At 36.9% G+C, this 144,179-nt stretch overlaps 1 protein-coding gene across 2 annotated transcripts; it reads left to right on the forward strand.

The window, feature by feature from the left end:
* Nucleotides 1–3,259: 3,259 nt before the first annotated feature.
* Nucleotides 3,260–91,532, forward strand: LOC149795138 (G protein-coupled receptor 83-like). Of its 2 annotated transcripts, none has more exons than XM_089964848.1 (2): nucleotides 3,260–3,640; nucleotides 83,744–91,532. In XM_089964848.1, exon 2 carries the CDS (start codon nucleotides 84,367–84,369, stop codon nucleotides 85,798–85,800), a length of 1,434 nt encoding a protein of 477 aa, XP_089820974.1. In that variant the 5' UTR covers nucleotides 3,260–3,640; nucleotides 83,744–84,366; the 3' UTR covers nucleotides 85,801–91,532. The 2 variants fall into 2 exon arrangements, with proteins under 2 accessions (XP_089820974.1, XP_089820975.1); XM_089964849.1 differs by lacking the exon at nucleotides 3,260–3,640 and adding an exon at nucleotides 57,174–57,360.
* Nucleotides 91,533–144,179: the final 52,647 nt, after the last annotated feature.

Consider the following 144,179-nt stretch of genomic DNA (forward strand, 5'->3'; position numbering starts at 1 on the left):
CATACATACATACATACATACATACATACATACATACATAGGTACATAGATAGATAGATCGGTAGATAGATAGATAGGTACACAGATGTCAATGTGTGTAGGGTGTGTGCGAGAGTCTGGAATTGCATAGATTGTTTCATTTATTATTTTTGTGCCATCATCTTATCGTACAATACACAAGTCTCGTCATTCACACACATTGTGATTTGTGTTATTCATTTAGTCCAAAGCCCACTCAGTTTCAATTCTGTGACAGCGGGTTCGAACCCCGGCAGTCATACCAAAGACGTATAGAAATGGTACTAGCAGCTGCCTTGCTTGGCGCTCGCCATTAAGAGGTTAGTGTTAGGACTGGTCAGCCTGGTGTCGGGATAATGATTGGGTTGGACACGATACATACCTGAGGAATGAACTGCCACAGTGCAGGCATCGTATTGATATGACTGAAAAATTGTTAAAATCTACGTTAAAAATCCAAATCACTCTTTTTCTCTCACGTCCAACTCCCCCCTCCCCCATTGTCTACGTATACTCATTTTTCTTCAAATAAGTTTGAATAAAGTAGATTTACTCTTGATCCAATCATCTAAACAAGTAAATTCGTCCACATGCTTTAAAAATTAAAGTACTGAATCGTGTCTTACATCTGGAGTATGTAACAGTATTGATTAGTTCGGATGTTTCCAGTTTGATTTCCTGTTAAATAAATTTTTAAGTTGTGCTAGAGGCACAAGACGTGAATAATCTGTGGAATCGAGCCACTGCAGTTCAAACTGATTTCGGCATATAATTTGTGCCAGGTTCAAAACCAATTGCGATCATAACAAACTTTAGTGGTAGCTCCTTGTTGCCGATGTTTGCTTGTTTAGTCATTTATCTGTTTTTCATTTTCGTTTTTTTTTTATTTTCAACTACCATTTTAAGAAATAATGATCGTATTACGATCAGTATTGTTTAAATAAAATGAAAGGTTTCAAAGTCTTTACATTTGGTCAAACACTGTTACGTGGTTGTATCACATTCATTCTTACACACAAGTTCCAATGGTTTCATTAATTGAATACACGTTGGAAGTTCGTAAGAAAACAAAAATATTATGAAACAATTTTGTTACCAATCTCGCTGATTAAAACTCCTACTGACTGACAGGCGCTTTACCGACCAAAAGATGGTCTCAGGGCTGGCTTGGACAAAAATTGTTCGATGTCCATATTGTTGATTATTAGATTGAATTAATATTGAATTAATACCATTATAATCCGCAAGCGGTACATATTTGATTGGAAATGGATTGAATGAGTGCTCATACACAAGTACAATTACAGAAATAAAAGTGTGCCTTTACTATAAAACCTGATGCATATAACCAAATATATTCATGAATTAAGTTTGTAAGAGTTAGTTAAATACTAATATTCTTATAAATCGTAAGTTTGCAACTTAAAGATGAATCAGTGTTGTATCAAATGCGTAGATTCATTTGTAAAGTTTCAAAGCTGATTTGCGCTCTAATTCACATAAACATGTGATGAGAATGGATGTCATAGTTTTTTGTGTGAAAGATAATTGCATGTTTTCTGATTAGTTAGTGTAAACTTCGTCGCCTTGTTTATTATTTCAATTCATTCTGGAATGAATATGTATCTGTATTATGACTTAGTAATCTCAATAAGAGAATTATTTGTGGAATACGGCATTCCTAGAATAATTATCAGTCTTGGAAGTTATTTATTTATATTGAGGGGAATCATTGATTTTAATTATCATTAGTTCGAAATACAGTGCTGTAACATTTAAAGATATTCGGATATTTTACAGAATTACGGTGAATTCATTTAAAAACATTTTTGGATTATATCAATGTGATTTTTCTGTACTGTTGATACACCAGGACACTGCAGTACATTACCACAGGAACTCATCCGGATTACTCGCTTCTTTTTGGAATTGATACACCGCTTATGCCTGTTACGATCTCAGTTGCGGTAATGTAAGTAATTGTTACTTGCTCACTTTGTATTTTGGGGACAAAAATTATTTTTTCAATTTTACAAAACGTTTAGAGTTTTACTTTGTTACTTATTTAAGACCACTGAAACTGTTCCTTAAGTTTATTAGATCCAATTCTGTATGTTCTATTTATTCCACACCAACGTTCTTTTTTCGAAAACAGGACATATGAATGATAGGTGGAATTAGTCACATAATAGATATTCATCTCCATGAATGTTTTTTTTTTCATCTTCTGTTTAATATAGCTTTAATACGTGGAGCGAAATTCAGTTGTTCTAAATGTAATGAGATGTACATTATTCAATTGAGTGTATGAAGTATGAACGAAATCCTCCTTTAATCGCTTTGAAGCTAACTTAAATATAATTGATTATACGTGAATTTCGGTTTGTTCCTTCAACTTATAAACAAGAACTGTCTTCTTAAAGTACACATTTGGTGATAAATGTAAACATCGGCCAAGGTGCAGAATTAAGGTTAGTAATGATATATTTCAAATGGCGTTTCTCACTTTCACAAATGTGAAATCTGTGAAATAATTGGTGAGTCACAAGGTTAATAGAACATGATTTGTTATTGGTGACCAATAGAACATGATTGGTTACCGGTGACCATATGATTGTGGGGATTTGATTTTAAACAGATTGAAAGTGTTGCTGAACAAAGTTTTAATCTACGCTTTTGCCTATATTCTTGCATAGTCTGTCTTGTATCATAAAACAACCTACTATTATCCTTTAATAACCGACATCATGCTAAATAACCCTTACGCATTAATAACTGATAGAGTGCTTTAAGAAAACCTCATTAACCTTTAATAACCGACATCATGTTAAAGGAAATGTAAGTACAAGGGATATTAGATCTTTCAGACTTGCAGAGATTGAAACCTTGTGTTTAATCGACAAAATTGCTGACTAAACAATGTCAATAATTCAAATTTAAGTAATTTTTCAGGTATATGTAATGTGCAGCCCACATTATCTGCGTCTTTTTAAGATTGTTTACAGACGGTATATAAATTTGCTCTCAATCCTCTTTCTGATAGTACCGATGTATTAAGGATAATGTTTACTACTAATTATCACTGATCGAGGCAATACTGTAAGAAATGTGTATATCCTCTGATAAAACACTTAGCACCAATGTGCCCATCTGACACAGCGGTATCGTCTTCTGATAGTGGCGCTATGCTAGCTTGCATTTTCATCCCACATTCCAGGGAGCAGGCCTCTTGGCTTATCAAACCTTTTGCTTCGCTGATCTTGTTTATACCGCCAGATACCGTATGGATTTACGCATCGCGAGAACGGAAATTAAACTCGTGCGCTTTTTATTCTAGCGTAGATCTAATGTTCTGAGTAGAGCTTCTTTAGTAAGTGGATTCTGACTTGACTTAACTTTTACGACACAATTCACTTGGACATCTCGATATCAAAAAGAGGTTGGATCTAGACTGGAACTTTGTTTTGTGACATCATAATTTGTCACTCAAATCACAGCAGACTGTGTCTGCGTCTGGCAGAGGTATCGGTGTAAAACCAAAGACCATATACAAGCTTTGTTGTGTGCAGTTTCGAGTTGACGGGGTGTTTACAATCCATTTTCTAAATCAAAGATACACAAGGTAAGAATTGTTTGCATCTTTCTAATGACAATACTTAACTGATTAAATCTATCCATGAACACTAGCAAATGAAAAGCTGCGCACAATTACTAAATACTAATAAATTTATTAATACAAAATCTCGTAACTGTATAAACCAACTTAATTCCAATTTACCGAATATATGTAGGCGATATGATCCAATTTCTTAGAGATCCTGAATCATTTTTTGCTACGGTTATATTTTCGAGTAATCAGTCTTCTTTGAAAATAAAATTATTTCAACTCAGAGAATTTTAGAGGGATGGCAGCACCAAATTATGACATCGTATAAGCAAAAGCGCGATTTGACAGAAGATTCAAAATAATAGACAATACTTACTGTAAACACATTTGCTACAAACGTAAGATGATATATATATATATATATATATATATATATATATATATATATATATATATATATATATATATATATATATATATATTCGAAAAGTTATTTAGAAACGTTTTGATATAAGCAAAGTGATAAATGCTATTTCTTAACCAGTTTTAATTAGGCGATACATTTGTTTATCAGCCAGTGTTCCATCAACATGTTTGCATATATATATATATATATATATATATATATATATATATATATATATATATATATATATATATATATATATATAATTTTAATGTAAGAAATGTTTGCAATATACCATTTTTTTAAAACTTATTTGGGATGCACGTACAATATGCTAGAATATTATCGTTTATCCCCGAGAAAATAAGTCTTTTGACTATGAGAATTTTGACCTGTGGAATTTTAAAATACAAAAGCTCTATTGAAAATAACCTTAGAGGAAACTAAAGTATTCTTATGTTTGTGTTTGCTCAATGAAGATTGGTTAGCTGCTATTATATAAGGAAAGATTTGACCCTACCTTTGCCTTGATAAAATCATTCACTGATCATGACAGATTCAATAAATTCTTTGCAAACAGAGAAACAAGAAAATACATCGTAGATTAATAAATGCGATGAAAATAATTTACATTGAAACACCTGAAGAACTAATATTTATTTTGTTTCAAAATCGTGAACAATTTAAGATCATGTTGTTTCTATTTTTGTATTAACTTTTTGCCTTCTTGATTCTGAGAAGCGTGTTTCCTGCTTAATATTTGTCTTAAAATTCATCAACTCCAGTTCCCAGTGAGAAATCCATCAACAAGAAAAAAAGCAGAAATGTTTCTACCAATAACATTTTGTTGAACAACGCCATAAACAGGCTCTAATATTTAGAAAAAATTAAAAATACCTTCAAAAAGAACCTCATTTATCATATACAATGAAACCTGTCATTGGAGGCTTCCATGTAAGGGACACCTTTAGAAATTGTCAATAAAAAACAAACTTGTACCCTTCTATTTAATGAAAAGTGTACCCCTATAACATTTAGAGCGAACGTGTTTTGTTTCACTGTCGGCATATTGAGAAATATGGGTAATCGTTTTATACGATAGAGAACATTCTTTTCTTTCAGTGACACGTATTTTGGGACTTTCTGAGATGAATTTATTGAAGATATTTTTGTAAAGTAGATCTCGATTTAATTAATGGCCAGTACCTTGTTCTGATGAGGAAGCAAAAGACACAAACCCGTGCATAGAAAGGTCTTCTAAAAGACTTCTTTATCAAAAAGACAATAATGTTTTTGTACCTTGTCTGTTCTTGATAGAACGTCTTCAGTCTCTTGAAAACGGAGAATGCGTCGTGCGTCAAAGTCCTACCCATGTTCAGAACTTTGCCCTTAGACATTTGCATAACGTGTAGAACAGATTCAGATAAAACTCGGGATTTTACGATTTCCAGACAAACAGTAATGACAGGTGGTACCCCTCAATTAAATCGTGACAAAATCCGCTAATACTGTATTTGAAACATATATCTATAATTAGGGGTGGTAGTCAACATATCATGGTAGGGACACACTCATAATCGGTGCCTTCTTTAACACCTTAAGTTATATTGGCCCGGAATGCAACCTTTAAGAGTGAACCGACTGTGTTACTTCCCATCCAGGTATCTCTTATCATGCGTCTGTAATCAACCCAATGTAATAAATAGCAACTGTGGCGTTGATAACATTATAGCCAATGATTCTCCATTTGGTTGTTAGGTTGGAGATGGTGCGTACATACTGACTGCATATATATATATATATATATATATATATATATATATATATATATATATATATATATATATATATATATATATATATATATTTTTTTTTTTTTTCTTACACTATTTGCTTAAATCAACTTTTGTTATGTTTAGCATTATCGATTACTTTAATCTTTGTCTTATGTTTTTCAATATAATTCTCTTGATGATTCCTTAATCACCACGGAAGACTATAGTTTAGAGATATAAAAAAACAAAACAGAGCACACACTGTATGGGCGGTGGGATAGTTTTTATATATAGTCACTTAACGATACACAAAAATTAGACCTTAAAAGTGATACCGCTCTCTAATCAAAATATTTTCTTCTTGTTCACATGGATTGACATTTTGCAATACTGAAATTCTGAAATTAAACGTGACACTTTCTGTACTCCTAATATGCAACGTATCACAATGTACGATCATTTGGATTATAAGGTAAATACTGAATGGACATGATTTATCTCATATCCTTAACCAAATTACGAATAAACCAACAAAGGTAAATGAGTCGACATCTGCTTTGATAGATCACTACCCAATCAGTCCACATCGGAAATCATCATACCATGCTTTGCTCCAACTAACCATTATCCGATCTGCATATTGCAAAATCAAACCATACAAAAATACTCATTGGAATGGTATATGTAGTTCTTTCAATCATTTTTTTTCCTTCATGAACAAATCATCGGTATTAGAGAACGCATCATTTTATGACTCGATCTATATGCCGTGTGAGAAGTTGGGTCTGACTGGTTTTTATGCATACTTAATAACTATGCTCAACTAAAATCCAAAGATTTTAAGCGACACAGACAATCGGAATAGTGCACCGTTGATATAAAAAAAGTTCATAAATAGTGTGACTTCTATCACCAAAACAAAGATTAGCACAACTATAAAACTTGGCGAAAACAGCACGTCTCTTATCTAGGAACGTAAGAAAAAAACATTAGTCATGTTAATTTCTCGTACAAAGGACACGAATACATTTTGAATCGAATAGTTTCTCAAGCCCCTTATGAAATTCCTGTAAATAATTTAAAAAAAACTGTACATAATAAATATGAAATTGCACACATGATGAATGAATCTTTCGTATCTATCAGCAATTACCTGAATGAATTAGTTATTTCGACCTCTCATGGCTTTTCCTCATCGGTGGATTTTGTAGCAGAACGAGTGTTTCTGATATTGAAGTTAGTAAACCAAGATTCTCTGTTTATGAAGTCAGTAAACCATGATTCTCTGTTTATGAAGTTAGTAAACCATGATTCTCTGTTCATGAAGTCAGTAAACCATGATTCTCTGTTCATGAAGTTAGTAAACCATGATTCTCTGTTCATGAAGTTAGTAAACCAAGATTCTCTGTTCATGAAGTCAGTAAACCAAGATTCTCTGTTAATGAAGTTAGTAACCTTCTCTTCAGTTTTGACACAATAAAAAGCTATGGACTAGTGCCAGAACTGTAACGCTTTCTGGAGATAATATAAAATATCTCATTCTCTTACTGATCTCTCCTATATGATTTTGTTTTACAAAGTGGTGTGTGCTCTAATGCCATTGAAGCAGGTCAACGTTTTTCATGTTGATAATGGAGGACCTAAGACTGGTAAACTAGACAAATTCCCCTCTGACCCAACATTTATAAAGTAATTGGGAAACACTTTTCTACTCACCAATTTTGAGGTCTCCATAAATATAATATTCTACATAAATCTCAATTGGGATACAGAACATATTTTGGGTTGTAGATTGGGGGTGAAACTTATTCTTCAAGAGATACTTCCGTATCTCATTTGACTTGACGCCAAAATTGACGCTGACCTACATCTTTTCTTTTCTATGATTGTAGGATAGAAAAGTATAAAGCCCCCACCACCGATAAAAAAAACATTTGGCAGGTAAGATGGGAGATGAGCAGACGAGAAAAAATCTCGAGTAAAGTATTCAAATTACTGGTGAAGCCAGACTTAATATTTTAAAATGTATATGATAAGATCAAGATATCATGGAAAGCATGAGCCACATCGTTAATGAAAGAGAGAAAGGAAGAACAGGAGAGACACTTTAATATACTCATTTTACCTGTTTGTGTGTGTGTGTGTGTGTGTGTGCGCGCGCGCGCGCCTTGACGCACGCGCATACATTCACACAGGGACCACATTCCCGCTTATGCAGTTTCACTTCAGATCCATTTATATTGCACGCCTGTTGGAATTGACAAGTTGCAGATACACGGGCATCGGTTTACGAGTACCTGTTTTGGGGTCTTTAAGATTATAGGTACGAGGAAAATGTCTGATTTATTGCTGTCAGTTTCAACAGATAGCTGCAATTTGGTGGCTGAGATAGCAACTGGGGCGCCTGGCTTAGTTGTTCTTTCTGGCGTTTTTTTTGGCGATGATTTGGTCTTTTGTGTTTTTTTTTGTTGCTGTTTTTTTTCCACAGATTAAAAACCTTATCTGTGGTAAGTTCCACAAAATAGACAATGTTAATGATAATTTTAACCACCACCTACAGTACCACTACCACCACCAGTAACAACAACAAAACAGGACAACCACGACAAAATAATAATAATAATAATAATAATAATAATAATAATAACAATAATTATAAATATAAATAATAATATTAATAATATTAATCATCATCATCATACCTAATAAAACTTATAGCTAATCATCATTGTCATCATCATCAACAGAAATATCAACAGCATCAACAACACTAACAACAAACCTAATTGGTGATTAAGAGGCAGGTCTAAAGAATGTATGACTAATTGGTAATCATTATGCTCCTTTTCATGAAATGAGGCTAGATGTCGAGTGTATTTTTGAATAATATTTTTATACTTATATTTCACTTTCCATCGATACGTTTATCATCAATTGTTATAGTGTTTATGACACTGTAGATCATCCTTTATCTGAAATCAGATAAGTTATTACCGACGTCTCCGCGTAGAAGGGTATACTTGTAGGCACATTGAGATACGTTTTAGGACAAATTTCCACGATTTGAAACCCTAGAGGACAAGTTAAGATACTTATCAGGAAGAAGGGTTGTAAAGATAGTGTAATTACATTCATACAAGTGCGTTTTATTTCAGTCATTATCAAAGCGATTAATGGATACAGTAAAACATTTACACCAATTAGTAGTAATCATTAAGGCATTCCTGGACCATGCACATTTTAGATTCCCAAGTGGCCGAGTGGTCTAAAGCGCTAGTATTTACTTATAACTGCCATCTAACCTCTGTCCGCTTGGGTTTGAGTCTCGGGTTCGACCAGGGTGTGTATATGAGTAGCTACCCGTTGTGGATCTGTTGTTTTTTTTTTCCCCGGGTTCTTCCTCCACCAGCTTTAGTTGTCGCCATGTATAATCTAACGTGCGCTTAAAACTGGCGTTAAAACCAATACATTAACAATCTTTCACACATTTTTCTTTAGGCATATATATATTATTACAATCCCAGCTATGTTTGTATTTAAGTTCGGAGTTTAGCGGAACATCAGCACAATCCTGTCTATATAAGATTATATGTGTCAGAAAGGTCTTCGAAAATGAAGATACACGCAGAAAAAGCAAAATCTTTATATTACAAAGTTAATATAAAATAAAGTATACTTTAAAAAGTAACATGGCTTTTAAAGTATTGGTATAAGCAACTTGATATACCAGTACTGTTGTTATATCAAATTGTGATCCGCCCAAAACGCATATATAAATATTGTTTCAACATTAAGTTATATTTCAACAGCAGCCTATCATTTTTATATTCTCTAAATCTGATGAATTTCCTTTAATAAAATAACGATAATCCGAGTCTTCTAAATTAATTAAAAATTGTGACGAATCTCATCGAACACCCACTGTTGCAGATTTATCTTGCTTACTGTTGCAACTCATTTAGAACTCGGTAAATGTAGCGTTTGCTTTCAATATTGTCTGTGTAGAGCGAAAACATAGCTTATCTCAGTTACAAATTGAAGACCTAGCCAAAGCCAACTGTACGGAGCAAAAACATCGCCTATGTCATTTAACAATTGAAGACATAGCCAAAACCAACTGTACGGAGCAAAAACATCGTCTGTGTCATTTGCAAATTGAAGACATAGCCAAAACCAACTGTACGGAGCAGAAACATCGTCTATGTCATTTGCAAATTGAAGACATAGCCAAAACCAACTGTACGGAGCAAAAACATCGTCTATGTCATTTGCAAATTGAAGACATAGCCAAAACCAACTGTACGGAGCAAAAACATCGTCTGTGTCATTTGCAAATTGAAGACATAGCCAAAACCAACTGTACGGAGCAAAAACATCGTCTATGTCATTTGCAAATTGAAGACATAGCCAAAACCAACTGTACGGAGCAAAAACATCGTCTATGTCATTTGCAAATTGAAGACATAGCCAAAACCAACTTACAGAGCAGTATAATATCGCGTATCTCATACACATTTTGAAGACATAATCAAAGCCATCTGTACGGAGCAAAAACGTTGCCTATGTCATTTACAAACTGAAGACACGGCCAAATCCATATCTTCAGAGCTAAAATAGAAAGAAGTAAATGTCAGAGTGTTCATCATGCATACAAATCAAATCAAGTGTAAATAAAAAATACAAACAACTTTTATATGCCGATATGCATTTTATTGTTTAACTGCTCCGAGAGTTAAAACTTAACAATCGCACTGCACTAATAATCAAGAACGTATTTTTATTTAATATCCTTCTCGAAAAAATAATTCGGGATAAATACAACAGCCTCTCGGGATAACTGTTTAGCAATATTTTTTAGTGACCCTGTAACCGAATCTTCGAAGCATCTACAGTGTAAAAACGTGTTTCTTCTTTTAACTCTTCAGTCTTACTGCAAGTTCGTGTACTAATTGCACCATGTATAGTTGCGTATTATTTCTGTTGTTCCTCAACCTGATCCTTGTAATCGGGATTTGTTACATCTCTAATCAGTTCGAAACGTTCGCATTTGCTGCATATGTTACCGTTATATTATGTTCCATATCCGTTAACTTTAAAGAAAGATAACTCTCGCCAACGGAAGTCGTAGATCTTTAATTAGAACTCATTTTTAACAATTTAACATGCACGCACGCGTGTATATATATATATATATATATATATATATATATATATATATATATATATATATACACGCGTGCGTATATATACACACACACAGAGGTAGAAATAGAAAGTGGGAGAGAGCGGGAGGGAGAGAAAGAGGGAGGGAGGGAGAGGGAGGGAGAGGGAGCGAGAGATAAAGAGAGAGGGAGAGAGACAGAAAGGGAGAGGGGAGAGGGAGACAGGGAGAAAGAGATGGAGAGGGAGATGAGAGAGGTAGAGGAGAAAGAGAATTTGTACTTCCTTTTAAAATATCTTCAATTTCGTTTAAATTTTCGAAGAATTTAACTAAAGTTATTTTCAGTGGCTGTAATAGCATATTCCCAATTACACTGTCGATAAGCTACACAACTTTCTGTAGACACGCTTTAGTATATTTACTCTGCTTTGAATCATTCCATATCGCATATTTCATATTTCTAAGTGCATTGCTCCAGCAGCCGATTTAAAACTCTGAAAATAGTCATCTGACTCAACTTCATTCAGTTTTCATTATACAGAAAAACAGAATAAATACATTGAAAGTTAATTCAATTCTATTTGATGATGAACATGAAGTATGTTAGTTACCACCAAAAGGCAACATGCAAATGATGCTTATATTGTCATTATAGCTCGCATTGCTCCCATGTGTTCTGTGTCAGATATGTATATTATCATTTTAGTAACCCATTGCTTGCACGTGGTTGTTGGTAGATATGTATAGGGTCATTATAGTAGTTATAGCTTGAATCTGTTCTGTGTCAGGTGTTTATTTTGTCATCACAGTACTTAATGTTTGCACGTAGTTTGTGTCAGGTGCTTATGTTGCCATCACAGAACTTATTGTTTGCGCGTGGATCGTGTCACGTGTTTATATTGTCATCATTATGTTCACAGCTAGCATGTGTTCTGTGTCAGATGTTTCTATTGTCATTATAGTGCCAATTGTTTGAACGTGTCATTCAAGAGCTCATTACACGTATGTAGTCTGAGCCAGATGTTTATATTGTCATTATAGTACCCATTACTTGCATGTGTTCTGTGTCAGATGTTTATATTGTTATTATAGTACCCATTACTTGCACGTGTTCTGTGTCAGATGTTTATATTGTCATTATAGTACCCATTACTTGCATGTGTTCTGTGTCAGATGTTTATATTGTCATTATAGTACCCATTACTTGCACGTGTTCTGTGTCAGATGTTTATATTGTCAATAAAGAAGCTTGCGTGTGTTCAGTGTCAGATTTGTAATTGGTCATTGTAACATTCATAGCTTGTGATTGTCATTATATGACTCATCTGTGCTTGTGTCTTGTATCAAATGTTTAGATTATCAATATAGTACTCATTTGTGCGTGTGCTCTGTCAGATGTTTATATTGTCACTATAGTACTCATTTGTGCTTGTGTCCTGTGTCAGCATTTTATATTGTTAACATGTACTTATTTGTGCACGTGTCCTGTGTCAGATGCTTCAATTATCATTAAATTATTCGTTGCTTGCGTGTGTTTTGTGTTAGACACTTTGGGGATTACACTCATAGGCCTGGCATGATACAATATCCTGACTGTCAAAATATTTTAATCAAGGTAAGTAAAATATATATTTCCGCGATGCAGGGCATCCCGTACGATACAAATGTGTACCGTGAAAGGTTGGTGCAAAGACTGGATTGTTTTGAGGTATTTTGTTGTTGTTTTGGACGAGACAAAGACAAAGCTAAAACTATATAATAAACCCGATATATTTGCCAGAGTTGTAGGTATATGTTTCATATTTTTCAAATTTGAACTGCATAGGAAAAAGAGAAATTATTTAACTATAAGAAAACAGTTGTGTCGTAAGTATTTATACAAAAATCATTTTCAGTTTGTGCAACTATTGTACATGCAACCGCAGCAAGTTTCCACAATAAACTGCAGGAACTCTTAATGCAAAGGGAAAACAATAATTTTAAGCTATGTTGGAAGCATAATGTCATGCATGTCTTTGGAACACCTCTATCTTAACTATTGTCACCAATTATGATTTTATAGTTTCATTAAGTCAACGTTCTGCTATATTTAAGTGTATTTCCACTTACTCTGATTCCGTAAAAACTAAACAGATCTGGTTAGGTCAGATTTTTTATGTTCCCTGCTGTATTATCGTCCTTTAGTTCAAATTCTGAATATTATTTTTTCCTTTCCTCTCTTTAACCTCCTTGTTATTCATGCAATGTTTTAAGACCGATTAGCTAATTGCGTTAACTGTTACTAGAGCCGAAGTTAATCTCTGCGCAATTGAGAAAATTCTTTACACATTTTCAGAGACAATATCGAATTTCTGTCCCAAAAGAAAGACAGTACTGCGCAAGTGCTCACACACAGTTTAACTTATGCATAAACGTATCTGGTCAACTATGCCTGATTTTTAATAGCAAATAAAGAAACAAAGTTTAAATAATGTCTTTGTTGTTAATCACTCTGAATTCCAAGCAAATGTAAATGGAACCCAATGTATAGGGAGGGGTTGAAAACAAAACGACGAGATAGCGACATTTCATATTTAGTCGCTTCTCGTTGCACCCTTAACGTGCTTTCACATATAATTGTCTTTATAAAATTCTGATAAATGAATTTTTTTCTTCTAAACAATCGAATGCCGTTGCTTCATATATATTATGCTATTTCATTACGTGGCCTTTTTTGTCGGTCTCAAAAGAGCACAACTTCAGACCTAAGGAAAACGGTGTCTTCCGTAAATTTTCATTGCCATGATCCGTAAAGATTCATTGCCATGTCCCGTTAATATTCATAGCCATGTTCTGTAAATGTTCATTGCCATGTTACGGAAATGTTCGTTGCCATATTCCATCAATCTTTATTGCCATATTCCGTAAATGTTCACTGCAGTTTTCCGTAAATATTCATTGCCACGTTCCGTAAATGTTCACTGCCGTAGTTTTAAAAGAATGTGCATGGCGAAACAATTTCTATCAAAACAGGACAAATTCAGCAACTCAATGAGCGTAGTCAACGCAACTCGAATAGTTCGCTCGGTCCCCGCCTAATACATCTTTTATATCGACGACGTCGGTGGACTCGAAATAAAATTTGAGATATCAGGGTCCTCACATTCCCAAGCTCGGCTGTATTCTGCACGGATGACATTCGTCTCGGGATACCCCACACAGCCTATTGGATTTCACAGTAATATTCATTGTCGTTCCTGCATCCTCTGTGAATTAAATCTCAAGGAATTTATACCGGAATTTACATGAATGCTTATTTGAAATGAAATTTATGGAAGGAGTAGAATAATTTCTACCAGTTGTGAACCTTGTTTTATTTGAGATCAGTACTATTGTAATATTATAGTTATCACATCACAACATATTGATTTTAATCGATTAAGCAGCAAAATAACGTAGTGAAATAACTTTCAAAAACACATTTGGATACCTCGGTCATTAAACCTTGACTTTATGTGACGTCATTTGTGACAACATGTGGTGTCACAATGTTTATCCAATGTAAACAAAAATTATTATTTGTTTATAATTCCAATTTTTATAAATTGACTGCGTTTTCTGCTCTTTGACTGGATGTAAACAGTCACGTCATATTGATCTGGATCTTTTTTTTTACACATCGATAAATTCTGCAGACTACTTTTGGTTCCCTGTTACACGATCATTTGAGGTGAAGTTTTATTTATATCAACGCCTTGCACCCTAACAATAATAACAACAAGCTCCCACCCACCCACTCCTGTGATTTCTGATAAAAAATGACAAGCCACAGCTTAAAATCTACCACTAGAAGTTAAAACAATGTAATTGCACAGACCTTCCTGCATTCCAACACTCGCCCCTTTTGCCGAAGAAGGCATATATCAGGTTTTAGAAGCTAATCTTCGGAAATTATTGCATTTCACCGCGACAACATGTTACAGCAGCGGTTATTAAAGGTCAGGGTCATATGTCAACCAAGGAGTGTCACTAAAAATGGACACGATTTTGCTCTTGAAAGTTCGAAATGCGTAGAAAGTAACAACGACGTTGCTATAGCAACACGTGCCACCCGCAAGAGTAATTTTCAAAAAAAGAAAAGAAGGAATATTCCTAGTTTAACCGCAACAACCAATTTTATGTATTACAATAATGATCAAAACAGTATATCAATGGCATGACCCACTATAACATTCTACCCCGTATCACTGTATAAAGAATCAATCAATGAATCCTGGCTAGCGAGATAGGGCTATGTATTCTCTCGCAGTTAAGAGGCTAATGAAAGAAAACTTCGAGGTACATAAAGGTGAATGTTTCATTGGTTACATCCGCTGATCTAATGTTAGAAAGGAAGTAAATTGGAATTATAAGGATTAAATGATCATGGTTGGGTATTTATCGATGTGTACTTTGTGAGTGATTAGGTAAACTTTACACTTCGATAAATACCCAACCATGATCATTTAATCCTATAATATAATTACACATCTTTACCAAGCCTTTGTTACTAGCATTTTGACTGGATAAATCATATCATATAATGCACAAAACTGAAGCTTATTAGTTCATTACACCAGAAAGGAACTACTTACGTGTTCATTCGACGTTCTTATATACTTTGTCAAAATTTGTAAAGTGTGGTTAAAATATGATAATGTTATTGTATTCCTTTACATTTGTTATTAATTGTAAAAATATTAAAAAGCATAAGAGTTGAATATTATATTTTACCACATGCTTGAAGTCACAAAGCTTGAAAATCGATTTTTATACGATACGTGAACAAATTCCAATTTGCTACGGCTGTTCATGCAGTTTGTAATCAATTTTCAAGCTTCATGACTTCAGAATTATGTAAAATATGAAATTCAATTCCTAAATTGAGCTAAAGAAACACATTAATCATGAGATAATTTTAATGATTGAAGCTCTGATGCAAATTGAACGTAATTGACTTAGAGATTACGATAATTCAAGATTTTTCGATATTTATTACACAATTTATCTTTGAACCTGCGACATTTTAAAGTCACTAACTTGTTTAAAAGTCGTTCCATATTTGTTTTTGGAGGTGGGTGAAGAATCGGTGAAAACTAGCGGCACCTTTGGAAATTTCCATTACTTAAAACTTCTCTCTCTTTACCTATCAGCTAATTTCTCAACATTAATTAAATATTTAATATTTTCCTCAAACTACAAAGTCATCGAGTAATGTAATCTGTCCCTCTTCTTCTCCTCCACTTTCCTATTTACATCATAAATGTACAACGTATTTGATTCAAAAACTTTAAACACTAGTAATTACTCCGAAGTCAACGATGTCCAACCAAAATAAAACCCGTGAAATGATTCAATCGTTATCCTATATCTGTTTATTGGAGACTTAAATACAGTCCTGCAATATCAGTGCTTCAAGCTTAATGAGGGTCATAAAAGACATAAAAATCAGAAAATCCACAATATGTAATTATTTTAATACATTAATTGGAAGAGCTTCACCATCAGTGTCCGATTGTGTTGAATAATTTTTATATTTTCCCTCTTCGGGTAGTAGAGATATTGTTATCATACAACTCCGCGTCGATCGCACGCTTGTTTCGAAACAGTTTGTGGGATTTACAAGTCTTTCCTTCCTTCTACTGTAGCGCTTAATCTAATGCAACTGCACTCCGCTGTAGGAATTATACCGTGACGGTTTTCTTTTACATATTGAATTCAATATGAAGCGTTCTAGTTCTACACACTGACTGGCAGACTCCTTGCACAACGTTCGATCTTGAATAATAATCGCGTGCGCCCAGTTGGCCATGAGCAACTAGTTCAAGATATAAGTATGGCGTACTACTTATGGAGGCAACGCACCCATCTGACGCTTTATACACAGAATATTAATTAATTACTGCTGTACGGAGGACTAAAAGGAGGGAAAGGCATAACCGGAGACGCGAAGCGGCAGCGGAAATGTTTTTGGAACGATATAGATGTACGATTGACCCAGTTTTAGCTAAATCCCACATAAATGGTCCTATCGTAGTGCTATTCGAACCTTTGGGGGTGGGGGGCGGTAGGTTGGTCATCTTGTTTAAGATACTGCCACGTATGCGTAGCTATACCCCTGATTTCCTTGTATCACGTAGTAGGCTGGTCTTCACAAATCCATATTTCTATATTAGTACTTGAATATGTATCATGTATGCATGTTTACATCAGAAGCTTCCGTTTGAAATGCCAATAATTCGATAGTGTTAGAGATCCCTGAACACCAGTCAGCTTAGAAATTATAAATCAATGAATGAAATGACTTAGTTTTGTGCATTTTTAAAAATATTTGTCATGCTTTTCATTTTCACACTTGTTTGTGGTTGGGTTTAAAAAAAAAAAAAAAAAAAACCGAGAGAATGCTAATTCTATCAATTTGTCCATCAGTCATAGGTTCAGAAACATCGTCGTATGACACGTTAGACACAGGCGAAAATACGCCACACTCGTTGGTATCTTTATACGAAGAGAGAGAGAGAGAGAGAGAGAGAGAGAGAGAGAGATGTGATATTGGGGGAGACTTATATTAAGGGAATTTATCCATTATCCTTCCCTACGTTTCTTTATTGGTTGATTAGTCTACTGTTTACCAACTCCCACAGTATAAGAGAAAGGTTAATGGAGGGTAAAGCGGCCTTCGGAAATTTTAATGTTAAATAATATGCTTTTAGACCCATACTAATAGGTATTATAAAAGAAGAAGAAGGAAATATAGGTACACGATGCATTAAATAGAGTTCAGTATGTGTATTCCTCCTTACAAATGAATTTACCGTACAAATCTTGACAGGCTATTGCAACTTTGTATCGATGGTTTTGTGGACACTGTTTTAAATCACATCGAGAGAGAGAGAGAGAGAGAGAGAGAGAGAGAGAGAGAGAGAGAATCCTGGCTATATAGTATGATAAAAGCCAGATAGACAGTGTGGTAAAGAAAAGGAACCTTCCCAAAATCCACAGGAAGACAAGAAGGCCCTTCAACCGAAATTATATACACCATCGGACAGCGATAATAAGCAAACCGGACCCTTGGAGAATCTTTCCTAATAGGCATACAAAGCAAAGCAAAGATTAAAGAAAAATAAATGTCATAATCTTCTAAATAAAGATAAGCATTTTTATATCTAAACCGCACTCTCTATTTTTTTTTAAATCTTCTCCTAGGGAGCATGATCGCAGAGTGCAAAACATTACAATCAGGTTGTCTTTATTAGTCACGTCTTAAAAAATTCAAGAGAGCGCATATTACTTGGCCGTCAATAACTAATATTTGAATTTTTTCCAACCAAGCATGACCATTTTAATTCCAAAGCAAATGTTAATAATAATAATTTAAATTTTATTACATTTTGCATTCATCGTCCAATTTTCCCTTGCATTTGCTCTGGTAATTTCAATGCTGATTGGCAATTTCGATATTAACCACTATTCCATTACTTGTGTAAAATTCGAGGTAAAGTAATAAACAAAGAGGTCTCTTTTGCGAGCGAATTCTGCTAGAAGTCACTTGTTTTCATCTTACTTTCAAGGACGTCTTTACGACAACCGTGGTCTACTGGGAGTTCTAATAGCGCGCCAGGACTATAAATAATTTTCCTCTAATAAATGAATGACCACAAATATCACAACTTCACAATGGCATAGCTTCTCTTTGTTAGAATTGCGTACAATAACGTCAGTACTTAAATACCATAAAATACAAATCACAATTCAAACACCAAAACAAAAAAGAAAGAAGAAAAAAAGAAAAAAAAAACGGGAACTACTTTTATATCCTATTCCTTGGTTAGTGGAACCACGATTTTGAACCTCATTTCACATGTGACTTTACACCATATTTACCATCATGCCAGCAATAAAAGATGACTCCAGATAATGGAAGAATCCCTTCTCAATTATACCATTGTACAAAATAACAGTCCCTATCACAAATAGTCCGCATCGAATTCCGCTACCAATCAGCACCATTAGATTTTAATATGAACTATTTGGCTTCATGTCCACTTTCGGCTCTGACCTGAACTCAAAACTAAACCATGCCTTCATCAAATCTCATCAATACTACACTCTGTGACGTTTGTCCCTACAAATTGTCTAATGTCTGACGAATATTTCCCCAACACCAACTTCCCATAATCAATCAACTAATGACTAAAACCTAATAAAACTATAAAATGGAACGTAAATACAAATGGCGCTTACACTAGATTTATTACAGTAGTAAGCCCATGCTTTTGGGTATTACACACGTGTGATAACGTATCATAACGTCGCAAATCACGTTATAAGGAAAATATATCATAGGTATCTGACTTTTGTAAAATTCATTTCCGGACACCATCTTGCGGATTTGTTGAATATAATCAGCATTTGAGGGAGGGGTTGTTCCTTTCTTTATTCTGAAAGAAATAAAATCCTATATTTGAACTTATTTTGGACTAAAGCTTGAATTCGTAACTCATTTATTGATGACGTCAGTGGACTTTGGGATTTCCAGACTGGTGATATATTTATTGACATTAGCAAAACGTTTGAAATAAGAAACCAAAAGGTATGTTGTACATATGCTTCATCTTGAGGATAACGTCTGTGTCAGTTTCAATGCTCACACCTATTTCAGAAGTATTGCTTTATACTGACTGCATTAGTCGGTAACAACTTTTGGGTTAAAACAGTGTTGCAATCCCAGTTTCGCATGGAAAAGTGCATTCAATTCTAACTGCTGATGAAGTAAATGCTACTGTCGGATAAAATTTTCGGAAGAAAAAATTAGTAGAAAAGTTAGTAAACATAAGAACAGCCAAGGGACATTCATTTTAACTTCTTTATTTGCAGATCAATGCCAGAATATGACAATTATCGCCATCGTAATACTCTTTTCTATTAAATACTTAAGTGTGAACTAAGGAACATTGCTGGCGAAATATGTTTCGTATTTTTTCATTACTATATTTTCACAGGTGAAAAATACAACCATTCCCATCATGTCATATGATGCACTTTTGTGTGTATCTTCAGAAGTTATACTCACAACAGGGCAAATGAGCACTTTGTGACCTAGAACACAATAGTAGGAACATTTCAAACATTGAAATTTATTTTGGTTAAGAAATTTGATTGCACCGTTCGCATCTCTATGAAATTTCCGCTTGCTATTTTGATAACATCGATAAACACGCTGAGATACAACGCTGAATTGGATTTGCTTTGTGGTAAGATAGGGTCAAACAGTCTACAAAATGTCAGGAATGTTACCGCATCATATTAGGTCATCAAAATCCTGGAGTTATATGACCATTCTTTGAATGTGAGGAAAAGGAGAGGGGGAATTCAGGAGAGTGAGTTAAATTCTTTAATCTCCGATTCTAGAGCAAGTTTAGAAAAAGAACATTTTGTTTCCCTGTGTAAATACTGAATATATTTCTTGTACCACATATATCACATTGTTTCTGCATCAAACTATGAAATAAAGCCGGTATTAACGTAAGAAAGAAAATATCTATGTAATTTCGCCTCGGCATAACCAATCATAATTGGGCAAAAGTTTTAAAGTATTTAATTTTATTTCCACGACTGAATGATGCCATTTGAACCGATTATTATCCAGAAGTTAAATAACGCAATAAAGTTTGGGTAGTTAAGCCATAAAGCATGATCTCACATCATAAACTCTTTCCTGTGTATGATTACATTTATAAGGGCATATCATTTGCAAGCTATCCTAACTCCTGCTTTAGAAAAAAAGCAATACCTATTTGCGGATTTCGATAGATTGGCATTATTATTTTTAGTTCATGTCGAGATCAAAAGGGTTACATGACCTGTAGATGTTTCTCGTTTTATTCTCTTTGAGATACCTCGCGCGTCCGGCTTTGTTAACCATAGAGTATCGAAAGAAGGTGGAAAGATAAAATACTTTGAAGAAAATGCCCGAAAAGTGCGGTTTCCAAAACACTTGTGATAAAGTAAGCTTGCTTGGATTGTTTTATGGTTGTTGTAGTTCGGACTGCAAGGCAAATATCGGTCACTGACAAGAGTAAGTAAAAAATTCACCGAACTCCTGCGATTTAGATCTGACTAAATGATACTGGAAAGGCTTTCTCAAAGACTGAGTCAAACACCTCAAGGAATGCACATGCGCTTTGTAATCGTAGATTCAGACTTCAATTCGCATGGGGGAAAGCTTCACTGAGTAAGCATTTATTAGAGACGTTTGTGGCAATGGTATTCCGTATATAGTATTTGTTAAAACATAGGTTTTTTAAATTTTAATATATATATATATATATATATATATATATATATATATATATATATATATTTATATATATTTAGGGTCGAGGAATTACGAGATATCGTCTGCAATCGCAAGCTTGCTAAGTATCATAATGTGGCACAGAAAAAAATGTTCTTTTTCAGAAAATAAATGCTTTCTGACTGAACATGATGTTCCATCGCAAATTTGTAAAAGGAAACCATATCTTTATAAATCAAAAAGATACAATGAGGTATTAAACGTGAAGTTTCATGTTTCTCCTTTTCTCCAACAGAGTACTCTTAAACCTAATTGCATCCGTAATAGTGCATTCATGAGCAGGCTGGTTTTTTAAGGTGTCCTGCCACTGCATGTCCTTTTTTAACTGATTTAGCTTCATTGCCTCTTCTGATATTCTTTTATATTTGGTCTCATGGGTGTCATTCTAGGTACTAAAGCAATAACTGCCATAAGAGCCGAATTTAACCATACGGGCCTAATTCATGTCAGGAACATGAAGGCTTAATTGGTAATAATGATGTTTATCTCAAATTAATTTGTCGTCAAGATTAGATTGTGTTGTCATCTCTCGGCGCTAGCGTGGGCAATCCAATAATTAAATCATCCTCGTGAGCCGAAAGCAGATGACATTTTTAACCCCTAACGTGTCAGATTGTGTTTCTACGAACAGGGTCACTGGATGCGACGTCATTTTATATCAGGTATATAGAAAATATTCCGAATAGGGAGGTTTAAATTGCTGTTAGTACTCAGAGTTTGGAAGATAAAGAAAACTTTGAATATAGTTCATGTTCAGTGTTTGACACATTGACCAAATATCAGACTGACCTATATAAATGACCAAGTTGCTTCTGTCTTGATTTTCCTATTTTTGGGGTGTGGTGAGGTGGGGTGGGGTGGGGGCGTATAAATATAAAATATGAACAGTATTATTTCATCATGTTTCGTGCCTTAGAGAGATCCACTGGCCAGAAAAGCCAAAGGCCATCAACAAGAATATATAGTATACATTTAAGTTAAGCCTGCTGACACAATCGATGGTGGCATGTTTGACGCGAAAACATCACATCTATCACATGTACATGCTATACAGGAAGTAGATGGTAGGAGGCTCGGAGCACTTTAAAATATGGGCCCTAAAATTAAAATGCAATAAAATCACAACGAACAGGGCAAAACTAGTTGACAGGTTTTTCACCTTTTAATCACCATAGGAACCAAATTTGCTTGGGTGGTCTTGTTTTGTGATTGGCATTAGCTTCGCTCTGACTAGAGTGTCTTTAATATTTTTTGGTTGCGGTGGGCTAGTTTGGGGTAGTCTGGATGGTAAGTAAAGATTAAAGGTGTCCGATCAACTTTTTCCTGCTCTCTATATTTTAGTAGTTCATTGCGGCTTATTTGTTTAACCCTCTGTGTTGCCTCGCTATCGGGTCTTCGTTCATCGTATGTTCAGATAATTCTTCAGATCTTTCTTGTATTCGTTATCTAGTTGTAACTATAGATACATCTGACGTATATGTTTGTATTCTAAATATAAGTCCATGTGACGTTTGCATCATCATCATGGATGTTCTTCAGGTAGATACATTACACTTTTAAAGTCAATATATATTGATATAATGCCAAAAGCATCCGATTTAATTTTTCATTAATTTCAAATAATTAGAACTATGAAGATCTGATTGTAGAATGCATATGAAATCAAGTTTTTTTTTCGTCTCTTAAATATTCATAATCAGTATAAAAAGTGAAGAACTTTGATGTTTCCATCTGAACAGTTACATAGACTTTTTATAACTTGTAATAATCTGAGATCTTCGGTTTTTCTTTACTGTCCATACTATGAGTCTTATTTTTGTCTGACCTATGTAAATGGCATCTCATCTATGTATACATGACACGTTTTAAAAATTAGAATCGATTTTCTGTTTAACTTTAAATACCTTACAATGTTTAAATTTAAACGAGGTTCGTTGTAAAGCATACTTTTATATCTATTCGTACCACATTGGTTAATATACCATCTGTTTCAATGAAGTCAAGTTTAGACATGGTAAGACTTTTTTTTCAAATTGTTGTTGTCTCTTTCTATTAATGCTTTTCATTCTTTCCTAAAAAGTTCTCATGTTATCACTACGTCTACGTAATTGTTCACATGCTCGTACCGTCGGGCAGATATTAGTATTCCGTGAGTTATAAGCTGATTGCTATATTTTCATAATCAATTGCTACGCACAAAGATTATACCGCTCTAGTGGCCTATTGGTTAGAGCATCCTCCTCAGATGCGAGAGATCGCGGGTTCGAATCCCGGCCGACTCATACCAAAGACTTAGACTTCTAAAAATGGTACAAGCAGCTACCTCGCTAGGCGCTCAGCATTAAGAGGTTAGTGTTAAGACTGGTCGGCATGGTGTCAGGATAATGTGACTGGGTGGGAGATGATGCTACATGTCTGCGGCATGATTCCCCAATGCTAGATGTCACTACACTGCAGACATCGTAGCGATATGACAGAAAATTGTTTAAGCCACGTTAAACATCCAAATCACACACACACACACACACACACACACATTATATACAAGCACCAAAGTCTTATAAAGTGGGGTTGTTAAATGCTGGAAATTAAAGGAAATCAACAAACAAACAAGCGAAATGTACTCATATTACACGTGCAATTCCCATGTTTGAGCACGTATCTCATCAATAAAATTTCTGGCATTTTATCATTTAAGGTACTGACAGGATTATAATGCGGTCTAACAGAATAGTGCATCAGGGTCATTCCAAATTCCTAAGAAATAAATATTCGTTCAATGCAAATAGACCCTGAATTCTGCTCAAGAGCAAACAATGCATACTGAAGGTGATATCATTACAAGCGTCGGAATGTACGATCGAATAGCATTATTGCCTATAAGCGTAGTGGAGTTTTCATTTCCGGAATAAAATTGGTTCAGATATTTTCAGTATAGTAATTCGTTCTACATCAACGGATTCCTTCTATTTCTATGAATTTTACATCAGTTATAATCGTCATTCTAGACCGCCTCAACCCAACTACTTCTGTCATAATAGATCTATTTATCATCTTTGATTTTGAGAATTGTCATGCCGTAAATATAATGCTACCATTCAGACAGATACCAGAACTAAGAGCAATGCAACGTTATTTGATCATCCAATTCCGTTATCAATTGCCAAATTCGCAAGTTCCGACAACAACAAAACAGGTAAATTTGGCGAATATTTTCCGCACCCCTTCTTCCAAAGAGACCAACAACAACAGTATTAAAAATGGCAAGTCTGCCTTTTAACGTAACTTTCCGCCCCTACCATATCGCAGTTGGGTCTAACGCGTGCTGAGCTGATGTCTGGTGCGTACAAGGGTTTTTGGAAAAAATTTTTTTTAATCATTTGACCATTCACCAGGAATTTGTATAAATCTACACCTTAATTAAGATAATGTCTACACGTAACAGTCGACTGTTAAGGGACACACTTTCATCTCAAAGAGAAATAAAGATTAAGTTATTTTGTCTTCAATTAACATAAAGCGGTAAGAAGCTACCTTAATATAAAGCGATATGAAGGTACCTTAAAAAATGGCTTCAAACGCACTTCAGAGAGAAATATGTTCAAGTTATTCATATAGATGAATATCGGTAATAACTTTTGTACCTGGTGAGATTTCGGGCATGCACACTTGAAATATTGTTTTATCAGACAATAACCAAGAAAATAGTGATAAACTTCATTTTCCTTGCATCCAGTCAGTCTCGGTGAAAAGGAGGTAGGTAAGGTTATGTTTCAATGTCTACTTTGAATATCTTGAATATCATTTAAACCTTTCTTCATTTTCTTTCAAATATTAAATGAAAATATGTGCATTGACAGCACTTCAAGAAATTAGATTTTTTAACATTGATGCATGCAGTTTCATAAGAAATTGTGTGCATATATAAACCGAATAATTGATATGTACAAAAATGTGATTAATATTACTGCCATAAAACAAGACGAGCTCTATATTTTGTTGAATAACTGTTCGAAATACATTGTTACAGTTACTGATGCTGGACTGGCTCTCCATTTTTGTCTTCTTACCTGATATGACGGAGAATCTCTCTGAAGAAAAGAATGACTTATTTTCTGCAACTTTACCTATATTAATTATGTCTTCAACTGACTGGAAGATTGTTGATTAAATCGCACCAATTTATTGGCTATTTTACCTTTTCTGTAACTTTGTGTCTATTTTCTAAACGCACATGATATATTTACATATTTACTTGCAACATTGGAAAAGAAGGAGGATAAAAGTCTGATCAGAATGGCTGTTGAAAAAATTCATTATGGCGAAGCATTGGAAAACACATTCTACATGTGAGCGGAAACACTGTGGATGTTGTTAAAGTATGGATAGATAAAATAATAAGGAAATGTTGTATAGTACAAGTAAATTTTGCACGTGGTCTTGTTCAAACAAAGAGAGATCAGTTTCCAAACCAAAGACGACGACTGAAGAAAAAAACCCTACCAAAACAACTACCCAAACAAACCCATAAAGCAACAGAAATTATCATACATAGATAAGAAGAATCTGGATGTTGTTCACTTGTCATGGTTACAACCAATATAGTTCTTTGAATAAATTTGCATTAGTTATAGTTTTTCAGCAGAAGGATAAATAAAATAAGCATAGTTTATAGACATTTACCCAAGCTGTATACTATACAGATATGTTACATAAAGATAAAAACTGTACACTTTGTGTTTGTAAAACGCACTTCAAAATAGTGTCGTGCTCGGTGAAGATACGATTTCGAAAAACATCTGTATGTTTTATAAAATTACCATATAAGTTAAATCTAATTTCAGGTTTTATTTGAGTTAGAAGACGTTGACATCTCAGAACACGAATCTCATTTATACTCGCTATAACAGTGACCTAACAAATCCATTAGTGACCATGATGTATTAAGGGCAATAAGAAAGCAGCAATGCTTGTGGTGGGAAAACAAACAATAATTTTGTTTCAATTAGCCTTGTTACATTTATTTTCAAAAATAGTGTTTGATTGACAGTTGTCTAATTCCATAGTGTTGGACACAGGGATACAATACTCCAATTAATTTAAAAATATGTTAATTCTGGAGATCGAAATAACTAAAGATGTATTCAGAAACACTGGATCTTTGGAACAATATGATTTACTTGGTGAAGACGAAACAAGGTTACCAAAAATATATTACAAATAGCCATTTTTAAAGAAACTCGAATAACTGCTATAAATTAAATGCAACTGTGCCTTATTGATTTCAACAGATAGGAAATCACTGTAGCACACATTACTGAGGACTCGTTTGACGAAAAATTAGTTATTTTATCTGAAATAAGTATAACTAAGATATATCGTGTGTAAGAACAAAAGGTAAGACCTCTGCCTTTATTTTAAAAGTAATACTGGGGTAATTTAGAGGGCACTTTTTTCACTTTCTTTCCCGTGCAACCTGAAAGCTTTTATTCATAAAACATACCATTTAGTGAACAAATTGCCAAGTAGTATTCATGATGCATTGGACCCTCTTGATTCTGGCTGCTTTGTCAAGTTATATTTGCTTTTGCATGCAGATGATACCGCTCTTTGCATTGAAGCAACCGAACAATTGCAGCTAACTTTGAATGTCATATTTTGTACTGTACGAGTTCAAATTTAATTGGTAATTCAACCAAAAACAAGATACATAATTTAGAAAACACTAAAATTACCAACAATATAGATCATACGATAAACCTAAAATTACCAACAAGTTTATTTATGAAACCCAAAGTTATCAACAAGATAGTTTATTTATTCATCCTAAAATTACCAAGAAGATAGTTTATTTATTAAGCCCAATATTATCAACAAGATAGTTTATTTAGTAAACCCAAAATTACCACCAAGATAGTTTATTTATTGAACCTAAAATTATTAACAAGATACTGTATTTAATTAATCTGCAATTAGATTATTTAGTAAATCTAAATTACCAACATACAAGTTTTTATATACCGTCATCGACAGTTAAAAGCGCAGTTTAGTTGTCTCATGGTCACTTTCAATCGTTGAGGTTGATTTTTAAGCTAGGTACATAAACTTGTCAAATAGGCATTGTAGGCAACATTGTTAGCATTCTTGTACATTTGTTAGTAATCCTGTACATTTGTTAGCAACCTTGTAAATTTGTTAGCATTGTTATACATTTTTTACCAGTCTTATCCAATTGTTTGCAATATTCAACATGAGGCTTGCCAGAAGAAATCGATTTAAAACAATTTTATTATTTGATTGTGCCAATTTTATAATACGCCTCAGAGGTCAGGCGGTTATGAACAACACAGGATTGACACTAAATTCTGTAAATATCATAAGCCGTAAACCCTCTACCATAGATGTAATAGCTGATAGCGAATCAGAGAGATTTTTAATTAGATCTTTTATTATGCAACCAGAGGCCCCAGGTGGCCGAGTAACCGAAGTCACTTGCTTTTAATGATCATCCACATCTCACCCCTTTCCGCGTGGGTTTGAGTCTCGGTTCGGCTAATGCGGGTATGTGAGTAAACTTGTTTGCCAGTAGCTTCCCGTGGGTCGGTGGCTCTTCCCGGATTCTTTCTGTTTTTGTTTTTATCTAACAGCAATACTGTCCTCGTTGTATATAACCAATCATGTGCAGAAAATTTGCGTTAAACCTGCAAAACACAAATGACATTGAAAAATTGTGAATTTTGGAGTAAAAATGTGTGATAAACAGAATAAGAATTGACTCACGTTGTATTAAGTATTGTGATATCCGTGGACTTCTTGGATTTTCACAAGGTTAGGTTAACGAATATAAGCATTCTGACTCGAGGCCTGACAGCCTAAAAGGTAAAATAAACACGAAAGGACCTAATTTATGAAAACCAGTCCCTTTATCCACAGGCAATTGTAATTATCACATACTTAATCAAAAGCCATTGAACTCATCAAGAAAGCAAAGCAAACATGAAGTTCACTGTGATTCTCCTTGAAGAAAAAAAATGATTTCCTTCAGCAGAAATGATGTCATCATACAACATTAACTTTTCTGGAACTCTCCTTTTAAGCAGCTAAATTTTAATACAGTAGACAACAGCGTGATGACTATTTTGATCATATTTGTTTATGTTTCCATCCTCGTGTCAGGTTTAAGTGAGCCTGTTTTTCAAACCAAATGGAGCAAACTGTGACTTGTATATAGCTCAAGAAAATTTAGCTATGTGCCGTAACAAGAACTTGACCCAACATTTAACTGATCGTTTGGGGTTCCGTCTATACTACTTGCTTTAACCGTTGAAATGAGTCCACTCGTATTTAATTAATGATATAACAGCACTTGCATTTAATAGCTGAAATGAGTCCACTCGTATTTAATTAATGATGAGACAACACTTGCATTTCAAAGCTGAAATGAGTCAACTCGTATTTATTAATGATGTGACAACACTTGCATTTCAAAGCTGAAATGAGTCCACTTGTATTTATTAATGATGTAACAATACTTGCATTTAATAGCTGAAATGAGTCCACTCGTATTTAATTACTGAACACTTGCATTTAATCGCTGAAATGGCCCCTTGTCTATTTCAGCTGAGATAAGATCGACAAAGACTGATTTAGGTACACATTCTCTCGATTTGAAGTTTTGTTCGTTTGTTTTTTTTTGTATATAAAAAATCTTGCCAATACTGTCCGACACGTGTGATGCATACAAGCTCTAGAGGTAGAATTAATTATTAATTCATTTTATCTTCTTAAGAATTTTCCTGTTCGTTCTCTATGATAATTTCTATAATTTTCATTAATGGATGTATAATTACGATATTAAACCTGGGATCTTCTCAGACAAGCCATTTATTTCCAAGTTTTACCTCTGTCAGTGGATGCTTGAACACATTATCTGACCATAATCCAAGAGTAGCGTGTTTGACACCAGCCCTAGTCGACTGCTTCCTTGTCACCTTGAAAAAGGGACTTAGGTTCCATTTCGTTGGTATTATATAACATCTCTATATTAAAAGTGCCGTTGAATTACCCAGTCAATAAACAAACCATGGTCTTGTTACAAGAGTGCTCAGTATAAGGCTCTTTTTATAACGCACCCAGTAATAGGGTTATAAAAGGAGAGTACTGTCAAAAGGTACTAGTTTTCCAAAGCAGATAACTGTATCTTAGTATAAACTATTTTTTGATGCGCATTCACACACGGGCCGGCATAATTACTTTATCGCTGAAATATACATGAGATGGGGGGGGGGAGATTTATCTACTACTGATGTGTATTTACGGCTTTGGTGCTGTTCAATGAATCTTGAAAATTATCAAAATTTAAAAGTTTATGGTCATAATGATTATAGAAAAAGAGAAAGGACAATGAACTCACTTTACCTAACGAACACCCACTTTGCCAATATGAGAGAACGTCCTTGACCTAGTACTGGAATATATATGGACCACCACCAACCGAAAGAGGATAAAGCACGTAGTCAACACCTGTTGAAGTGTATCATATTTCAAATAACCTCTTCTACCACTAAAATTTTCGATCTGAAATAGTCAGGAGTAGTGTTGAAGTAAGAAGGTAATGGTAAGAGAGAGAGAGAGAGAGAGAGAGAGAGTCTCTCAGTTATTTTAAGAGAATCGTCATCGTGAAGGAACAAAAAGTACTTAAGAGACGAACCTAAACTAGGCTTCAACACAGTTCACTGCGCTGGTTGATATATTTAACTTGATAGAAGCCCTAACAATGGTTGAAATTAAATTTTGTTTGAAGTCTGCTAATATATATATATGATTTTCTTTAGGCCGAAGTAATAACATTCTAATACTACGTCAGCCACCTTTTTTTAACAATTCAGCATAATATATTATACTGTTTATTTTTTCTCTCTGTATTTGCATTATACTTTTTCACTTTTGTTAATTTGATTATATTCTCCCTGATAACTGACTAAATGCAATGAAAATAGTAATCACTAACACGAGAATATTCAATCATAACTAGGAAAATATTGTACAAGAACCTAAGCATTTTACTCTTCGCTTTCCTTTCTCTTTTTTATTAGTCATGTTATTATTTTTATATCTTATTTTGTTTTCTTAACAAAGGTAAACAAACATTTTATTTATGCTTCCAAAGTTTTCCCCCCATCGTTTTATTGCTCCAAGTTTTTCTTATAATGTTTAGGTAATTTCTTTATCCTGGCGTTTGCTTACGGTTTAATTGAAAAGAGTCCATACATAATTCAAATGCTACATGGTAATGAGATGTTTGAAATATATTTGTTTCATGTTTAAAAGAGTTGAAAGCATTTTGTCTAGATATTCCTTTGCGCTTGGACAACACAACTGGTAAAACAAATACATCGTATCAAGCTATTATGGTAGTGCGTATAGTCGGAATACTTCTTCAACTATAAACCTGAGGTACCGGTTTTCTGTTTTCAGTTTCCTAGGATAAACTTGTTATGATTAATTCATCGAAGAATGTAGAATTCAGAACCGTTAAAGAGGAGAATGCAAACGAACATAAAGTGTCTTTATATAAATTGAAAAGTTAATAAAATATTTTTTATTCATTGAACTAATAGTAGATTTTGTATACACCCCCAATCAAACAAACAACATTTCCTTTGCAATAGTATAAAAAGCGGATACGTCATCCTATGCAGATTCATTTCTATGCTATCACTTAATGTTGTGTTTGTTTTCCTGGTGTATTTGGAAGCATTCCGTCAGTGAACGCAATCTGAAAGTCGGTCAGTTCTCCTACGCTTTATCTTTCCTTATTATGACTGTTTATGATGACGTGCCAAAATGCAAATTCGCACATTGCTTTTTATATGATGGCATGCCAGAATGCATACACACGCAATGCTTGTTAAATTAATGGACTTGGGTGATTTTTAAAAGAAAAATATCGAATTACAGGAGAAATAAAAACATCAAAGACTCAAGATGCACGTTTTTATTTAAATCAAGAGCCTTGTTTTGAAAGCAAATTTAAAAAAACACAATAGGCGCCAATTAAATTACCAATTTTATTTTCTCAGGTATCGTTATGCAAGAGAAAACATCAGTACAGGCAAAATAACTTATTTTTATGGCGAAAGTTAAGTGAGTGTTAAAACTAATTTGTTGCAAAACAGACACCAACAACAAAATCTTCCATCCATCCTGTCGCCTGTAGAGACCGATCAATTAATCTTAAGAGCAGGGTAGGGGGCCTGGAATTTATTTCCCAGTGAGAATATTTTCCTTTTGTTAATCGTAAGATAATTTTATTGAAACTAATACAAGGGATATAATTAGTTCTTTATTTGCAAATCAGAACTAGAGTATATTTTCTATTTATCTCTGAGCTAGCGAGTTTTTTCTTCAACATAACAGCATCCCACCCATTCTCAAAAAAATCAAATGGTCGGTGACTTAGTATTTTTGCTCCATTGATTCGTGACATTATTAACGATGAGAAAAAGACAGTTAATAATTGCATTGAAGCCTTGCTGCCCTTGCGGAATTCGGACGGAAATTTTTACGTCCAGGGTATCTTTCTATATTACTTCCGGTTAATAAATCAGGTTATGATATCTCTGCTCATAATACTACGTTATATTCAGATTTCGTACACAAACTTTACGTAGTTTTCCTCTTAACATTTTGTGTGGTTTTGGGATATTGGTAATTCACAGGCAATGAAGACCCGTACTAAGTTGGTAGACTTAAGTACAAGGAAAGATGGCATGATGTCTTTTGACATTGCATTAAGCAGCTTATGTCATGGTGCTGCCTGTAAGTTATTTATAACCAGAAAACACGCATGGTTGGATACTTTTATGATCGTCTTGTACAAATTATCGACTGAAGTGTGTCTGAGTACCCAAATATCTTTCTTCAGCCTCCCTGCCGGTAGCAAAGATGATATGCATTATATTAATCACATGATCTCTATCAGTGTTGGATATTCAAATCGTTGGAAAAGATTATTCTCTGGATAGGAATATTACAAACAAATTCTACTGTAAAGACAGCATGCACAAAGGAAATTTTTGTTTACAAAAATGCCGTCTTGATAGAATCATCCCGCACATGGTCCGTTAGGAAAGTCTTTCTTCTTCTCCTCCCCATTTTCATACTATTCATGCTTTTAGTTTGACTATACAATGCTAAGAAGAGACAATAGAACAATTTAAACATGCAGAGCAGATCTCACCGGAATCAAAGTTCGCTGGAAAAGCGACTGATCTAAGTTTGCAGTCTGTGATGTTTTCACCGGTGTTCAGAGTTTTGGAGATTTTCCAAACTTCCAGGTTTACTTTCTCATCGGAGATCAGAAGGCCACATGACAGGGCCGGTAGGGGTCAAGTGTTTGGGGAGTGGGGTTTCCAATATGTGGAAAAAGGCCCTGACCTTCCTCGAAAATGCACCTATGCAAAAGTCTATTTGTTGATTTATTCAAAGTGTGCATACTCAATAAAATTGCGCGATAATAAAATGATCGTAAAAGTTCAAGAGACTGTACATGAACTGTACATTTGGGTTGTATGTTTACGGTTTTTCTACTTTTCTTTTTTTTTCTTTTTTTTTTATAGCCGATCCAGCTCTGTATAATCCAAGATAATCACAAACAAATAGACTGGTGTTTATTCCGTCTGATTTCGTCCCTTTCAGAAATATTCTGATAAAATCCGCAGCCACCAATATTTCTGCAACGACTTTTTCAACGCACAAACCTGGTTTGCTAATAAAATGTATTTATATGGTGATCTGGTCTATTAGGTATAATCTGCTACATTACGTTTTGTTGCACATAAATTAGGGATAATTCATTTACATATTTGAAGGTGATCTTGGTACCAATGCTCAGGATACTAGAAACAAAAATCTGTCGCGTGCTTTGAGTTTCAAGAATATTCCAAATTGGCCATCAAGAGCTTCTATCAACCCGTTAAAGTGCTATTCATATGTTTTGACCAGTTCCTACTGCCACTTGATCAGCATGATGGATCTCAGGGAGCGCTACTGGAATTGTTCCAACTGACTGATATGCCTTCGGTAAACAGTCCAAGTTTCACAGACTTACAAGAGAGACGTGAGGACAACTGCATTGTACACCTTCATCTTCGTTGACAAGCGTATGTTCTTGGGCTGCAATACCTTGGTTCGGAGTCGTCCGAGTACTTGACTGGCTTTTTAATCCTCGCAGTGATCTCTTTGTCCATGGAGTCATCACCAGATCCTGTGCTACCTCGGTATTTAAAACTGTCCAGTCTTTAGCTGCGTGTCGCCAATGGTGATGCAGGGTTGTGAAAGGACAGTGTTAGGGACGGGCTGGACGAGGACTTCTGTCGTTCCTAGGCTAATTGTGAGTCTAAATAGATTGGATGCTTCAGACAACCTGTCCACGATTGCCTGTAGGTGGTTCTCTTCATGGGCCATTAGGGCACAGTCACATGCAAAGAGTGCTTCAGTGATGAGTCTTTTTAGCATCTTGGTGTTTTCAGCTAGGTGACGCAGATCAAACAGTGATCTATCAAGGCGATATCTAATGTAGATACCGAGGTCAAGGTCACGGATGGCATGGAGCAGTACCTGTGTGAAGAAGAGGCTGAAGAGTGCCGGAGCGAGTACACAGCTCTATTTGATACCGCTAGATATGGGGAATTTCTCAGAGGGTTCACTGTCTGAGAGAATATCTCCAGCCATGTCATCGAGAAAGAGTCGGATGAGGTTGGTAAACTTTTGAGGACAACCAAGATTCTTGAATACTACTCATATTGCGTTTCTGTTGACTATATCGAAAGCCTTTGTAAGGTCCACGAAGACGGCATACAGATTCATGTTCTGCTCAAGGCACTTCTCTTGGACTTACCTCACTGTGAAGATCATGTCAAGGATGCCACGGTCTGGGCGAAAACCACACTGAGATTCGATGAGGTCATCTTCTGACACTGCCTCAATAAGCCTGTTAAGAATGATGCAAGTATTTCGCCAGTTATGGAGACCAAGGAGATGCCTATGTAGTTAATGAGTCCGCACGTGTGCCTTCATTCTTTTAGAGGGTCACAATTGATGCGTCGCGAAGGTCGTCTGGCATCTCCTCTTCCGTCCAGTTGCTGATTAGCACATCGTGTAATGCCTCCAGAGTCTGTTCACTTAGAGCCTTGTACACCTTCGCTGAGATACCATCCTTTCCAGGTGCTCTGCCACAGTTCATTTGTTAAATGGCCGTCCTCAACTCCTCTATCGTTGACGGAACATCGAGTTGATCGTGCGTTGGCTGTTGTGGTATTTGTTCAAGAACAAATTGGCTGACCGATGGGGGCAGGTTTATGAGCTGACTAAAATATTCTTACCATCTCTCCTTAATGCCAGCCTTGTCCTTCATTAGTGTACTGCCATCTGCAGCAAGCAAAAGGGCAGATCCAGACTTTGAAGGGTCGAATAATGACTTGATTTAGAACTCTTTAGAGTTGTTAGTGTCGGTAAAACGTTGCACTTCATCAGCTTTCCTTTCCCACCACTGGTCACGCATCTTGCGGATTTCTCTCTCAGCCTCAGCATGATCGGATCTGAAGCGGTCTTTTTGTGGGGATGGAGTTTGGGTAATTCTTCCCGTCCATGAATGCTTTGTTCTTTCTGGCAAGCAGATCTTAAATTAGACCGTTATTCTCGTCGAGCCTGTCTTCATGGGTTCGCTTCTTGGGACCCAGAGTCGCTATAGCTGTTTCATTTATCTTGTCCCTGAGCTTGTTCAATTTCTCGGAGGCATTTCCTCGTATAGTTCCGTTGGTGGACAGCGTGTCATCTAAGCGCTTCTGGAAATTGAAATGGGTGGAAGGCTGCTGAAGTTTGACATTGTTGACATTGTTGAACGTTGTGCGCACAAGCTTAGGAAGCCCCGGGTGATGTGGGGCAATACGCAGCTTTAGGGTAGCTCGGACAAGCCTGTGATCTGTCCAGCATTCCTCTCCTCGCATGGCCTTGGTGATGAGGACTTGCTGGCGGACTATTACAATGTCGATTAAGTGCCATTGACGAGATCCGGGGTGCATCCAGGTGTTCTTGTGTTTGTTCGCCATTCTGAACGATGCGTTTGTGATTAGGAGGTCAAATTCTGCGCATTTACTGAGTACAAGCAGGTCGGTGTTGTTCATCTGGCGACACCGTGCTTGCCAAGCACGCCTTTCCATCGACCATAATTGCAGCCAACATGGTCGTTGAATTCCCCCAGTAGTATGATCTTGTCGTCAGCTGAAACTGAGCACATTATAGAGCTGAGGTCCGCATAGAACTGCTGGATGATTTCCGTTGCGCTCGAGAGGGTAATGGCGTAGGCGCTGATGATTGTTGAGTGGCGTTTGTACTGAATCTGGTGAATGTTGTGCAGATGTGAAAATAACGCCTTTACTTCATACAATTATTCGAACAGCAGGGAGGGCGGACAAACCACACTTTTGGATCTAGGAGCCACCTCTAGGCGTGCAGTGTAGTTTATTTATTACGAGCGACTAGTTGGACTGAAATATGGGGTGGCAACTCTTTCTTCTAAACTAAATGGTTCATGCAAGACAGCATTTTCGCTAAATCAATTTTCTCCCTTCCAAACTGTATTAAACTAGAAGAATGGTGAAGTTTGTGTTAAACTTCAGTATTTGGGCTTTAAAACCAATCCATAACTGTAACACATTTGTTTGTCCAGCTTTTCAAGGGCATCTGCTGAACTCAGGCTGTCAAGCATTTCTTTCTGGCGCACCACTCATGCTCATCTTTCACCATTTGAGCAAAACAGATCAACTTTTGCCCATTTTGAAGACAGCACCAAAGCAGAAGCACCTGGTTGTCAGTCCTTGCGAGCGATATCATATCCGTTTGTTTTCCAATGCGCATTGCAGCTCCAATAGCGTGCAGTCTACCTCAGAGCTTTTCGACCAGATCTATTGACGTTCAAAGCTTTTGTAGGTGGCTATCCCACTCGTGGCAAGCCCGCCTACAATAAAGATTGTTTCCACATGCCATCTGGCCTGAAGCTCGAATATAAAAGTGTTTACTTACACCAGACACCCCCGCCCCCTTCTCCACAGTTATGCCACACAATCTACTATAGTGATACTAATTATACAATACCCGGGTGTTATTTATAAAGCAGTCAATCTGCCACATTATTGGTCAGTAAAGGTTAACCTGTTTGCCATAAATAGCCACTCGCCTAAGTTTGTGTATAAGGTTTAAACATTACACAATTCAGACTGTCTGTCAAAAGTAATAAAACAAAAGTAAATGTATGACTTCCGTATGCTACATTTTAAATCACCACACATATTTAAACTGGTCAGCACCCGTACGAACGATCACACCGACATATAGGTTTTGTTCGAATTAATAGATCTTTTTGTATAGGTAAATGCTGGGGCCAGTAGGGACATGTTTTGTTACAAAAATAAAACACGTAAGCTGTAAATGAGTTGTTAGCTGTAATGGTATTTGGGTTGGAAACTGGATCTGGGCATACAGCCTATTGTGTGGTGGAACACCGCGCGCGAAAAAGTAATTTTTTTTCTTTATTTGGCGACAACTGTTAGCCCTAATAAATTATTTTCTTAGTATGAAGGCCAATTGGATGTCGATCTTCATTCAAACCTGGTTGCATAAATACATGCACACAAGCGTTTACCCGCACCTCATCCTCTGGAAGCAACTGCTCTCTAGTAAGAATTATTTCCCGAATTCCTTGCATTTTCGTTTTGCCCCATGAACTTCCGGGGGGTGGGGTTTAAATTCCAATACATGATGAATTACTCCTGAATTTCAAGGTTCGTTTCGCGACATAAACTCCATAAGGGTTGAAATAATGAAGTAAAAATTTATGGGGCGGACGCTGTAGCCAGATAAATGTCCCTCGTAGCAATCTTTCGCGTCTCCACGAAGTACAAGGTCGCCTTCTCCATCCCGGGGTAGTGACAAACCCACTCCGTTTTTTCTACCCCTGTGTGTCTAACCAGGCTGAATGTGTACATTATAGCCCACTCATTAACGTCCCGGCATTAGGATATATACTTAACGAGAATAAGCTATGTTTTATCCTCGGAGAACGCTGCGAGGCCGACGCCCGCGCTTGAACCGCTGATCTGGTTGTCCAGAATCAGACCCAGCAACGCACCATAAAATATTCTGACACGTTGATATCCCCGAGATCGATTGGGTCGACATCCTCATCGCAAATCTTACGTCGGCCTCAATTTCATATTTCTCCCTGGTCTAGGTTTTCTAGGAATATGCACGGGATGGGGAGATCAAATGGGACTCAGTGGTACTGAGGTCGACAAACACTTGCGTCATTTGCTCTGATGCCCGCTCTGTCTCATGAGCAACTTCCAGGCTATCATTATGGATTTGAAACTGTCGTCAATATGTTTCTGTTGCAGTGCTTTGCGATTCCTGTGGCAACTGGACCTCATAATCGTATTGCGCTCAGTGCTCCTATTGTAAGTGTGACATCTTAAGTTCATTATACGATATGATTTATGCACGTTTCACGAATAGGATTGAATATATATCGTAAACAGCACATTTCCCCTGCAAATATTAAATATTTATATCGCCCCAGGATATATTATTTATATCGCCCTAGCAAATATTATTTATATCGCCCTAGTATAATCGCACTTTGGTGAGCAGCTCAGCCCGCGCCAACTTTAACTGCGCTATAACCTTTATTAAACTGCACCGCAGCTTGTCATGTGCTTTGTAGTTACCACATTCCCGATACAGCTGCATCTCTGTATGTGTCCCCTGTCCACGTGAACGACACAATAGCAATATATAATGACACATGATTATGTGCAGCTTAATGTATGTCTATAAAATAAATTATCCCGCTGGGGTTTGAACCCACTCTTGGGTTTCTCCCGAATGTCGAGGATATTTATATGTCGAGTACTGTATTTAAAAGTGATGTGATAAATGTATGTAAGACACTACTCTGAGTGTGACGATTCTTACACTTTATCATTCTAAATCAGTTCTATTTTAAAGTTTATGATATGACTAACCAAAACATTTGCTGTGTTGCTTTCATTCCCCATTTTTTAAATCTATAATATGACACGGGCGTCGACATTAATCTCATTGTGCGGTAAAGAGGGGTGTTATTTAAGCTGGGCCACGAGTTAAAATATATCGTTTGGGGTACCACAGTATGAAACATATCCTGTATTTGTGCAGATGGGAAGAAAATGTACTCTTTATTTCATACCAGACTTGCTCCAGGATGGAATTTTTCGAGATTTAACACCCTTTTCTGCGCTTCAACCCATCGTCTCTCCCTTTTTGTAAGTTCATCCTACTTTCGTATGCTGATTATATAATTAGAAGTAACTTAAGAGACTGGCAGTATTGTAATGACCTAATCTCTCACAGTAAATTACATGTTTGACATTTTTAAAACTATTTCACCATATCTAACCTCAAAGCATATAGAATTCATCAGCGCTTTAAAGCAGATTTATTTTTGTTGTCAAGGCAGTAAGGGAAATAACTTGACATAAATGCGAACTGCTTTGAGATTTCTCCGGCAAACATTAATTGACACGTTTGTTCACTTAAAATTTAGCATTAAAATTGGCAGAAATCAGGTACACCAACGGATTTCCAAGTGTAAAACCAATGTCATGAACTCAAGTCCAAGTAAACTTGTTGTTTACGAATGGTGATTTATATTAAAGTATAATCTACGTTCATGGACAAAAGTTAGACACATTTTTTTGCTTAAAATAATAAAATTACCCCCTCCTAGACGCTCATGAACAGAAAATAAATTGATGATGGGACGAGGACGGTTGTTGTTTTGGGTCTTCTTCTATTTCTTCATCTTCTCATTCTTCTTCTTCTTCTTCTTCTTCTTCTTCTTATTATTATTATTATTATTATTATTAAACTACCGTTGTTATTATTATGTAGCAATGGTTATTATCATCGTCATCATCTTTGACTATTACAGTTGATACCAAACATAGTAATAGCATCAGTGGCTGTCCATTGAAGCTTGCGTTCGAGTACAGTTACTGTGTTGATTTTTGCTTCGCGGATTATTTCGAATTCGACATGACTTCGATATAGCTCTTGGCCACACTAGCGTTTAATTTAAGTAAAAGATATTGCCGATGGTATGAGCTTTCTTATTCGTTTTTATTTTGTGTGCAAATGACTCATCTCTGCCTTATTCATCCTCATATTGTGCTGAAATAGAGTTTGTCATGAATAATGATCTAATAAAACTGCACAACTGGTCCAAGCAATGGCTCTTAAAATTTAACCCAGAAGAAAAACAGTGGTTATATTTTTCATGAACAGAAATTTAACAAATAATCATGCACTTCTTTTTGATAATATCGAACTTGAATATGTAGATTCTCATCGTTATCTAAGATTATTACTTTCATAAAATATCACATAGACTTGTCACTTTGATAGCATTGTAAGAACATGATCCTCTCGAATTGCCAATCTTCGAAAACTAAAATAAAAACTTAGCAGCAAAATGTTTTTTTCTTTCTTAAACTGTATATAACTTATATCAGTCCTATCTTGGAATATGTCAGTGTAGTCTGGGACGGATGCTCGTTGATCGTTTCAGAAAAATTGGAACAACTACATCTTGAACCGGCAAGAATAGGTACAGTACTTTCAAAATACACTATAGGCGATCTCTCTGTTTTGAAACAGTGTGGGACAGTCTGCGGTCTAGAATAAAAAGACAACAATTATTAATACTCTACAACATTAAGACAAGCTTAACTCCAGACTCTCTCATTGCTTTACTCGCTCCCTCTGTGTCCGAGCAAACAAATTATAACCTTCGACGTTCAAATAATATGGTAATTTGCAATTTCAGATTAAATTCTACCAAATCATCTTTGAAACCCTCAACAGCATCGTCATGCAACGATTTCGATTAGGATACTCATGGTAGCATGGTGTACAGTGCTTATGTCTAAATATCACATCCAGCAAAATGCCAAATTGTATTAATCGAACCCTGGGTATTATCCATACTGGATTACAACAAAATGTAAGTTCATTAAAAGCTGATCTTTACCGAGTTCAACCCTTTTTATTCCTGCGGTGGGATCCACACCACCATGCATTTCTTCTTATTCTGTTCCAAGTAAAGTTGACCACGAACTGAATTGATAAGAAAATTACTTTCAGTGTCATGTGCAACTATTAGCCATGATTTCCTGATTTGGGGAAAGGGCGATTCAAATGAAAAATATAGAATTTTACATTATGTATGCAAACATATGACTGCTACAAGACGATTTCAGTATTTCAGTAGCTTACTCGAACAGCGATTACTGTCATTATGTCTCTCTCTCTCTCTCTCTCTCTCTCTCTCTCTCTCTCTCATTATTCAGTAGTATTATGTTGTCATGTTAAAAATGTTGCAATACTTGCATCATGTAGGGAGAGGGCTAATTTTAAGACAATCCAAAGTGGTGATTCTAAGGGTAACCAAAAGAGAAACAAAATAAAAATTGGGGGAGGGAGGGGTAAAAACATTTGTTGCTTTCACTTTTAAGGACTTAATTTATATTCCATGACGCTTAATAAGGGCAGCTATTTAAAGTAAACAAAGTAACAGGAATAGAGAAATAAAAACCAAGACGTCTTTTTACGGAATGAAAATGCGCTTGTATTGAATTTATTATTACAGCATTTTAAGATTTACTACTACTATTGTTACTGTTGCTACTGCTAATGTTACTATTGCTACTGCTATTGTTACTATTGCTACCACTATTGGCAATATTGTTACTATTGGTACTACTAGTGTTATTATTGTTACTACTATACTTACTATTGCTACTACTATTTGCCGCCTATTGCTACTAGTATTATCATTATTGCTACTACTGTTGTTACTATTGTTATTACTAGTGTCACTGTTGCTATTACTGCTATCACTATTGCTACTACTATTGTCACTATTGCTACTACTTTTGTTACTACTATTATAGTTATTGGTACAGTGACAATTCACTTATTCATGAAAGTACCAAAGACAAGAAAAGCAAAACATTTCGATTTTTTTGTCTCAGTAACGATTGTGAACAAAAGAACACAAAATATAAAGGTATCTATATACAAATAAAGTAAAGTTAACTAAGACTGCAAGTAGCATGTTGGTTCCACCTCAAGCATAACCCATACGCCTAGCTAAAATGAAATCATTTGAATGCCTCCTGGTATATTAGGAGGTAAATCTTTCAAAATCTCCATGTAGATGAACTATACTGCATGTATCGAAGTTTACTATTTCTAGCTGATTTCTATCTCATATAGTTATTTGCAATTAATAATAAATACGTGTTGTTATTAAAATCGTCAAGAAAAATTAACTAATTAAGTCTATACTTCACTAATGATTTATAGGGGAAAAGAAAATTTACCAAAACATTTGGAGCAGGACGTTTTCAGATGCTGTTTAAAAGCATAATGATACTTACGGATAAACATGTATAATAAACACTTATTTGACAAGGGGGTTGTTGTTTCAAATTCACTCATAATCAAAGAACAAGAATCAACTCTGTGGTTCCCTAGATTCGTCCTATCACCAGAACAGAGGTAACCATGCTCTCCCTATAGCATAACACTTCATATAAAATCTAACCACGTCTTCTCTATAGCATAACACATCATATAAAATCAGAATATGCTACGTTGATATTTATCCCATATAAAGTATTGTCAAAGTTTTAGTGTACACTCGAAATTTCATGACGAATGACTAATCCTTTGAAAAATAATGTCACATTCTATTCTCTTTTAATCATCCATTAAATTTAATTACTTTTACTCTTTTATATGACTTGGTTTCTCCAATCATCGTAGTTTGTTGTTTCTTTATTATTATTATTATTATTATTATTATTATTATTATTATTATTATTATTATTATTTATAGTAGTAGTAGTAGCAGTAGTAGTAGTAGTTGTAGTAGTTATTCTTTGCTGTCCTTGACTCTTATTCCGATTTTGCTATCTTGTCATTTGCAGACTTATTATGAAATTATTATTGTTTTAATAGGAATGCGTGATGTAAAATGAATATTTATGTCAGAATGCTGTGCCCATTATGTCACAGTGTGAATTGACTTGGAAAATAAATAATCTGTTGCATTGTGTTCGGTTATATTACGCTGCTGAATGGCCTGGCTGGGGGTCTTAGGAAGGTTTATGTAACAAGAAACAGTCTGTACCCATAGTAACCGTTTCTAACTATTGCCAACAAACTACGCTTGATTGCATTCAGCAATAACACCGTTTCTTAAGATTTTCCCTAATTATAAATAAATACACAGTCCGCTCAAGACCTCTTGCATGATGACACGAAAGACATTCCACCTGGTACGATTTCGATCAAAAACGAACAAAATTTATTAAGAAAACACGGTAATCATCGTTTTTCTTCATGCAGTAATTATGTTTTGTTGAACACAAAACCCTCATATTTTAACGATTCAATAATTTCAAAGTACGGGGTAATCACATTCAAAATTTGTCAGATGTTTCTTGAATGTAGATTATCAAAACAACTGTAAACTCTGTTTTGTTATTAGCAAGGGCATTTCACAGAAACGGACTGATAAATATATAACTAATTATCTGCCCATACATGCTGGAATTGCCCATATGCTCTTCACAGCTAATCGAATGCCCAAATACTACTATACTATTCTAACCAAAAAGAGTGAGTTAAGCAGAGTCGCCTGTTTTCAATCATTATATACATAAGCCAATGAAAAAGTGCACTTGCCATTATCTGATGGACGTTAATTTAATAATTACGGAAATGTAACATAATTTTGGTAAAAATCATGCTTATGAAAATATTGTCCGAACTTTCGAAATGTAACCTGGCTACCTTGTATTCGGCACCGTCCTATTGCAGAGGTAAATATGCCAATGATATGAAAGCATCAGAAGATCTTCGAATGGTTCATTGAATCACGAGGTCGGTTTTTGTTTACCACAGCACAGTACACACTACGTTGTTCGACTAAAATACTGTCATAAAATCAAACGTTTAACGAAATCAATATTGAGTTAAGTTTGCTTTTGATTCGACTGTGCCTTTTCTGCCAACAAGGGCTTATGTTTGAGATGATTTCCAAATAGAGTGAAAGTTGTTGTTGTTGTTGTTGTTGTAGGGTTTAACGTCATTTTTCAGCACATGATAGGCTATATATGACGGCCAGTATAAATGGTGGAGGAATAACCCTGGAAAACCCCGGGAAGAACCACCGACCTACGAGAAGCTACTGGCAGGCTTTCTCAAGTACCAACGTTATTCGAGCCTGAGACTCGAACTCACGCAGACAGAGGTGAGATGGCAGTGATCCGTAACGGTGCGCGCTTTAGATCACTCGGCCACTCGGGGCCCCCTAGAGTGAAAGTACAATGACGATATATGTGACGCTGAAGCCATCACTTAAAAAAAGATAAATCATGCTTTGTCTGGGACATAAATTAAAAGCAATTATTCCTATTACAGATTTAGCATCGAAAATCTCAGACTTCTCAGTAGACAGTTGTAATGATGGTCATGGATGTGCTTTAATTACGAGTTCTTTACGTAGTACATCAAGCTACGTGTGACAAATCATCCTCGTGACGTGACGAACAGTTATTGTGTCTGACATTAATAAAACGATACATTTGAAGCGATTTAGTTCGTAGAAATGAATGAAAAAATGAGATGATCATATGAAAAATATTTTAAAACTGTATGTAATAAACCCAACCCAACACGGACATTTACTTTACTGATTTTGTTTCGTGCATATTAAGGCTCACAACTTCGCATGTATTTAACAGGCCAACCACATTAAATAGTCTGTCTCGTCTTCGTCTCTTCACCAATGACCAACGGCCGAGCCACAAGCTGTATCCAGGCCTGAGACTGATTGCATGGTATCACATAACATGGCAAAATCTAATGGATTCCAAAACGTCGTGTTATGGTATGTTTTACCTTTGATAATAAAAAAAACCCCACTGAATGTATCGCAGATTGGAGTTTAGCATCTTCGTATTTAAATCAAGCACTTTATAATGTGTGCGCACATATTAAGGACCGTTCTATCTGAATGAGTTTGCAATGCTATGGGCATATAGTGGAATTATTCATTGAAAGTTGCGTGATAAGGATGTCGAAAATAGGAGCTGCTGAATGTGACTGTGTCAATGACATATTACTTAGATACTAGGACTTAGAAAGTAATATGTTCAGCAATTAAAAAAAAATGAAATTTTCACCCAGATATGTAGGTCACGGCATCAATTTTGCAAGTATGGAAAACATATTTTCTCAGAATTCATTACGCTCTCCATTTATCTGTTTAGAGAATGGTTTTACTTTTGAATTCATTGCAGAATAATTCGACCTAAATATGAGCTTTAATATCTCCTAACGGAATATTTAGTCAGAAACATGGTTGAACTGTTTAAAATAATGCCAAAAGGAATGGGAAGGATGAAATAAATTAGAATGAACGGTAGCATGATGCAAATCATTTAGGCTGCATTTTGCTAGATAATCGTGCAACAACGAGATGTTGACAAAGGGACAACGGAACTTAGTACAATGAAAAGTCGGCCCGAGTACTGTGCTTAAGGACGTACGGCAACTGTCTTTGGCTTATTAAATGTTTTGTGTCCAAGTGCAAAATGGACAAAACATGTGATAAGATTCCTTTATAACACTGTTGGAGCACTCTGCAGGACAATTCTGTACCTAATCTCTCTATTTAAAAAAATGTACATGGAGAGGTAAACTAATTTAATAACGACGCTCTTGGATGAAAACTGGTCTTTTGCATTTTGTTGAAATCCAATCACTATCAGTTCATTAGGATAAAGGGATGATAAAAAAGACATTGAAATATTCCACATTAAATATTGTTTTCTCTCTATCACAACTTGTGCCAATTTAAATCGATCGTCTAAAATAAGCACGGATGCATCGCTTTCGTGTAATAAAAAGAAGCGTCCATTAAATTGCAACAAGATTAAGATTTGCTGCATTGCCAGCTCCTCAAAAGAAATTTAATCATTGTATAATGTCCAGTCAAATCTTCGCGATTTGCATTAGACACATTTTAGCCAAGAAACTAATAATGAAAATAACTATTTAAAATTCATGTCAGGCTGGAGGCAACATAATGCAACAATGGAAACATTGATCTGGTTGAACCTTGGTGAAAAGTGAATAAAATCAATGACTATATCGGGATCATTTGTAGTTGAAGGAAAGGTAACCACAAGAACGTGTTCCGACTGCCTGGCTGTATGTAGCAGAAGGAGAGTTAACCACAAGAACGTTGTCCGATTCACTGGCTGTATGTAGTTGCAGGATAGTTAACCACAAGAACGTGTTCCGATTCCCTGGCTGTATGTAGTAGAAGGAAAGTTAACCACAAGAACGTGTTCCGATTGCCTGGCTGTATGTAGCTGAAGGAGAGTTAACCATAAGAACGTGTTCCGATTCCCTGGCTGTATGTAGTTGCAGGAGAGTTAAACACAAGAACGTGTTCCGATTGCCTGGCTGTATGTAGTAGAAGGAAAGTTAACCACAAGAACGTGTTCCGATTGCCTGGATGTATGTAGTTGAAGTAACGTTAACCACAAGAACGTGTTCCGATTCCCTGGCTGTATGTAGTTGCAGGAGAGTTAACCACAATAAGTGTTCCGATTCCCTGGCTGTATGTAGTTGCAGGAGAGTTAACCACAAGAACGTGTTCCGATTCCCTGGCTGTATGTAGTTGCAGGAGAGTTAACCACAAGAACGTGTTCCGATTCCCTGGCTGTATGTAGTTGCAGGAGAGTTAACCACAAGAACGTGTTCCGATTGCCTGGCTGTATGTAGTAGAAGGAAAGTTAACCACAAGAACGTGTTCCGATTGCCTGGCTGTATGTAGTTGTAGGAGATTTAACCACAAGAACGTGTTCCGATTCACTGGCTGTATGTAGTTGCAGGAAAGTTAACCAAAAGAACGTGTTCCTATTGCCTGGCTGTATGTAGTAGAAGGAAAGTTAACCAAAAGAACGTGTTCCGATTCTCTGTCTGTATGTAGTTGCAGGATAGTTAACCACAAGAACGTGTTCCGATTCCCTGGCTGTATGTAGTTGCAGGAGATTTAACCACAAGAACGTGTTCTGATTGCCTGGCTGTATCTAGTAGAAGGAACGTTAACCACAAGAACGTGTTCCGATTGCCTGGCTGTATGTAGATAAAGGAGAGTTAACCACAAGAACGTGTTCGATTGCCTGGCTGTATGTAGATGAAGGAAAGTTAACCACAAGAACGTGTTCCGATTGCATGGCTGTATGTAGTTATTGGGCGCATTTATCTGCACTCGTTTTTCTAAAACCCATCACATCTTTGGTATCGGGTTATCAACTGCACACAGGCATCCGACCGTTGCAACCTTATCCAGTCTTTTTATCTTTATAGGAATATGAGACTCACATTAAATTAAATTGAAATCAGCGAGATATCGATTCAGTTTCAGTTCACGCATATATGTGTTTAGTATGTTTCATCTGCATTGATATACAACTCAAATACTTCCCTGATTTCAGACTTGTAACGTATTTTTAAAGTATTAAATGATTCAGTAATTGATGTATTTGTAATAAAAATTATACCATATTTAATGTATCTTACATTTATGCTAACCAATACATTTTCTCTTTCGTACAGTTATCTATGTTATGCATATGTATATATTTTCGATTTATTACGATAAATTGTTCAAACACACACACACACACACACACACACACACACACACACACACATTAATAAACGAAGTGACCGAAAGCAAGGTGTTTCTGTACGTAAAAGAAAACATTTTTTTTTGGCGTGTAAATGACAGTAAAGTCATTCTGCCTCTATGACTGCCAAGATTATCTCTACTATTTAAACAAGCTTGTTTGCAAATGGCTGACTAGTGAAGGTGTTTTCCGCAAATGGCTGACAAGTAAAGGTGTTTTCCGCATACCAAAATTATAATGCCTCAGAGAGAGAAATTTATAGGGTGCAACTTGCCTCACAACTAACCTTCCCTAATACCAAACCGCTATCGGAATAAAATAAATAATTCTTTGATTTCTAAATTAAACTGTCAACAGTGAACTAATATCAACACATAATACCATGATACAGTACTGAAAATTTGTACATGTGGAATGGAAATTTAACGGCATATCTAAATTTCAAAAGCCATTCTATAATCATTTCTCAATCCGAATTGGTAACATGCAAGATGATGCTTATCATTTTGGGATCAAATTATAATTAATTACAATTCGATCCCAAAATGATAAGCATCATCTTGCATGTTACTGATTTGGATAGAGAAATTAATTATTAATTAATTGGTTAATTAATTAATCAATTAACTAATCAATTAACTAATCAATTAATTATTAATTAAATAAATCAATTAACTAATCAGTTAATTAATCAATCAACTAATCAATGAATCAATTAATGAATGAATGAATGAATGAATTAATTATTAATCAATTAATAAATAAATAAATAAATAAATAAATAGATTAATTAATTAATTAATTAATTAATTAATTAAATTAAATTAATTGATCAAGTAATTAATTAATTAATTAGTTAATTAATTAAATTAAATTAATTAACTTAATTAATCAATCAAATAATCAATTAATTAATTAATTAATTAATTAATAAATTAATTAATTAATTAATTATTAATAAATAAATAAATAGATTAATTAATTAGTTAATTAGTTAATTAATTAATCAATCACTCAATTATCTAATTAATTAATTTAATTAAATTAATTAACTTACTTAATTAATCAATTAATTAAATAATTGATTAATTAATTAATTGATTGATTAATTAGTTAATTAATTAATTAATTAATCAATTAATTAATCAATTAATTAATCAATTACTTAGTTACTTACTTACTTAATTACTTAATTAATTACTTACTTAATTAATTATTTACTTGCTTACTTAATTACTTAATTAATTACTGACTTACTTAATTACTTATTTACTTAATAACTTACTTAGTTAATTAATTAATTGATTGATTAATAAATAATTGCTTAATTAATAATTGATTAATTTATTAATTACGTCATGCTGGTTTACCTAAATGATACGAGATTGTAGAAGGTGTTGTTATTTTAATTGCAAAGCCATGACCCAGAGAGTGTTGATAACAGGTACATTGGGCATAATTATTCAATCATTCAATCTATGTATAGTCAGCTTCCGATCTGACTCATACCCAACCTTCTTTCTCCAAAAGTTAGTTATCCAGTGACGTAGCTATGATACTAGGGCCCCTATCCAGATGTTACCGATAGACCCCTGCCTAATCTATAGTGTCAAACAATAATTTGTGGAGTCCTATGCTTTGCATACTCTTGCTATATGGTAGGTATCTATCAGATTTACAGTCTAGCTGGTAAGTAGCAGATTCCTTCATACGTTATACATTTCAAATCATTCTTTGTTTCGTACAGTGAAACTTTTATAATTTGGGAAATCACAGACGTCAACTGCGAGTGTAATGTTAAATCCGTGCTATGTTTATGAGAAGGTGCAGCCAAGTACATGTTAAGGTGCAGGAGTGGTGCCGATCATCGCGTGGGTAAAAGAAAAAGTAAATGTACATATGTACTGTATACACCATGCAAAATGCCTATCTGTGTAGAGGCTACAATTCCAGTAAAGGGAGATGAAATCACAGTGACTGAAATACAGTGACTGAAATCTCTGAATCATAAAATGGCATGTAAGCTGAGCATATGCTGTTATTTTTATAAAAAAATCCTTTTGTATTATATGCCAAACACTTCTACAATAATGCAGTCTTAACAAAGAGGTCTTTGAAGATTCATATTTAAGCAGTAATCAGCATTTCAAATGTCAGTGCCATGACTATATTAAAAAATAATGTAAATATTATTATTATTATTATTATTATTATTATTATTATTATTATTATTATTATTATTATTATTTTATTATTGACGACAGAAATAACTATTGACATATGCATATAGAATCAAAGCAATAATTTAACTATTCAGATGACTAAAACCACTTATAAAACGACAAATACAATGAAAAATTGAAATATTTAAATATGATTTGTTGATTTTTTAAAATATAATTGTAAAGTTAGGAAATTTAATCATATTTGAACTTAACAAATAATAAACTACACCATATTGCTCACATAATTAATACCATCCGAAATTAAGCACGTTTTCAGGGTAAGGGCGCTTCTGTTCTGACTACATCACTGTTTTTTTCTTTATTTTTTTTCTTTTTCATATAAAATATAAAAGAATTGCGAAAGAACTAACTATACAAAACTTACAAGACATTTATATGATTCAGAGAATTTGTCACATTGGTCCATTTAATTTATTTGTAGCCGTTATAGTGGTAGGTAGATTGCAAGATACATACAGTGCATACGAACTTACAGTTTTTAAATCTGTGGGTAGGAGCACATAACAACCTTGCAGCTGGGTCCCAGGGTGGCCGAGTGTTATCAAGCGCTCGCCTTTACCAATCACTGCCATCTCACCTCTATCCACGTAGGTTCGAGTCTCTGGCTCGTCCAATGTGTGTATGTAAGAAAACTTGTCAGTACGTTTGTATGGGTCCGTTCCCACCGGCGTTTTCCCGGGTTTTTCTTCAAACAGTTATACAGGCTGCCATATACAGCCTATCACGCACTGAAAAAGGGCGTTAAATCCAAACCAACAACAACAATAATAACAACACCCAATGTAACTTAACATTTATTTAGGCTTCTCCGTCCCCAAAAAATGTCATGGATTTTAGTACTGCACACACTGTTGACAACTTTATTTTTCCAAATTAATAAAGTTTGCCAGGACAGAGCAAGGTAAAGCTGTAACGTTTTGAAGGTATTTAATCATTCTCATGTAGACTGCAGTCGTGCTACTTAAATAATCTTTTTAGACTGAAGGTCGGGTAGGAATCTGAAAGTGACTATTCCTAAATTTTCATAACCTATATTGGTAGTGGTCTAGAATCCTCTCTGGCACGTGAAATGTTGCCAAATAAATGTCTGGCTCAATTTGATTCTTTGTAGTTGTCAAGGAAACGTGTGTGTCCTCGGGAGAGAGAGAGAGAAAGAGAGAGAGAGAGAGAGAATGTATCAAGGTCAAATCATGTCACTTTCTTAATGCCTTCCATATTGATTGCTTCAGCTTCCATGGTATGTGTACTTTGTCTGGTGCTAGACATTAAATACAAGTTTAATTGATGGTCTAGGGAGGCTGAAAGATTTATGATGATATTTGCATACATATATCGCCTGTAGTGTATTGTCTTCTCAACACTAAAAACAGAATCAAGAAAGATCTTTCTCTGGTAATGAAATTTAATGCGAGGCTAACCATGAAGTTCTAAATTTTATGTTTAATTCCCTATCCGTCTCCGATTGTGATTAAGTTGAGGATTTTATTTGCTGGTGTATTAACTTATTTTTGTAAAAATATATATGTAAAACGTTTAAAAATGAAAGTGGTCCTCATCTCTCAAATTTTAAATGTCTTTCATTGCTTTACAGTACTGAAGAATTAAAACAATACATTAACTGATTACTTGAAATAAAAAATTGTAAGTATCATCAATTCCTGTTCAAATGTAATAGTTAATTGTGATTGATTAAAAATTCTGAAAAAGTAATGCCAAGTTATAATTACTTTTAAATTACAATTACTATTTCTCCTATTTACAATAAGCAGCTTACATCATAAAGCACGATTAGAATAACGGAGGTTATAAAACGAGGATAAAATAACTGTTTACAAATTTTGTGAAATTAGTTCTACAATATTGTATTCAACGTGTTACGTTGAACTCTTAGTGCGAAGAAAATTGTTCTGTGCAGAACGTGAATTAAACAATAAGAAATTTGAGTTGTGACAGATTGAACAGAAGTAATGTGACTGTACTGTAATTACCACGATAAAAAAGTAATTGTAATTGGAATTAATTACTTAGTGTGTCAAAGTAGTTTTAATTGAATCAATTGCTAACATTTGTTTTATCAATTGTAATATTAATTCGTGACCTGTACAACAGTAATCTAGTCAACACTGCTGTCTATTGTCTCTGTTAAATCACCTCTCCATTCATCCTTCCGGTTTCTCTCTCCCTCAACCCCCCCACCCCTTTATATATAATGGATGAAGGAGAAAAACGCCATGTTTGATTTACCTACATATTTACATTTCTCTTCTGCCGATATCTGAGTCTACGGTTTATGAATTCCAGGAAGGAAATTTTATACTCACATACGTTAAGATATCTTTCGGCGCATTTGATATAAAATTCAGATTTCAGATCTCCGAAAGCGAACGCTGAATTCGTTAGTAATACATATATTTATCTGTAAACGTGCTTTGACACACGTTGGTATGTTATCGTGAGATAAAATTTGAGTTAAATAATTGCTTCATAATATCATGATATTTAATAGATTAAATTAAATAATTACACCATACTGTTTGCCACCCTCCCCTCATTATCAACATAGCAGCAGCAGTAGAAACGCTACTACTACTACCTTTACTGCTTTTATTCCACAAGTGAAGTGGAAACATCATATTGTCATTATTTTTTCATTCTGTGTCATCGTGTTTAACAGCTGCATTACTTCAGTGATAAAAAAGTTCCTAAATTTTAAAATAATTAGGAAAGGGGACGTTTTATAAAATTAGCTTGTACATATCAGGCATAACCTCTGTAAACAACATATTTTAGTGACTGCGAGTTCACTTATAAGAACTTTTAAAATCTTTATTTTGTTTATTTCTATATTCTAACGTGAATATTTGTGATGACTTAACAAGCTTTCAGTCGAGTGGTCACTTCTTTACGGTTTGCAATCAACACAAATCAACGCCCAACTTATCCATCAAATGCGATTGTGATGCGAGTCAAAATTGCTACTTTAAAATGTTTATGAGTAAATTCAATCAATAGTTTACTTTTTCTTTTCTTCTTCTTAAAAACGTGTATAGTTTGCCACGGAGTATTACAGGTATACGATAGGTGTATAGCTTGCCACGGAGTATTACAGGTATACGATAGGTGTATAGCTTGCCACGGAGTATTACAGGTATACGATAGGTGTATAGCTTGCCACGGAGTATTACAGGTATACGATAGGTGACGCATCGCAGCAGGTTTTGTAGTACAGTCACTTAAAGTTTCATACTTAAAATGATTATACATTTGCATCTACAATTCATTTCAATGAGAGAAAAAAAGACAGCGATTGATTGAAAGAGTAAAAGAGAAAGTGAGAGAGACAGAGAAAGAGAGACACAGGGAGCCACCAGAGAAAGAGAGACAAAGAAAGAAAGAGACATATGCATATAGAGACAGAGACAGAGACAGAGAGAAAGAGACAAAGAGAGAGAGAGAGAGAGAGAGAGACAGAGAGAGATAAAGAGAGACAGGGAGATAAAGATACAATAGAGCAAGAGGTACAAAAAAGTAGCAGAGACATACATGAGAACAGAGAGAATCAGAGATAAAGACAAAGAGAGAGATAGAGAGAGACAGAGACAGAGACAGAGAAAGTAAGACAGAGCGCTATACACATATACACACAGAGAGAGAGAGAGAGAGAGAGAGAGAGAGAGAGATCATGGATGACTGCTGCTTTATGGTGTCTCCCAACTGCACTGTGACAAATGCATTCTTTCTGAAAGCTTTCACTAGAATCAATACAAATCATTTGAAGTTTATCACTGTATTTAATGTTCACCACCCACGTATCCAAAATCTAGATGCAGTTCTATTTCCTGTCAGTTAGTAGTATGTCTCCAACACTCCCAAAACGAAAACAAAACGTAATGCTTTGGTGATCTTTTGCAATTCCCAGCCCACTTATTTTGAGTATGGAGAGTGATCGTTCGTAACTATATGCTCCGAATGACGTGTGTCACTTTAAGAAACTTTGAGAGCTGTGATTTCATTGGTGAACCATAAGGTCGACAGAATGTGAACTCATATTAGTGTCTACCTGACCTCTACGCAACCCCTCCTCCCCCAAGAAAACACACACACACACACACACACACACACACACTTCAAGTAAACTCTTGTTTACTTCTTGAATCATGAAAACAAATCAGATAGGAAAAACTTTCATATTCACAGCCATCGATCACGGAAATGATGAAAGTCAGGTACAAGATATAAATTAAATATACAGAACACCATATTCAGGTACATTTCATTTTCTTCTTCTTCTCCTTCTTCTTCTTCTTCTTACCTCTCTTATTTACAGGGCATATATCCGCATATTCAAGAGGACAAATAAAGACGTACTGTTTACAGGGCATTCATCTACGTATTCAAGAGGCAAATAAAGACGTAACATTTACAGGGCATTCATCCACATACTCAAGAGGACAAATAAAGACGTAATATTTATAATATTTACAGGGCATTCATCCACATATTCAAGAGGACAAATAAAGACGTAATATTTACAGGGCATTCATCCACATATTCAAGAGGACAAATAATGACGTAATATTGACAGGGCATATATCCATATATTCAAACGGACAAATAAAGACGTAATATTTACAGGGCATATATCCACATATTCACAAGGAATATTACAGATATAATATTTATAGGGCATATATACATTTTCAACCGAAATGACTGTATAGACTTATGAACTATATCTTTAGAGCTTTCATTTTGTCTGTCAATTAACTTAATGTCGTCTTCATCATCTTGCCATGTTACAATGCATTCCTCCGCCCAAGACATGCATCATCCATCGATCATTCGATGACATTTGCATAAATTCATTAGCTTGAAGGAAGAGAGAAGGATTGAAATCAATGGTTGACAGTCACTCAAGCCCAACAATGGATGATGATTCGGAAAATCACGCACATCAACTGCCAGATTTAGGTTTTCGGAAGGGCATATTAAGCAAACCTTGATTAGTTCTATCTACTTGCGAATCTTAACAGTCATGATAGGTAAATTACATATTCACGTGTTCATTGAACTCCCAGCGTGAAAACAGACAAGAAAATGTATAACGCTAAGAAATTATAAATAGTTACTTAATTATTCTACACCATGAAGATGTAAAAAGAGCTAGAAGAGAACAGTAAACAAGCTGACATAAATTCGTTTAGAGCATACATTTTAAGAAAATAAAATGCGTTCGAAACACACTTGACATCAACCTGTAAAACTTATATATATATATATATATATATATATATATATATATATATATATATATATATATATATATATATATATATATATATATCCTGATGGAAACAACAGTTGTGGTACACAGAAGATGGACCGCTCAGGTGGCCTAAATGGTTAGAGTGTCTTCCTCAGATGAGTTAGGTCGCGTGATCGAACCCCGGCCGAGTCATACCAGAAATGGTACTAGTAGACTTCAAAGATTTTGTAAGTGCTCAATAGGGCCAATATTTAAAAATCAAGGTCCTAAATATGATGGACCACTCCGGTGGCCAAAGAGTTACACCAAAGATTAGCAGGTACCTCGCTTGGTTCTCAGCATTAAGAGGTTAGTGTAAGGATTGATCGGCCTGGTATCAGGATAATGTGACCGGGTGGGACATGATGATACATGTCTGCGGCACGATGCCCCAGTTCTAGACACCACTATAAACTGCCACATTGCAGAGGTCGTAGCGATATGACTGAAAAATTGTTAAAGCTATGTTAAAAATCCGAATTTCTCTCTCTCTCTCTCTCTCTCTCTCTCTCTCTCTCACACACACACACACACACACACACACACACACACACAGTATTTTATGACAAAGAGTCACACCAGAGACTTATAATAACGTTACTAGCTGCGGCCTCGCTTGACGCTCAGCATTGAGGTTAGTTTAAAGACTGGTTGGCCTGGTATCAGGATAATATGACTCTGTGAGACATGATGTAACATGTCTGCGGCATGATGCCCAATTGCTTGATATCACTATAAACTGCCACACTGCGGACTTCGTAGCGATATGACTGAACAATTGTTAAAGAGACGTTAAGAATCCAAATCAGAGAGAGAGAGAGAGAGAGAGAGAGAATCACGTTCTTTTCAAAAGTCAAAGACCTTATCGTAGAGAATATCACTACAGGACACACAAATAGGTTCCGTCCATTAAGGTATGCAGGAGGATGTTTCTGTGCTATGTTGAGTGCAGCAGCCTGTCTCTTAAAAATGATAATTGTCACGTGATATGCATCCACGTGTACCGAGTAGCAAATTTGACGAGGCAGCAAAATTCGGGCTGTATTATTTTAAAAGCGAATACAAATATATACCAAACGCAACACTAATAAACATTTGTCGCAACCCTTCTATTCCTGCCGCTCCTCGCCTCATTGCTATTGCGCAGCTGTCCCACTTCCGTCCGAATCGGCCTATAGGACTCACGGTACTAATTCAGTTCCCATAGTAAACCTATGCAAACACCGTGATATTAAAAATTCAATAACTTTCAGTTTCTGAGTGGTCATGATCAAACCTATATTTATCAGTATAGATGAAACCTGGATGACAGCTTCTGTATAGAGAAAAGGATATGATCATTTTCTGGACCTCCTTGTATTTGAAACATGTGCTTTCAATTCCGCACCAAAGAGTCAGGTGCTAATTTCAGTAATGAGTGTTCCAAACTCAAGATTGTTAAAGGACTGAAATTCCATCAATAAAACAATGTCTCTATTTTTTTTATAGTTAGAACTTGGATAAGCTCTCAAAAGACTCTTTTTCCTACAAAACAACTTTATTTATCAACCAATTCTGGCCACCCAAACTCATATATACTCTCTTTTATGTTCACATATTCTCCGGTTGGTTCCCATTTTTCCATATAATTAGTATCGTGTATCCTATAGGACACACGGTACTAATGGTATGGAAAAATGGGAACCAGCGTGGAAATGGGTGAACATAAAATAGAGTATATATGGGTTTGGCTGACCAGGATTGGTTAATAGTGTAAGTTATGTTATAGAAAAAAGAATCTTTTGAGAGCTTATCCTAGTTGTAAGTGAAAAAATATTGAGACATTGTTTTATTGATGGAATTTCAGTCCTTTAACAGTCTTGAGTTTGGAACACTCATTACTAAAATTAGCACCTGACTCTTTGGTGCGGAATTAAAAGCACATATTTCAAACACATGCAGGTCCAGAAGATGCCGCGGCTCATATCCTTTCCTCAACACAGAAGCTGACATCCGGATTTCATCTATACTGATAAATATAGGTTTGATCATGAGCACTCAAACATTTTAAGTTTTTGAATTTTTAATATCATGGTGTTTGCATAGGTTTACTATTGGAACTGAATTAGTACCGTGAGTCCCACAGGAGAAAGAAACCTAAATACGTCATTGATTGTGTCAGATTTTCACGTTTAATTGACTTTGGTTGATCTAACACTTTTCGGGAATGAACCATGTTGTATAAATGCATTTCACGTTTATTTGTTTTGTTATATCCTTTTGCTGTTTCTTTAACGACTAAGTTTGATTTATATGTAGGGATATCTACATCGACGCGATTGCTCGTAAGTCTGTGTGTCCATCATTAATTATTCTCCCAGTATTTAAGTGATCGAGTTGAAACTTGGCAGGCATTGGAAACACAATCTACATACGTACGCATTGAGGACAAAACGTTCAAATTTTGTTTCCTTCCTGACTGAGCTTAATAGGTTGTTGCGTGTAGCTAGAGTGATGACCTAATCGAAAAATGTTTTTGGAATTCAGTACGAAGAGACCAAATGGCTAACAGTTTAAAATTTCTGTAAGGAAGAATTTCGTGTTTTCTCGATGCCAGGTACGTAATGTATTTTAATCTGATCACACCATGCAGTTGCGTTGAGTGTAGACTTAAAACTGGAAAATGTAGTGTAATGTATCTGCTCTAGTTTAAAATCATTTGATAAACAGTAAGAAACTTAAAAGAAAGAAAAGAAAGTCATCATCATCATCATCATCATCATCATCGTCGTCGTCCCGGAGGTCGATGTCTGCAAGCTGCAGAAAATGACATTTAACGGTTAAATTGCATCATTCACTTGTTAACAGAATATGCTTATTTAAACTTCAATGAAATGTTCAGAGGTGCATGAGTACACATCAAAAACTCAAAAGAAAAGTCAGACTTTTGCATGTTTGATTTCAAATTCGTTACATTTCCGTTACAATTAAAGATTATGATGGAATTTTTGTCTGTGGTACTTTCAACGAAATTTTTATGTTAATCAGAAGTGATACGTTTTCGTTCCCTGGAACAATACGTTTAGGTTCCGGTTTACTAAAGATCAAACATTTTCATTCTTGAATCAAAATAATGATAAAAAAGCATTAGTTTATATGCATGGACGAAATTTACAGGATTATTTAGCACACAATTAGAAAATAAAAGCAAATCCTTGAAATAGTGTGTGTGTGTGTGTGTGTCTGTGTGTGGTCTCGGACGGACTTCTTATATTTGAGAAAGTCATAAGTAAATGACTCTTTTACAAAATATTTTATTTCTTTCCATGCATTTAATTCACAATATGATCACATGCCTCAGTTTTTAGAGAAACGTCGAGATTGTTATGGGAAACATGGATAATGGGTTTATAGATTACAATCATCTGGCACAAATCATGATGAGACATAATGTTCACAGCGGCACCAATGTAAATGCCTAGAGTAATGTCTCACCATTGCAAATCCCTCTTTGTTATTTCGGATTCCACCCACCCCTTCCCCACTCCCCATCCGCTGTACTCACTCACACCCCATAGTGATAGAGTGGTCATAAGGCAAGATCCGTCACACTTCATAAAACTTCTTGTTATGAATGCATGAAACAATCTTTGGTTAGAAAATATATAAAATCTGTTTCAGTTGAAATAATTTGCGTAATTTGACCATTGACCCCCTCTCGGGGATTCGAAGGGTAAGACTCATGGATAACATTCCTCTTAAAACGTCTGTCTGATGGGCAACATAATTAAGGAGTGTACGTGAATTTTCATATTGAGTTTTAGGAAGAAGTGGTAGCTGAAACGCAAATAGTAGTATACCCTTCCCCCCTCGAAACACAGGGATAAAATAATACATTTAAGATTTGCTCGAAATGATTTAAGGTTTGTCTCTAAAATACAGTGCAAGTTTGCGGTGCAAATTGTTGGCAATTATTGCCCATGGCTGACACTCAATATCCTTATTACATCTGGCTGAAAGCAATTATCTGGTCATGATCATTAAGGCTATGGCTCCGTAAACAACCTAAAACTAATAAAGTTAATTATTGTTTTTAAGGATCTGTACTTTTGCAATTACACTAACTTTATTTCGAATTTCTGTCACAGTATTCTTTACAAATTAAAAAGGATTAGTCCATTCATTTGAAAAGGCCAGAGTCAGTTTTCTCTAATTTGGCAATCTCTTTCTTTTTTATTTTTCTGCAAAACATTACTGCAGAAATCGATAGTATAGAAAGGTGAAGATTAAAATAATTGGTTCTGCGTTTATTACAGAACAGTTGACCCCTTTTATGGAAAGATGATGTTTGTGTATTGGAGCTGATTTTGATGTTCAAATACCATATACACTCCTTTATATGAGCCTATGCACTATGTTGGGAGTAATCACTGAAACAAAGAAAATAGTCCCTAATCGCGCAAAGGCATTAGGAGATGGCATATCAGAGTTTATTTTGCCTGCAGTTGGACTCAGTTTCTAACTAATAATATACGACAAATTTCGGGGTATATTTGAAATGTTTACGGTATAATTATGGAAACAAAATGGAGACTAAATTGGTATATTACAAACACTGGGTTGATAAAAAGGTTGCTTTTGTTATTGATCATGTAGACGACAATGATCTGTCCTTGATCAAATGGGTGATGCTAGACTCTTAACTCCTTATGTAAATGACCATATATATGATGATGGGCACATAATTCCTTATACACTAAATATAATATTCAAATTAATTAGACATTGTCGAATTAAAGCAGCATTATAAGGTCATTGAAGAAATGCTATGTTGGAATATCATATGAAATCTCGATGTTGTAGAGTTTAAACATTTTGACAGGAATTCAGAGTATTATGTCAAACTGTTAAATATCTTTCTTTTATGCTAGACGTCTCAATAAAATAGGCACTAAATCTTTAAAGTCGTGTTAGATTTAGCAAATTGTGAAAATTAGTATAAATTGTACTGTCAGATCATAAATTTTTCAAATTTACATTCATTTAAGTTTGGCTTGCTACATAGAGTCATATATATATATATATATATATATATATATATATATATATATATATATATATATATATATATATATATATATATATATATATATATATACTCACATAGACATACATACATACATACATACATACATTTACCATTAACATTTATCATTTACATTTACCATTTCAAAAATGGAGGGATGGAAAATGAATTAGGTACATCTTGTAAAGAAGACAGAGAAAGCGTTGAAGATGCGTTTTTCTTTGAGTAATACACTATCTGAAGTCAGAATATTTTTTATATGTCGCTGCGACACGAAGATATAAGTGTATTTTTTCTGCTTACCAATAAAGTGTATATATTAAAAAGTAAAATTTGTTAAAATTTTCAAATTAGTTGAAAGTACGACCACATATTACTCATCCGTGCAGCAGACAAATAAACTGGAAGAAAGATATGGAATGAAATGCAGCTAGTATGTTCTATAGACACATAAAATATATGTGAGTACATGTGATTCATAAGAATTACAATACTAATGTTACAAATGTTGCTTTTATATTAAAATATTATTATATACTTATATCTGTTGTTACGATTATATAAGTCTAAAACTAAGTAACAAAAAGAAGCAAAACGAAAAAGTTTTGCAAAAATCAATAAACAATTTATTTCCCAAGAATACAAAATGAAATCTCAATAATCCTAAATGTTCTATGACAAGTCCAAAAGTAACAAATGTTCAGAATGGTTTCCAACGATACTGAATGTGCTTATGTACCAATGATCCTGAATGTGTTGATATACCAATAGTCTTCATGTATCATAATTATTTAATCCAGAATTTATTTGAATGAATTCACAATGATCCCAAAGTAGTGTTTAAGTCTAAAAAGTCAATGAGCACCTTCAATAAATATTTAAATAAATTATACCTCTCAAATTATACCTTAACACAAACAATAAACTCAGATCATTCATTCCCAAAAACAGAGGTTAAACATGAATCATTAACCGAATCCTTTTTATAGATATCTAACTTGACCTTGACACACTAGAATCTCTGTGGGAAAAACCCAGATATTGAATTCAAATCCAAGTAAACATCTTTTTAAAAAATGACAAAAGTCAAATAGGAAAAACTTGTACCCTCAATCAGCGACAAAGGTCAAGAAGACAGTATATATTGAATATACATATAAGTAGTAAATAGGGGAGATCTAGGGACAATGGGACTTACCATTAAAAACAGGGTCCCGACACTCTGGGGACTATGTAAATTTAACATGGGAAATATTGTCGCGGCACTCTAGGGACAAGGGGTATTTAACATGGGAATAGAGTGTGGGTCTGCCTAGGGACAAGGGGAATGGAACATGGAACTATAGTTTGGGTCTGTCTAGGGACAAGGGGAATTTAACATGGAATTTTTTTAAAAAAAAAAAATAAAAAAATAAAAAAAGGTAGGCAATTGAAAGTCAATCTCTTTTCGAGACCTATGAGGGGCCCTGAAAAGGACCTTTGGGTTTATGTTAATGTATCCATTAACATAAGGGGCACCGCATTGGTCTTCATCTTGTTCTTAGGTTGCGTCTCACTGTAGGACCGTAAATCAGGACTCTTTTGAGGCATCCTTGTCTTTCTACGTAGATCCTACGTATCCACAGACTGGTGTCTGTCCTGTGGACAACTGTCCACTTGGACCGGACATACATAGGTATGTCCGTCCGGAACATCATTGAAGACACAAGCGTAGAAGATTGCACATCGGTCTACATCTTGAGGCGCCGAGAACAGGTGAATCAATGCAGTGAACTGCGCTTATTTATAGGTAGAGGAAGGATTGAAACGGATTGAGTTCATTGACCAATCCAAACACGCGTTACAAAATTTAGTCAGCCCACGTCCAATCGGAAGAGAGCAGTCTGTGACGTCACGTGGTCTATATAGATTCGCTAGCGCCTGTGTGTAGTCAATCCATGCGACAGTTTTTCAACATGACGGAAACTCAGAAAACGATCCATTGGGGTGCACCAGTAGTGGAGACCACCCAAGGGAACCCGGACTTACTTTCAGAAGAGGTAAATTGGGATTTTGTGGATTTTCTTACCTCGCAAGAATTTGTTCCGGAACCTTCGTCTCCTTCTTCATTACCGCAAGTGGAGAATTTTAGACAGAGACAGAAAGAAGAATTGCAGAAATTTATACAACGACAAAAGGAAGCGGAACAAGCTTTTCTCCTACAGCAACAGCAGCAAGAAGAAGAGGTAAGAAAAAAACAAGAAGAAGAAGAAGTAGCAGCAAAGAAACAAGAGGGTGAAAGTCAAACCGTCACGGTACTGTTGGACACTTTAGCGGAGTTAAGAAGTCTGAAACAAATGTATCAGACTTCTTTATCATGACCGAAGAGAATACGACCTTCCCGAGCTAAACACGCCAACCCTGTGACTAAGCCTACCGTACCACCCTTAGTGATTTCAACCAAATCATCATCATCATCAGAAGTAGGCCTCGGCCGTTACAAAGGCTTAAGACAGTTAAAGTTGATTGCTTAAACTCACCCATACACCAAAAAAGGCCCTTTTCAGGGCCACCCACGTCTCTCGAAAAGAGATACACTTTCAATTGCCAATAACTCAAAAAAACAAAAACATTTTACCCCTATAGTACGTGTCTGTGTATGAGTGCGTGAGTGTACGTTCTTATTTTAAAATCAAAACCCAAAGACACTTACCTTATATAATTAATGTATTCTTTTCTCAATAGTTACAATCCAATTCACAATTCACAACAGAGCACTTTAAAAAGTACATTCACTTCTTCTGTTTCTTTTTTTACTCTCTCTGTTTTTAAAATTTCTTCACAGTCACAGTCTTTTCCTCCTTCTCTTTCTCCTCACTTTCTTCCCTTCTTCTTTTCTTCTCCTGTTTCTTTTTCTTCACCTGGCTGCTATCTTCCTCTGAAGAATCCCTCTCTTCTTCTGAAGAATCCCTCTTTTCTTCTGACTCCTCTTATTTCTTTTTTGGGCAATCTGGAGACCAATGTCCTTTTTCTTGACAATAATAACAGGTATCTTGACTTTTGTCTCTTTTAACCCCTGTTTTTCTTTTTTGACGGGCTGGACACTGAAGACCAATGCCCTTTCTTCTGACAGATATAGCAAGTATCTTCACTTTTATCTCCAAAGGAAGGAGAGTAGTCCGAAGGCTGGTCTGAAGAGAATTTTCTAATGACCCCTCGCAAAGCTCTGATGAAACGTTCGATTTGGTTAGTCTCTTCCATCGTTGTGCTCGGTTAGAGAGTGAAATGAACAGTGAAAGGACAAGACACACACCCTTTTATATACGCTGGTCTGCCATGACTATAAATTAGTCCATGCTGTTTAAACTTGAGTCATTTGACATTTTTCACTCAAGATGAAACGATCCAATTCATTTGAGAAGAAAGAAGAAGAAAGTAAGAGGCAGAAACGTGATCTATCGCCTCGTACCAGGGCTGAAGTCTTGGCACAAATTCATGCCAGTGATTTTGAAGAGGACATGAGTGAACCAGAATCCGAACCCTCTAAACAAAGTTTACCACCCTCAGTCAACCCTGAAAAGTACTATTCCATTCGAGAGACGGAAAAGCGCTCCTCTAGAAAATTTAGAACCACGGCTTACAAATACACGGTGAAGTTTAAAGATTTCAAGTCCGAAGTACCGTTAGAGAAAGCAGAAGGGTTCATCACCAGGGTGTGGGATTCTTTGCTCACCACACTCAAGCGACAATGTCAACCCAAAGAAGACGATCGCTTGAGACTCTCCATACAACACGACGGTTTGAAATCCCCTGTTTGGATCGAGTTTAGCAGACCCGCAGAACTAACCGCTTCCAAAGTCATGGACAAGATTCAACACGTGCAACAATCCAATGACCAGTTTGATATCACCGATGGAAAAGCCACACTGGACATGACCCACGTCTCTCCTCCTAAAGGGACCGGACAACGCAATAAGGTGTTATTGGTGAACGACCTTCGCAGCACCAAAACGAGTCTCGTCCAAATTCACAACCCTCAAGACCAGATGTGTTTAGCCCGAGCCATCGTGGTGGGACGAACCTATGCCGACAAGAACGACACGGCAGAATGGAAAAGAGACTGGGAGAACATTCGAAAATCGAACCGAGCCAAACAACGAAGTGAAGCAGAACTCCTGTTGCAACAAGCCGGCCTGTCCAAAGACACACCCTGCGGCATTCCTGAAATGCAAAAATTGCAAGATGTCCTAGCTCCATTCTCCACCTTGAAAGTGCACCCTCAAGAAGTGCGCGGACCTCTGTTGTTTCGAGGGAAAGACTTTAAGGATGGAAAATACATTCATGTCTATCATCACGATGACCATTTTGATACCATTACCACTATCACTGGATTCCTGGGATACAGTTATTACTGTGAGAAATGTGACTATGGCTATAACAATCGAGAGCAACACAAGCATTGTGGATCGAAATGCTCAGGATGTTTGGCCTCTCCACCCTGTCAGAGCGAAGGACAAAAACCAGTGCATTGTTTCACTTGTCTGCGCACGTTTGTCAGTCCTGCCTGTTACCAACAGCATTTGAAGACGCAAGGTTCACAGAAGAAATGCGCTTGTCAACCGCTGAGATTGTGTCCCACGTGTGGACAAGGCCTATGTACCAAAAGTACCAAGGGACACATATGTTCAGGAAAGAAAAAATGTCACATTTGTCACCACATCGTGGACTTGGAACACGAATGCTACGTGCAAAAATACCAACCCCCACCATAGAAAGAGGATGGACACAAGAAGAGAGGCAATTTCATCTTTTTCGATTTCGAATGCATGCAAGAGACCGGCATTCACGTTCCTAATTTCTGCGTGGCTCATCGAGCGTGCGAGAAGTGCATTCAAGAACCTATCTTCAGTCATTGCCCTCACTGCAGCAAGATTCCTGGAGGGCGTGAAAAAATCTTTCGAGGACCGAATACGCTAGCCGATTTCGCCCGATGGGTCTTAGACCCCATCGACAAGACGTGGAGCCAAGAGGACATCGAACGTTACGGAGGTTGTCATCGCCATGCCACACTGATGGCTCACAATTTCTCCGGATACGATGGACAGTTTCTTTTGAGGTACTATACGGAACATGGCACCGAATGTCCTAAAGTGACTTTGAACGGAGCCAAAGTCATTTTCATGCAAGTGGGACAAGTGCAGTTTAAAGATTCGATGAGTTACTTGGCCATGCCTTTGAGTCGAATGCCTAAAACGTTTGGAATGACAGAAATGGCTAAAGGTTATTTTCCTCACTTTTTGAATACGGAAGCCAATCAACACGCCGTTCTACCCCATTTACCTGAGGCTCACTATTACGACCCGACAACATGCGTACCGAACAAGAGAAGCTTTCTACGCTTGGTACCAGGTTCACGCCTCCGACCCTTTTGACTTTCAGGAAGAAATGCTAAAGTATTGTCGTTCCGACGTGGACATTTTACGGCGATGCTGTGGAAAATTTCGAGAACTGTTCATGGAACACGGAGGGGTCGATCCTTTGAAAGAAGCTTGCACCATTGCCAAAGCGTGTTCCTTAGTGTATCGACAACGATTCATGCCTGAAAACACCGTGGCTGTCATCAGTCCTCAAACGACCAACTATGTCAAACGTCAATACTCGGTCAAAGCCCTACGCTGGTTACATTACTTGTGCGACAAGGAAGACAAATGGATTCAGCATGCCCGCAACGGAGGAGGTGAAAAGACCATCGGAACGCATTCGGTCGATGGCTGCGACTTAGAAAACCCCAAGATCGTGTACGAGTTTAACGGTTGCTTATTTCACGGATGTCCCGTCTGTTACCCTGACCGCGACACTAAAAATCAGTTTTTACAACGAACCATGGAAGACTTGTACCAGGCCACTTGTCAGCGACGCCTAAAGTTAGAACAGGAAGGATACCAAGTGGTGGAAATGTGGGAACACGAATACGATCACCGTTTGAAAACCGATCCCGAATTTAAACGTCTCGTGGAAAGTTACCAGTTCATGGACCCACTGAACCCGAGGGATAGTTTGTACGGAGGAAGGACCAATGCCACCTGTTTGCTGTACCAAGCCGACGAAGAAAAAGGAGAAGAAATGAAATACTTGGACGTGTGTTCGCTGTATCCTTACGTGTGCAAATATTGTCGCTTTCCTGCAGGACACCCACAATTGTTGACGGAACACATCGACTTGAAAACATTCGACAATACGAAGGCTTGATCAAATGCAAAGTTTTGCCTCCCAAGGACTTGTACCATCCCGTGAAACCTCACCATTGCCAAGGCAAACTGATGTTTCCTTTGTGCCGTACTTGTGCCGAAACGTGCAACCAAGACCAGCCTTGTCAGCACACCCAGGAAGGACGCACCTTGACGGGGACGTGGGTCAGCGTAGAATTGTTCAAAGCTCTGGACATGGGATACCAACTGTTAGAAGTGTACGAAATTTGTCACCTTCCCAAGACACAACAAAACCACAAGGGTGACCCCACGCAGAAAGGCATTTTCGCAGACTACGTGGATGCCTTTTTGAAACTGAAACAAGAAGCCAGCGGCTATCCTTCCTGATGTCACACTCCCGATGACGAAAAGACATTCAAAGAGAAATACCGGGCACAAGAAGGCATCACTTTAGACCACATCGAGAAAAACGAAGGCAGGCGATCGTTTGCCAAAGTGATGTTAAATTGCTTGTGGGGTAAAATGGCACAACGACCGTGTTTACCCAAGACGGAATATTTGACAGAACCTTCCCGCTACTTCCAGATGATTCACGACAAAACCAAATACATGAAACACGTGGACGTCGTTCGTGAGGATTTGATTTTAGTGAATTACGAAGAAGATCTGGACTTTGTACAAGACGACCCCTTTGGAAATGTCATCATTGCGGCTTACGTGACAGCTCATGCTCGCTTAAAATTGTACGAAGCTGTTAGGGGAACGTGTCCTGTACTTTGACACGGACAGTTGCATTTACATCCATCACCCGAGTCAACAGCACCCTGACATCGAAGGAGACCGTTTAGGTGCCTGGACAGACGAGCACCCCGACGACAAGATTCTAAGTGTCGCCAGTGGCGGTCCTAAAAATTACGGCTACGAATACCGGGACAAACAAGGAGAAGTGCACACGAAGTGTAAAGTGAAAGGATTGACTCTGAATTATCGTGCCAGTCGAGTGGTCAACTTTGGCGTATTGAAAGAAGCCTTGTAGTCTGGAAAAGATGAACACTTTAAAGTGACCACCTATCAACCAACAAGACTATGTTTACCCACTCATCACATCGTCAGTCGACCCTTGGAAAAAGTCTATCAAATCGTGTACCAGAAGCGAGTGCGACTTCCCAATCATTTCACCTTACCGTATGGACACGTCGGTATAAAACATTGGTTGTAAGAGGATAGTCACCCACCAAAAGCATGACTTCGCCACAGCAAAAATCGAGTGAGAAACCCGATGAGAACTCCAAGTTCAAACCCTACCCTTTTCCAGTCTTCTTACCTGACTATTGTGATTGTGCCCGTCGATTGGACACGTTTCAGAAATGGCCTTCGGATAGGGAAGGATTACCTCCTTCGCATGTTTTAGCTAGAACAGGATTTGTCTACTTGGGACCTGAGTCAGGATTGGGATACGAAGTACAGTGTTTCGTTTGCGGACTGAAGTTACGAATGGATCTATGTACCTACAAAGATTCAGCTATTCTGGAACATACTCGATGGTCTCCGCACTGTCCTTACCTTTCTATGGCCTTTCCACCCATGACACTACGGTACAATGTTGACGGCACCTTAGAGACGGTACCTTCCAAAACTAGACATAAAAAACATAAAAAGGAACGATGTACATGCTTGAGACTGCATTGCGACTAGTATAAAAAGGGACTATGGTCAAGATCGATAGTTCATTGTGACTACCTACCAAGACCGAGCGAACAAGATGAATACTTTCAGAGAAACACACAACAAGTTCAGACAGGCACAATTCAAGTGTGGGACTTCGGAAGTGGAATGCGATTGTGAGCCTTGCGATGGGAACGATGCTGTTCGCTGTGACCTTAGCGATGCCGTAAAGCATCATGGGAACTTTGTTTTCACTACCCCTATCATGGAAAGTGATGCTGTGCGTGCCAGACCTGAGGGATGCGAAAGCGATGCCCCTCGTCCTCTTGGACACTTTACTGGGTTTCGTTTTAAAGGTGAATGTTCACCTTCACGTCTACCCCGCTACGGATGTCATCCAGCCCTGAGCAAACTCCTGTCCATGTCACCCAACCCGCATCGAAACGAACCTGTGAAAGACGAATATTCGTGTCCTGTGCGTTTGTCGGAATACTGCGACTTCGAAAATCGTCTTCAATCGTTCAAAGGAAAATGGCCTAAGTATCTGGGAGGACCGACCCCCGAAGAATTAGCCAGAGCCGGATTGTTCTACTTGGGCGAAGGAGATAAAGTCAAGTGCTTCAGTTGCGGTGTGTCACTTCACCACTGGGAACCACAAGATTCGGCCTACGTAGAACATGCTTGATGGTCACCGAATTGTCATTACTTACCCTTAGTGGGACCGAGACATTGAAGTAACTTACCATAATCTGTTTATGGATACTTTACAAGAGAACATTCGTGCTTTGCCTGTGGAGTTGAGAGAAAGGATTTACCGAGAGCTGGTCAAAATACAAGTGAAACGTAAAGAACAATTGCATCCGTTACGTCACCGGTGTTTGAACCACTGGTACCTGAATGCTATACAAGGACTGACTGAGTTGAAAGTGTTCCATTGCACAGACATTGATCAACGACCCCCTGGTTATAAAAAGAATTGGTTTGGTATGGATGATTCTATCTACATTGTAAACTTACTGGATCCAATTCCAGAGGAAGAGTTAACGAATTATCAACATCTTTTACGCAATGTCAACTTAGTGAAAGAGGAAACTTCTGAACGAATTGTAATGTGTAGATTAGTGATGAAACGATTTAGATTCGACAATGAATTAAAACCATGTCTGTGCAAACGGTACATTTATTGTGTCAGACAAAAGAGGATTTAGTATGACCTATTCATGGATACTTTACAAGAGAACATTCGTTAATTGCCTGTGGAGTTGAGAGAACGCATTTACCGAGAGCTGGTCAAAATACAAGTCAAACGTAAAGAACAGCTGCATCCGTTAGGTCACCAGATGTTAAACCACTGGTACCTGAATGGTGTAAGGGAACTGATTCGTCAGAAATTGTTTCAGTGGTCAGACCTTGTTCAATACTTCCAGGCCCCCGATGATCCACGTGTTGATCATTTTGGTTACTTCGAGATTCACCTAGTGCAACGTATTAGGAAGACAAGTTAAAGGATTACCAACATATTTTACATGGAATCTACTTAGCGGAAGAGGAAACATCTAAACAAACTTTGAAGTTTAGGTTACAGTATGCAAGATTTAGATTCCCCACTGGAGAACGAAGATCTCTGGCTAGAAAGTACGTGTATTGTTTCCGAAATAAAGAGACTATAAAAACAGGCTGCCATGCCACGACTTATGTCGTATGTAATTGAACAGATTCCGTGGAAGGAACTCAATGACCATATTCAAACCGTGGATCATTACCATCGATTATTACAAGAACTGTATCCATTCAATTTGGGTCGACAAGTGGTGTGTGTCTTAGTGACTTGTTTTCTGGGATTTCGTTTACCAGCCGATTCCTTGTGGACTCTTTACGAACAGTATTTACCACCCCATTCAACATGAAAGTGGTGCCTTTAAATGTTCACGAGAGACTCCTTTTGCGCAAAGCCTTACGTTTTCATCTGGATACTTCTCGACCTCTACGGGAAAAAAAGATTCGTCAACTTTTAGCTACCCAAGACGTGTATGACGATGTGTGTGTAGCTTGTGACTTACACCCCCATTGGAGAGATGTCCGTGCCTGGAAAAAATGGGATTTTGAGGCTTGGACCCAAGAAGTGGCCCAGTATGCTCGAGAGTTGTGATCCTTCCTTTCAACGTCCAAAGAAAAAAGTTACTTTTCAACCTGTGTTAGTGACGGTGCCAGAAGAACCCGTCACCCAGGACAGGACTGTCGTGGACAGGCCTGAAAGACTCTTTCGGGAGGACACTTGTGTGACCTTACCCCCTATAGAACTGGTCAGAACTTTACCCAAAACATGTTGTACAGACACTTGTTTTTATTCCACGTTAATGATTTTCATGTGCCTTTTATCGTTGTACTTAAGCTTTTGGCTTTTATGTATTTTTGTATTTGATATTCATGTTTAAATCATTCAATAAACGTGTTCTGAAAAAAAGTATATAAACTCTCGTCTTGTTTGTTTTCGTGTCACAAGTGACATTCCTGACACTATGGCTACTTCTGCTATCTCTGCTCGCTCTTCCTCCACTGTCAAAGTCATCGACGAACACTTAGATCGTGCCAGTTGGGAGGCTTTGTATCTTCGCCATCCCTTTAACATGCTCATTGCTGGACCTAGCGGTTCAGGCAAAACCGAATTCGTCAAACGTTTGATCGAACATAAACATCATTTGATCGATCGAACACCTCAGCGGATCGTGTGGTGTTACAAAGAGTGGCAATCGGCGTACAGCCTCTTGCGAGAAAGTCAAGGCGATTCCATCGTGTTTGTGGAAGGCATTCCTAAAGAAGACGACGGCATCGTCTCTGACTCCCGTCAAACCCATTTGGTCATTTTTGACGACATGTTAGGAGAAGACGAAGAAGAAATTAAACTGTGGTTCACACGCAAAGGGCATCACCGTAATGCCAGTGTCGTTTACATCACCCAAAATTTGTTTCAACAAAGTAAAGCCCATCGCACCATCAATCTCAATGCGCATTACGTGGTCTTGTTTAAAAGCCCTCGAGATAAATCGCAAGTGCAAGTCGTAGCCAAACAGTTAGGAACGCCTTGGCTGACTCAGGCGTACGACGATGCCACTCAAACTCCACACGCCTACTTACTCGTCGATTTGAAACCTACGACCCCCGATGATTTGCGATTTCGTACCCACTTGTTTCGCCACTGGTGCCAAGACGGAGGGCCTGTCCTGTACACGTCTCCGTCCTCGACTTAATTTCATTCCACAAAAAAAATCTATAAAAACCTCAGACCGTTTTCGTCTGTCTCACACATTTTGAACATGACGTCCCTTCAGTCGCATCTTCCCGTCAAATTGATTCGTGTCTTGTATGGCATCAGTCGAGAAAAAAATCCACAAACACGAGCTCGTGTCTTAGAAGCTAGTCTCAAAGAAGTCTTACGATGGTTCACGGTGACAGCACGTCAATTACTCCAAGGGATCATTCAGATTCCTCATCAAACCAAACGCTTTTTTGATCGAAACAAAGTCGCTTTGACCCAACTGACCGATCGCCGCATCGACACTCAAACCAAAAAACAAATCATTTTGAAACCTGGAGGGAGCGGTACTCTCGGAGGGGTCATCAGTCGCTCTCTCTTAAGATGGGATCCTAATGCCCCCAAACTTCTCCCCAAGAAAAAAGTCAAACGAAGTTCCAAGAAGAAGAAAAAGACCAGGTCCCCAAGCAGAACTTCTCCAGTGGCGGGACCCTCCTCTTACTAGACACCACCCCGGAAAAAGAAAAGAAGCCCCCAGAAAAAGAAACAGAGAAAAAGTCCCCAGAAAAAGAAAAGCCCACAGAAGAAAACTAGTCGCAAGAGAGGCACTTCGGCCAGGACGCAACCTTACACTCGCAAACCACGACCTGCCACGACGGTGACTGCGTCTCCGGCAGCCTCACGTTCATCCACTTCTCCGTTGATGACACCAAGAACTGAAGAGTACTTGGAGACGTTGATCACACCAAGAACTTCTCCGTTGATGACCCCAAGAACTTCCCCAGTGGCAGGACCCTCCAATTTAGTGGCAGTGGCTGCTGCTCACAAAGTACCTTCTCCCAAAATCAAAGTCCAAGAAAGATCGGGCATGTTACAAAGTTTACTGGATTTGTCCAAGCAAGAACTGGCTCGATTTAGTCCGTTACGTACCCCTGCACGACGTGTCATGCCTGTCCTGAAGTTGATACGACGTAAAGACAATCAGTGGCGACGCGTTCCAGTATAAAAAAGGTGTGTGACCAAGTAGGGTATCAGTATTTTTGGTGCTCCTGAAGATGTCACCCTCCAGAAAACATCCCTCTTCTAAACAACCCCAAGGAAAGAAAAGGAAAGGACTGCCTCCTCGTTTAGTCAAACATGGGGACATGTTATCTGTCCTGTCCAAAGCTTCTCCACCCCTACGAAAAAAACTCATTCAATCAGCCTCCAAAGATGCCATCGATACCGTGTGCGAATGCTGTTTGAACGTCTTGAAAGGCACGATCCCTTTGTCCAAACACCAGAAACAATGCTTAGGCAAACATCGTCATGTTCTTCGCCAAATGGTTCAAAAGAAAATTCCCATTCGTCAAAAGAAGAAGATGTTGGTCCAACGTGGAGGCATTTTACCCCTCTTGTTAGGCCCCTTACTGAAAGGAGTCTTGGGAACCATGTTGGGAGGACTGGTGGGAGCAGGATAAAAAGGCCCTCTGAAGTCCCAAGATCTCAGAATCGACCCCTGACAACCCCAGGGAAGGACGAAAACTAGCTTTAGTGCCTTACAAACGATGGATGGAATACCATCGTTGGCAAGAACAACGCACCCGCATTTACCTCCCAATCCCCATTTGAGCGAGATGTCTCAGTTACAACACGAATTGCAGTCCTTGATGGATCGCCAAGATTTGTCCGAAACAGAAAAATCGCAAAAGTACGGTCAACTCTTGCAACGACTGCAACTCTTTCACCAGAAAGCTTTAGACGAAACAGCTCTACCCACTCTGAAAGATTTTAAGACCTTGATGAAAAGTGCAGCACCATCGTCACTACCACCACCACCACTACTACCATCCACAGGGGTCACCAGAGATGCTACCCCAAACACAAAAAAAAATGGAAAAAGTCTTAGCCAGCATTTACTACGATCCCTCCCATCCTGCAGGCTACGCAGGAGTTCAAAAATTGTATCGTGCTGCCAAAACTCGACTGAAAAGTCTCCGTTTACCTCAAGTGCAACGATGGTTACAAGAACAAGCTACCTACACTTTATACAAACCCATTCGACGCAAGTTTGCCAGAAGTCGCACCCGAGTGGAAGGCATCGATTATCAATGGCAAGCCGATTTAGCCGATGTCTCTCATTTGGCCAGCTACAATCGTGGTTACAAATATTTGTTTTGTGTCATCGACGTCTTTTCCAAATTTGCCTGGGTCGTGACTTCCAAATCCAGCAACGAATTAGTGCGAGGCCTGCAACGAGTGTTGAAACAAAGCGGTCGTCACCCTCTTCGATGGCAAACGGACAAAGGTACCGAATTTCTGAACCAAGCTTTCCAAAAAGAATTAAAGAAACGTGACATTAATTTTTTTACCACCGAGAATCCCGATACGAAAGCTAGCATCGTGGAACGTTTTCAACGCACTTTGAAAGAACGCATGTGGAAATATTTTACGCATCACCACACTCTGAAGTACATCGACATCTTACCGCACCTGATGCAAGCGTACAACCAATCTTACCATCGAAGCATTGGACGTGCCCCGCAAGAAGTGACTCCCGACAACGAAGTGCTCGTGTTTGAGCACCTGTTTGGTACGTCCCCGACGAGGGCTGTCCCCAAGAAAAGTGGAGAGTTGACCGTAGGAGATCGGGTACGCATTGGCAAAACCAAACGCACTTTCGACAAAGGTTACTTACCTAACTGGACGACAGAATTGTTTCGTGTCACTGGACGAGTGCATGGCCGTCATCCTGCCGTCTATAAATTGGAAGACATGAACGGAGAAGTGCTTAAAGGAACGTTTTATTTGCCCGAGTTACAATGTGTGACCAAAAAAGAAGACGACGTGTACGACATCGAAAGCATTCTCGAACACAGAACTCGTAAAGTGGGCAAACGACGTGTCAAAGAAGTCAAAGTACGTTGGAAAGGATATCCACCCAGTTTTGATTCTTAGATCGACGCTTCGCAAGTCATCGCCTATAAAAAGAAGTGACCATAATGCCCTTTCACACAGATGCAGCTACATCGACCACTCCTTTACCCAGTTCTTCTCTGCAAGATTTACAAAAACAACCTTTGTGGGTGTGGTGCGGAGAACGTGCGCCTAAAACGGAAATAGTCTTTTTCTGCCAAATCTTCGTGGTGTATTGTGTCATCGGGACAGCCATTGCCAATTTGAGTTTGCAACAAGGAGACAAACAATTGTGGACCATTTTATTGAGCAGTTGCATCGGTTACCTGCTTCCTAATCCCTCCCTGAAATTCACCTCGAACGGGAACCACAGGAACCTTGTGTCCAGTGCCAGTGCCAGTCACCACTGCAACAAGAACAACCCTATTTTGGGCGGAGACACGCCTCTGACGTCCTGTAACCCCTCGGACAGCTACAGAACTCTGGAATTATAAGTCACCAAAACCAATTTTACTTAACCTTATTCAGTGACAGTTCCATGGAGGTGTTTCCCAACAACACGTTGGACACATTGTAGGGTTAAAACCTTACCTCAGGCCATCCCATTAGATCACGAAGCCCATTGGGAAGTGGCTTTAGTAGAAATCATTCACCCAACCCAAGTCCTCAATGTCCTTCCCAATCAAAATTTTTTTTACGGTGGAAGTTCATGACGATTTATTGCAACAGTACTTGGATACCCATGTCAAATATGACAAGAAAACCCCTAGCACAAAAAATCAAAAGTGGACCACCTATCACTTGTTTATTCCCCTAGGCTATTATTTTAGTGGTCAACATTTGGTGAGCACCATAGCCTCCAGATTTAATGTCGTGTTTCTGAAAGCTTTGGAGAGTGTCAAAAAAAAGTGTCACCCTGGAGTACCATAAAGTAGCTCGTCGCTTCCTCATGAAATTTCCCGAAGGGGGTAAAATCATGTCCATTTTATTTTGTCCTGAATTGTTTGCCATGTTGGGCGGGGACATGGAGCTGAGGAAGATAGTAGAACAAAAACCCGAATCAGCAGTCATTTACGACAACGATTCTTTTGCCAAGTTTTTTCGTGCCCCGGTAGAACTGAATCAAGGACTGAATTTGATATTTGTGTACTCCGATGTGGTGGAGTACAACTTGGTGAGACACACCTCCGTACCGTTACTGCGTGTCATTCCTTTCAAAGTGGATTCTGCCACGGTCGCTGACGTGGAAGGTGGAAACACTTACCCCGTCCACCGCGAATTTGTACATCCTCACTATTTGCCTGTCAGCAAGTCGTATTTGGACACGGTCAACATTGCCATAAAAGGAGATCTGGGACAAAATATTCCATTCACCATAGGAAAAGTCACGGTGAAACTCCATTTTCGAAAACGGTTCTCTCACGACTCGTAAGTCATGTATCCAGTGTACCGAGGCGATGCTCGACAGCGAGGACACGGTTTAGGAGATTTGCTAAAATCGGCTTTTCGTTCGGTGGCCCCGGTGTTGAAACCAATGGTGACACGCGGATTGCACGCCTTGAAAGATGCGGTATTGACACAAGGCAAAGAATTTCTCCAAAATGTCATCATCGACAAACAAAACCCCAAAGAAGCTTTCTTGAGGGTAGGCAAAAATGTCTTGCTGCAAACGGGCAAAGACCTTTTAGGCCGACGAGACACACCTATAAATGCCCTGCACGCTACCGAGTCAGGCATTCAGCAAGGACAAGACAGAAAGAGACGACGAAGAAAACACCCTTTCACCAGACTTCACACGTCTAAAGCTAGAAAGACAAAGAAAAGAAGAACCGTTCGAGACTTAGACATTTTCGATTATTGAAAAACAGAAAAAAATGATGCACCGAGAGTCCTGTGCTTGTTCCAAGTCAGAACTGGAACTGTTTGCCATGCCCCCCACCATGATGACCATGCAAGAATCCCAGTGGGTGGAATTTCAGCCCGTCTCCTCTTTGACGGATTCCGCCCCCATCGAGTTTGAAATCAAAGGACAGCCCGAAGATTACATCGATCTGAATAGCAGTTACCTGTGCTTGAAAGTGAAAGTGATCGAACCACCCAACGCTAACCTAGACGCTGATGAAGCAGTAGCTCCCGTCAATAATTTCATGCATTCCTTGTTTAGCGAAGTGGACTTGTACTTGAATAACAAACTGGTCGGCAGCAGCATGGATACTTACCCTTATCGGGCCTACCTGGAAAATCTCTTGACGTACGGAAAAGAAGCCAAGAACATTCATCTGGATGCTTGCGTGGTATGGAAACCTGACAAAGCGACTAAGTTCAACAGCCTTACAATTGCTGGGGATGCTCAAAATACAACGGGATTTGTAGAACGACGAACGAAAATTGCACAAAGTCGTAGTTTAGAACTGATGGATCGCTTGCATCTAGACATGTGGTTACAAGAAAAATATTTGTTGAACGGGGTGGATATCCGCCTGAGACTGAATCGTAGCAGTGCCTCTTTCCATTTAATGGCTGCTGCTGATGCCACTTACAAAACTATCATTCAAGAAGCCAGACTCTACGTGCGTCGTGTGGAAGTGTTGCCTAAAGTGGGAAACGACCCGACGAGTGGAAGTGAAAACGTTCACGATTCCCACTGGACAGCGATCCATGATCGAAGATCATCTGTTCCAAGGACAGTTACCCAAGCGTTTAATCGTTGGTATCGTCAAGAATTCAGCATTCAACGGAGCCTACAACGAAAACCCTTTTGAGTTTTAACCCTACAATGTGTCCAAAATTGAAGTCAGTCGCGATGGCAAAACCTTGTGTACCCAACCTTTCGAACCTAACTTTGGTGCCGCGAAGAATTACTTGAGGTCGTACTTGTCCCTGTACGAAGCTACCGGTCAGTTAGGAACCAACACCAGTCACGGCATTACGTACGAGGATTACGCAGGAGGCTACGCTTTGTGGGTTTTCGATTTCACTCCAGACCAAGGCAGCGACGAGGGACATTTCCACCCTATAAAATCTGGCCAGATTCGTGTGGAAATTCAGTTTACTACAAATCTACCAGAGACGGTGAACGTCCTCCTGTATGCAGAATTCGATAATACCATAGAAATCAACAGTTTGAGAGAAGTCATTCTAGACTATTAGAAGCCATGGAAGACTGTTATCCCTCTTTACCTAGTGGAGAAACTTTGGAAATGGAATGTGAGGAGACCGAAGAAGAAGAAGAAGAAGAATCCCAAGACGAAGAAGTTATCATGATGAAGTCAAGATGGCCAGAACAAGAAGCCCACTTAGTCTCCTGTTTTGCCACATTCCTGACAGATGTAATGAAAGAATTGATCAAGGAAGAGTGCTATGGATGTCACAACGATCATCCCAGTCAAATTCAACACGACAAATGTCTGATGTTGAGCCAAGAAGAAAAATTGGACGAATATCTGGACAAAGCTTGGGGTGTCAACGAAATAGAATTCGTGTTGAACGAGTGGTATAAAGGCTTGGATAAACATTCTTCTCCTCCATTAACGTCTCTGGAACGCCGTCGCATCGAATCTCTCTTTGACCAGAATAAGAAGTCGGAGCCAAACGCCTTTTACTTGTCAGACATTTTCAAGCAAAAGGTCAGGATCGAATTGATGACTTATCATTACCTGTGAAGAAGAAAAAAACATGGATACCTGGGAACTTTATTACCTTTTGAACCACAGTTCGTATACGGCTTCTTGGAATCCTGGCGTCTGTGCTAAAGATGAACTCCCTCATCGCAAACCTCAAGACCATCTAGCTTATGTGATCAACACGGACGATAGTCATCTCCCAGGAACCCACTGGGTAGCCGTCTACTTTCCTCAAGAAGGATGTGTGGAATATTTCGATTCGTACGGATTGCCCCCTTTATAAGACGATATCATTGACTTTATGAGAAGAAATGCTCAGATCACCCGATTCAATAATGTGAAATTACAAGGCACAGATTCCTTGGTGTGTGGACAGTACTGTGTGTATTTTCTGCATCATCGCAGCCTGGGCTTTTCCTTAGAACATTTAGTGACTCATTTTGATCCTCGTTCTTCTTCAAGAAACGATGTGAAAGTAGATCGATGGTTCTGTGACCATTATGCTTATCTTTTGTCTCAAGCTAGGAAACGTAGTGTCCATCAATGGCCTAATGACTTCCAACAGTGGAAATCACAATTTCATTCACAACGTTGTCAGCCCTGTCCAAAATAATGTGTAAATTGAAAAAAAAAATGTTTGTGATTTGAAAAAAATGTTTGATGTTATATTGTTGGATTATTGTTGAAAATGTTAGAGTTGTTGGTTAGTGTTAAGTGATTTTGAATAAAAAAATGTTGTGTTTTGAAAAAAATGCCTTTGTCTTTTGTTTGGCTATAAGAATGTTGATTCATGCTCTTTGACTTCTCTCTATCCCTCTCATGACACTCATTGAACGTTGCGGCTCGAAAACAGTAGAGGAATGTTTTCCTTCACGTCCGCGCTTTGACTTTAAGAACCGGGATAGTTTCCAGTCTAACCATCAATTGTCGACTCATCCTCCTACGAAGATGTGCTCCAAACTAGCTAAGCTAAACGAAGCCTACGTGAATTTGCATAGGGTCAGACACAGTCTGATACCGAAGCCAAAAGAGATAGAGAATGTGAGAATGTTAAAAGTCACTGAAGACCTGATAGATTGTAGTTGTTGTTGTAGTGTTTAACGCCATTTTTCAGCACACGATAGGCTATACATAGCGGCCAGTATTAATGGTGGAGGAAGAACCCTGGAAAACCCAGGGAAGAACCACCGACCCACGAGAAGCTACTGGCAGGCTTTCCCACGTACCCACGCTAGCCGAGCCTTGGACTCGAACCGACGCAGACAGAGGTGAGATGGCAGTGATCCGTAACGGAGAGCGCTTTAGACCACTCGGCCACTCGGGGCCCCGAAGACCTGATAGAAGAGCTCTTCAGAGAAGAAGTGAACAGGGAGAAAGAAGAATGGACAGAGAAGTACAGACTTCAGAGACAGCAGCAACAGCAGCAGCAGCAGCAAACTGAACCTGACAGAGGCTTTGTCGATTGTCGTATCGACACCAAAGAGTTCTTCTTCTCTTTCCGAAGAAGCAGACCTATCGTCAGAAAGTCTATCCTCAGAGGATGTCGCATTCTTAGAAACTAAAAGATTGCCATAGCAAACAAAAAACAGCCCTATTCAGGGCTACCCAATACTCTAGAAAAGAAATAACAATCGATTTGCCAATGTGTGTATGTAGAGTAGTGTGAATATAAACACTGACTCTTTTTTATAGTGTGAGTGTATGTGTTTGTGTATATGATTGTGTGTTTGTAAGTGCTCATGTACATTTGTGTGGATAGTAGATTAAGATCATGTTTTTTGCTGTTTGAGGTGTGCGGAGAGTAGATTTGGGGTTTGATTGGATTGCTTTGCGTATGTGAATAGTATATTGAAGTGATTAATGAAAATCTTTTAGAATAGTGATGGGCAGTATAAAAAAGTGAGTGAGTGTTTCTTTTAGGTCCGCGCGTTTGTTTGGTCATGCTCTAGGTAAGATCAATTTTGTTTTTAAGGGATGTTTTCCTTCACGTCCGCGCTTTTAGTATAAATTGAAACTCGCTTGGCAGTCTAGCTACCCTGTTCATTCGTTAACAAGACAATGAATACCAGAATAAGCAAACTTCTTGAACTCCAGATACATCTGGAATATGTCAGGCGGCATAATAGAAGAGGAAAGAATAAAGAAGGAAGAGGAGGAGAGAAGACAGAGGGAAGAGGAGGAAAAGAAAATAGGAGAGAGAATGGCTTACAAGATACCAGAGACAGAGGATTGGGGTGCTGAAGCCAATCATCCTCCCTCTGCGCTTACAAGAAAAAAAGTAAAAGGAGACTGGGGAAGAAGATGTGTGTGTGGTGCCAGGCCTGGAAGGTGCCATCATTAACCAGGTGTCACTGGAGTTCAAAAACAAACAGCCCTTTTCAGGGCTACCCAATACTCTAGAAAAGAAATAGTAATGGATTTGCCAGTGTGTGAATGTAGAGTAGTGTAAATATAAACACTGACTCTTTTTCCTAGTGTGAGTGTATAAGTTTATGTATATAATTGTGTGTTAATAAGCGCTAGCATAGGTTAGTGTGGATAGTAGATTATTGGGATTTGATTTTAATGATTTGGGTGTGTGGATGGTAGATTTTGGGTTAGTTTATTGTTGGTTAGCCTATCTGAATAGTAGATGATATGAAATGAGAAAAGTAGGGGATGTTTTCCTTCACGTCCGCGCGTTTTAAGTAATGATCTAGGTAAGATCAATTTTGTTTTAGGGGGATGTTTTCCATCACGTGCGCGCTTTCACTATAAGAACCCACAGTATTCGTCGTTCGCACCATTCTAAGGAATAAAAAAAGAAGATGGAAGTGTCCCAACTGTTCAATGATTTAAGGCATGTTTATTTTTGGATGGTGGATGGTGAATATGGGGTTGAAAGGATTGAAAGAGATTGGAGGTTAAGAACCAGTGTGCACTATGTGAACGAACTAAAATTAGCCAGTGAGATGATAGAAGGATTAATTGAAGAAGAAGTGAAGAGACTGAGAGGGCTAATAAATCCCCCTTATGTCAGAGTGGGGACATTAAAAGAGGCCCTGGAGAAGGTAGAAGAAGTAAGAAGGTTTTTGGAAGAGATAGAAAAAAGGTCAGAGTGGCCCTTTGTCAAAAGGAGTGTTGAAAGATTGAAAAAAGGGAAGAAAAGATGAGAAAGGTGATAGATGAAGAAGTGGAGAAAATAAAGGACAGGTGGACAAAAGATAGAAAAGAAGAAGAAAATAGAAAGATAAAGGAAGAACTAGAGAAACTGAACGCTAACTGGATAAAAATCCAACAGAAGTTCCGAGCCATGGGTCACCCGGACTGGATACCGGAAAATGAAAAGAAGAAGAAGAAAGGAATGATGGAAAAAATAAGGGGATGGATAAAGAAGTGGAGGAGTTAGAAGAAGAAGAAAAAGAAGAAGAAGAAGAAACCCAAAGGCCCTTTTCAGGGCCACCCACATTTCTCGAAAAGAGATTGACTTTCAATTAAATACCTTTTTTTATTTTTTTATTTTTTTTTTAAAAAAAAATTCCATGTTAAATTCCCCTTGTCCCTAGACAGACCCAAACTATAGTTCCATGTTCCATTCCCCTTGTCCCTAGACAGACCCACACTCTATTCCCATGTTAAATACCCCTTGTCCCTAGAGTGCCGCGACAATATTTCCCATGTTAAATTCCCCTTGTCCCTAGAGTGCCGCGACAATATTTCCCATGTTAAATTTACATAGTCCCCAGTCCCATTGTCCCTAGATCGCCCCTATTTACTACTCATATATATGTTCTAAACTAAATTACCTGATTTCTCTATGTTCACCGTCAAATAGTATGATTTTAAGGAAAACAATATAAAAATTGAAACATTTTAACAAATAAAATGTTTGATTTAGGTTCTTAAAATGCGGAATTTAAACTTTAGCAGTATAGTCGTAACTGTTGATTTTGTTGTGTCCGAAACGTGTTTCATTTCTAAAACCTACACCGTGAATGTAGCTGTCTTAAGTAACACGCTGCTGTGACCTACAATTTTAACCGTAACGCACGTTTTTATTAACTGGTTCTTCCTAATGATTCTGGAGCAAAACCTGGCTAAACATATTCTTGATAAGGATCGTTGTTCTTTTATTTTCTAATTTAATTACCGCTACATATATTTTTCTAGCTACAAATAAGCCAAAACGGAAATCGCTAAATATCTCAGTCAAGAACAGATATTTTTTGTCCTTTTCCTGAAGAGTATTTTCTCACATATTTAGTGTTTCAGTATCGTACTAAATCGAGACATGTTATCTTTCTTGAAAAGTTAAGTATGCATAAGTAGTGAAGAAGTTATATTGAATCCTTTTGTTTCAATATTTTGTATAGAGGAAAATCACATTAGTTATATCTATCTTGTTATGTATGCCTCTCTATTTTGTATTGCTACACACCTGCGGTATGTGCTATTGGTAATTGTATTTCCAGTTATAGCATCGTCACTTTTTAATGATCATGTGTGTCAGTATGGCGCTTGTACTGAATTCAACTTTTTGTTAAAAATAGACCATGACATCACTGTGCCCGGCTGCCGCCATATTGTTTTCAGACAAAGCGCAGAGGGATGCTTAGAAACACGTCGTAATTCACGACATACAGGCAAAAATAAAGTTGCTATTATTTGCTCTTCCCTCACTGGGAAAGTAATGTTTTGATATATTCCACTATAATATATGAGTGTGCACAGTAATAATTTTGTACGTTTTATTTCTTTGTCATCCTTTTGTATTGTTTTAAAATCTACGTTGAGTAAAGCTGTTGTATGTACACATGAAATGAATATACGTACATATATATATATATGTGTGTGTGTGTGTGTGTGTGTGTGTGTGTCCCAAACGAATGTGGTCATTAGGGACAGCAGTTTTTGTATTGCTGTTTCCATCAATACATGCATGCAATTATTCTTCCTGACAAAATGTAATTGTATATATCTTTTAATTAAGGAAATGTATTATCCACGTAAGGATTTGTGTTGAGAAGACGTATTTCCGGGTAATTAATCAATAACTCGGTATAGACGCCATACATACTGAACCATATTCACGGGACTTTATGGTAGCATTAATTAGTTTCGTAAAATAACCCTTATCATATCTTTTAATATTCTCACTTGCAAGTGTTTTGTAACTTGAGACAGGAAAGTGTATTAGGTGTTTCGGTCCTGTTTCGTAAATATGTTGCATGCAATACAGATCTTCGTCTATGGCTTAGAAACGCATGCTGATAAATCATACGTAAGTGAATCAAGAATATAACATAAAAGTGTGAAATCCGAGTTTTCGGAATTTGTGGTCCATAGTTAATTATTTGTGGCATTAGCTCATTCAAAAATCATTACACTAAAAATCAATATTGTCTTGAGGTCAATTAAAATACAGCAAACATCGATCTAGTAGGCTCAACATTATTTTTTTTTTATTACCGTTGTTAGCTCGGTCTTGAGGTGAGCTGCTTTGAGATCCCCAGTATGTTACAGTTTTCATCCGCGGTGGTTCAGTGTAATTTAAAAAAATTCAGATTTAGGCATGAAAAGACGAAATTTTGAATCTGCTTTTTCACTTTCGACTATGTATGTATGTATGTATGCATGTATGTATGTATGTATGTATGTATGTATGCACGTACGTACGTATGTGTGGAATTCAACGATCTAAAATAATTTTTCTTGCATTTTAAATAAAGCAGTTAATTTACAGTTACGAGATGGTTAGAGACAGACTGGTGTATTGCTTGAATAATGAACGATACAGACGAATAAACAAGCGTACATACTGAATTATAAACTTTTTTGTATTCATCTTCGTCTTGTGGTCGTCGTCAAAGGGCATTCGGAACTACGTCAGCTATTCTGCGAGACAAATATATGGCTCGGATGTATGTCAGTGTTGTACTTTATAGAAACATCAAGCATTTTGTTTGCAAATCATTCTTTGCAAAAAAATGAACAAAATCTATTCGAACCACTTCGGCTGCTTTTACAGTTGGATTGCCTTTATAACTGACGGAGAGATCACAAATGAAAAAAAATAGTTCGATCATTCGTAACTTATCAATCCTTGTGTTGTTAATAGACAAGTAATCTGAATGGCAGCTATTGACATGCATTCGAGAAATGATCCGTGGAACTTACCTCGAAGTTATGTATGGTCCAAGGGTTAATATCATCTAATTTTATTGGAAGCACAACCTTTGCATTACAAACAAGTGGCTTGTATTTTATTGGAAAATGAAGAAGTATAAATGTTAAATGCTTTCTATTTTCAGAAGAAGAAATAAAACTGGGTGTAATGAAATACATAGCTCTTCCCGTCATGCTGGTGGAAATCAACTCAGCCGACAAAACCGTTCATGTTGGGGCCTAAGTCACATAAGGAAGAAGAATCAAATGCTCTTAATAAAGACTGTATGAAGACTATTTTACAGACAGTGACACATTGTGAACGTTATATTTCAAGCATCTCATTGACAATGTGATTGATTTTGCGTTCTGATGAAGGTTTTGATCGGCAACTTTTCAGGATTTAACCAATTCCCCTCATCCAGATTCGCATTTGGACACGGTGATTACTGAAGATCAACGTTTCTCTTAGAATTCATTTGGACACGGTGATTACTGAAACTCAACGTTTCTCTTAGAATTCATTTGGACTCACCGCTTGCAACCTCCCCCATTTCAAAAATGAATTAATGAAGTGTTGAATACAGGCATTGTGAAAATCTTCTTACTTGAGGTAGTAAAAGAAAAACATAATTTTTGAGAACTGTAAATATCTATTATCACCGGATAAACTGGAAAATTCATTTGTTTGAGATACACTTTTTTCTTAATTGATTAAAAAATACATGTGAGTTGCAATTGTAGAACTTCGAAGCATTCCTAAACCATTATGGCGTTTATTGATGAGCTGGAGCGCTTATTGCAAAAAGGGTTTAATGAAACAGGCCACCCCTCTTTGGCCGCCTTCTTTCAGCTTGAAAATGAGACACACCAAAACTTGTCAAACACCCAACTGCTAGAAGAAAGACAGTGGGTCTTATGGGATATAGTTCTAATTGTGGCGTACGCCACCTTGATCATTATATCTGTATTCGGCAACACGCTGGTCTGTCACGTGGTAATAAAAAACAAGCGTATGCATACAGTGACTAACTTCTTCATTGCCAATCTTGCTGTTTCAGACCTTCTACTGACTGTTCTCAACGTTCCGTTCAATATTGCACGTAACCTATTAGACGAATGGCCGTTTGGAGATGTTATGTGTAGACTTATGAACTTTTCTCTTATGGTCTCCGTCTATATCTCGACCTTCACTCTAATGGGGATTGCTTTAGATCGTCAGCAAGTGCTGTTGTACCCGCTTAGCCCGCGTATGAGCAAGCCAATAGGTTTGGTAGTCCTGGGACTGATATGGCTAATTGCCATCGGCTTATCGCTTCCGTTCGGACTCTACAATACGGTACAAGAAGTGGATCTTTTGTTAACAAAAGCAAAACGCTGTGCTTCTGATTTTCCCGACCCGAATGAAAAATGGGAACAATATCTGACTGTCATCACCATTTTTCTTCAGTACGTATTTCCGTTGACCGTCATCGCAGTCACGTACGGTAGAATAGTTCGAAAGTTGTGGGTGCGCACGCATGTAGGGGCCGTAACTGAGAACCAACAGGCCACACAGCAAAAAGCAAAGAGAAAGAGCATTAAGATGTTGATCACGGTCGTTATTGTTTTCGCACTATGTTGGATGCCACTGAACTTATACCACATCCTGACAGATTTTCATCCCAACCCACAAGTGTTTCATTACAACAGCACGGTGTTTTTCATCTGCCACTGGATCGCCATAAGTAGCACATGCTACAACCCTTTTGTTTATTGCTGGCTCAATGAAGCATTCCGAACAGAGGTAAAATCTCGTTTCAGATGTTGTCTCGTGAGATCCACAAAGGTACATCCTGGGATTGAGATTGATGGCATGCTTTTTCGTTCCGATCGCGCCTTCAGAAGTCGGCGATTAAAAAGCTTTTTGACCTCTTCCTCCACTGCCAAGTTTAGCTCCTGCGGCGGCAGGGGTTTAGACGCTAACACTCGCAAATCTGAAATGGAGGCACTGTGTCAAGATAATGCAGACATCACGCGGGATACTAACAGCCCAGAGAGTGAGACGTCACTCAGCTATATCACTCTGAGTCTTACCGCCAATCACAATAATGCGGATTTACCAGACGTTTCGCCAGATCCGTTGGGAGTTGCTAAATTGCCTCCGAAACAGTGTTCAGGTGAGGAAAGAAGGGAGCGACTGCGAGTTTCATTCAAGGTTTAACTACTTCCATTTGAACTATTAGATGGATGGAAATTGTACATTGACACACAATACAAATCAGATGATACGGACAGCGATGTCTTTATTGGGTAAAGTGTCTAAGTCGATTAGAGGTTGGATCTCTATCGTCCAACTTTATCATCAAAGTCATGCCTGGAAATAAAAATTAGAAGTATAAATTGGTCCATTTGAGAGAGTGGATAACTTAGTATTGATCTCTACAGCTCTTTTACAACAAATATAAATAAATACAGCGCTGGAACAGTGATGCGGTTTCTTTCTTGGGCTGATTTCGAAGCATTGCATCATCCCCCTGTCCTGTTTAATGGAGTAAATTGTTGAGGTGGGGCACATTAACAAGGGACTGTAACTAAAGTCACAGAAAACTAAATGTTTTTACCTACCAGAATCAGGATAAAATCCTGTATTGACAATTTTAAATACATAAATTTATAAATGAATTTTGTTTTAACATGACCTTTGATTCTAGTTATCTGGTGACATTACATACAGTGTAAAATGTAAACGAGTTCATGGAATATTCATATGAGAATAACTGCGGCTAATACGATGGACAGACTGAAATGGTGATGTAGAAATCTATGGACTACGGGATTTGTCTAAACGTTAATCCAAATTGTAATGTATTATTAAATAACAACACGGCATGTAAATATTAATGACGAACCATTAATGAGAAGTGGTACTTGTGTGCCATGATTTATTTTATTCAGTTTTGTTCAAAATGTAAATGATGTTCACGATTACATCATCTTTGTTTTGCTGATCACTGGGCTAAATTTTAATATTCGGCATTAGATGTACAATGTGATTTGCTTTAAAGAACTGTTTTGATGTTTGATATCTTATCTTTTTATATCTGATGACATGCAATTCTCGAATGTCACTTTTCATCTTAGGTAGGTCTAAACCATTTCGATTGGTTGATCGTCGTGTAGAGTTTATCCAGCGATTGGTCGTCGCGTACAATTTCTCCTTTGATTAGTATTGCGTACAATTTGTCCAATGACTGGTCGTCGGGTACAATTTATCCAACGATTAGTCGTCGAGTACAGTTTTTGTCTAATGATTGATTGTCGCGGACATTTTGGATTGAAGAGAATCTGTACTTCATCTCTATGTTTTCTTCATTATATAATGTTGTATCGTGTCAACAACGCACGAATTCATGTTGCGTATGCATAGGGTCAATTCTACTGCGGAAACGCGTTTGTACTAACCGGGTAGTTTCCATGAGTGGCTGCCCATTTCCTTTTAGCTGCTTTAATGTATTTGCAGAAGTTTCAAAGTGAGTGATTTTGTGGAAATCCTGTCTGTTCATGGTCCATTCTCCTCTTCAGTAAGTAATAGTTTTATGCAATTGTCAATGCCTTATACGTGAACTACGTGCAATTTTGTTCAGTATAGATTGCTTCTGGTAGTGAAAATTGCGTGTTTTTTTATGGCTTTACTACAGCTGAGACGACTGGATGGCGTGACGTGGGATGGTTGGCATGACTCTAAAGTGGATAATTCAAAAAGGATAAGCTTTTTCGTGCAACTAATATTACTGATTTGGTTCATCAATTATCTGGCGAGCTTTTTTAAAAATGTTTACGTGTTGCTGGTTATGAGAGCTTATATTAACAGCGGGTGGAATGAAACTTCGGAAGGTACATCCGTGACTGCTGCCGTAGTAGTAAGCTGTTTAGTGCTACATCAAGTATTGCGTTACTGTTTTTACTTCCGGGTATTTTGTCTCCTGCTGCCACATCATTAAAAACAGTTGGTGGAGCTTTTCTATCAGGGCTAAGCACCCTTCCTCGTAGACTTCAGCTGGTATAAAGTCTGAACCAGGGGCTTTGCTTTCTTCCTTGTTACAAATAAACAAGCGTAAACAACTATGTCTTAGCCTTACTTGACATAGGAAAGGAAATTAATAGCATTCTTTGTAACAAATATGTATCATCACCATCCAACAATTTGTCCAATTCTACTGTAAATAACTATCTAAAATAAGGCTGTCATTCCCCATTTCAAGTCCTCATTGAATCTTCTCACTATGACCCGAGAGAAGCAGTTTAGCTGCTATAAGCCCACGAACATTCATAGTCATCCAGTTGGTTAAATCTTCCTCGGTGCAAAATTTGACAACTTCTCGATAGCCGTAAATCACATATACGAGTCTACTGCCACCAAAAGTCGAATACTTGACGCTATTAACAGTGACTGTGGTGACAATTAATTATTGTTGTGTCACACGCTTATCAGCTGCACAAAATGTAATTCGCTTTTATATTTAAGATGAAGTTCGTATTAAAAAGGTAGAAATGTTAAGCAATTCCTTTAGATTTTTATTTACGCATAGTGATTTTACTGAATTATGATTTACTGAATTATATGAAAATTGATAGATTGAACATAAAAATGTCAATATAGTAATAATTCGATCTTGACTACAGGATCACGTCTTATAGACAGGATCAGAAAATCCGGATCAAGACAATGATCCGGATTTTCTGATTCTGACATCTCAGCATGGTCTCGCAGTCAAGATCACATGTGATATGTATGTGTATCTCTCTCTCTCTCTCTCTGTGTGTGTGTGTGTGTGTGTGTGTGTGCGCGCGCGCAGATCATATTTCGTGTAACGTGCACTGGTGATGGGCTACATCAACGTGTCACTTCAAATGTAATCACAAGTGCCGAAACATGAGATAGTTACTCATCTTTAGCTAAATAAATTCCTAAATCAGTTTTAATGGCAAAAATTAGCACCCTTTTTTATGTAAAATAATGCCAAAGCTGATATTTCGATTTCCCTTGCATTTCATATTTGAAATTTAATAAACTGCATTAACTTAATGACACGGTTAAAATATTCCGAATGAAAGAAATACTCATATCTTTTTGTCATTATTTTTCTATAAGGTACCTGTAAATATAAGGGAAGCTTTCATGGTTCTTGTATCTGGTAGATTCCATGAAAAGAGATGTTAAATTGATTGACATAACCTTTTAAACATCATATTATTGGAATTCCTTCTTTTTAGAATTTCCTTTTTTGTATTTTCCTCTAGTTACACATAAATAAGTCCATAGAAAGTGAATAGCATAAGGTCAAATAATTGGAATCCTCGCACTATTAAGATCGGATACGCTGTACGAGTGAACAATCAGTGACAGGATCCTAATTATACCCTACTACTAATTCACTTCGGCGAGAGAGAGAGAGAGAGAGAGAGAGAGAGAGAGAGAGAGACTTAGTTGTTTGTGTTTTGCTTGTTTTTTAATATTTTTTTTTGTATTCTTGTATTTTATGACGTGTATAAACGAGAAAGAACGCAGAGTTTATTACTTTTTTGGTATGAAAATCTACGTCGTTGAAAATCTACGTTCAAATTAGCTAGTATATTTGAAAATTGTAAACATTTACATAATATGGTCAGTTGGGCCTTGGCTCGCCTGGACTGCTGTTACTCCCAGTGGAGATTATCCAGCATTGCACTGACGCCTCTTGTATTTCTGTATAAGTTTGTAGCGTATTTAGCGGCCCTCTTCTGAGCCATATTTGTATTGTTTATCCGGTCCTTGTTATGTAGGTTCCACACGCGTGAACAGTAATCAAGGCCAGAACGCACAAGCGAGAAATATGCTGTAGTTGTGATTGCCTCGTTGATTGTTTGGAGCATGCGACGCAGGAAGCCAAGGATGCTGTTCCATTTTTTTCACCATCTTGTCTATGTGGCATTTCCGAGAGTGTTCTTTAGAGAATTCCACCTCTAGAAGATACTTTGTTGTATACTTAGTGGCTACCTTTTACCCCTTAAGGGTGTAGTTAGACATGGTCGGAGATTTCTTGTTGTAAACTCTAAGAATACTATATTTTTCCGGGTGGAAGGACATACCTCAAGTTCTTTCTCAGACAGCCGGACGTTCAGGTCTTACTGTTGGCTCTTGCAGTCCTTTGGGGAATTGATTTCCAGGTAGACTATACAATCGCAAATAGACTTGTGATGGATTTGACGCTTGATGGTAGATCACTGATGAACACCAGGAATAGGACGAGACTCCCCCAATGTACTCCGGTAACAACCGGTGCTGGATATGATGTTACTCCATCTACGACAACAGTCTGAGATCTGTCTGTCAGAAAATTTCTGATCCGTTTTAAAGCATTATACATCATGCCGTAGTGGTGTCCAGCTTACAAAGGAGTCTTCTGCGTTTATTTTAAACAGATTACAATTAAAGCAGATTATTTAAAAATAAATTTGATATTTTTGAAAATCTGTATTTATCTATCAATGTTTCATAGAATTTCTTCAGTAATATAGAAATTATATTTTGGGGACCCTAAAACCAACGCTGTAAGGGAGAAAGGTCGATAGTTGCTCGCCTTGAATATTTTTATATTTTTGCAGAGATCCGTGACATTTGCTGATTTCCACACATCATTGACTGAACCTGACGAAAGAAACTTCCTGTAAATATGGCACAAATATGGTGCGCACTCTTCAGCTAGATCGTTCAAGATCCTTGCTGAACTCATGTTTATTCACCCGACTCGGAAGAAAAAAAAACATGAATGTTATTTTGCATTTGTTACGTAAAGCCACTTTTGCGCTTTCGAAATATAATTAAATTTACTGTATGAATGAATTTCAAAATAAATTGGGATTTATTAAAGTTCCATCCACTGCATCTAACAATAATACATGGTAAGAACGATACCCAAGTAGTTTCAATGTTTGTTTGTTATATATAAATACCGATTGAACAGCTGTAATTGGCAATTTGTTTTTCATTTCATTCATACAATGAAACTGAGAAGAAAAAAAGAATTCGAAAGCGTAGATGAGGGCGATAGGTAAAATATATAAAGTCGCATGCGTGTTTTGTTCCATGTCGGGGGAAAGAACTTGTTTGACATAGCCGATTAATAATTCTTGACCTAACGGTCTTGACTTATCCCTAAGTCGTATCAAACTCGTTCTTTCCATTGACTCAGGATCCTCCCCCCGCCCCCAATAATTCAGTTGTGAGTCTTTAACATCCTGAATCAGGGGTAAGATGGTTTAATAAGGAGAAATTAATATTACAGTTGGAACAATATAAATATTGTAAAATAAGGTATCAATGAAGACAAAGTTCTGCGATTATTATTATGTTATACATACATGTGTTTTTATTCAACTAGTAAATTGTGTCTGTCGTGTAAATTTATGATCAATATATATAAAGTAAACAAATCCCTTGTAATATAATCGCGTTTCGCTAATTTATTAACAGACGTATCTGTTATAAATCGATCAAATTTCTAGACAATATGAAGGTACACTAAAATTTTAAAAATGTTGACAAAAAATGTTGAATTATTACCTTTATAACATTATTGGACATTACAAATATGAAGTGTATACATGCATGAATTAACGGATATTTTGATGAATCGATGGACATACATATATATATATATATGTGTGTGTGTGTGTGTGTGTGTGTGTGTATGAATGGAAGGATGGATGGATTTATGGATGGACAGATGCTCTTGTTATCCTTTTGTATATATCAATAAGACATTTTTCAGTTAGTGTAGTAATTTAAATTTCAGTATTTCTCCCGAGTATGTTTATGATTTTCACGAGGTAATACATGAATCTTACATGTAAATATGAAATTCGGAAAAGGTGTGGTTTTCCTGCGTGATGAATAAAATAACGAGACAACGATGTTTTGTTTGTTTTATCTCAAGTCCTACCCAGCTAGTCTGATAAATTAGCCCTTTAATTGGTATTGACATGAAGTGTACTTTTTGATATACTTTCGCCTACCTCTTTACTAAAACTCTGAAGGTATTGCAGACACGTGGGTACCCATAGGACGTTTTTTGACACCTATATTTCACGCGGTTTGCTAGTTACGGTCGATCTAAACAGCATATTTGTGGATCATGGCCAATGTCAGACAATTTATAAATTTGAGTGGAATAAAACAGCCGTCGATTCAGTCCGCATTTTGAATTATCCATTTACATCTGGGATATTCAACTGTTACATCAACGTCTCGACGCGCACTTGATGTCGAAAAAAGTAATAATCTGAAAGAAAAAAAAATCATACCGAATGACATAATTACCCACATGACCCTTACTGATATAGAACCCTGTCTATCATACTATACAATAGACAAGATACATAACTTCCAAAAACTGCCTGCCATTCTTGACCCTCGTTTTCATTCAGCTCTTGTCGTCTTTGAAGGCACACGACTATAATTTATGGCTTTTTTGACTCCTGAGATATTTTTCGATTCATCGAGCCATCATTGATTTTTCTGAGTTGCACTAAACTGAAGTTACGGGCCCCGAAACGTATGAACTTTGCGCATGATTGTTTTTCCCTTCAGATAATTGCATTTTTTTAAAACATCGAGCTCGATTTGAGCACCTGAGATTCAAAATGACGCAAACGCTGGTAACTTGTCCTGTGAATGTCACGTGATGAATATCTCTTCATCTGATTATTATAATGGTTTCAAAATGCGTCAAATTATAAAAGGGATAGACTAAATTTATGTTGCAATATAACTTTCAAGCATTGTTGAACCATATTAATAATCACACAGTCATTATTTGCATAAAGGTACGGATGCGTGCGGAACTCTTGTTCGAAATATAATTTTGTGTCCAAATAAATTTCTTACTGATTTAATTTATTACACCAATCAGTAATCCCACCATTGGTGTCACACAATCTTGGGCCACCTAAATAATTCAAAAAGATGGAATCCTTTGTTCTTATCTTAGTTGATGCCCGAGGCATAGAATGTTTTTATTTTATAAATCCGGTGCTGGGAACCTTGACACGCCGACATTGTATTTCAGGTATGCGAGCGAAGTAATCAGGTAAAGTCGACAAAGGTCTAACCATGAATGGAGGGGTAGTGGAGGAGATTAAAGAAGTCTAAAATGTAAGCGCGAAACCTGATCATTCGCCAGAGACTTCTTTCAATTCGGCACTGCACTAGAGAATATGAGAGAGATAGACGTGTAAACGCAATCTTCTATGTCCAAGGAATCGTGGTGAATGGAACTGAGTTCAAAGGAAATTCACTCCGAGTAATCCGTGGGATCAGATTGACTCGTTTAAGAAACTGAGAGCTTCGAAAGGATGTTGTCAGCATAAAAGCGGCCCGGAAATAGAAGAGGAAAGAAAGGATATAAGTGGGAGGAAAGGAATAAATGTGTTAAGGGACGAAATAGAAATTGAAAGAAAGGAGGAAGCAGACATTGGCGAACTGAGGGTAAATAGCGCCCCAGGAACCTTATCACAGCATTGTGTATTTGGGATGGAAATGTACTTGCTTGCGTGAGCGTGTTTAAAAAAAAAACACACCATTTCTTTCCCTTTTTTTTACGTACCTTTGAAAATAATATTTTATTTAGTGCAGACACTCTTCACCTGAAATAGCGTACTCTTGATAATAGTGGTTTATCCGTAATGTCAGATTTTGCAAACCCCATAATGACATCCATTGTCTATAATTAGGGAGCAATGTTATATTTCCATAGGGTGCTATATAGGCTTTCTGAAGATATGCCTTCACATGGCTTGTTTTGTTTGTTTTCTTCATGTCGTTTATTCACTCGTTCATTCTTTTATTTTGTCGGGTTATCAGCCAAGCAATGCACGTGTTGAAGTCTTTAGAAGAATTGGAATCTTTCTTTTTTAAATCAAATGTTTAACGAATGCATATAACTCTTTCCCTCTCGTTTACATGCTTTGTGTGCTATACGCTATTTATTTTTCCTAACAGTCATTGTGTCTAACATGCATTTCATCTCTCTTGATGAATAATTTCAAGAAAAAAATTGTTCTTGAAATTACAGTTTTCACTGTCTCTGGAGATCATTTTTTCTCCCCTCATGTTTGCTTCAATTTTAAGATTTTGTTGATAAATTAACATGTTTGTCTATTGTGCATGAACATCTGTTAAACAGAGAATAAACTTAAGTGAAGTCCTTTATTAAATAAAAGGAAAACAAAAGATCAAGGTTAGAATTGGTTCCTAACCTACGCGGATGCGGTCTGTGGACAAGTGGTCGTTTATCTTTCAATCAGGAGAGCAAAGAAGTCCGACAGCATCCCAGGCGACTGAGCATCCCTGTTTACGTCAGCACTGCTCATCTTAGTAAGCGAATGGGCTAGAAAACGTGTCCTAAAATTGCCTCTTCTATAAACTAACTTTCCGGCAAACCGCGGTTGGCAGTAAACCCTTAATGCGGTCGACACCATAAGCATACTAAAAAATCATTCTTGGTACACGGAACATACCCAGAGAGAACTCCGCATTATGCAAAATAGCGGATGGGACCGCAAAGCAGATGAATTTCAGCATTACGCAGACACAACCAACTCGAAACAGCTTTTCAGGCCCCTAAAAGATGTCTTTGGACCGTAGAAAGCCTGCAGCACCCCGCTAATCTCTTCTGACGGGACCACTCTGCTCAAGACCAATGAGAGTATCACCATAAAGTGGAAGGAACACTTCTCCAACCTACTGAACATGCCCTTCCCTTTGACACTTCAGCGTTACATGCAATTGTCCCGAAGCCAACTATCTTGGACCTGGACTTGCCCCCTATCATAAGCTCTGGCAACGCACCAAGCACGGATGGAATTGCTGTTGAACACTCCAAAGCAGCTCTCCCTAAGGTACCTGAGACACTGAACAGCATCCTGGTCAGCATTTGGGAGGAGGATACCATGCTGCTACATGAGTTCATAGACGAAATTATTGTCACCTTATGCTAAAACAAATTTAACAAAGCTGACTGTGGAAGCTATCTAGGCATATCACACCTTTCGATTGTAGGCACGATTATGGCGCGCGTCCTTCTCAACCTTCTGATTGTAAAGTCTCGGAAGCCTAATGTGGCTTCAGACCAGATCGGAGCTCGGTTGACATGATCTTCACAATGAGACAAATACAGTAAAAGTGCATTGAACAAAACATGAACTTCTACGGTGTCTTCATAGACCTCAAAAAAGGCCTTCTATACGATGAACAGGGATGCAATATGGGTCATCTTAGCACGATCTGGTTGCCCTAGGAAGTTCAATAAGATGATCCGACTTGTCCATGACGGAATGACAGGACTCGTTCTCTTCAATGGGGATTTCTCCAAGCCATTTAACATTTCTAACGCCGTAAAGTAAGGTTGCGTTCATACAAGAAGCACATCAAGCAACTTGAGCGCTTCCACACGAAAGCCCTGCGCTTGATTATGGGCACCAGATGGCAAGACATAGCAGGCTTAACCAGTATCGAAATGATGGTCTTGAGAGCCCAACTCTAGTGGACGGGTCATGTCATCCGTATGGAGGAGACTTAAATGCAACGTCATATTTCGTATGGAGTTCTATCTAGTGGAGTCGGCAAAATTGGTCACCCGAAGAAAATATTCTGAGATGATGCTCGATTTCTGTGACAAACCTTGAGTTCTGTACAAAGGATAGACCTGGCTGACATACAGCTGTTAGTAATGGGTGCAAAACCTTCGATATATATATATATATATATATATATATATATATATATATATATATATATATATATATATATATATATATATATATATATACGCTGTCTCAGTGATATACCACGAGCTGTATACATTATTCATTGGAAGGAAACGAGGCTTGACGAGTTTCCTTTTAATGACAAATTTATACAACGAGTGGTATATCATTGATACAGCGTGCATAGTATCCATATATTTTATTTATATCACATACAAATACATATATTTGCCATTTGAACGGAGTTGACTGACGAATGGCAACTGTGTATTGACTGGGTGAATGAACTCACATCCCTGCTGAGTGTTTCCGCTACAAAATGTAGTTCTGTCTGTTTGTGCCAATTCACAGTCACCTTTTCATATTGATAAGTTGATTGTTTTCATTTTTGAGTTTCTATTTTTATTCACAATGATTAAATCAAAATAAGTTACACTTATGATTAATACATGAAAGATGTTTTTAATGAGAAAGTAGAGCACTTGGCTTACAGACACATAGATGTATAGGTTACTGCATTTGTATGGGAAAATATGAACGAGTTCTTCGGATGGAAATACTGCATGACATTGGGAATGCAGTATATCCATCTGACAAAACTCGTTCATATTTTCCCATACAAATTCAGTAACCATTTTATTATATGCTCATTTGTTTCTACCTAAGGATTAATTATGTAAATAAAAATACTCTACACGAAACAAAGTAACTGAATGTATGCCATATTCCGAACTAAATACATAAGCACAGATTCATCATTGCACAACAATAACAGTGTTACTGCGCACATAACTCCGTCCAGATAAAATTCGCGAACTAAACATAACTTTCAAAAGAAAATGGCGTTTTGATTTTCCTAAAGGTGAAATTTGGAGTCATATTGTGAAGGTATTCGCGCATTGCAACAACATTTCCATTTAATCTGGAATGAATCGATTTTGGCCTTTTTATTGGTTGTTGTCGTTTCTACGAAATTTCGTAATTATGGGCTAGATTTATGTGCCAATTCTACATGAAATACATCAGGTTTCTGCGGCGACAGAGCAGCGTACTGTTGAAATCTGCAAGTGTTTTTCTGTTTTTCCATTGAATGTTTGAAATCTTAATGTGGTAAAAATATGAAGACTTTCAATTGCAATTATCAAAACGACGCTATGGAATATAATGATTATTTCACTTTGAGTGCAGTAAGAAGGATGTAATTGCACTGGGAATATAGTCGTAATTACAGTAGAATTTTGAAATGCGTAATCAAGCTTGAGAACCCATTACAGGGCTTATGTAATTCTGATTTACAGAACTAAGAAGGTACATTTTCAGAAAATTCAGGATGTAAAACTGTAAGTATATTTTTACCATTCTTATTACGAGCTAATGAAGACAGTTTATGCCTTGTCATTTGGATTATATTTGTAAGGACCCTTACTGGCGTCTATAGCTCGCCTAAATCCGAAACATTGTATCAAAAAAGTTAACGCTAAGGTGGCAAAGCAGCTGGTATGTGGCAGTCCACAATACGTCTGCTTTAGTTCATTCAGTCGGTTTACTTTATCCACAGACAAATACAATAAATCAAAAGTGCAGGCGTCTGCGTCCATTGTTTGTTTACAATAGAAAGTAGTTTTTTTATCCACGTGAGTTCAATATCAATTGCATGCGAGGTCAATATCGTAAATTACTGAAGGATTCTGACAATGCAAAGTTAACGGAGAAAAAAATGAGCTTGCATTGACGTACAAGCGCAAGGAAATTAGCCTTGAATAGAATCTAAGCAAACCAACGAAACAACAAGAGGTAATTATACTATTTTGATATATTTAAAGTCGATCTAAGTCATTATTCTGCTTTAGTTAACATTGCAACGACCATACAATTGTTTCTCTCTCTCTCTCTTCTTTTGGTCGGTTTGACTTAATACACACCACCATTTTTCACAGGCCCAGAGACGTTATGGTGTTACACAAACTAAAATCCTCTATTATCGTCATTTCGCGAATTTTCGCCATTGTCTTGATACGATTGTCAAGAGAGAGAGAGAGAGAGAGAGAGAGAGAGAGAGAGAGAGAGAGAAACAGAGAGAGAGAGTCTATCTCTCTCTCTCTTTTCTTTTGGTCGGTTTGACTTAACACACACCACCATTTTTCACAGGCCTAGAGACGTTATGGTGTTTCACAAACTAAATCCTCCATTCTCGTCATTTCGTGAATTTTCGCCATTGTCTTGATACGATTGTCAACAGAGACTGAGATAGAGAGAGAGAGAGAGGCGCTGGCTCTAGATATTTTTATATTTAATTAATTATAATCGATTTTGAGTACGTTACATGTGTGCTCCATAATCAAGACATTTACTGTGTCGACCGGAAATTGCAACTTTGCATCATTGATTATATAAACACTTTAGATAGGTCCCAAGGGAAGTGTAAACATACCATTATGAAGAAAGATATTGTAGGTTACTTGGTGCTATTTCAGTTGTAAGTATTTTTAAAAAAATATCCAGACCAATTTCTTTTTCTCTCGCTCCATATTTCTGCATATTTTGTCCTTTGTCCTTTGTGTTATATGAGGGAAGGGGGAAACTGAAAAATAAATGATTAGTATTAAATTATTAAATTGTGTACCATGTTAAATTCACTTAGAAAACGGGGATTATTATCACTTTTTATTGTTATATTTATAGGTCACTAATGATCAATGAGGGGAAATTCATCACTGGTCTACTGGAATAGAGCAAACAGCACACAGTTCCAAGATTATTTATGCACGACTATTATTGCGCCATGGGCGTATCACAATTTGATATACCAATAGTATTGGTATGTCAATTTGCTTGCATCCAACACTTTAAAAGTCATGTTATTTGTAATGTATGTGGTATATATGGTACTGGCCGTGGAGGTGTCCTCGACTTAGGCTTGGCTTCACACAGAGACCCTAACATCTACTTGAGGCAGGATTATTTCTTCCATCTCTTTCCTCTTTTCCCACTTCTCCTCCTGTTGTATATCCTGGCTTGTTCCTGTATCGCATCCATGGCCAGTTTTGTCGTGTAGGCGCCTGGCATACTCCATGTGCATTTGGAGTTCTAACAATATGGCAATTATGCTACTAATTTTTTCGAAGCTGACAGGTCAACAATGGGTATCTGAGTAAAGAAACGCTTCGCTTTATATGTCTGAGGCGTGGACTTGAACGAAAACATCCCCATCATACCAAGACTCACAATATCCATATCATCACCAGGAACACGGAACACGCGGACCTAAAAGAAACACTCGAGTTGACTTTTTCACCTATAAATGCATACACACTATCTGACAAGACAGAACAAAGTTTGCGATAGGAACACTTCTGTTTTGACATGAAAAACAAAGAAACAAAGTGTTTATAGACACACTTCTATTTTTAGAACTACAAATACAAATTTTGGCAATTTGACTAGTATGTCATTAATAGGGTTAGGTAGCCCTGAAGAGGGCTGTTGTGCTGATGGTGAGTTATGGCAATCTTGTATTGTTTAAGATTGCGTCCCCGTCTGCTGCAGCTTCCCCACAGGATTGGGCCTGCTTCTTCAGAAAGACGAGACCTCTTTTTTGTCTACATGGCAGTTGACAAATCCTCTGTCTGGCTCCTGTCCGGTGCTTTTGAAGTCTGTACTTCTGTGTCCACTCTTCTTGCTCTTTCTTGACTTTCTCTCTGAAGAGTTCTTCTATCAGGTCTTCAGTCACTTTCAACATCTTGATATTCTGTATCTCACGGCTTTGTCTGACAGGATGCAAATTCACGTAAGCTTCGTTCAGCTTGGCTAGTCTTGAAAACATCTTCATATGGTCTCTAACGACCTGAATATAGGGCTTTTATGAGTGGGAATGTACCAAACACGCACTCATGTTAATAAAATTATTTTTCTGTCTACTGAGCCAGGTGTCTACCAAAGCAGAATGTGAGGCCCGTCCCGATTGGTTGCGACTATGATGTCCCATCGGGACAACTGAATTTTGATGAGAGGAAATTGTTCCACATCTCCGTCAAGGTACGGATGTCTAAGACAGGGAAGTAGGGAAGGGACCTGGCTGAAGGCGCAAGCGCATGAAGCCCTGAAACGCCAGCTAGTACTTAATCAGATCTAGTCCAGCTATTTTAATGGAGAACAAAAATACCAATAATGTTTTATCCACCTCTGCAATTTGGTCAAATTAAATGATTCATACATTTTTCCTACGTCCTAGCTAATCTTTCGTTTCTAGTGCAGATTGTACATATTTTAATACCCTAAAATTTCTATTTACGAATATGTCTAAACGACATAAAAAGAGCTTAATCGTGGTGCAAGGTTTTAATTTTGAAGCGGTGGATAAAGGATAAGATTAGCGTAGTGGTTTTATCAAATCTCGTTTCTAAGTTTTTTTTTGACGGCAGTCCAAATCAGCAGTGGTTGTTTTCTTCGTCTACAATTGGTTCTCTAGGTCGCTATTTAGGGAATGCATCTAATCTGTGTAATGCAGATGATTTTCAGCTTTTATCAGGGTATTCATTAGTTGTTTGTGAAAAATATCGCTGTCGAGTATACGAACCAAAAACAACCATGGCCAGACTGGAGACTGCCTCTATTTATATGGCTCAAGCGCGGACTCGATAGAAAACACTCTACTGTTTCTTAGGGTCGGAACGCTGAAGTACCTGATCTTTATGGCGAGAGATAGAGAGATGTTAAACATCATATATAGTCTATTATATAATATTTCGAAAACAAACGACAGGCACAATTTTTCTTCAACACACAACAGTTTTTATTCAAACAACAAGCAACTATCAATTTCAAACAAACAACCAATTTTTCAAACAAACTTTTTTTGACAAGGTTGACAGCGTTGTAAAGTAATACTAGACTTCCACTGAGGCAGGTCATTCGGTCATTGATGTACACGACGTTTCCTAGATATAGACAAGAGGTAGTCATAGTGGTCACAAAATCGTCGATCTACTTTGTCATCGTTTCTAGAAGAGTTAATAAATGTTCTAAGGGATACACAAGACTGCGTTGATGAAGAAAATAGACACATAATTATCCACACAAGATGGAATCTGTGACTTGTAATTTCACATTATTGAATCGTGTCGTCTGGGTATTTCTTCTCATATAGTCGATGATATCGTCTTCCAAAGGTGGTAATCCATACGAATCAAAATACTCCATACAACCCTCTTTAGGGAAGTAGACGGCTACTTAGTAGGTTCCTGGGAGATGACTGTCGTCCGTGTTCATGACATAAGCTTGATGGTCTTGAAGTTTGCGATGAGAAAGTTCATCTTTAGCACACACGACCGGGATTCCAAGAAGCAGTGTACGAACCCTTGTTAAAAAAGTAATACAGGTCTAAAATATCCATTTCTGTGTTTTGTTTTTGGGTGCTTGCTTTTCATAATGATAAGTTATCAATTCAATCCTGAATTTTTTGCTTGAAAATCTCTGACAAGTAACCGTTTCATCGCTACGTCTCCGCACTATGAACCAAGAGAGCTTTGATGTGATGCATTTCTAGAACAATCGGTGGAGGAGAGGAAAGGTTATGCAAGTCTTTATACCACTGATGCACCACTGCTTCTTCCGAGATGAGACCCCAAATGTCCTCCAGAGACTCGTCCAATTTTTCTTTTTGACTCATCATTATATGCTCTATTTGACTGGGATGATCGTTTTGACATCCATAGCAATCTTTCTTTCTCAATTCCGTAATTTTGGCAAAACAGGAAAATAAATGTTGTTATTGTTCTGGCCGTTTCGACTTCATCACTATACCCTCTTTTGTTTTGCACGTCTTCCACGGTTTCATCCCTTAATATTTCCATAGATTCTCCACCATTCAAAGAGAGATAAGTGTCTTCCATAGCTTCTAATAGTCTAGAATGACCTCTCTCAAACTGAAGATTTCTATCGTATTATCAAGTTCAGCATACGAGAGGACATTCACTGTCTTGGTTAGAGGTGAAGAAAACTGAAGTTCCACACACAGATGGCTTAATTTTATGGGATGGAAATGTTCCTCATCGCTACCTTGTTTTGGAGTGAAATCAAGGCCCACAAATCGTAGTCTTCTGCGTAATCGTTTTACGTAATGCCGTGACTGGTGTTGGTCGCTAACTGTCCGGTGGCTTCGTACAGGGACAAGTACGACGTCAGATAATTATTCTTCTGGTCACTGTAGTCAGGTTCAAAGGTAATCGTCAACAAAGTTTAACCATCGCGACTGACTTTAATCTTGGATAAGTTGTTTGCTCAAACAAGAAAGGATTGGTAGTGCTGGTACCGTTGAAGGCTTCGTTGCCAACGATTAAACGTTTGGGTAACTGTCCTTGGAACAGATGATTTTCGTTATAAGATCGGAGTACAGCGGCAATGGTGAAAGTTTTCGCTTCCACTCGTCGTATCGAATACTTGCCAGTCATTCTACTCAAAGTGTGACTTATGTATTTTCCCACTTTAGGTAACACTTCCGCGAGTCGCATGTAAAGTCTGGCTTCTTGGATGATGGTTTTGTAATCGGCATTGGAGTATCTTGCATCATAATCATACTGAGTGGCATGACAAATAAATCCAGTTCTGACTTGGAACATGCGTAAGACTCTCGGTGAATGATTTTTTCTCTCTCCGTTTCGAGGGTAGTGGTGGCGGTGGTAATGGGATGGCTTTGGTCTTTTTTTCTTTTTTCATTTCTGGCTTCCCTTCTTTCTTTTTCACTTCTGTTAAAGGAGGAGTGGACATCATCTTTTTAACCTAAGCTTTAAGTTCTTGTTGTTGACGTGAGAGGTAAGGGGTCAAAAAGGACGCTATAATCCTATTAGGATTCGGAAATGCTGACGGTGTTTGAAAGTTTTCGCATCTGTTTTACCGCTGAGGCTAGTGGGTTTGGTGGTGGTAGTGATGAACTTTTCATCAGGGAATTAAAATCTTTCAGAGTTGCCAGAACTGTTTCGTCTAAATATTTCTGGTGAAAGAGTTTCAGTCGTTGCAACAGTAGACCGTGCATTTGTGATTTTTCCGTTTTGGACAAATCGCTGAGATCCATCAAAGATTGCAATTAGTGTTGTAACTGAAATCATGATCAAATGAGGAATGGGAGGTAAATGCTGGGTCTGTTGTTTTTGCCAACGATGGTATTCCGTCCATCGTTTATAAGGCACTAAAACCACTTTTCTTTCTTCTACCATATTTCAATGGTCACGCCTGAGATCTTTTAACTCCAGAATCATCCTTTTATCCTAAAATACCTTCAAGGAGAAGCTTTGGGCAAGACGAACAACATGTCCCAATGCTTGACAAAACGAGGAGGAAGTCCTTTCCTTTTCTTTCCTTTGGCGGGTGAAGAAGGGTGTTTTTGGGGGGGATGACATCTTTGTTTGTTTGTTGGTTCAGAGGCACACACAGAAAATACACTGACGTCGATGTCTTGGCACACGCCCTTTTATCGCGTTTTTAAACTATCTTTTCGTCAAAAAGGTGACAACTGTTTTCCCAAAATTGCCATAGACTCGTCCCTTTTATTGCTCCTCTTTTTCTTTAGACGCCTGTCTTTTCGGGGGGGGACATCTTAGAGCGTTCAGGAGCACACACACACACACACAAATACACTGAGGTCCATGGCTTGACACGCGTCCTTTTATCTTATTTTTTGGGATGTAGTTTTGGATTATTTTGTTTTCAAACTGTTTTAGCATAATGTTCTATAGGGCTGAAAAATCATCCCCTTTGCTTGCTTCTCCTTTTCTTTTGACGATAGAGTCTTCTCTGTGGGTGACGTCGATGTTTCGCTAAGCGTTTTGTTTGATGATAATGCTGTCCTTTTCATTTTCCTTTCCTTTTTGGACAGAAGGACGATTATGATGGTAAATATATGCACTTCTTAGAGGAGGCATCTTTGGACGTTCAGGATCACAAAACACTGATCCCCATCGTTTTTCTCAGGTCTTTGTTATACTGGAATCCGTCGCACCTGATTTGTCGTTATGTCGTATCAACTTGACGACAGGCATCACGCGTCGTGAAGGGGCTCGGAACAGACTTAATCGGAACGGTTCTTGCTTAGATTAATCCAGTAAACTCTGTAACATGCCCGATCTCTCTTGGACTTTGATTTTGGGGGCAGGTACTTTGTGAGCAGCTGACACTACAGTTAAAGAGGAAGAGAGTGCTACCATGCAGAAGTTCTTGGAGACGCGGGTTTCCATTGTTTAATCAAATTAGGAGGAACGGCTGTCAAATTGGGTTTGGCAGGTATCACCAGCAACGGAGAAGTGGAAGAACCTGAGGTTACTGCAGAAGCGGTCAGCATCGCTGCAGGTCTTTGCTAGGGGATGTAAAGTCACGTCCTGGCCGAAGTGCTTCTCTTGCGGCAAGAAGCTGTTTTCTGGCGTCATTACTTGGGACATTTCTTTTTCTGAGACTGTGACCTGGTCTTGAGACCGTTGTTTTTTTTCTTCTTCTGGGTTCGTTGGAGAGTTGATTTCTTCTTGGGGAGGACTTTTGGGGGGAATTAGGATCCCATTGTAATAGGAAACCAATGATGATATCTCCTAAAGAACTGCTACCTCTAGGTTTCAAAATGATTGCTTTTTGTTTCTGTCAAAAAAGCGTTTGGTTTGATGTGGAATGTGAATTATGCCATGCAGTAATTGACATGCTGTCATCGTAAACCGTCGCAAGACTTCTTTGAGACTGACTTCTAAAACACAAGCACGTATTTGTGGATTTTTATTTGCGACTAATGCCGTACAAGGCACGAATCAGTTTGATGGGAAGATGAGACTGAAGGGGCGTCATGTTGACGCTGTGTAAGACAGACCTAAAATGTTTTATTTTATTTTTACAGATTTGTTGTTATGGTTGTTAAGTTAACGACGGGGACGATTATAAAACAGGTCCTCCGTCTTGACACCAGTGGTGAAACAGATGGGTAGGAAATCACATATAATCGGTGGCGGTAGGTTTTAACTCCATGAGTAAATAGGCATGTGGGGTATAAGTGGCATCGTTGTACCCATGGGTCAGCCAAGGCGTTCCTAACTGTTTGGCTCAGACCTGTACTGCGATTTATCTCTAGGACTTTTAAACAAGACCACGTAATGAGCACTGAGACTGATGTTGATATAGGCTTTACTTTGTTAAAATACATTTTTAGTAAGGTAAATGACACTTGCCTTACGATGATGCCGTTTGCGCGTAAACCAGTTTAATTTCTTCGTCTACTCCTAACATGTCGTCGAAGATGAACAGATGGGTTTGTCTGGGGTCAGACACGATCCCGTCGTCTTCGCCAGGCATTGCTTCCACAAACATGATGAAATCGCCTTGATATTCTCGCAAGAGACTGTACGCCGATTGCCACTCTTTGTATTATCACACGATCCATTGAGATGGACGATCGGTCAAATGATATTTATGTTGGATCAATCGTTGGACAAATTCAGTTTTGCCCGCAATTAAATGGGTTGCGAAGATACAAGGCCTCCCAACTAGCATGATCTAAGTTTTCGTCGATGACTTTGAAAGTGGAGGAAGATGGAGCAGATACAGCAGAGGTACCATAGTGCATGGAATGTCACGTTTGACACAAAGACAGACAAGACAAGAGATTTTATACTTTTTCAGGACACGTTGATTGATTATTTTAAAAATGGAACAAAACGAAAGACAAAAATACATAAAAACCAAATGGTTAAGTACATCATCAAAATACACATTATAACGATGAAAGTGGAATATAAAAAGTCACTGTACAACATAAGTTTTGACAAAGGTGTGGTGACCCAGGGACAGTTTGTAATGTTCTTAGAGTCTCTACATTTGGTAAAGTTACACAGGGGTCCTCCCGGAACGGCCTTTCTGGAATGTCCTTGTCCTGAAGAGAGTGGCTTTCCATGGTGACGGGTTCTTCTTCTGCCACTGTGACTAACACAGGTTTAAAAGTTACTTGTTTCACCGGAAGTCAAGATCAAACTCTTGGTCCTAGTCAGCTACTTCTTTCGTCCAAGCCTTGAAGCCCCAAACTTTACAGTCGCGTACATTTATCTAGTGAGGGTGTAAGTTACAAGCTACACACACATCGTCATAAACATCTTCAGTACCTAAAAGTTGACGATTCTTTTTTTCTCGTACAGGTCGAGAACTATCCAGATGAAAGTGCGCGGCTTTTAACAGACATTTAAAGGTACCACTTTCATTTTTGTAAAAATCATATAGAGCCCACAAGGAACCTGCTGGTAAACGAAATTTCAGAAGGCAAGTCACTAAGACATACACAAAACGACGACCCAAATTCATGCGACTCAATGTTCATAAAAAGAGATGGCAATCCTCCTCAGTTTGAATACTGTAATTTATTTCCTTCCACGGCAATCGTTGTATCACGAGTGATAAAGGTCTTGGCATGGTAATCCGTTTTTATACCCTATCTGGTGATAGGTAATGAGTGTTCTTTTTGAACAACATCGGTTTTATTTTAGTACCGTTCCAAAAATATTTTGTCAATAACTCACATTACATCTCGTACAGAAGGTGCCACTTGAACCAAGATTTGTTGGTGTAAAAGATTTTTGTATTCCTCTAACTCGTCCGCTGGAATTCGTTTTATTATGATCACCTTGTAAGTAGAATGAGTGGCATCCAAAATTTTATTAATCTCACGCGATTCATCAATGTCTGACCAATGGAACGCTTTCAAAGAAACAGTCCTCTGATACCATTCAGGCACCGGTGATTCCAACATCCGTGACGTAACGGATGAAATTGTTCTTTGCGTTGAACTTGTATTTTGAGCAACTCCTGGTAAATGCGTTCTCTCAGCTCCAGAGGTAGTTTGTGAATTTCTCTTCTAAACTAGAGATTCACAGCAATGTCTTTCTTTTGTCGGAGGCAGTACGTGTAATTTCTGGACAGAGATGATCGTACTCTAGTGTCGAATCAAAATTGTATAGTCACTAACTTGCACATCACACACTACTTAGTAGTTTCCTCTTGAATAAAGTTTACACTGTGTATAAGTCTTTGGTAACCCTCTAACTCTTCTTCTGGAATTCTTTGTAGTAAGTCTACCTTGTAGTAAATAGAATCAGTAACAAACCAATCCTTGTCACCACGTCTAGTTTAACAATGTATGACCACTTGAACACTTTCATCAGAATCATTCCACTTATATCATTCAGGTACCAGTGGTTTAAACATCGGATGCAATAGTTCTTGCGTTTCACTTGTATTTTGACCAGCTCTCGGTAAATACATTCTCTCAACTTTAGAGACAAAGTATTTTTCCAGAGATTACTGAGGTTGTCCCGCTAAAGGTAGGTAGTGACAATCTGCAGATCATCAAGTATGCCCCAGCTAAGCCGAATTTTTCTGCTCCCACTTGCGAAGTGACATACCGCAACTGAAGCACTTGACTTTATCTCCTTCGCCCAACTATATAAATCCGGCTCTGGCTAATTCTTCTGGGGTAGACCATTTTCCTCGAAAGGTGTGGAATCAACTTCCAAAGTCACAGTTTTCAGGCAAATGCATATGGAACGAATACTCGTCTTACACAAGCTCAGTTCGATTAGGGTACGGTGAAATCCGCAGGAGTTTACGTAGGATTGGATGACATTCGTAGGGTGGTATACGCATGGTTTCACGTGGAAGACGATATCCACCATGAAAACCAGTAAAGAATCCACGATAACGAGTTGCATTGCTTTCGAATCCATCGGGTTGGACATGCACCGCATCACTTTCCACGGTAGGTATGGTAGTAACTACTACTAATATCTGACTATTACAGTCATAGCAAAGTTCCCATGATGTAGTACTGAATCGCTGAGGTCACAGAGTACGGCGTCCCTACAATCACAAGTTACAGTATTGCTCTCCACTTGAGATTCACCGAACTTAAATGGTGTGGTCTTGTTTGTTAGCATTCGTCTTTCTCGCCTTTTCTTGGTAGTTGCAATGAACTAACGGTCTTGAACGTTGTCCTTTTTTATATGCTGACCAATACCGGTGTGTCTGTACGGTAAAATGAAGTGGTTGGGAAGCTGTACTCGCTTCTAGTACACCATCTAATAGATTTTTTCCAATGGCCGACTGACGATTTGGTGTGTGGCTAAACGTACAATCTTGTGAGCTGGTAGGTTGTCACATTAAAATTTTGATCCTCTCCAGATTGCAAGGCTTCTTTCAATGCCCCAAAGTTCACCACTTGACTGGTGCGATAACTGAGAGTCAATCATTTCATTTTTTTAGGACCGCCAGTAGCAAAACTTAGAATCTTGTCTTTGGGATTCTCGTCCATCCAGGCTCCGAAACGGTCTCCCTCGATGACAGGGTGCCGATGAACCAGGCGATCGATGTAGATGCAACTGTCCATGTCAAAATACAGCACACGATCTCATAACTGGTGTAATGCTTCGTAAAATTTTAAGCGAGCATGGGCTGTCGCGTAAGCCGCAATGATGACATTTCCAAATTCGTCAGCTTCTGCAAAGTCTAGTTCTTCTTCGTAATTGACCAGTATCAAGAACTCACAAATGACGTCACGTGTTTCATGTATTTGATTTTGTCGTGAATCGTCAGAAAGTAGCGGATAGGATCTGTCAAATACTCTGCCTTGGGTAAACACGGTTGTTGTGTTATTTTACCTAACAAACAATTCAACATTACTTTAGCAAACGATCGCCTTCCTTCGTTTCTCTCACGTGGTCTAATATAATGCCTTCCTGCTCTCAATATGTCGCTTTCAATTTATCTTGGTCTTCGGGAGTGTAACACCAGGAAGGATAGCAAATGGATTCTCGTTTCAGTTTTTAATAAAGCATACACGTAGACCGCGAAAATGACTTTCTGAGTTTGGTCATCCTTGTGGTATTTGTCTGTCTTGGAAAATTAGTAAATTTCGTACACTTCTAACAGTTGATATCCTAGGTCCAGAGCATTAATCAATTCCACGCTGACCCATGTTCTTCCTGGGTGTGCAACAAGGTCGTTCTTGGTTGCACGTTTCGGCATAAGTACGGCACAAGGCAATGGTGAGGTAAAATGGGATGGTACAAGTTCGCGGGAGGCATGACTTTACATTTAGTCAATCCTTCGTATCGTCGAATGTTGTCCAGGTCGATGTGTTTCGTCAGCAATTGCGAGTGTCCAGCGGGAAAGTGACAATACTTGCACGCGTAAGGATACAGTGAACACACGTCCAAGTATTTAATTCCTTCTCCTTTCTTCTCGTCGGTGTGGTACAGCAAACAGGTGGCATTCGTTGGTCTTCCGTAAAAGTTGTCCCACGGGTTCAGTGGGTTCACCAGCTTGTAACTTTCCACGATGTGTTTAAGCTCGAGATCAGATTTCAAATGGTGATCGTACACGTGTTACTACATTTCCACCACTTGTTATCCTCGTTGTTCTAACGTCAAGTGCTGTTGACAAGTGGCCTGGTACAAGTCTTCCATGGTACGTTGTAAAAACTGATTTTTTGCGTCACGTTGAGTCATCTGTGAAATAAGCAAAACTCGTTCACGATCTTGTGGTTTTCTAAGTCCCAACCATCCACCGAATGCGTTCCGATGGTCTTTTCGACTCCTTCAGTTCCGGTATGTTGGATACATTAGTCTTCCTTGTCGCACATGTAATGTAACAAGCGTAGGGTTTTGATCGAGTATTGACGTTTGACAAAGTTCATCGTTTGAAGGCTTATGACAGCCAGGGTGTTTTCGGGCATGAATCGTTTGCTGTACACTTAGGAACACGCTTTGGCAATGGTGCAGGCTTCTTGCAAATGATCGATCCCTCCGTGATCCATGAACAGTTACGTTAACATTTCTTCCTCAATGTCAAAGGGGTCCGAGGTGTGAGTGAGGTGCCAAGCATAGAAAGTTTCTCGTTATTCGGTGCGCATGTTTTCGAGGTCGTAGTAGTGACTCAGGCAAATGGGGTAGAACGGTGTGTTGATTCGCTTCGGTATTGAAAAAGTGCGGGAAAAAATAGCCTTTGGAAATTTCTGTCATTCCAAACGTTTTAGGCATCCGGCTCAAACGCATGGCCAAGTAACTCATCGAATCTTTAAACTGCAATTGTCCCACTGGCATGGAAATGATTTAGGCTCTGTTCAAAGAGACTTCAGGACGTTCGGTGCCTTGTTCTGTATAGTATTTGAAAAGAAACTGTCCATCGTATCCCTAAAAATTGAGAGCCATCACCATGGCATGGCGATGACAATATCCGTAACGTTCGATGTCCTCTTGGCTCCACGTCTCGTCGAAGGGGTCCAAGATCCATTGGGCGAAATTGGTCAGTGTATTAGGTAACCTAAAGATTTTTTTCACGTCCTCCAGGAATCTCGCTGCAATGAGGGCAATGACTATGGATAGGCTCTTGGATGCACTTTTCGCATCATGCTCGGTGAGCCATGCAGAAATTGGGAATGCGAATGCCAGTCTCTTGCATGCGTTCGAAATCGAAAAAAATGAAATTGCTCTTCTTGTCGTCATCTTCTTCCTGTTTGTGTTGCTATTTTTGAAAGTAGCATTTGTGTTCTAAGTCCACGGTTTGGTGACAAATGTGACATCGTTTCTTTCCTAAACATACGTGAGCATTGATATTATTGGTATGTATGTCTTGTCCACAAGTAGGGCACAATCTCATTAGTTGACAAGCACTTTTCTTCTGTGAATGTATTTTCCATCTTTGAAATTGTTGCTTCAAAGCAAAAGAGATCCACGTACTTCTTGAGGGTGTACTTTCAATGTGTAACATGGAGCTAACACGTCTTGCAGTTTTTGCATTTCAGGAATGCCACAGGGCGTGTCTTTAGATATCCCCGCTTGCTGTGGCAAGAGTTCTGCTTATCTTCGTTGTTTGGCTCTGTCTGATTGTTGAATAGTTTTCCAGGCTCTTTCCCACTTTACTGTGTCGTTCTTGTCGGCATATCTTCGTCCCACCACAATGGCCAGGGCTATATAATTAACACCTTCCAAAGTCATCGACAAAATTCAACACGCGCAACAATCCAATGATGTAATTGGATTGTTACATGTCATTGGTTTGTTGCAAGTGTTGAATATTGTCGATGACTTTGGAAGGTGTTAATTCTGCTGAGCTGCTAAACTCAATCCAAACGGGTGACTTGAAACTGTCGTGATGAATGGAAAGTCTCAAGCGATCGTCTTCTTTGTCTTGACATTGTCGTTTCAGTGCGGTTAACAATGAATTCCACACATCAGAGATGAACCCATCTGCTTTCTCCAACGGTACGTAGGACTTGAAATCTTTAAATTTCACTGTGTATATATAGGATGTGGTTCTAAATGTTCTAGAGGAGCGCTTTTCCGTCTCTCGATTTCTGTAATATTTGTCAGGGTTTAGTAGTGGTGGTAAACTTTGGTTTGGTATAGACTCTCTGGGTCTGGATTCTGGCTCACTCATGACATCTTCAAAATCGCTGGCATGAATATGAGCCAATACTTCAGCTACTGTGCGAGAGGATATGTCACATTTATATCTCTTACCTTCGTCTCCTTTCTCAACGAAATGATGCGATCATTTCATCTTCCCTATCTAAAGGGTCAGTGTCTTCCCTCCCAGTATTCATTTCACTCCCACGCCAACAAGAAGGATGGAAGATCCAAATAGATCGAACGTCTGATCAGAGCTTTGTGAGGTGTCATACGAAAGTTTCCTTCATGCCGATCGACTACTCACGGTTCTTTCGAGATAAAAGTCAGAATACTTGATATATCTGTCAGAAGGGCATTGGGCTACAGAATGTCCAGACTATCAAAAAGAAAGACAGGTGTCAGAAGAGACAAAAGTCGAGATATTTGTTATCATTGTCAAGAGAAAGGACATTCATCTTCAGATTGCTCTACGAAACAACGTGAGCAAGATGGAAAAGAAAGATTCCGAACAAGAATAAGAAGAGGTACCCTCCCAAAAGGAATAATCCAGACACGTCCAGGAAGAGAAAAAAGGAATAGAACACGAGACGAAAGTGAGGAAGAAGAGAAAAAGTATGTGCATGTGAACTCAAAAAAGAAGTGTGTGTGTGTGTGTGTGTGTGTGTATGATTTGGACTTTTAACGTAGCTTTAAGTATTTTTCAGTCACATCACACCGATGTCTGCAGTGTGGCAGTTTATAGTGATATCTAGCACTGGGGCATCATGCAGCAGACATGTAGCATGATGTCCCACCCAGTCACATCATCTTGACACCAGGCCGACAAGTCCTAACACTAACCTGTTAATGCTGAGCACCAAGCAAGGCAGCTGTTAGTACCATTTTTATAAGTTTTTGGTATGACTCGGCCGGGGATCGAACCCACGACCTCTCACATCAGAGACGGATGCTCTTACCACTAGGCCACCTGAGAGGTTGAAAAAAGACACAGAAGAAGTCTATGAACTTTTTAAAGTGTTGTGTTGTGAAATGGATAGACGAGACAGAAAAACGTAAGTGTCTCTTGGTTTTTTATTTGTTTAGAATAAGGACCTACACCCACGCACTGACACACGTACATCATGGGGGAAACATGGATTTTGAAATTTAATTGATTTTGGCAAAATTAATACTATCTTTTTTCGAGTGAAGTGGGTGGTCCTGAAATAAACAAATGAGTGTTTGCTTTTTTAATCAGCTTTAACCGTTTTAATCCTTTGCCACGGCCAAGGCCTACTTCTGGACTTGCGGTGATTTAGTAGAAATCACTAGGGGTGGTATCTCAGGTGTAGTAACAGACTTGGGCTGTTTGACTCAGGAAGGTCTTTTTCTATTCGGTCATATTAAATAAGTCTGATACATTTGTTTCAGACTCCTTAACTATGCCAACATGTCTAAGAGTACCGTCACCGTTTGACTTTTACTGTTCTCCTACTTTCCTAGACCTTCTTTTGTCTATGTTGCTTCTTCTTCTTCCTGTCGTTTCCTTCTTGCCTCTTCTTCTTCTCGCTGTTGCTGTTCAAGGAGAAAACCTGTTCTGCTTTTTTCTGCTGCTACAAAAATATCTCCAATTCCTTTTTCAGTCTATGTTTAAAATCCTCGACGTTTTGTAATGAATTAGAAGGTGATGAAGGTGCTGGTACTGGAACACATTTTTGCGAAGAAGAGAGAAAATCCACTAAATCCTAATTAAAATCGGTCTCTTCTGAAAGTAGCACCATATTGACTTTGGTAGCTACTACTATGCCATCACTTCTCGTTGCCAAAGCCGGTGCACCCCATTTCATCGTCTTCTTAGTTTCTGTTATGTTTCAAAACCTGTCGCATTGATGTTCCGCGCACTGACACTGTCGCACCTATATAGGGAATGTGACGTCACATGCAGCTCTCTTCAGATTGGAATATAGACTCTTCACTGTGACTGAATTTTGAAATGTGTATTGGGATTGGTGAAAAAACTCAATCCGTTTCGATCCGCCCTTCAACTATAAATAACCACGTTTCACTTCATTCCGTTCACCTGTTCTTTCACAAGATGTGGACTAACGTTGAATCGTCTACAATCGTATCGTCGATGATGTTCCGCATGGATATACCTATGTATGTCAGATAATCACGGACAGTCATCAAACTCACCGATACGAGCGTTTGGAAAAGAAGGATCTATGTGGAGAGACAAGGCTGTCTGAAGAGAGTCCTCATCTATAGTCCAGAAGTCAGAAAAGTTTGAGGAAGAGAGGAAGACCTATACAATGCTCTCTTTGTTAATGGATTGGTTCTTTTCAGGGCTACTCATGTCTCGAAAAGATTTGCTCTTTTGCCTAAAGCACTCTTTTGTCGATTTTATTTATTATGTTTGCTATGAGCAAATTTTATGTGTCATAGATTGATGTTCATCAATCTATGTATATATATGTCCCTAGTGTATTTTTCTCCACCTAGGGTAGCGGATATTCAGGTCAGATCCTTGCTACATTGTTGCCAATGTCCAGTTCCGTGACGTCACCCTACCTGTTACATTCCTATTCTATTGTCCTTATACATAACCCAACCTATCTTCAACTGTCCCATGACGCTATAGTGGCCCAATGGATATTTTGACGCTAAAGGGCCAGGACACCTTTTTGACTGGATTTTCCCTTGATGCTAAAGCCCCACTCTATACTGCTCAAATTCGATGGCAGTGAACGGTAAAGGCGAACGTTTTAGACCACTTGGCCATCCTGGGCCCAAATTATTTTGTTTGTTTTATCTGAAAATCTAAATTGCAGGTAGCTTTTTTAAATCAGGATACAATATCATTTTATTTTGCAGTCAAATGGTTACATGAACTTGGGATGTTATTAGTTTCAAAAATATATGTTGTGCTAACTAAAAAGACAGCAACATTAAAAGTTATCTGTTTTTAATGCAAATGAGTATTGATACATTGTTTGAATGCGGCCTTTATAGGAAAAACCGGTAAGTCAATTATATCACAAGCATTCCTGGAAAAAAGAAACATTTAAAAAAGAATAAACACTGTTATAGTTCATGAGTTGATCACCTATAGGCAATGGATTAGTCAAAATGATTAGTGTACGGCTTGGCTTTTTTCATGAGAAAGAAGTAAAGAAACAATATATTTCGCCCATACAATTTTGGTGCAAACTATTCATTTTTGAAAGAAATGAATTATATGAGAAACTTCAAAGCCATAAAAAGCTATAAATGCGTAGAAAAATACTCATCTATTTATATTTTGTAATATGGGATTTTAGCACCTTTTTGTATTTAATGTGTTCATACTGATTTATGTCTAATTTATGCTTTTAAAATGTTGAAAATATTAGATGATTCAACCATTCAACTTTATTCTCCATACACTTTCATTATTGTATACAGTCTAATTTTCAGATGGAATAAAAGAACATTAAAAGCGTTTAGGTGCTACCGTTGCAGTTTGTAGCACATAGAATTTTCCAGTGTGTATTTTAATCTTATGCAACTGAACTGGGACTGCAGCCCCCCAGTTTATCAGAGTTTTGATCCGTACTAAAAGAAAGTCAACAGCGAATCTTCAGGCGAAGAATCTCATAACACCATCCCTTTTTAAAAAAAACTTATTTGGAAATTGTGAAGTATATGAGTTAACCAAAAATTATCCAGCTGGGTTAATTCACAGATAAGATGACTTCGCGGTATTATGTCTTTATAGAACTGTTCATAATTTTGATAAAAGATTTATCCTAGCAATCAACCTTAAATTTTTTATTTTGTACCTCATATGTATGTTAAGTACAAGAATAAATTGATTATTGATTTATACATATAGAGCACGATCAAGATTAGATGATACAAATGTGTTAGTGTTTGGCACATATAATGGACAATTTTGATTTTAAAATCTGAGCTCAATGCATTCTAAATTGTGTCATTCGAATTATCCGAATACACTTGGTACGACTACTTACCCTTTACAGCATGATATGCTATTCTTCTGATCAGGAGAGACTGTAGCGACCTCCAAATGGCCACAACTTTCATCCTCATCAGTACTGTTGTTATGTTACGATAATGTCAACCCCCTCCCAGTCTGTAATCGAGTTCATGGATGAACGAGTTTGTGATTTATGAAAGTAATTGTACCTCATGTCGTTGGTGTTCTCTTACAGCTAACATTTATCTATGTTGTTATTAAATTCTTAAAGGCAGAAATACATTTGGATGGAGCAGACTCGAAGTGCCTAGTGTTATAGAACCTTTGGCCAGTTGCAAAGTTATCCATTGTCTGATATACAAAGGAAAACATATCTCTGCATGCATCTACTTTTGGATGCCTTATTTAATTCATATTTTTAGTTAGGAAGTTACAAAGAATATATTTTACCGCTCCGGTGGCATAGTGGATAGAGCGTCCGCCTCGGAGGCGGGAGGTCGTGGGTTCGATCCCTGGGCAAGTCATACCATATGCTTACAAAAATGGTACTAACGGTTGCCTCGCTTGCCGCTCAGCATTAAGAGGTTAGTGTTATGACTGGTCGGCCTGGTGTCAGGATAATGTGACTGGGTGGGACATCATGCTACATGCTACAATCAAGTTGTCTTATCAATATGGGGTCACCATGACAAAAGAGATCAGCTTTAGGTGCTATAGGTATTGATTGTGGCATTCTTTCAGAGTATCTGGAAGAGTGTCCTACATCACACCACCAATACACATGAGTAGATCCTCTCACATGGTCAAGGCATTAATAAATGTCTACATGAACCTTTGTTGGAGAATGAAGAGTGGACAAAACCTTGGCTTGATGAAGTTGATCCCAAAAAGGATGCCAAAGTGTTGAAAACCTTGGCACATGTGCTCTCAGATCAAAGGTTCCTAAACAGAGTTGAGTATTACTTAAATTTCAGGTATGCCATTTCAGGATTGCAACAACTGTATGGTATGTAAAAGAAAAACGTGAAGACCGCTTTAAATGTTTTTATTCTTAACTTAAGAATTACTGTATATATTTACCATTTGAAGATCTGAATAAATTATCATTCATAAGAGGTGTGCACATGATACATGTAAAGTGAATCTCCTCAGGTCTTTAGTAAGTTCATATATAATACATGCGCATCAGGTATAAACAATTCCATGACAATCTATCAATAAACACTTTAATAAAGATTTTATGTATGCATAATTTACCAACAGTAGTGATTATTTAATAATTGTATTAATCTGTTAGCAGATTACAAATGACACATGTTACAAGATACATGTTTTTGATAATTGCAGAAGCACTGCTGAGCTTGAAGTTTTTCATCAGCGGATCATATGTACTGTGCCAAGAGTTTTTCATACATCCCTCCTGTGTACAGATCATCATGTACTGTGCCAAGAGTTTCATACATCCCTCCTGTGTACAGGATTAGGAATGAGCTAACTGCTTTGTATCGCAATATTCATAGTGGCAGGGGTGTAATGAGACACAAAGAAGGGGAGATAGTGTAAGATTTTTTCACTACAGAGAATTAGAAATAATTTTATATATTGGTTGTACATTATGATCCCTGCTTGGACATCAAGCCAATGGAATATTATTCACATATACAAGTCATGAAAGCTTTGTATTAGATACAAGTCATTTTGCACCAATCGGCACACATTTATATTTGTGAAAAGGAATCTAAATATTTTCATGCATACATATCTTGTAATTAGTATTGTTATCATTCTAGTATATATTTATTTTGATGTGAGCAATGCAAGTCTAATAATTAGATCCAGTGATATGTATAGCACTTTCCCAAGGGACTGGCACACTTTATTAAGGATATATGGGGTTCATGGAATTTCCTCAGGACGTTTGGGGAAGATGCTGTCATCATGATGATTACTAGCTAATACATGTTCATGAAAATATGCTGCCTTCTGAAAAAATGGTCAAAAATGCATCTAGTTTCAAACAGTACTTTGTAGATAGAACAAAAAAGAACAGAAACAACTCTTTCTTGGGAACTGGTCATGAGGCTCTAATATTGGGTGAAAAGTTAATATGGGTTAGAGTGGGGATGCTTGTCAAACAAGTTAAGAAAATGAAATTTTCTTTAAAACAGGTATTGATGTTACAATAAAAACAAGCAGCAGATGGTCCGTCTACCCTTGCATGGAAAAGAAAACATATCCCCACATCAGGGAGCTTATACAGAATGCCCTCATCTGTCGACTTGAAGGAAAGAAGGTATGCGGAGGAGAAGAGAAATAAAGGAAGATGATCCCAGAAGAATTTGTAGAAACCTGTCATTTCAAGAACCATCATCAACTCTAGTTTTGGTGAAAGAGAAAATCTCTCGATTTCAGTTGTGTAAAATATGAAACAATGTCCGATATATGGAGGTGTCTGCTAAGGCAGGTTACACTTTCTATTATATCCTGTAAATATCAGTAGTTGAAAATAAAATAATATATAATACTGTTTCTACAATCGCTGACAACTTGTTATATTTATTATTTCTGACCTCAATGGTGCCCACGTTGTTTATAGGTAGAAACAGACTGGTGTTAAAAACATCTGAATGAAAGCATCATTGTTTGATGCAATATTATGTGCAGTTAAAAGAGAACAAAGCGTAAAGTCAACTCTATTCATTTATATACAAAGTAGTACATGCAAGAAAGAGTTTAAGTTCATGCAAATCTATAGGGAATGAAACAAGTGTATTGTCCATCTGGATATTTGTCATGTATCTGCCAGAAGCAGCAAGAGGGAATTACATGTCTCCGTCCAGACCCAAGCCTTCCATGTTTCCATAGTATGAACTGCCTATAGGCAGCATGTCTGTTGGTACTCATCAAGTCAACTTTATCTGACTGAGAACAAGAACATACTATCTGTACATCTTGGACAAGGCAAGTAAACCCTCATCAACATTAGAACTTGAAAATTCTGAAAACTTATTCCAATTTGTAATATGCTATTTCTAACTATAAAATAATATATATAAAAAAATAATAGGAACATGCGTTTATTCAATGTTATTCATCTTCGATCAGTAAATTCCACTGTAAAATACACATGGATCAAAACTGCCCATGGTTTTTATTTTGAAATGAGCACTGAGGGTTCCATCGCAACTAGAACTGATATTAAGTGTAGTGTATGCTAAGATGGACAGCTCAAAGTTTCTGGGGAGCATTTCTAGAGGTCAGAGACTCCTGCACTGGGATCAAATAGGAATGGCTGATTGCAAATGAAGATAATATTTACATAAGGATTTTATCCTTGTATCGTCATCAGCTTAGATGTGTTTAGCTTAGTGAGGTACCCACATTGAAACCAGATAATGAAAAGAATCCACTCGATGAGTATCATTTGTAAATTTTAAAAATGTCCTTATCATTTACATATGTATGCATGTCTGTTTTGGACGGCTTACAAGTTTAAAATTCTTTCGCAGTGGTTGCAAAGAAAACGTTAAATAAACTATCAATCATGTTAAGAATAATGCATTAAGAGACAGTATGCATTCTAAACAAAACTTGATATATTAATTAATGGCAAAAGTGATATGCAGAACTGCCTCTCACAATAACTATTCCAGGTCTGTAGGCATCTCCCTACTCTTTCCACACACCATTCTTGTAATCCTGTGTTGGTGGTTGGGTGATAACCACCACACTGCCTTGAACCTGGTTCCAATACATTAAAGGCAAGGCTGGGGGAAATTGCAACATCTGTATGAACAGTTCCCTCAGCCAGTCTGGCTCCACACTTATGATTTCCCGGAATTTGTTTAAAAGATTAAGCATACATAATCCCTGTGTACGTGGTACAAAAAGCATGAAAGCTAAAATCATGATAGCATGGAAATTTCAACATTTTTAACAATCGAGTATTTACATCAATTATCAATCTTTGCAAGTCCACCTTGGAAATGGAATTCATTGCAAATGTTGTATTGTAAGAGTAGCCACCAAAGTTTTAATTTTGTCTGTAAATGGATGCAATATTTTGATTTTATCAGTACAAAGTGCAAATTGCACATACTTTGGCAGTTGCTACACATATCCTGTATACAGAAAGAGGTTTTCGGTAATGTAGCCCACATATCTGTCATGTTATTCACGCCTTTTGAGATATATATTTTGTATATAAAAATGTTAAGCTTTGGCAATAACATGCTCGAGATATACATACAAGTTATGGAAAGAATTAAAGAAGTTTAAAAATTGCCATTGAATCAAGTAAACATTTTATTACATAAATCATCTACAGTAATCACCACTTCAGAGGTGGAAAAAAACTGAATGCCAAGCAGACTGGGCAATTTAAATTCTTACCCAAAAATGTTTGATCAGATATGGGGAAAAATCTGTTTCTTGCGAGCCTCCATGTCAGTCTAAATTCTGGACAAATAAAACATTTTAGGATTATTAAGTCCTTTTGTTTATCATGATAGTGCATATATAGTATTATCTTAGCATATTTTGGGGCTTTAGAAATACACATTAAGGCATGCATTATATTTAAAACGGAAAAGTGAAAGTGTAGTATTTATTTTACAAGACTTAAATGGATATATGAATTTTATACAGGTCCAAATTTTAAAAGAAATTTGCAATCTAGTCAGGTCTAATCGCTGAACTCAAAGTATAATTGCATGGACTTTTTGTTACCATTTTGCATATTTAACATAAAAATAATACAATTATTACTTAAACTGGAAAAAGAGCAGGTCAACCTTAACAGTATTTAATATTTGTATGCCACTAGCATAGATCAGTTCTACCTATATATGAAATGATTTTAGCTAATCTACCTTTAGACCCTCATACAATGAAATTTATCTAATTTAAGTGCATCTCTGAAGCCACTGTATATACTGAGTTTGGAAGAAGGAAATATAGTTGTCATTTCTAATGTCAACTGGAATACTATTTCAGAGCAAAGTTCCAGAGTACTGGAAACATTTTTTGAATAATTCCTTATTTGGTTTGGGAATTTTATACTGTTTGGTAGACATGGATCGCAGGTGGGGAGTATTACCAGGTAGTCTGTACTGGAATAGTGACAGTAAATATTCAGGAGAACTATTATTGGATATCCTCTACATTCATTTGGCTTTTCTCAACGGATTAAGTCTTTAATATGTAATAATTGTAACTTATCAGCTAAAATTTTTCTTGCTTTTTTGTGGATTGATATTAGCCTAAATGTTATGGTTTGAAGATGTGCTAGCTTTGCTATGTTGTTATCATTTTGAATTACTCAACACTGCGTTACAGTAGTCTAAAAAGGGTTGTATGTAACTGTTATAAAAGTTTTCTGCACCTTTCAGGGAGAAAAAGTCTTATCCTACTGAAAAGCCATAAACTTGAATTAACTTTTGTACTGACATGTTTGATATGTTCAATCCATGATAGGTTTTAATCTACCGAGACACCAAGTAGTCTATCATGACAAATCATTTGTAAATTGGTATCCTTCCATCATCCATGTCAGAATAGTTCATCACTACCAAGATTTGTTCTTTTCTGCCATAGTGAGATAAGTAATATTTTAGTTTTACCAGTATTTACCACCATGCCATTGCATGTACACCAGTTATCCTTTTTGTATAGGGCATCCTGTACAGAAATGTCTAGTTCGTGCATTGTGTTTTGGATGTCTGACAATGTTGAGTCGTCTGCATACATATCGGTAGATGAAACTGAGTCCTTTAGTAAAAAGTGGTAGGCCATTAATAAATAATATCAATAGTCATGGACTTAAAATTGAACTTTGTGGTACTCCATATCTAATTGTTCAAGGTTCCAACAATTATATAAACATGTTGTGTTCCATCACTTAAGTATGAAGTGAACCATCTAATTGTGCTTTCATCACATTGGGAGATTTTCAGTTTCTTTAAAAGGATTTCATGATCCACCAATATTACAATAAATTTAAATCACAAAATTACGCCCAGTATGTCGTATTAAATCAAAATGTTTGAACTTTGCGTCACACGTATATTGCAATAATATAACTTTTTTTAAACACGCATTTATGATTTGTACGTGATTTTTTTTCTATTCTCGAATTCCAATAATATCATCTATTCTTATTAGACTTTCTGATTGTCACATATTTCATCACGAGCTGTAACACTGTTCCATCATTATTTTCTACCCAGGTTTTTACGGTTTGATATCTACACTAGGAAAACAAAGGCATGGAAATAATGAATAAATGTGTGCTGTTATTCTAGGAATGCATTCTATATCATACAATTAACTTTGATAGCCATTGTGTGCAATTTCGTTGTTTCATAAGGTTTCTTGTTGAAAAGTGAATATTGATGTATGCATGTTCTTCTAGTATGCATGTTTTGATAGTTCGGTATTTATCTGCTGCTGTTATTTTAGGATTGCATCCTATATCGTACTATTAACTTTGACAGCCATTGTGTGCAATTTTGTTATGGTGTAAGGTTTCTTGCTGAAAAGTGAATATCTATGTATGCATGTTTTATAGCTCGGTATTATTTTGTGGCTGCTATTCTAGAATTGCATCCAATATTGCATTGATAACTTTATTTGACAGCCATGATGTGCAATCTTGTTGTAGTGTAAGGTATATGTGTAGAATTTGATGTTAGAATTTAATATTCATGCATTATCATTAATCGTTGTTAGTGCTAATAGATTTATAAATCTGAAATTGCGTTAGCGTTATTGTGTCTTTTGTTGTTAATGCTTCTTAGACATATCTTTTCTTCTTGTCTGTAAATTTTAACAAAAAATAACCCCTTAGTCTTTTTTAAATTGACTTGACTGTCATTGCAGCCACAACGCAATAACGGTGCCAAAGTACACATAAAATAGCAAAGGCCTGTTTAAAGAAAATATATATAAATGAAACAAACTACACATACACATGTATTAACGATATTGAATGTATATGAAACAGGACAAGAATCATTAGTCTTCGCAAATGAAAATATTTATCCATCATTAATGGAATCGTCGCTATTTAACTAAGGCATTATTACCATGACAAAGTTAGAATGCACAAACCACACGTAACGTACACTAACTCGTATTCGGTATTATAACAAAGAAAGTATTGATTCGCGTTACTTCGAGTAATTAGTATTTGCCTTAATCGAACTATCTCACATTCAGTAACTTGCCTTATTTTCTTCTTTGTTCATTTTATAAAGAACAAGTAGTGGCGTGTCGCAATTAATTTCACTTAGGTGCGGTTGTGACATACTACACAATGATTCTCTACAGCACATTATTTATAGATATTTCGCAGTAAAACAAGGATTTGATATTTACGTATTAGTTACTTTTAAAATACACGATAATAGTAATAATTAATTGATACATAAATGGGCTTTTGTGGGTCGGGTCTTTTTGGACCAGACCTTTTAACCACTAGTCTGTTTTGGTCATGGGCCTTTTTGGTACCGGTTCGTTTTGACACTGATCCAGGCAAGAAATAGAGTGAGTACCGGTGGGTTTTTGCAATACTGTACAAAGAATGTCGATTTAAATTAGTCTCTTATCACAAAAACCTTAAAATATAACTATAAAATTAGTTCTACATGCATTTCACTGTTTCCTCTCAAAATTAAAATTACAAAGGAAAAGAATAAGGAGAAAAGAACGAGATCAGAAGAAGATCGTACCACAAATTTCTGAGTTTCCCAACTATTTAATTGCCTTTCGTACCGGCACCATCGCTTCTCGCTTCAGAAGAAGATCGTACCATTTCTATTACCGATAAGGTGATTTCATGTTGCCTGAGATTTCGCCGTACTTTATTGATACAACGACAGACTCATGTGATCGTACTCACAGTTGTTCACATTTTGGTTGGTCTCGTAGCGTGATTGTGTTTTACGTCATAATCTTCAGTGTTTACAATATGGCAATTAATTATGCAAATTTCAGTCACCGGAATTATGTGTGTTATTTGTTCGGGATCTGTCGATCACTGCCCAGGGGGAATTCAGCATGGAGACGATATATTCGTTACTTTCCATATGCAGATTTCAGAGAGCTCGTATTTCATACAGAGAACCTATACGTACTTGACATTATCCCAGATTTGCCTCTTAAATATTATTTAATCAGTTGATATACATAAATGTCCCAACATTGTTGTTAGAACATTCACCCTCAGCTGCACTATTGTGTCTTTAAAATATGTGAACAATACAACGAAAGTGACATTGTTTCCGAGAGAGAGAGAGAGGAGTGGGTCATTTTTTCTATAAAAGCATCGCACGCTATGACCACTCTCTCTCTCTCTCTCTCTCTCTCTCTCTCTCTCTCTCTCTCTATATATATATATATATATATATATATATATATATATATATATATATATATATACAAAGTAATATATTACACTGTTGACCCGCACCCTCGCTTCAAACCATCTGCCTTTTAAAATACCATTTTCTACAGTAATTACCTTTTTTTATAACCCTATAACGCCATTTGTTTCCTCCCTGCATTAATATAATCTTTCTTCATTTAATTATTCTTTGAAACTGTTTTCTACTTCTGCCATAATGCTCCAAAGACATTTTGATGTGTGGAATCTAAAATGTCACGATTCGATAGTCTTATATTAAGTAACCGAAAAGAGCTCAAACCTACATGTTTTGTAAATTTCAACAAATAATTTCCCCCGGATGAAAAGAAAAAATTTGGAGAGGACATTATTGGGAATTAAATCAGAAATAGTTTTATGGAATCTGAAATGTTACGACTCGATAACAGTTATATTTAGTTTACATTATGATCTACCTTTGTCCATAACTGAAGGCATGAGTTCAGCCTACCTGATTATTGTCTTTTTTGTAACAACATATTACATAGTTCTTATAATTAATTGTAGATTATATTGAGCATAAATTTGTTTACGTGGAGTTCAGGACATTGGTATTCCTCTTAGGGAATACCTGGTCTACCTGATGTTGTACATGTTCTTTACTAAATGGTTAGCAAGAGACCTGTTCTTGTTTACAACTTGGAATGTTTTGTTTTTAATGGGAAAATGATCCTCCTCTTGGTTCGGTTTTTCTATTTTATTTTTCTTATTTTTCTTTATATAAGGGAGACGGAAACGAACATTCATACCATATCATCTGAAGTCTTTTAGTTGTGTTCAGTTTTTAATTTGAGAGGATTTGATTTTTTCGTTATTCAATGGAATTACAAAGAACTCATTAATACTTTTCTGTCTCAATCACTATTTTGGGATTATTGTGAATTAATTCAAGGGTATTTTGGAATATATCAGTCATCAATACTTATAACACATCAACTCTATACCAGGCTGTTGGGACCTCAGCACATTAAAAATTGGAATTCATTCGGAAAACTGGAATTCATTCGAAATATTCTATACTTCTGGATTTGTGATAGACCTTTTAGAACTATTTGGGATTTAATTAACAATACTGTATGTTCTTATTAAATTTTCAGTCTGTACTCTTGGAAAATAAATTAATTGTTGAATTGATAAAGATGATGTACTTTACACTAATTTAAGTTGATTTTCTAGCACATGGAAGCAGTTATTTTGGTTAGATGTGTTCTTAGGTCATGAACATGTACAATATTCAAAGAAACGTAAGCTACAGTACATGAAAATAACATGGGTATGCCAACATTTTCTCTTTATGCTTGTTGCAAACGCAAACAACTTCCCTTACACCTGTCACTCTCTCAGAAGTATATAATACATGTGTAGAGCCCCCTAATCACAAATCTAATTATCTCCTGTTATGATCGAACACTCTCCTAATAGCGATTTTGATTTGGTCTTGACAACCTATTTTCGTTTTTATAAACAAGTATGCTAACTTTCAAATGCTCATTATAGGTAAATGCTTTAAGTTGTGGTAGCTTTGAGATCGGTGTTTTTTGTCCACATTTATAGACCGCTCTAGTGGCGTAAGTGGATAGATCATCCGTCTCGGATGCGGGAGGTGGCGGGTTAGAGCCCAGATCGAGTCATACCAAAGACATAAAAACGGTACTAGCAGCTGCTTCGCTTTGGAGCTCAGCATTAGGAGGTTAGCGTTAGGACTAATCGGCCTGATGTCAGAATAATGTCAGAGGGTGGGACATGATGCTACATGTGTGATTTTGATTTTTAACTTATCTATTAACAATATTTAGTCATATAGCTACGATATCTGCAGTATGGCAGCTTATAGTGATATCGAGGACTGGGGCATCATTCCGCAGACATGTTTGCACTTGTACTATACCTATTTTTACTGGATATTTTGAATCTGTCAATAATTATTAACTAGAAATTACCTTTGGATTTATATTAAAAACGAAGTGATAAATGTTTAATATTATCATTCTTTTGGTATGTATAGTTAACATGGGGCATTTAACTTGAAAACTAAATATTTCCTTAACTTGTTGGGCACATTCACGTTTTAGTTGGAACTAAACTGGAAGTAGTTTAATCTTTTGTTGCAATCTCCAAGGTATGTGAGTGATACTTGAGAAATGAAATAAAAGGACTCTTAGCTAAAGATTAAGTTTTGATAAAAGATACCAAACACAAAATGAATTCGGAAGTTGAACAATTGACAAATAAATACAACAAAACCTTCATCCCATTTCATTGGTTAAGACGATCATATTACCATAATATATATTTTTGTTATTTCTCAATGAGCACATGTACGTCAGATGAATACTGCTTATGAATTACGTTGATATTTTATGACTGATTACGTTTGAAAATGCGATAAAACGAAAGGTAGATCTAACAGATCATCTGCTATACAAAAGGTTGACTTCCCCTAAAACCAACACTACGTATCGTGTTCTTAACAAATTTCAAACGCAGGCTGATTATAACTATCGTAATTATATATGTATGACAAAAAGCATGCTAACAGCACAACCCGAGCAAAATTAACATTTAATAGGAACCCGGTTCTTATGTTTAAATTAAAGATTGTCGTTAATGGATAGCCGCATACACATATAGATTAATGTCGGATGACACAATACTCCGTCTAGACACAATGGAGTGAACATAAGAGCATAGAAAAATTCGATTAAGGAATCACAAGTTTCCTGGAGAAACTGTTAGGGAAACCCTATAGACAAACGTAATTACCTGATCAATACTGATGTTTTGTGGCAGTGAGTGCCCGAGAGAAATTACATAATATTACTACGTATTTGTTTGCTACAAAGTTACCTTGCTCCTCAATTATTTGCAACAATCGTTGAACGGAAGTAACTAATGGTACTAATATATAGTGAATTAGAGGAGTACTAGAGGTAAACAAACCTCCAGAATTCAATGAAAGTATAACAAAGACTCATGACTGGTTGATATAAAAATTCTGAAAACCGGTTTTCATGACTCACTATTTAAACAACAAGGACAAAGCATTTCTGGATACGCTTCTAGTCTCTTGATGATTACGACATACATGAATGAATAGACCCCGACGGTAAGTCGACACTTGAAAAATAAAGACAACCTTAAGAGTATAATTTCTGAAATAAAATACGAATCATTGTGACATATACGTACGTAAGTTGCTTCAAACATTTTGTAAAAAGTCTTTGACGTTGCATCTCCTGACGTTGTTTCTCTGTTCTTGAAGACCACAAGGCTGTACCTAAGATATACAATTATTAAATGTACTTATGTCTTGAATTTTCATTGTGCATCTATCAAATTGTCATGGTTTAAATTGTAGCAAGAAGTCCTCTTAATTGTTTATATTTGGAGCATTTAAAATAGACTTGAAAGCACACAAGTGTTTTTGTCAGTATTTTTCACATTGTCACAAGTTGTTTGTAGTTATCTCATTTTGGAAAATCTGTATAGACACTTTCTCTGAACAGTTGATTTGCATCTATGTATAATATTACATATTCAATCATGTCTATTATCAATATGGCGTGTTCGTTTATTTCCTGTCCAAATTTGATATCCATAATGACAAACAAACATTGAACAAAACTGGCCATTTTTTACCAATATGCAGTGTGTTAAAAGGTCTTATTCTGTGCTAAATTTCTATGTATTCAGTTTATTATACTTCTTGTCTAGACCGTTTCATAATTCTGATCGTTAAGCCTATCTGTTTTCTTACAGAATCCAGTTGTCGAATTTTTATCAGATGCATTATCTTTTGTTCTTTTTCATTTGTTAGAATCCTTGTCGCTGAAAAGAATAAATACAAATTGAGGATATGTTTGATCATTTAGCCTAGCTGTACTTTGACAGACTCAAGTGGTCGAATTTTTAAATTGATCAATTTCATTAAGTATGTTTTCATGCCATTAATAAAATTCACACATATCTTGAATGTAACCACCGTAAGACTTTATTCATTTTTTCTTTTATTAATCTCTAACTTGTATCCTGATGATTCAAATTTTAATTTTGCTTATTCAAATGCCGGAATTTTTTTCATAGTCCTTAAAGGTATTAATGGAGCTTCCAACATTTATCTGACTTTCAAATCGGTAATCAATGCATCGAAACATTCATATTTGATTTATTTAACTAGCAACATTTCAGCTTATATTTTACTGATATTTTAGTTGCTTAAAACATTTTAAATTAATTTTCATTATTAACATGCTTTTGAATACACCATGTAATTATTTATTGGGCATATTGTGGGTGATTCTAGAAAATTTTTAAACTTGTGTAGAACAGTACAAATAGTAAAACCAGTTAATAAAAAGTAAACATATAAGCTAGCGGTAAATATGATAAATAACTAAGTATAAACATTCACTTTTAATAATCATTTTCCCTACACTATATTGTGAAACAGAAATAGTTTGTGAAGTGCGAGTTGAAGGGAATATATGTTTTATTAGTGTCCCATTATTTACAAAAAAATATTGAACTAATCCAGCTTTCGAGAGTCAGTCATAGTTTGCATTTTGCTGTATACCATAGGCAAGGTTGTCATTTATGATCTAATCATTAAACAATAGGATATCACACAATCTAGAACTCGTTATTTCTAACTATTGACTTAAAAAGACCTGGTAGAAATTACATATGTTAAAATACATTTTGCACTCTGAGAACTTACCTTGCCCCACTGAGTATGATAAAACTGCTTAGCATCCAGATTCAAACGTTTTCAATAATAACATCTCAATTGTGTTACGAAAACTGAATGAAAACTTTCAAATTCCATGAAATCTCATGGATGTTATAAAAAATCGCTGCTTGGGTATTGGATTATACCAGCTATATCAATGCAGTCCCACGATGAATAAGAAATACGGTGACTGGTGCGAAAGACTATCTGACACTAGATGACATTAAGTAAAATCAAGGAAGAAAAGCTTAATTAACGGACTATCGAAGACGATTGTAATATTTTACCTTATAACCTCACATGCTGAGCTCTAGTAAAACTATCGTTTACCATTGCTTTGAAAAGATGACTACAACCGATTTCACCGAAAAAGAAAAATAGCAGCAACGCGGCACGTTCCAAAGGTTATTCAGTAACAACTTACACCACCTCTGAGGACATTCGTGCTTCGTGAGTGGTCAAGGCATGTCACGTGACGAGCTAAACATAGTGGGCCAGTAGAGGAAAATATAACCCATCATATGCGCAAGGATAGGAGAAATCAAAACAAAAATGTGTCTGAAGGAACAAGATGTTGCCTATCGACTACCATTTGGTGGATTATTTTTGTCCTATTTCTGGACAGGAAAGAGGGTGTAAAATTCTGTTGGATCATCAGTTTAGACGTAACTTAAGGATACAGAGTCTTTACTGACAGGCTGACGTCATTAGAATAAGCAGAACAAATTTAATTTGCAACATATAATATAGTGTAAATAGGAGTAATGTTAATAAGCTGACAAACTTGTCGTTTCCAAAATAAACCGAGGACAAAATGGCAGACGACATCATATACGCAATAATGTCATTCTTAGTGTGACCGACTGCTGTCATGTGGGATAGGAGTTTCGCACAGTCCTATCTGAGTGTATTTGCCAATGTACAACACCAGCGGAGGATACCTCCACCATACATCACTTAATGGTTCCTTTCATCACGTGATGTTCTACTGCGATCATAATGGGAACAAATTGTAATAAACTTTTCAATTTTCAACTTTACTTGAGCATTCTTTAACAATAAATACACTAATCAAGCTAAATATCGATTAAGACAGATTTACGTGCTAAAACGAACAACAGCTGAAATTAGTGTTCCGCCAACAGGACGTTTTGCACTGATCATCCTTGCTACTTGCTTAACCTGTGTAGTCCAATTTCAAGTCGATAAAGCCTTTGCTTTAGTTTTGTATAAATCATATTCTCATTATTGATTCTGAAGGGTAAATACATTCTTGATCAAAAACGGTATCTAGGACTATATTTTGTGATTTTTTTGTATGTCTTTTTTTATGTTTTGGTCTGGAATAGACTTTATTTTTGACCTGTTTACATTGATATCAATGCTCAAAGTTTCCGCAACAGTTCTGACGCTCAGTATTGCAATTACAATACGGGTCTCAACTGATGTTCTTTGAACGCTTATATGTGTTTCAATGTCATTTAAAGTTTTCAGTACAAGCACAACATATTTCTCTGTATCTTACAAATTGAGGGTATTTTCAGTGGATGTTTGAAAGTTACTTTGGTTTTCATAATCCGCCATTTCAACTTTGATCCTAATGTTCTTTCAGGAATGTGATGAATGAAATGCTTCATTATGCCTTAGTAATAGATATGAAACTTCCACCCTCAGAATCAAAATGTTTTTATCATCTACTCAGTAAAGCAACTTTTCCGACCCTACATCGATGAACAGAAAGGGTCATATTAATTCCAGATCTCTTTTTCACATGGACACGTGAAACACTTACATCGGGTGTCTTTTTATGCATCAAGGTATCAAGGCTACTAATATACATTTTTACTGTGCGAAAAGTTGCAAAGCTCTTTAAAAAAGTACAAATGGTTGTTTTATTAACTGCTTACAACTATTTTAAGAACAATATTCAAATACAGTGTTTACTCGTAAATTGCATGTACCAGTATGGCTATTGAATTAAATAAATTTTAAGATAAGTGTATTTGCGAGGTTCGCCGTTGTTACTGCTTGTTTCATCGGCAAAGCATCCAATCCTAATTGCTCACGTTGAACAAGATATACATTTTTACCAGTTCAGTTGTAAAGTTGAAATGCTTGGGGACATGAGTGTCATTTGCTCACTATATCTTTACGCCATGATTGCTGTGACAAGATATTTTGTAAGCCCCAAGGAGGTACGAAAAACATTAACTTTAAGTGACGTCATTATTTTTAGTTACTTTCGCTCTTGCATCTAGTTAAGCGAATGATAATTTTGTTTAAACAGCCTGATGCAAATATTAACATTTAAGGACAGTTTATAGAAAACGATTTTAGGTTTGTGTCTGATCATCAAATATTAATTTGTAGATATTTTCAGTTAAAAAGTGTCGAGGGACGATTGGCTAAAAGAAATACTAAAATTAACCAATCATGTTGCGTGCTCTCAGATTTAGTATAAAAAACTCAAGTAAATTCACAACTATATACGTTTGCAGCAGTATGATTTGTGTTTGAATCAACATATATTTTGCTTGGTCATAATTCAGATGATTATGTATAGTATACAACTATTGACCATTGCTGAAGTGCGTATGAAGTTTTACGAAATTGTAATATTCGTATTGACCAACGCCAAAGAAATAATAACAATCGCAACGTCACGTTAAGTCAATAATGTAACGACGGTGAAATATGGAGAATTATCGCATTGTCGGTACACTTTACATACAGTGTGTGCAGTTTCATCTATTTGGTATGACAACATATTAAATATCACTTTTTGCGATTCTGATTGGTCCAAATAAGCTGAAAAAACTGTGTGATAAAAAGAATCTCAAATGGGTAATTATTTAATATTATTAACAAAAGGCTCGCAAAAGCTGGATATTATTCAACTCATTTCTTAAATTAAATATTAAATCCGTACTCATTATAGATCCTCTATTTATCGCAAATCAGTTGTCGTTTTATAGTACAAGAAAAGATAAAAAGCTCTCTCATCTAAATAAAAATGCAATCAAGTATGCAATGCAATGATGATAATTACTTTCACTGGCTTATAGGTTATATCAGTTACCTGAATTTTGAAAATGAATCAGAGGAAGAAAAAAAAATTATTTACCGACAGTTACTTGCCATTTGTGATGTCAAGTAATTGCGGTTGATATTGGTTATGTTGCCTCCACGAGAAAAGAACAAAAACAAAGCACAAAACAAACATAAAAATTCAATTGTTCCGTTCAGCATGAATTCGCAATTGACCATTACTGCTGTAGACGTACTAAATCATAGCGGTGCGAAATCGTTGGTCGTAAATCGAAAGTACCATGTCGGTATCTCCAGTTATTTTTCATGTGCAAAATTGGGTACTCTAGTTAAACAGTCAGTTTTCAGCCAAATTAGAAAGATCGCTTTAAAACAGAGTTATTATAAACAGAGCGATACATCTCACTATTCTCTTGGAATATTGTTGCAAAATTTTGGAGTGTTGGCACGGATTACAGCAATATCTAACATGTTGCATTAGTTAGACCAAGTTTCCTTAGCCAGCTGGCTTTATTTCCGTTTTAGATACGGCCATTTTATTATACAGAAGTAATGCTTAGTTGGATATGCGAAAGTCAATATAGGTTATGCACTTGCCCTGAAGACGCATAACAGTGAACGTCAAGCGCTGTTCTGTATAGTCTTTAATTGCTTTCTCACTAACTGCAGCTAAGTGAAACGAATCTATCTAGGCCATATAAAATAGACGAATAATATTTGTTTTGATTGCAGAAGTCAATCAAAATTAAGTGTGCACACGTATTTCAGGAAGTGGATGTGGAAACTTCCTGTTAATTCATTTTTTATATTCTATAAGTGATTACGTTGCTAACTGCGGCTAAATAATGTAAATTCTTGTATACTGATAACGAGGAAGGTAAGATTTGGTTGAGCTACTAGAGTCGGTTAGGTTGTATATGGGCAGGTATTGCAGGAAGGGAATGGGTGAACTTCATGATCTCTCTACTTTTAATATTCGAGCAGTTATTTCTTTACTTACCTAGGTTTAGTCTAAGAAATTCAGCCATACTGAAAACAGAGGACTAGTTAGGGCGGTGAAATTGCAAGACCAACGTAAAATTTAAATATAGACCGATCTTTGTGGCGTGGACTTTCAAGCAACTGTAAAATGAACAGAGAAATTCCTCAGAAATTCATATTATTATATGATCATTGTTGTCTCCGTTAACTTTACATTGTCAGAATTGATACAGATCACCTTCATAATTCAATCATGTACACGAGACGTGTGCCTAAAAATAGTATAGTTATTAGGAACCACTTTGTAAACAGCATGTACACTCGGGTAGTAGAAGCTTTAGGTTTTGATTGATTTAATTTGTTTGTGAATGAACTAAAGCAGCTCTTTCGTCCATATGAAAGTATAGATGATAAAGTTAACGATATGGACGAGTTCAGCGAGTCAGAAAAGACACTTTCAAAGAAGCAAACGAATGAGCGTGATATTTGCAATGTCAACAACAAACGTGAGAAACGCAGTAATTAAAAACACCGTTTTGATCATTGAAGCGGTTATTTACGAGAATATTTATATCTTTTCAAAAATAGAACGGTTAACACTATAACAAATGCTCTCTAGGGTCTAGGAAATACAGCATAGCAAAGCATATTGGGCCAAGAGGTATCTATTAGAGAAATACTATTTTACAAGTCTGTCAAATACTAGATTCGAGAAAAAATGCAACTGAAGGTTTTGGTAGGAAACTCAGAACCTCAGAACCAATAATACAAAACGACGTACAGTATTATTTCAACTTGGTAAATGGAGTAACACACAAGGACTTCTTTTTAATTTACCAGTGTGAATATTTTATACAATGTTATGCTAACGATAGAAGACACACTGTATGATACAGGTCATGTCCTGCAAAACCTGATATACACCGAAACTGTACTGGAATTTCCAGTAGCCTACATATTCCAGCTGAAATCCATTCTCTTTACTGCACTGAACTGATCTAATAATCCAGCCCTTCATAATCAGAAAAGCGGAATTGAGAAGGATCAACATAGAAACAAACTCCTTGCGCATCCATTCGCAATATGACTCTAAATTTCACTTTTAAGTATGCTAAACGACAATTCTCTTTGAAACTTATGTAGAGCGCGCAACTAAGTTCAGTGGTTGCTGGACTGTGCTATGTGCGCATTAATATTGCTATTGTGCATTGATGAATCTACGGTTGTATATTTATTTTGCAATACAGCATTAATTAAATTACTTTGATTTTTGTACTGGATTTTTTAAAATTTACTTTGGTAGAATAAAAAACGAGTATATAATAAAGAGGTTACTGCATTTGTATGGGAAAGATGAACTCGGTTTCTCGGATGGATACTTCACTCCCATAGGTCGTGTAGTATTCATCCGAACAAAACTGGTTCATATTTTCCAATACAAATACAGCAACCTATAAGTACTTCACTCTACCCCCAATCTATTAACATCCTACAAAGGTTTGCACCACTCATATTTTCACAATTATCAATATACTCGAGTTATTAGATGATATTATAATCTATCGATTGAGAACTGAGTGAAAAGAAAACTTAATTTAAATTATTGGAACAAAATATATAATGGACAAAGCAATACAGTGACAGATTCAGAAGATTTCAATAAGGTGCTAGAAATATATCTTGAATCCAAGATGAAAGCAGCAATCACGGTATCAAGAGATAATTTATATTTATTTACAAGTGTAAATGGGATAAAATATGACCAAAGCTAGTTACTTTACGAAACTATATTAAAGAGAATAGTTGCACAAATGCTGATTTTTCTATTTCAAATATCAAAATATGTCATGCAATGTAATAGTCAAGGAGAGACATAGTTTACAGAAGAAAATAAAAAGAACAGAAAAATAAATCGATTTAAACCAGCACTTGCTGACTTAAAAATGGCAGTTTGAATTAAAGATTACAATGTGTTAAACATTGCTGAAAATAAAAGTCCCGTTGTAGAAGGGAGTCCTTTCGGCTTGCAGATAATATCTACCTGTTAAGTGTAATATACGCTATGGAGATCTTAAACTGTTTTAAATGGCTGACAACAAAGTGTTCAAAGTTTTTTTAGTCCAGTCTTAAAGTCCAGTTACTTACACAAATATCAGTCAATGGAGGCAAGTACAACAGGACGCGCATACATTGTTGACATGCAAGCTTATAAATATACAACGATGAATACGAATGGATTTATATCGTGCTAGATATCTTCTCAAAATAGGGATAGTAAGTAACAATAACCATGGACATGACGTACACGATACTTTCAGATAATTCTTCAAATAGAGAAGACTTGAAAAGATGCAGATTGAAATGTAGTTTTACAACATCAAAGGATTGCCTTGAATAAGAACATTTTTAACTTATTCAGAAATAAAGCACATGTAATTTTATAGGTAGATGTGATCTCCTAGTACAGACTACGGAATTATTTCACTCAAATGAAACCATATTATGGGTTGATACTGTGCGAAACATAATTTATGGGAAATAGTTCTCTCAATACACGTAAATAGGCATCGTCCCGATTGAAGCACCACCGACGATAATATATCAAAGGCACTAATCATTCCTTGTTGTTGTTTGACAACTGCCACATTTAGAACTCCTAAATTTATAATTTGCGAAACAATCATGATTTCAAAACGTAGCACAATATTATCAAAGGGCTACCTTCTTAACTTACCAAGAAAATATTCAAAATATGGCAAGTATTTTTAGGTGATTGGTTGTTTACAAACTTGAAGACCTAAAGGGACAGAATGGTTTGCGAAAAATATTTATCTCTATACGACTAAGAAGATGACATGCATAAACTGAACTTATTTTAAAGTCCATAGGAATGGGCAGTACATATTATCTTCTTTTAAAATGGAAAGAATATGATGAATTTTTTAATAGTTGGGAACCTGCATAAAATATTAATCCATTAAAATTAACGATTAAAACAAAATACAAAGATAATATTATTAGAAGCAAGACATCTGAAAATTAAATAGAAAAGATCAAGATTTTTAGAATGTAACAGCGCATGAGAAAATGAAGCCTTCAAACATGCGATTCAAAACAAGATCAATGATTATCAAAATTGGTATGTTGATGAAATCTTGTGGATTTTTAAACGTTTGAAATTTATATTAAAACAAAGTGTATCAGTAATGCTCACACTCAATAAACTACGCATTTCTCCATGATAAACGTTTTTGCTATTAAATTTGTTTAATGCATTCAAAAAATATTTGACAAAGAATTACCGCAAAATTTACCAAAATCAGTTGGTATGGCAGTAATTTGTACACCATTTTGATAAAGGAAAACTAATACACCTTTCAAGTCGAAAATATCAAGAAAAAGGAAGACAAAATAACTAATATTAGGTAGACAGGAATGAATATGATGAAAATAATATCCCAACTGTCATGTCGACTAATTCTATCCGATTCTCGGATTCAAAATTGCCTAGAAAGCTTCCTCCCTGCAAAATATAAAATTTCCATCACTAAAAAAGCATGCAATAAAATACGTATTTTGATAACGTATGTTTAAGGAAATTTCTACCGTTTATATTTTGTAATAGTTTAAAAACCTCTTACTCTTCTAGATGCTTTGTTTGCACGTTAAAAAAATGCCCGAAACAAACAATTAATTGCAAAGCAAGTAAAATAGTATGTTCAGCGAGGAAGTAAACAATATGCCAAGCACATTTAAGCATTACTCCACCAATGATTCCTTTTTAATGTTGAAGCTGCTTTTTGGCTCACGAAAAACAATACTTGAGTGACGGATGGTTCGTGGTGGCTGTAGTGGCGCAGCCTCACCTCCGTGACACCGATGTGTCGAACACCGTCATTGTGCGCTCCGGGTTGTTCTCTCTCTCTCTCTCTCTCTCTCTCTCTCTCTCTCTCTCTCTCTCTCATGAAGGGATACAAAAACGCGCGGATGTGAACTGCTTTGCGCCTATCTGCAAAGGATTGGCCAGATTTCTTCAGCCGGTGCAGCGCCAAAATGGCTTGTCTGCCAGACCATGCTTGTGGGCAGATAGCCATTCGTCCGGGACAGTCATGGCCTCAGGAGATTGCGGGAGGCGCTGTGGGACTCTTTAGAATATTTCCGTCTGACCTCAAACGGCATCACTGACATTGGCCTTGCTGATTGTCAAGTTCACTCGTTAAAGCCCAGTAGTATGGCTATGGAGACAAGCGATACCTGAAGTGGTGCAATGTGTAGAAAGCTTTTGTCTAAATGAGAGATTTCGCTGGGTGTGATCGTGCACTACAGTGCGTTGTCAACCTGCACTTTGGCCATTGAGGTGTACGATGGCTCCAAATTTTCACTTATTGCTGACTTTAGGGTTTTAATATCGTGGTACACTGTACCACCATCTTGACCTCCGCTATAACATTACTGTATCGCTTCCTCCCCTTTGTTATATATTTCGCGTCTTGTCTACATGAAAGCCATCTCAGCCTTTCTAGTATACTGGTTAGGAGCCTTTGTTTGGCGATATAATGCTAAATTTTGCTTGTTGTAATATGCCAAAATGGAGCAATCTGTCTAGTGGTCTGAGACCAACCATTAACATCTGTTATTTGTCATAAGTGTGTAGTTCTTCTCTTGCGCTTTAAAATTTAGATGCAAGAAATTTAAGTCCTATTGAAATATTTACCCCAAAGGAACATCTTGATCCCAATCTATCCTGCATCAAAAGCAATATGACGGAATCATATTTTTCAAAGTCTAATGAAGTCTACCCGAAGCCCATTGACTTTCAGGTTGATAGGTAGAAGATTTAAACTATTGGATGCTTACTTTATGCATAACTTGTTGGAAATTACTGACATAAAATCTGACCCTTGATCACACTGGACAGATTTGCCAAGGCCAAAAGGTATAAAAAATATCAAAATGTTTCTTATGGGTTCTCATTTTAATTGTCTCCATATGAATTACTTCTGGAAATCTTGTGGACACACACATTATAGTCAACAACTATTGGTTGCCTGACTTGGTCTAAGGTAAGGGACAGACATAAACACTCTATCTTTATTCTGCTAAATGGTTCGTCAAATGAAAGAATAGGTTGCAGATGAGCCTTAGGTATCTTCTGATATGATTATCCTACCATTTGACAAGTGTGATATGATCTAAAGTATTTAGAAACATCATTTTTAATTTTCGACCAATAAAAATGATTTAAGATTCCGTGATACGTCTTCCTGACTCCTAAATGAGAAGCCGACGAAGTTTAATAGGCTAGACTAAGAATGTCCTAGCTGTACAACATAAGAACAACAAATTTGATAACTCACTGACAACTCTTCACCAGCGGATACCTTATGTGGTCTGAATTTTCTCATAAGGGTCCCATTGTTCACAAAATATTCAACAAGCACTTGAATGGCTTCACTTTCGCCAACAGACCTCTAACACAAATATGAGATTTCATGATCTTGTTGTATTCGATGACGATGTACTGTCTTTTGTCACCCTGATTATAATAAAGAGAATAGGTAGCAAAAAGAGGATCCGTGTGATCAATACCCCTTGGTTGGTCAATGCCATGAGCAAAAGCGACTTTATTAAAGACTGACTAATACCTGTGTCATCTAAGGGAATAATTTCTTGATCAACATCATTCTCAAGAACTCGTTTGCTCATAGCTCTTGATCCAAAAAAGGCTTGTCAGTTACAAGTGGATCGACCACATCCTTATCTCCAGCTAGGTCATTGCTTGGTAATAAATAAATACACTAAACAAACAGAGAAGCCATTATTCTGCCACTCATTGGTCACAAAACTAAGTCTGTCGACATATTTACACAATGGAGAGTAACATTAATAAAACCACACTCGTCACCTTGAATAAGAATCTTTCTATTAAAGTCTTCTCATCTAAAGGACAATTAGCCGTGTCCCTTATTATTTTAATAGAGATATACCTGGCAGAATCACCAATAAGTGATATAGAACCTTTCGACATGAACAGTTCATAATTCTCCATAATAAAATGAGACTGGGGTTTGTTTGACCCAAGTAATGTATTATTTTCAATACGTGACAGTGAGAGTCACCTTACGGACACTGGATCATCTGGAACAGCTCTGATTTTATTATGTTGCTTATTTTGCAAACTATAGCAATCAGTACTAAAGTGTCCTTTCTTCTTTCAATAAGCGTACGTAATAAGAGAAAAATATTTCTGATTAGTCTTATGGAAAATTTAATTTCTTTAGGTTTTGCCAGATTGAGACTTCATCATCATCATCATCATCATCTTTATTTCCTTCCATGGAAGATTACATGATGTAAGAATAAATCATCTGAATACAATCAATAAATATTTAAAAAAATGTTCTATATTAGAATACAAATTCTTACACAATATCAATCAACAAAGTGTTCGTCAACTCATAAGTTGCAAGTTTCAGTACCTTATTTACAGAAGATAGCTGCACACTGCATGACAAAGTATGCTGCATACAGGACGAATAGCTTGGAGTTTTCTTTGTCGATTACTCCTGATGGTAACCTTTTACCTAAAAGATATTGTAGGTGCAGCTCATCTTCTGCATTAAATAACGTAATGTGCAGGCTCAGGGGAAATTTATCAGTAAGGAAATCCCAGAAAGAATTTCGAAAGTTCGACATATAAGGACAACTAACACAACAATGAAGTATCAAGTCTGTATAAACATTCCCACATCTAATACACATATCAAGCTGTGTTTGTGGAACAGCAGCCCATAGTTTAGCTACATATGTAAATACCTTAGTGTGTTGTCTGGTTTTAGCCGACTGCCACACTGAGGCAGATCGTAAGTATTCGTGTATCGAAAAGAATCTATCAAAATCTGCTTGATTAGACATACGAACTCTCCAGAGGCTATTTTCAAGACCAAAAATTTTTGACCTTACAATTTCTTTCCAATTATGTTTATCTGGAATTTCAGAATGATGTAAATAATCAGTTAGATACCCGAGCAAGTCAAACTTCTTTGAGGTATAATATAAATTTGAAATTAACCCGCAGCTTGACATGCATCCGCTCAGAATGAAGTGAAATAACGCAACGTTAAACACACGTTTAGTATGTACATTGTTAGGCATCAAACACAATCTGTGTAAAAACATCAATTTTCTTCTATCAATTTCGGACTGCGCTGATGTCCATCCTAGCATTCCCAGGGCAATGTCTGATCTTGTATGTATTGGAAAACCTTGTAAATGTTTGGCAAAATACCTCAGAGTTTTATCCAATAAAGCGAGGTCACTCTTTGAAATGTTACACCATAATTCACTTCCATAAAACATTGAAGGGAAAATTACCTTTTTAATTACATTTGCAACAACCAAAGGATTTAAACCATTCGGTTTAATGCTAATACCAAACAGACCGTGATTGACACTGGATCATCTGGAACAGCTCTGATTTTATTCTGTTGCTTATTTTGCAAACTATAGCAATCAGTACTAAAGTGTCCTTTCTTCTTTCAATAAGCGTACGTAATAAGAGAAAACTATTTCTGATTAGTCTTATGGAAAATTTAATTTTTTTAGGTTTTGCCAGATTGAGACTTGGAAGTACTTGTATGAGAAAGTGGTTATTTTTTTTACCAAAACACTGCTGAGAGGAAGACTTGGTGACAAACGAAACTTTGTGAGTCGGCGATTAATCTGTAGTTCCTGCAGCATTTTCTAAATTTTCAACCATTGGCTCATCAATATTTTTACATCACTTTGGAAGCAATTATTTAACTCCTCAACCAATATAAGCTGTCCGACACTATTGAAATCTTTATTAACCTCTTGAGCTGAGCACCAAATAATAAACAGTTTATCTTTTTCCTCTGTAAACTTGACTAAAATTTTAAAATTTCTTTGTACAATTCCTAACAGTTTGCCTCAGATATCAACCCGTTACCCTTCAAGATACACGCCTTAACCACATCATAATCAACATGTTGTTGTACTGACAGCGGAGAGTACACATTGTAATAATAAGATATAATGCTCTCTCGGCCACTGCAGACTTTTAGCATTTTTCTCAAAATGACGAAAATATTGATCTGACCTTATTTTAGTAGTAACATCAAAACCTGATCTAAGAGAGAAGAGTGCTTTTTATTTGCCAGTTCTAATTCTTTTCGTCTAAATTGCATTTCCCTTTCTTCTCTCTCTCTCTCTCTATCTCTCTCTCTCTCTCCTCTCTCTGATGTTTATTTATCTCTCTTCTTACCTCATTTGCATTTGCATTTTGATGTGCATTTGTCTTTCTCTTTTCTCTTTCTGATTTTGAATTTCCATAATTTCTTATTGAAGTTTTCTAGTTAAGTTTGGTATTTTGATTGCAATTCATTTAATTTCATTTCAGAACTAGACTGAGACTTACTGATACAAGCCAAAAGCGCAGTTAGCAAAAATTTCCTTCCCACCAAATACTGTATTAAAAAATATAATTCTTGTTTTTCGAAAACTCTTTTACCTCCGAAATAGAATAATGTCTGGAAAGCTCAAACAACTCGTCTTTTTGAATGATTTGGATTTGAAGCGATGTTCTCTACTTTATGTTCGTCATTAAAGTTGATTGGAGTAATGGCATACCTGCGTTGTAGAATAATAGATTCAAGTGGGCATTTATGTCGAATTTCTTCTGTACCTCTAAGTTAATTTAGTCAATCCTGAAAATCTGTCTATTATCTGTGTTGTATATATATAAAACCCGACTGTTGTGGAATCGAATTTTGCAATGATTAACGTGTGAACGCCTGAAATGTAATTACATCTTCGGATGAAGATTGAATATATTATGATGTACTCAGGGATTGTACGGTAGCGCTTTAGTCATCACCATTCAGTGAAACTCCTACCATCCACCACTTTGATCCAATTGAAGATAGTCGTGTTGTGGACGATAAAAGTGATGCTTAAACATCAAGACAATCCCGCAAGAAATTTTTCGCAAAATCGAAACAAAATACAGATGTAATCTATGTTACACAACGATATACACACGTGCACAGCATCTGCGCTGCACCCGCACTGTAACCTCACTCATACTCGTGCGTTGTACTTATACTTCCTGTGACATGAGTAGTATTATAATAGCAGTTTTGTTGGTTACTGATCTAGGAAGAAATTTCCAAAACCTCATGACAATTTATTTGCATGGGCGCTTGTTATTCACTTTGGCACATGAGCATGCGCATGTGGTGTGAGGACAAAGACATGGGGTGTGTAATAAGGCTTTGAACTAGATCAGTGACAAAGATAAAACGTGCTCTTAACATACTAAAAAATATCATGCTGAAATATAACATCGTATTCGTATATTTTTGCCTTTGGATTTATATCACGATTTCTATAACCTACAATGTCATATAATTAAATTCGCAAGAACCCTAACAAAATTTCTCACAACACAAGCAACGCGTGTTTATTTCCACAGTTCTCTGAGAGAAACACACTGCTGGTATCATCGTGAGAAACGTGTAATCAAGCTACGAGTCGAAAACCGTTATGTACAACGCAAAAATTAAGATGTAATAAACACAACTATTGCTCTGTCCTGTTTTAAAGATAGTTGTCCGAATGGATACAGCACTCGAGCTGAAATTAAATCCTGGTAATACTAAAGGAGAATATTCTGCTCAGGAAAAGGCAACGATAACACTCCAATAATATTGCAGGAGTATTCTTTTGGTGAAGACGATACAAACACTTACTACGTACAAATTTTTTTATATTCTAATGCAATAATAGAACCACAAACACTTGAAATATTCATTCTTTCGAGAATGCATGCCAGTTTAAACAAGATTAAGGAGGTCGTTTGAGGGAAGTACTCTGAGAAAGTTAAAGTATGTTTCTTTTCGTCCTCATATCCTCAAATATATAATCTGTATCTCCAATATACAATACATTCGAAACTTGGGTAGCGAACGTGTTAAAAATGTATTTATCAGTACCACTATGTTAAAGGGATGGTCATGAGGTCACAGCATCTCGTGAATGTTGTTCTGTCGCAGTTTTACACGCTGGACTATTCACAAGCGTGTTGAGTTCCCATGTTTATTAAAGATATTATTTTGCTTTGAGGAGAAAACGCAGTTGTAATAAAACAATAATAAGGGAACAATTGTGTCACAAGGCCATAGGACTGGGAAAATGACAAAGTTCTGTTTTTAGGATAGAGCAGCGTCATGATTTGTCTGCCCATTTGAGGCTCATTTCTTAGCATATGTCCTTACTTGAACCTGATTACATTTTAATTACCAGAAACACAACTTATAAAATCGGAGAATAGTGCAACCTTTGGTGCCTGAAAATTACAGATCAACGCCCGATGGAATGACAATAATTTTCTTACTGCTGGAAAATGTGAACGAAAACTGCTCAGATGCTACTCTCAGCCTATAATCTTGCAACGTTCAAAACAGAACTATAATCTATGATAAAAGGGAGGTTTGATAGAATTGATTGCTATCTTAATTTTACGAAATAGATTATGCTGAAAGGCAAACCCAATTCCATTGGCTGTATGCTACTTAAGGGGCAAATTAAGGACTTTTTCTTCTGGTAACATGTATAAGCTGATAGCATTATTATTCAGCAATAACGGTTGATTTCTGCCAATATAGTAATCATTTTAACATTTTGGCTAGTTCAGTGTCAATTAACTGTGTCCACTGACATGGTAAGGAAAGATCTTAAAGAAGTCCTTAAGGCCATTTGATTTGGAAGAGAATGATAGATAAACATCCATTTCTTCACTAAGCATTATCGATTTTTAATGTCCCTGTAATGTTAATTATCCGTATTTTGAAAAGACTACAGCGATATCTTATTGCCAGTCTTGAATGATGCTAATGTCACTATTGAATAATTCATTAACATGTTTATACTTTAAATAAATTTTAAAAAAAAATTTCGCCTATAACACAGAAAACTGGGGTGGGGTGGGTAAGAAAACAGTTGTGATAATTTACATAAATGAATAAAACGTCGAAATCAGATTGCGTTTCAACTTTTGATGTTTATTCAGCGAGACTTAGGCACAAACATAAAAGGGTATATTTATATGTCATCTACAATCGACCAAACTACTCACTATTGGCAAGAAATGTCCATTATATTTACTTTCATCCTTATACAGTATCATTGTGCAAATAAACAAACTGTCACTTTCTTATCACGTCAAACTTCAAGAAGGATGTAGGTTATGCCATCTCTAGACAGTTGTCATGTTTAATCAGCTGTACCAATCATTTGATGCCGAGAGAGCAATATGATTCTGATCCACTCAATTGCTCTGCTGGGATAGTTCTACAAGAAACAAGGAATGCTCTAGACCAGTCGTGTCACTTTTCTATGGCGTGATTTATGATAAAGTAATTAAATCAAATATGCCCATATATTCTTCCTTTAAAAAGATTGTAGAACCATATTTTTTAATAATCTATCACTGCCTATTCATACTAGTTTGCATTTGTCACAGAAACGATAGATTATATAATTTATTTTGCAATTGACAAAGACATACCTTGTTCGAATAATATCGATTTTGTTTCCTGTGAGCAAATTAAGAACTCTTTTTACGTCCTAATTGATCTGTCAGAAACGAAAGCTAGATCTGCATAAAATGTCAACTGCTTGAGGATGTCAGAAATTTTCTTGAAAGGCGAAATCCAATTTACATCTTGCAGCTTATCGATTGTTTTATTGTTTGATGCATAATCATTGTAACATTTCATTTGCTTCTCAATATAGACTGTTAATAATGATTGATTAAAGTAGTTTAACCTACGACAATTCGTTTTATCCTCCCGTACAGATAATAAAGTTGAAAAAGTGATAAATTGTTTTAGTTTTTATTCCACGATGGAAAGTACTGGAATATGCGCTTTTTTGTATTGCACCAATCTCCAAATATATGGTACGTCAGAATAAGATATTGGAACCCGTCTGCTAAGCTAATCAAAGTCGCTGCATCGGATAAACATTACAGAAAGAAAATGAAAACTTATAAATAAGATTACCAATGAAAATACAAGCGATCAACAATTAATGACACGATGTTTTATAATTCGTAACATCATTTAGGTACACTTTTTATAATTATTTGGTTTTCATTTACTGTTGATTAAAATAATCCAGACACGATTGACTTCAA

Source organism: Sinohyriopsis cumingii, chromosome 7 (genome assembly GCF_028554795.1).
Source record: "Sinohyriopsis cumingii isolate HCF-2022 chromosome 7, ASM2855479v2, whole genome shotgun sequence".
Classification (NCBI taxonomy): domain Eukaryota; kingdom Metazoa; phylum Mollusca; class Bivalvia; order Unionida; family Unionidae; genus Sinohyriopsis; species Sinohyriopsis cumingii.

Coding starts and splice junctions, on each gene's coding strand:
- LOC149795138 (XM_089964848.1), top strand. CDS start 84,367: ATGGCGTTTATTGATGAGCTGGAGCGCTTATTGCAAAAAGGGTTTAAT.